The 125,550-nt window shown below is 40.4% G+C and overlaps 3 protein-coding genes across 13 annotated transcripts; 1 reads left to right on the forward strand and 2 right to left on the reverse strand.

The window, feature by feature from the left end:
- The first annotated feature begins 1,406 nt into the window (after positions 1–1,406).
- LOC142368306 (homocysteine-responsive endoplasmic reticulum-resident ubiquitin-like domain member 2 protein) lies at positions 1,407–11,311 on the forward strand. The gene is made up of 9 exons (XM_075450446.1): positions 1,407–1,494; positions 1,935–2,217; positions 3,400–3,477; positions 6,433–6,546; positions 6,709–6,833; positions 8,080–8,190; positions 8,293–8,580; positions 9,304–9,418; positions 9,888–11,311. The coding sequence occupies exons 2-9, from the start codon at positions 2,071–2,073 to the stop codon at positions 10,053–10,055; spliced, it is 1,146 nt and encodes a 381-aa protein (XP_075306561.1). The 5' UTR covers positions 1,407–1,494; positions 1,935–2,070; the 3' UTR covers positions 10,056–11,311.
- Positions 11,312–12,606: 1,295 nt separating this feature from the next.
- Positions 12,607–60,486, reverse strand: LOC142368303 (sodium bicarbonate cotransporter 3-like). Of its 10 annotated transcripts, none has more exons than XM_075450438.1 (26): positions 60,382–60,486; positions 44,304–44,385; positions 43,440–43,589; positions 40,773–40,911; positions 39,935–40,095; positions 39,617–39,766; positions 38,162–38,548; positions 30,946–31,061; positions 30,075–30,232; positions 28,185–28,272; positions 27,836–27,982; positions 27,566–27,672; positions 26,299–26,473; positions 23,131–23,264; positions 22,797–23,042; positions 22,405–22,513; positions 20,634–20,795; positions 20,008–20,121; positions 19,713–19,874; positions 19,378–19,629; positions 19,092–19,160; positions 18,719–18,892; positions 18,490–18,627; positions 17,803–17,909; positions 16,773–16,889; positions 12,607–14,908 (listed from the first exon to the last, which is right to left on the reverse strand). In XM_075450438.1, the coding sequence occupies exons 1-26, from the start codon at positions 60,421–60,423 to the stop codon at positions 14,824–14,826; spliced, it is 3,771 nt and encodes a 1,256-aa protein (XP_075306553.1). In that variant the 5' UTR covers positions 60,424–60,486; the 3' UTR covers positions 12,607–14,823. The 10 variants fall into 10 exon arrangements, with proteins under 10 accessions (XP_075306553.1, XP_075306554.1, XP_075306552.1 ...); XM_075450439.1 differs by having other exon boundaries at positions 30,988–31,061; positions 39,578–39,766; XM_075450437.1 differs by having other exon boundaries at positions 30,982–31,061; positions 39,578–39,766.
- Positions 60,487–70,138: 9,652 nt separating this feature from the next.
- eomesa (eomesodermin homolog a) lies at positions 70,139–74,206 on the reverse strand. 2 transcript variants are annotated; one of them, XM_075450445.1, is made up of 7 exons: positions 73,356–74,206; positions 72,797–72,951; positions 72,021–72,142; positions 71,627–71,785; positions 71,426–71,487; positions 70,540–71,258; positions 70,139–70,413 (listed from the first exon to the last, which is right to left on the reverse strand). In XM_075450445.1, exons 1-7 carry the CDS (start codon positions 74,057–74,059, stop codon positions 70,400–70,402), a joined length of 1,935 nt encoding a protein of 644 aa, XP_075306560.1. In that variant the 5' UTR covers positions 74,060–74,206; the 3' UTR covers positions 70,139–70,399. The 2 variants fall into 2 exon arrangements, with proteins under 2 accessions (XP_075306560.1, XP_075306559.1); XM_075450444.1 differs by having other exon boundaries at positions 70,139–71,258.
- Positions 74,207–125,550: the final 51,344 nt, after the last annotated feature.

Genomic DNA, 125,550 nt, shown 5'->3' on the forward strand with positions numbered 1-125,550 from the left:
CAGCTAAATGCTGCACGTCCTCTAAGAAACAAACTAAGCAAACCGACAAGGAAGACTGAGTGTGAAGCCAGGGGGCTTCGACTCCACTGTGGAAGCAAAGCGCTTCAATGATTCTGTGTCAGGAATGCTGTGGGATGTATTTCATGATGCGTCTTCATTTGTAATTTTATATTTTCATTTTTTTGTTTATTAAGCGAAACACTGTGGCAATTCTTTTTTTCTTTGGGATTATTAAAGCAGCTTTCCATTTCAGTTTGAATTAAGTCTTACTTGATAATTATCTAAGATCTAAGAGCCAAATGACCTCTTCAGTCACATATCAGGTAGAAGTCAACAGTTTTCAGAACAATTTTTCTTTATTTTATTCTATTTTCTTTTCTACTAAATTCCACTTATTATGACATCATATATCTTTATATTACATATTATATTACATATTATCTATGCTCTTATCCTTTCATATATGTACTTAAAAATGTAATCTGTCCCCCAGGGAGATGATGAGAATGGAGATTTTGTTAAAAGCTTTAAAAAAAAAAGTGTAATTAATTGCTCCAACATTTACCCAAAGACTCCAACCTCTTCATCCATTTCAGAGAAAAATACAAAAGAAATCTGTGATAAGGCTGTTCCATAATACCACGATGCCAGTCTCGTGCACGTCCCAAGTCAGATAACCAATCAATTAGGTTTTTTATCGCCGAAGACAAACTTAAACTGATTTCCCATTGGAACAAAAAGGAAAATCTTTCCTTCAGGTGGAAACATTTCCACATTCAGCCTTATTCTGTGGCACGTTAAATCTATCATCAAAATAAAGTTTATTCAAAACATATACAGTGAATACTTATGCCTTTTTAGGTCTATATGAGTTTGTCAATTCTTTTCATAGTAAACAACCTCTTGTCTTTTATATTTATCACCTGCAAGTTTAACTCGAGTTTCAACTTATTTTTTTCTTTTGAAATGAGATTTTAACAGCTAATACTGGTTACCTTGGTAGGTTTGTATCATCTTACCATTGTGTTGTTCTTCATGTTCCGGATTTCAGTTTGTACTTTTATTCCCTGTCGTCATTTCTACTTTCTGGGTTGAAGTTTTTTCTTGAACTGTTTTTGTATTTTATTAAAATACACTTGAATAAAAAACAGTGCTAAAATTAAATGAATAGATAAGAATAATGATTAAAAAAATGCACCAAATTTCTTCTTCATAGTTTTCTCAACAGCTAACACACATTTTATTTTTTGGTTTGTTTTCATTGTATTGCTAAAGTGTTTAATAATTCAGTCCAGTGGTTTTTACTACACTGAGTTTTATGTATCTATGGTGTAATAAACATTTTACCCAGAAGGTGGCAGTAATCAATAACTACGTTTAATGTCAACAACCTCCAACGATTCCAATTCATATCCAACGAAGAAGTATAACACCAGGCAGGGCTGGGAGTTACAAGCGGTATAAGTAACATTTCGGTCACTGGGGATAAACAAGGTAGGCAAACTAGGTCTGGGTCAGTTTTTAGCTAACATCATCGTAAAGCTGGATCGTTTCAATTATCCCAACTTAATTTGCTTGGTGTCAACGTCCTCTGTCCGGTTCTTGTAAGATTATTAGCAGAAAAATATACTGAAGCTAACGCTAGCTTAGCCAGTTGTTAAAGCTCCCCGGCTAGATCTAGCAATATATATTTTTTTTTAAATTATACCAAACGCGTCTTTGGCGTCTGTGTATACAAGCTCTTTTAAATAATAACCGTGTGGTTATTATTTATTGTAGTCATTACAGCTTTGTTTAATGTATCGCACTTAAACAACTTACCGTTCATTCGTGATTTGGTTTATTGCCCAAATTTCCCGTTTTTAGTATAGGAAACAGTTAAATTATTATGGTCACATTAACCTCATGTTCTGTTTCCCCTTCCCAATATCCAGCTGTGGCTGCACAATATAACGGGACTCGCTAAAGCTATCCCGGATGGCTACAGTTAGCCACTAGAAAACTATTTGGACTGGTAGCAGGACTCCAGATCTCATTTCGCATTTCAACAAAGACAGATGGTTTTGAGTGATGGATCAAGCTATTATGGACGGTCCTGTTACCCTTGTCATCAAGGCCCCCAACCAAAAGTACACTGACCAGACAATCAACTGCTACCAGAACTGGACCGTGGAGAAATTGAAAGCCCATCTGTCTGATGTGTACCCCAGTAAACCTGTGAGTATATCACTCCGAACATAAAGCTTTTACACATGTTTAAAGTCATGGGGTAGGTTTTTGTTTTAACAATCTTTCTGACCGTTTTTACACTTGTGGTTTTGTTCATTTCTTTTCTCTTAATTTGCTCTGACAGCATGGTAGCATGTAAAGTCTGTGGAGAGAGATTCTGATGGCTTAAACTAGTAGCACATTTTCTTCCTCACAATGTCAAACATTAGTTACATCGTTGCTTGTCAGCTGAGTCATCAGGATGTCTCACATCTAAAAGCATTTTGTGACATTTGTTGGGTTTAAACTGGAGAGACGAGTGGTGTTGGAGAATTGCTGTTGTTCAATGTCAGATGTGCCGTTCCGCTGAGAGTTGGTGTGGAAGAAATTGATTTATTTTTTCTGGTGTTTTCAACTTTTAATTGTTTTGTAGAACTTGCACAACATCCGGTATTTATCGGGTGCATTTTTATTACTGTGTGAACTCTGCTGAGCTCCCTCCGTCATTCCCATCTCTGTTGTATAATCCTGTATTGTTGCAGTGCATAGAAATAATCTCTGAAGTTCTGAGCCTTGGAGTTTGTAGATTTGACGTCACAACAGGTTTTTGGATTCCGGTGGTATTTTGCTGATAATCTGACTTTGTTCTCTTACCTCTCTGCTGAGAACTGGTTCTGATGCAATCATTGTAAACACACGGGGGGCATGCTGCTCCAACGCTGTAATCTCGCTAAGGACTGTGCTTTTGTTTGTATGCCTTCAATAGAGATTGCCACTGGTATATTGAACAATGAGATAACTTGATTAAAGCGAATCCAGTTGCAGGTTAGCCATAGTTTAAGAGAACCTACATTTTTGAATGGTTGTAGAATGAATGTAGGCTTAATTAGGACACAGCCTGACCTTGTCGTACTAGCTTCTAAATCCACTGTTAAGACTCGCTTATCCCGATTGGGGTTACTACTATATCATCCTCATTGCTTACACAAGTTGCCTGCCCTTTGATGCTGTGATCATTCCCATTTCAGAGGTAGAGCTTGAATTTCAGTTTCAAAAATTGACATTTTTACTTGTTTTAGAAGATCTTTCAATCTTCAGTAGCCTACATTCTTGCCATTGTTCCTAATATACATATTCCTCATTGCACACGTTTTCTACGTTGACCTCATTCTCATTATTTTGTATTTTTAGAGCTCCAAAGACCAGAGGTTGGTATATTCTGGAAAACTGCTTTTGGATCACTTTACCTTAAAAGATGTGCTCAGGAAGGTAAGTTCTTGTTGGCTTAGGTGTCATACCTTACAGGGTGATCCCTGTTTACTTACTCTATAGCTAACGAGAAGCCCTTTATCTGTCAGATTAGCTCATTTAATTGCACACACTATTTGAACACCTCTGTCTAACCTTTTTATAGTTCTGAGCTACAGTGTTTCCCACAGATGTGAAGGCAATGTGTGGTGGTGGGCCACGGGGGGGGGGGGGGTAAAAAATAAAAATTCTTCAAAATAATTCCTTCGTTAATAATTGGTCACACAGAACTTTATTGTATTAACCCATAAGAGCCCAGACCCATTTCTACTTAAATGAAAATTAAAGGGGTTATAACACAGACTAAATAGACCACATAGAACCCATTTCAGAATTTTTTTTCCAGAATACCACCCCCCACTGTCAGAGATCTGTAATGAGACATATATGTCACATTGGGACTTAAGAACCTGGATAATTTCTCCATCAAGGAAAATTATGGGGGACGTAAGGATTTGTGACTTATCTGCAGATTTTCACATCTTCATTGTAAACAAATTAATAACATAGCTAATTACACTGGTCGGACTGTTCAGCTGTTTCAGACTGATACCTCCGGTTCAGGCTGCTCCTCATCATCAACACGCACGTCTCTCTTTCAATCGCGGCAAATATTTTTCAATACTCATCTGGATTGAAGCAGCAAACATTCAGTGTAAGAGTTTAAAAAGACTACTTTATTTGATTCACAGCTGCTAGTGTTTAGACCTCGACAACCCAACTACATTTTTATTTTTTTTTTTACGACAAACTTTCGACTAGTTAACTTTATAAAGAAGGCGTAATCGCGTGTTTGCTATGGGTCGGGACGGGACGGGACAACATTGTATTCAAAATATAAAATATTTTATAGGACTTTTTAATGTGTGATTTTATAAAGGTGCACGTGATACCAACCTTTTGTGAATTTCGCCAGCCGTCTTCTTTCGGTTGAGCCAGAGCTATAGAGCTAATCTAACGCGACGCTGAAGCTAGCAAGCTTCCAGGGAAGCACGGAGGGGAGGGGCTGTGTGTGTGTGTAGGCTATGCGAGAGAGACGCGAGGGACAGAGAGACTGAGGGAGAGCAGCAAGGAAATGCAGCTTAACGAATATGAGTATTTTTTTAAATAGCGTTAAAAAAAATAATAATAACGAAACGCAATATGTGGCGGCCGGTGTTGAATCTGTGGCGCACCGCCACAAATTAGTCTATGTGTGGGAAACACTGGAGCTAGTTACTGTAAGTCTTTATGGTGAAGTGTATGTGACAATAGTATGATTCTAATAGTTAAAAGGAAGTGCTTTGCTTTTTCAGCATAAATACAACTAGAGTGGTCTGCACAGAACTAGAACCTAAACCCTCCTAAAATAATTAGATAAACTGCCCGAGAACGAGAGACACTGTTTTCCTTTCTCTTTTTTCTTTTTTGCCAGTCTATTTTGTCTATTTTTAAAATATTATGGTCTGCATATTACTTTTATCTGTCATATTTTACAATCTTAATCTGTTCTTACCTTACGACGTGCCCAGGGACTACAGGTGGAAATTAGCAAATGTTGCTACAACCTGGCACAAGGCATCTCTTCTCTCAAGATTAATGCTTTTGTGCATTGTCCCTGTTTTAAATAAAATAAAAAAATGACACATCTTTACTTAATAGTAGCTGAGTGGAAGGAAATTCCCCCTCCGTCAAACCACCAAGAGACTTTTCTGGAAAAGTTTTTAAACTTGCCATCATGGGAGAAGATGGTTATCTATAACTGGGGGCTGTAATCTTTAGGCGCTCATAAAGTACTGATTTGAGAAAACATCATTTTCACAAAAGGAAAAAAAAAATCAAACCAGAAGACGAACATTTGTGGGTTTTTTTTTTTTTTTGCCTTTTTTAGGTTTACATGTTCTTGTTGTATTGTCATGTTTTGTAAAATGCTGCATGGTTCATATTTTTGATTAGATTAGATTCAACTTATTCAACTCAACTCATTGCACAGTACAAGTACTGAGAAAACAAAACGCAGTTTAGCATCTAACCAGAGGTGCAAAGAAGCAGAAAGTGCAGAGTATGTACATATGAATAATATGAGTAGTGGTATATAAATAATGAGATACAGTATGTGCAGTAAGAACAGTATGGCAGTAAACTGTGACAAAGACTATAAACAAGAGATATACACAGTATGAAGTAAGCATACACAGCTGGCAGTTGAAAACAGTTCTGCTTCGTAGGACACAGTGGAAAGCTGTAATAGGGCCAGAAGGTTTCAGACACACGTACAGTCTGAACTGTCTCACTATCTCACTGCAGTTAGACAGACAGATACATGCATGAGCCAACTGATGTGTGCACAGTAGTGTCACTGCTTTACAGAAGCCATGAGCGGGGAAAAAAACCCCAATGCTGCTCAGAGTTAAGTCTACTAAAAAGTAATGAATTGATTAGAGAAAATAAAAAGGCCAGCCATAGAATTATAGCCACTAAACAAAGTAGATGGATTAGGGTGGAAAGACATCTGTGAAGTTTACCTGGAGTGTTGAAGCTGTATTGAGAGAGAAAATATAATCCTTATTTTCTTTAACTGACATGTATTTTTTTAAAATGGGTTATGTTCCCCATTTTTCTGTTTGTTTTACCTCGGAGTCGTTCAGTATTTGGAATGAGATTTGAATAGTTCTGAACAAGGAATAGAGTTTCTCGAGTTTCTAACTGGGTGGCGTTTATTGAGGAAATGGATTTTGAACATGGTTATCGGCCAACATTACCCAGATATTATTGATATAATCATATTTTTACGCTCAGCTATGAAAGCAAATGCCCAAAAAGTAGATTTGAGAAGTGATTTGAAGCGTTCTGTTTGAGTAAAGTACACCCATACAATCCCGAAGAACATGCAATACTCAGACTCTGTGAGCTAACGAGCTGTGTTGGCTTCCACAGCAGGATGAGTACCATATGCTCCATCTCGTGTGCGCCTCACGAACCCCTCCCAGCTCCCCAAAGCCACCCTGCAGCCGCAGTAACAAGACTCAGGAGAGCACCGCCGGTCCCACGGTGGGTTAGCCACATACATCTCATACCTTTCAAATCATTTCATCATTTCTTTTCATCATCCACCTCACTGCTCTAATCTACACCTCCCTGAGGATTCAAAATCGTTATGTCTCCTTCTTTCAATGCTATTACTGATATTCACAACCTTTTTTCTGGTAATAGGCCTCTCAAAACTCTAATAGTCCCAGACAAGATGTCCAGTCGTCTACAGGAGAGAGCAGCGATGGACTCACACAGCAAGCTGGACCTTTCCCCTACCAGCAGATGTATCCACAGTTTATGCACAGGTACGCTTTTGGGCTGGTGAAACTTTGATAAGTGCTGCAGTGCAGACGTGAAAGGTACGTCACTGAGCTGACTCAGTCAGAAGATTTATTAATTCTAAAGAATGAAACATAGCCATAACTTCCTACCTTCAAACACAGCGGTGCGTCATTCTTCTTAAAGACACAAACCCCTCGATGTAAATGAGACATCACTGGAAAATGTTTTTTTTTGTTTGTTTTTTTTTCTGACCTGGACCCAGACTTTCAACACAGAGCGTCTGAAGTGACGTAGAGGTTCAGAATTACGTGGAGGTTCAGATAAAACACACAGAGAGAGACCAAGAGACATCTCCTTCTCTGGATGAGGATAAAATCAATGGAATAAATGATTAAACACAGAGGGCTGATTGATTTGGGGTGAGGGAGGATTCTGATGGTGTTTCCCTTCACTCTCGGATACTTTGGCTCTGTGCAGCTACAGAAACCGAAAGCTTTCAGGCAGTCCTCAACAAATTCATTTGCAGCATGTCTGTGTACATTTTTCAGACTGTAAACGTTCTGACGATGTAAGAGAAATCACTGAAATGCAAAACCGTTAATCAGGTTTATTGATTTTTTTTTTTTTTTTTTTTTTTTTTTTTTTTCTCCAATTATACAGTCTGAATAGCATTTAGGGTTAACCTACAGAGACATTTGCTCGATGTTGTTTACCCTACTGTCTTATGCATTAAGACGGTTTTTAATATGTTTGCAAGCTTTCTATCTGGATTTACATTTAACTGATCCAACTTTGTTGCTTTTGCTCAGTTCTTGAATTTGCTTATATTCTCTTTTAAGAAATGTGCAGCTTGTGTGAATGGCCATCAAACAGGCAGATAGTCAGAAAACCTGGGTTGGTTGACTTGGCTGATAACCTCTGTGGTGTGACCACCTTGCAGATTGTTGGGTATAGTGAAGCCAGGGAAAGAGATGCTGTTGGTATTTTCTCCTTCTGTGCAGTGAAGTCCCTGATAATTTTTCTTTAGTTCAGATAAGCCATAAAGGGTGGCTTTTCTTTAAAAATACCTAAGAAACTACATGTGAACACAACTGAAATGAGAATCACGTCATTCTTCTTCTCTGTAGAAACAGCATGGACTATGTGCCGGTATTCTGTATCTACTCAATACAGAGAAAATATAATGACTCACTGTGAGGTGCTGGCTATTGTGCGTCAGTGTTGCGTGATTTGTTAATGATTTTATTTTATTTTTATTATTTTTTTCAGCTGGAATCAGTACTCGCAGCCTTCACTTCCCACAAACATGCCCACTTATTACAACCCCATGACACTAATGTGGTGGCAGCAGCTGTACGCCAGGCAGTACTACATGCATTAGTAAGTCCATTTATGTTTTTGTCTCATTTTCAGTTAATCATTTTTCGAGCATTGTTCAAGAAGAAAGCGGCGTTATCGGGGTCTGTCTCTCCCCTCTTCTAGTCAGTTACTCGCTGCCTCCTCTCAGCACCTAAGGCCCGACCAGCCCTCCAGTCAGTCTAATCAGTCCGAGCCTATGAGCCGGCGACCGCAGGTGGGTCGCCATGGAAACCCGGAAGTCCAGATGAACGCCCAGGGAGGGGAGATCCTGAATGAGGAGGAGCTCAACAGGGACTGGCTGGACTGGGTGTACACATTCTCACGTGCTGCCATCCTACTCAGTATCGTCTACTTCTACTCGTCCTTCAGCCGCTTTGTCATGGTGATGGTGGCCATGCTGGTTCTGTACCTGTAAGTGCTCGTTTATGTGATTCCAGTATGTCGGCTAGGGTTACACACTTGGAAAAAAAAGTGCCGTTAAGGGTTGGGTAGTGAAACACTTTCCACGTTCAGTATGATAAGTTTATTAATGTGTCCCAGAGTTTCTTTATTACTTCAGCGCTTTAAGCCATGGCGTTGGGGTCAGGTGATATCCTGATCCCCTCCCCCTTATCTTTTTCATAATTTGATTTAAAAAGCACCCATTTGAGTTGGAGGTACTGAGAAAAAAATGAATTTTGTTAACTCAAACAGGAAACAAAACAAACTACAAGAGAAGTCAAATTAGACCATCCTCTCAAAACAAAACAAAAAACAATGTGACATTTTTTTTATTCCTAATCAGAAAACCATTAATTATTGACTGAGCAACAGTCATTCATATGGAACAGAAAATAGCATTTGGACTTTATAGTCACAAAAAAAGGATTTCTTTGAAGACGCCCCCCCCCCCAAAAATACTTTAATGATTTGTTAAAACTGCTTGTCTTGCAGTGACATCTTTAAGCCAGTAGAGGGTGCAGTTCCATCAGCGCTAATTCTGGATCACTGCTCAGTGGGGCATTTGCGTTTTCACACTTTAAGATTTGAACCGCTCACAGATTACTCAGTCGCGCTTGGTAACAACAGTAATTGTGGTTGGAAAAGGACGCAAAGAATTTGTAAATGTGAGTTTTTGATGTTTTCTGACTGCAGGCACCAGGCTGGCTGGTTTCCCTTTAACCTGGAGAATGATCTGCAACTTCCTGGAGACGGAGCCAATCAGGACGATTTGGAGGGAGACCTACAAAACCACGACCTACAAGAAATGGTAACAGCCTCCCTCATCCGTCACAGCTCCACCTGAAATATTTGCCTGAAAACAGCTCCTGAAGTAGAGTAACGCTATAAATGAATGGGCTGCTGTTTTAATCGTCAGTTAATTACTTGGACTAAGAAGTCACAACAGGTAGTGGGAAATGTGATGGGCTATTTTTCAGCAAGTTTGGACATTTTATCAAATTATTTAACAATTACTTGCAACTAAAGGTTGAAAACACTTCAGTGGCATTTTTATCTTACAAAGGAAACCGCATTAGGGAAAAAGATGGATTCCTTTTAATGCTTATCTGCATTTCTTAAGCACATATTGGTCCAATGCTGAAAATACCTTTTTTATATGAGAGTTAAAACATTGTAGATATCTCATTGCACAGTCAAATGCAGACAAATATAGGACAGTGTAATATAATGTACTAAATGTTCGTGGGAGTCCTATCTCATTTGGTTTGTCTGTACAGGAAGGAGCGAATGATGACGGCTCCGACGATGATGGGGAAAGCGGAGAGGAAGTGGCAGAGGATCCTAACAGCGGCCCTAACGCAGGCTTCTTTTCCTCCACGTGGTCCTTCATCATAACATTTTTCATGTCGCTCATCCCGGAGGGGCCACCGAACGCCGCCAACTGAGCAACCACGAGCTGCCACTAACCTTCAGAGCGCAATGTGTCTTTAAGAGCAGGACGAATCTCCTTCCTGCTCAGGGAAACTGTCTCTGTCGCAGTGCAGCGTTGCAGTTTCCCAGCAGTCTGCTCTTTGAGCCGAAACACAGATGACCGATTAAAAAAACAAAACAAAAACGGTCATTTTTTTTATAAGGAGTTTATTTGGTCGTCTGCAGAAAGACAAACATTTCAAGCTATCAAACAACACGAACATTATTTTAACTGCTATGTAGAAAGATAGCTGGTAATGCTGTTACTATAGGAACAGCAGGCAGATTATACAGGAAAAAATAAGTACAGCACTACTCTTGTTTGACTGCTTGAATTTTCTTTTTTTTGAGAAGGAGCAATATTTGTTTAAATAGTTTTGCTTGAATTGTAATGAATCCTGGTCGTGGTGGTTAAATTTTAGTAAAAAAAAAAAAAAAGCTGAACGAACAATTGTGAAACCTGTAGCAGTGATTTTGGTCTGAAAGTCTATGAGACATGTCTGAGCACATTGTAAACCAGTGTTATGCTGATCACAGAGTTTTGTTTTTCTTTGTTTCGGGTTTGTTTTTTACTAAATTTAAACAGCGTACCACTTAAACTTTGAGACAGTCGTTTAAAACTGAATGAATAAGAAGACTTGAGGGACACGTTTTCTTAATGCTTCTAATGTTAAATGATGCACTGCCACAAATGCAGAGTTCAAGTAGGGCAAAAATCACATCTCTTTAGTTTGTGAAAATGGCCGCTACTGTCACTGTTAACGTGTCGTGAACCAAGAATTATATTCATGTTTTATTAAACTACATCCAGTGTAGTGTTGTCTTGTAATCTAGATGAGTATTGCTATATTTTCTTCCAAACTATGGCTAAATTGACAACGTACGAATACAAGCGCCGACTGAATTACCTTTAGTAGTGAGCAGAAGTGAGCTCTTTTGATAGTTTAATGGCTTACTTTGAGCATCACTCGACCTTTTACATCCACTGTGCAGGTTGGGGTGTGGATGCATGTAGCTGAAGCCGGTGCTGTGTCTAAATTTTCTAAATTTGAGCACGTGCTGCCCAAAAATATTGATTGACTAAGAGATAGGGGGGGAAATAAGTAAAATGAATGATATCATCTAATGATTAAGAAGAAATGCTGGTATTGTCGTGGACATGAAATATTGGGCATGATTGATTGATTCTTGGAAGACCTTTGGAGTGGAATAAATGTAACCTTTTCCCTGACGTAGTTTCTTGTGTCTGACATTTAATTTGGACAAGTTAAGCTCTAAATGCATTCCCCTTGCACATACTTCTCTCTTGGCACATTGTAAAACCAAGGCCGTTACGTGTCTTTCAATGGGAAGCTCTCAGTATTCAGCCGACAAACTTGGAAGAGGTGCAGTTTAATTCAGCTTCCTCCACCACTTAGAGGCTGCTGATGGATGTGCAACATGCCCTGAGCGGCATCATACGCAATCTGTAAAAAGATTGTGGTTGACTGACATATTTTTATCATCACATATCGAGTCTGTATAAGGCTCATGTTTCCAGAGCTATCAAAAGTAATTTACACCATAAGATTGAACTTGCAGTAGCTGACAACTGGGTCCAATCATCAGCTACCACGAACACCTTCCTAAAGGAGTAAAGGGAATTAGCGGAAATGGTAATCTAACACAGTCTGCGCAGTCCTCAGAGGAGGTTAAAGTCATCAAATGAGGGAACACTCGGATGTTACATCCTTACAGAGAATTAAGAATGGGGATCTGTGTCGGTACCAAAATGACGCAGATGAAGCGGTATGTGCTCTGTAACGTAGATCTCTGCTGCCACCTTTTGTATTTATAGTGGAAAAACTCTTCTTGTCATCATTTGGAGAGGACATCATGTACCTACTCTCATCTAGTACCATTTCACACCTTTTTCCTCCAAAGAATCCAGTCTACATATATTAGAATCTAAATGGAGTAGTTGCTTTAAATAGATCTGCTGTGGTTTCCTGCTCTAAAATAGCAGCTGTAAACAGAAGGAGGCATTAACTTTAACTTTATTATTCTGTATTTTTTAGGGCACCAAATGGCAGATTGTTTGTTTGATGAAAAGAGAAACACTTAAGATTTTGATAAGGAAACTAAAGAACTGCCACCTTTTGATTAACGAGGGTCACTTTGGGCATCGGTTCCTCGTCCCTGTGAAGGCAAATCAAGCAAAGCTTAACAAAACTAATACGAGCTGTGCTTCTTACCTTCTTACCATCCAATCCTTGTGTCCTGCTGGGTCTGTGAAACATGTTTTCAGTAGTAGCTCAAAGAAAAAAGTACAGACAATAGAAATGTATGTGTGAATTTTTACATATAGTGGATCTACAGGTGAAAAAACTAGAGAATTGTACAGAAAAATAAGTCAATTTCAGCACGTTTCATAGGTCAAACACAGCTCTCTCCACCAAAATTTAGTCTCCTCACCGCCATCCACTCAGACTCTGTTGGCGGGTCGTTCTGACCCAAAGGTTAAATAAAGACAGAAGAAGAAAAAAATCACAATGTATTCATTTTATTGCTTTGCAACATTCAGCCATGACAAAGAAGTCATCAAGCTAACAGGCTGCTAAGTGCTTCACTGATGGTCTGTACATCAGTACAAATACATTTCTAATCGATGGTCATGGAGGCTATCGACCTTCTGTTGTTGCAGATACAATTTATCAAAACAGACACTTTTTTTTGGACTACTATTGCGAAAATAGGATCTTTGTTTGTCAACATAAACTATATGATTTGGAACATTTAAGTACACGGTGGACCCTCACTATGGTCAATATTAACCAAAGGAGCAGAGAAATAACCACGGCTATGTTTATTTTTTTACTAAATAAATAAATGTTTTTCTTTACATTATTTTTTTTTTGACATCGACAGCACAATAATTCAACATTCACTAATTATTCAAACAAGAACCTGTACCTCAGTATCAAGTGTTTTTATGTGGTGAGCGAGTACTAGAGATGTGATAGCAGAACACACACAAGATAAACAGCACTTAGATACATTTGTAAATGGAAGATAAATCGAAGTACAACTTTGAAGTTGGTGGCTCAGGTTACAATTTTCACAGAGACGTGGAACAACACGACGACAGACATAAGCCTCTGCAACAGCGCTGCGTACCGGATGGCCCGTCTTTGGCGTTTTGTGTGCCACCTGTAAGTCTGTTCTGAACGGTTCAACAATCAGTTGCACATCACTTGCACATAAAGAGCTTCAACAAGGCACGTAAGCTATTGTTCGTAGAGTCGCTACCCACAGACGGAGCCGATGAAACCGACACAAAATCGTTGCACGAAATTATTAGCCGAGTTCAGGAGTCCAAACATTGGACTGTATGGAATACTTATTGCTAAAAACATGACTGCACTCAGCGCAAAAAAAAAAAAAAAACTAAATTCCTAGAATATTATAGTTTTTACTTACACAGTAGAAATATTTTGCATAAATTTATTTGCAACGCTAGACATACCAAATAATCTTTATACCTCACACACAGATATTCACAATAATACACACAGTATAAAAACAGGTGCCACTAACAGGGGTCACAAATATTCTCTTCTTAATTTTGCAGGTTTTTTTGTTGTTTTTTTTTTTCAATTAAAATAGTTGTGATGTCAGCAATGAAAGGAATACAGTGGACGAGAAATCAAATCAAGTGAGCACAGTCAGAAATCCTTTACGATTCCTGAGTTGTATTTGAACAACATCTCAAAAGAAAATATCGTGGGAAGGGACGTTATCTGTCCATCAACACAATACAATCTATTTTAGGTCATAAAGTTTAATGGCAAAGTGCTTACTGTAAAGCACAGACTTCATTTGGCCTCTGGTGTAGGTTTAATCTATATGACAAATGAAGGGAATACAGTACACATACATACATAAGATACTTCAAGTTCACATACACTATTAAAGGTGAGCTGTACAGTGAAAACAGCCAACAGACCTTTGAGCAGCAATATCAATACCAATTGTTCCCCTCGAGTCAGGAGAGATGACTCATGAGCCAACCCGCCCAAGATGAATGCAGTAGTGCTCTGGTGTAATAGTAGTGCTCTGAATGTACCTCCGTTTTGGTTTGTGTTGCTTGCTGTGCCAGAACAGCTTCAGAATGAATTAATCTGATGCTGGCAGTACTTAAATGGCTTTTATTGAATGAGTTGTTAAGCTGCTGTAGTTTGGTGAAAGGTCATAAATCAACCTCAACAAACAAACAATGCAGAACTGCTCAAGTTGCAGGAGCTCAAAAGAAAAAAAAAAAAAAAAAAATGTTAACAGTAAAACTGAAATTAAAACATAATGGGTTGAAATAAAAATTCAGGTCACACAGTCAAAGATCCCCACCAGTGAGGCCCTTCCTTTGGCATATGTTCTTTAAACGGGTGATAAGAAACAGCTGGATTGAGAGAATTCCTAAACAGTGAGCGTCGGTGGGCAGTAACAGCAGAATTCCTTCGTTCCTATGTAATACAGTGCATCGTGGCAGCCATCTGTACAAGTGCTGAGCATGTATGACTTAAAGACTTGAGTGGAGCTGGGCTCACAGCCGCGCAGAGGCTCGTCTCATTCCCCAAAAGGGAAAGGGAGCTCCACAGAGAGACTGTGCTGCTCCAGCTCAGTCTCCTCTTTACCCAGCTGACAGGCGCTGTGTCTCAGTGGGAAAGTGTTATGAGGGTTCAGGAGAGGGGGACAGCCTTCTGTTTTTCACAGGAAGGTCTCGGCAGTGGAGCCCTCTCTAGGTGTTTCTGGGCTGACGTCGACTCTAACACAGGTCACCTTCTCTTCTGGGCTGTTCAGAGATGCAGAGAAACCAGATGAGCACTTGTGTAGATTTAAAGCAGGGTAAAAGATGGAGTGGAACTACTAATGTGTGATTTTTGTGAAGTAGTGCAGTGATACTGTATGTTCTCCTTCACCAATACGAATAAGTGCAAAGTTTTACCACCTAGGGCAGTGGTTCCCAGCCCGGGGTCCCTGCTCTGCTTCAAGGGGCTCCAGAGATCGGAGGTTGTCAACATTTAAGCATTTAGAGAATCATGGCTCATCTACTGGATTATCAAAAGGTCTGTGTGAGGATGACGTGCATCACTGTTACACAGAAGTACGTTGGTTGTCTCAACTGTATCACATTGCAGGAAATGAAAGAAAAAAATTCTGAAAGAAGCGCATCGAAAACTCTGTTCATACAGCTGACAGTTGGGTTTTTGACTGAAACGGCTTATCTCACAGACGCATTATAACTTCGCTTCAGATCCCAGCATCTATCAAACATCTGGCAGTGTACAGACACTACGTACAGACTTACAAAAGTCAAACGGGGAACCACAACAATTTCTGTGGCAGATAAAAGCCTGCTGGCACTGCGAGTGCTTTACACACAAGTTTACTTTGCACTGATTTACCTGAAGATATAAACATGTTTCACAAGGAAACCAAGTCTCAATTTATCAATGTTTATGCCTATTTATTAAAGGAATTGTAAATGATGGACCTAAACATTTTTAGCCTCAAGGACGTGGAATGAGGCTGTGATGATGAGCTTGCTCCTTCTAGTTAATTCAGTGTAAAAGAAATATCACCAGAACACATACACATTCCTGAATAAAGGTAGGCAAGTTCAAGGTGGCCGTTAGGTGTTCTCAGTCAATGGAAAACCGTGATTGTTCTGGAGAGGGTTTGCAATAAAGATTTGAAGATTATACTATTGTTGTTGCAGCGGAGGGAGGAACCAGCTTTCCTGTACATTGAAAGCCTCTCAGAAAAAAGGTTGGGAACCACTGACTTAGGATCCCCTAAAAGGACACCCTGCTGAGAACAGGACTCGTGTTTGAACTTCTACATTGTCAACAAACAGCACTGTACAGACTTCAGACAATCAGGTTGAATATCTACAGTAGTTTTTTTTTTCTTTTCTTCATTTTGATCCAACGGTTAACTTGAAACAAGTAGAGCAAACATAAATAAACAAAATCAGATCAATATTTGGTGTGGCTAAATTTGGTCTTTGCACCAATCCTGCTTGCTACAAAAAGCACTTTGTAGGTAGGTTGTACCAAAATATGGTGGAGAACTTTTCAAAATTCTTATGTCAATTTAGGCTTTCGCGGCTTCTTCCTTCTGTTCAAGGACTCCTTATTTTTCTTGTTGATAGCTTTTTATGAAAGTCTGGAATGTGGGCCTAACCCGATTCCTCCATGATGGGATGTGAATCTAAACATCTGAAGTACCTCAAACTTTAGAACAGTCCTACGTGTTCATGTTATTTGATTGAATCTCTTCATGAAGTCAACTAATATTATTAAATCTATCCCTATACGTAAATGCACAGCTAAAGAATGTAGAGAAAACAGGAATTAACCCTCATTTTTGTTTGGAAAGATTTTAATTCAGACGCAACAAGACTGAAGTCTCTATGGACCTATGCTTACAGTTAAAACATAAACCATCACTAAACCAATTCAGTTTGGTTTAAAATGTCTAATTTCGCAACCTCACTAACGACTGTATGAAAACGATCTTGCAGAGTCATAGAACATGCTCGGGTTTCAGTGTTCTCCAACAGCAAATAATAATAATAATAATAATAATACTAATAATAATAATATCACAGTTGTGCAGGGGCTCTGGAAAACTCCAGGGGGTGGCATAGCTACCTTGTACTACGCTTCACAGGTTGGACACAAGACTCTGCACTCGAGTTCACCGCTTTCCACACTGCGGTTTTGGCCATTTCATCAGTGATATTTACAACCAAGGGGTCAGTATCAGAACTACATGCCAAAATGCAAAACACACACACACACACACACACAAAAACACAAAGAGAAAGACAGGCATGTCGACATCAATTCAGTGGGTGAGATTCAGTGCTGGACAGATCAACCCAGCAGACACAGACATGCACATAAAAATAGATTAAAAAAAAAAAATGTACGGCACAAAATGACTGACCAGACGGATCACAACACAATGTTTTACGTGAACACGTGTTAGGAAATGTTAGGATTTTAAACTAAATACATTTGTCGAGAGCTGGTTGCTCCTACATTAGTAAATCAGACAGGAGTATACCAATTTCAACAAGACAAACATTTGGTTACAACCATCTGCCTTGAAGAAAACACAAACACACAAAACAGTGTGTTTTAAAGGCAATGTTTCTGCTTTATTTTTTTTTAATTGCTAAAGAGTGACAGTTTAGGCCATGCACCAACTGTCCGAGTACAGGTAAGCAGAGTTAATGTGCAGCCGTGTGGGTCAGATGTTTTCCATCAGACACACAACCCTGCTACCTCTTTTTCCACTGGGAGGCTGTGGGTCACTACTCCTATTCTGTACGATCTGTTCAAGATGGACATAATAACACACAGCTGTCCAAATTACTATTTCAAGTTGTACAAGTTTAAATATGTTTACATTTTTCCCACTAATTTCTGGATAAGTTATGTGGAGCATTCTTTCTCCAGTCCTAATGATTAAGGAGGACGTCGAGTCCAAAATATTTGAAGCCATTGAAAATGTATTTAGACTCCAGATGGAAAAAAATATTGAATGTAATCATAGTAAATGAGAGTTTTGGTGTGATGTAATAGAAATAAAAGTAGGAAAAACTTAAGATGCCTTAAGATGAATTTATCCCCTAATTTTAACATGAAAGGGTGCTTTATGGAGGGCTCCACTCACCTCCCTGAGAGTGTTTTCACTGGCACGTTGAGCTGGTTTGAGCCTGCAAAGCTGACCTTTAGTCTCATCTCCTCTTCTTCTTCTTCTTGCAGTCTGGACGCTTGCTCCTGCATGAAAATAATATTTAAAATCATAGATCACATCATCATTAATCAAAGCGAAGAAGGATATCATTCTATTGGGTCGTACAACTCCACTCAAATCAAGAATCAGCCTAAAACTGTCCATCACAGTCCCCAGCGGCTAGGTTTCTTTACATCTGATGCTCTTGATTCAAAAGGGTTTTCTCTCCTTGTTTGGAGAGTTTGCATGGTCATTATTACAGGATGTGGAGACTACTTTTTCATCAGAGAACATGGCAAGTTTGGTTACTTCCATGTACTTTCAAAGCAATATCAGCAATTAATAAAATCAATAAAAACTAGATCATTTTAGAACTTTGTCATTGTGCTACATAAAAGACCTTTGATGTGTCTCACTAGAACACCTAAAAATGGAAAAATCAAAGCTACGATATCTACATTCTGGGGTCTACAACAAGACCTCAATTTGTAGAATTATTATCTTGATTTTGGACAATTTGGAATTTGAAGGTTGGGTTTGAACTGTTTGCAATGGTCAAATTTTGATGAAAGAATAAAAAATGTTCTTTTGTCATCATAACTGTAAAAAAAACTCAAGTTTTACCAGCTTTTCACGAGCTTTCTTTTTCTTGTCGTCCTCTTTCTTCTTCTTGCTCTCTGGCATGAGGTCATCCAGCCAGCTCAACTCTCTCTTTGTAAAGAAGAAGTCTAGAAGCTTTCGGATAAAGACAAGCGCCAGAACCTGGAGACACAGACAAAACGTTTTATCAACATTCATTAAATTCAACCTGTTTTAAGGTCTCAGTGAGCTGATAAAGAGCGACGTTTATTACCATCATGGGGAATACAACAGCTGCTGCAGAGGCCTTGATTACCCAGAGCAGAACCAAACAGGTGAGCTGCACCAGGGTGAAAATATGGACCTTCCAGAGCGGCACATAGCGCAAGTAAATCAGGTCAGGCTGGTGTTTCGCAGGCATGCCAAACAGTTTGATTCTGTCAAAGAACTACGGAGGAAAAAAAGAAGTACATATGAAAAGCATTGATAAGAAGGGTTATAAATGCTGTGTTATACATGCGGGAAACACAAAAGCTCTTAAGGATTACGATCCAAGGTTTTGAAATGCAAGAGATGAATTTATCTTTACTTTCTGCTTTGATTTAAATTGCATATTATCTTCAAAGACGAGCACAGAAGAGTCTTACTTGAATGCCTTTGAGGGATGAAGCGCCCATGTAGAGAAACACTCCATACAGAACGGGCATAGGAATAAACTGTAAGAGCAGAAATTAAGTAGCAGAGCACATGAAAGTATGAATTATCGAAATTACAGGCAAGGAAACACTAATGTGGGATTTTTCCCAGCACTTTCTATTAACCCAGAAAACTAAAACCATTTATAATAGCATGCTATGGAACAGACATTCCTCATTCACCATAAACATTCTGGAAGGTGTGATTACTTTCCAATCATTATTTAACCCATCGTACCTTTAGCACCGATGTCATGAAAACAGAGCAACCCATGAGGACAAAAATCATGAATCCTGTGACGCGCTGCTCCCGGATGCCCAGAAACTTGGGCTGCTCTCCTGGCGCAGAGCAGCCAGACTCCACCTTCAGGCTGTTAACGTGGGAAATGGACAGGACGGTTGCAGCCACGAACCATGGCAAGCCCATAATGGAGCACACACCCAGCATTACTGCCACTATCAGTAAATCCAGGTGATAGCCACAGCCTTTCTGTAAAGTCAAAGAAAGAAAAGGGATTTGAGACACCTTTCTGTGAGGTGAAAACTGTATTTTGGGTTAGATTTAAATCCGACCTTTAGCTTGTGCTCTTTGCGGTTGATGATGACTGCAGTGATCTGTTGGTCCATAAAGATGAGGATGGTGCAGAGCAAAGCAGGAAGTACAGCCACCAGCAGCGTCCACCAGGGATTGTCTCCCAACGGGTCCATCAGCCATCCTCTGTTCTTTGAAGTCGGCTGCAGGGAGTAAGCGTAGGCTACGTTTAGTATGCAAGGCATAAAAACAGTTGTTTGAGAATATTTGTGAACATTATGTAAATGTATCTGATATCCTGTTGATATATTATCATATGCTGGAATATACACCTACCTCAAAGCGGTCAGGGACATTCAGTTTAGGGGAGGGGATCCCCATCAGATAATCCACGAGCACCATGATCATGATGGTTATGAATACAGCGAAATCACTTATAGTGGAACGTACCTACACCACATGCACACAAACAAACACACAAGTAAGACTTGTAATATATAAATCTATAAAATCACAGAAAAGAGCCATGTCACTACAACCACATCCCTTCTTTGGCCACAGTTGAGAGCCACCAATGTAAGAACTTCACTTGCGTCAACAGTGAAAGTAATAATATACAAACAACTGCAACATCTGCCCTCACCAAGTGATAACAGGCTAGCTGGTACTGGGTGGAAGGATGCAAGCTCTTTTCTTTCTTACACAAGACTGTTCCTGCATACTAATGACTGACGCAATGTAAACATTTACAGAGCACTTGCAGCTTTTAAATACATCCACCCACACTTGCATGTGGAGGTTTCATAAACCCTATTCTTGTGTTATATTTCGGATGCATGGATGTCCTCCATCTAAAACAGAACTATAAAGATTAACTTATCAGGTTTAAAGCCCCATTATATAATTTCAACAATGGTATACCAGACATAAGACACATAATCAGATCTGGTTGGACGTCTCACCTTGGTGGGGAAGTATCTTTCTGTCTTAAACTGCTTGAGGAATGAGGACAAAAAGAAGGTGGTGAAGAAGAGGATAATGGACCAAAAGAGAACATCTGGGATATAGGGCCCATGGTGACCACAGGCTGGACCCACAAATTCACCGTGCAGCATTTTACACATCTGGAGAAAAAGGAGAGAAAAATCACTGTCATCGTGTGAACGTTTCTTTTGCTGTATTGTGAGCTGAGTCGTACTCATAGTTGGGACAGATGTAGATGCAGTTGTTGGATGAGTGTTTGCATTGTATTATAATCTATAAAGACTTGGTCAGGAACAGCCGCTGGTGTTGCACTGAAGAGATAGACACGAGATCAATACCTCAAATTCCTCAGACTTTTCTAAGCTCTCCAGTTTTCTTCTGGATGACATCATTTTTATCTTCTGGTGGTGGAAGGTGTGTGTTCAATGAGTTTCTTAAACATTCCACGGAGCCATGCAAGTTTGGTAAGAATCTTTTTTAATGTTACACTTGCATCTGTTACTTTAAGAGCCTCGTTTCAAACTCCCTGAAACAAACCTCCCAACAGAAAGCCATCGGGATATGTTGTGGAACATGACTTTGCGGAGATCAGATCCCATTTTCTCAACTCGCTATATAGTTGTTGTTTTGATGTAATTTACTGTGGCTATGATGTCTGTCATTACAACGTTCAGCTCCGGGCTCAGCTGTTTTGATGGCAGTGCCTCTCATTGTATCAAACTGTGTTTCCACTGCACACCGGGGGAAAACGCTTGAGGCTCGCCTCATTTCCCAGCCACTACCCGAGCGCCATCTGTGCAAATCCACACGCAGTCTTAAGAGCAGTGTCACTGATTCGTAACAATTTGTCTGCAATGGCTCTGTTTGTTACACGTTCACAGAAAAGGAAATCATCCATAAAACCATATGAAACAATAAAAAAATGTTTTATGTTTTTTTTAAGCAGTTACCAGAGCAAACAGGGTAGTTTTATATCTTTTCATACACTATACTTTAAACCTGATTGAATCAGCAAACATTAAATATCCTATTCTTGATATGGATGCAGCAGGAAAACTTTCAGGTTTCATCTACTAAATAAACAGCGTTCCTCAGCTAAAAAGACAGAGATACAAGTTCACATTGCTCTGCTTTTCCCAGGACATTACATTCAATGGGAAGTGCTACATGTTAGGTTTAATTCTCAGCTCATGCTGTATTGCTTTTGGACTGAAATGCTGCTGGTCTAGATGTAGTGCAATATCCAGTGGTCAGAGGTGGTATATTGAACCTTTATTCTGCTAAGCTTTTAAAGGCATAGATGCTGCTTTATTTAAGGAGCTTTGTGGTGCACAACAGTTGCATATTCAGCTTCACACTCAAGTCTGAAGTAAATCTGAGACAAAAAACAAAAAACTCTTTTCATCACCAGTTGTCATACTGATGACACGGAGTGCGAGATATGCCTCATCATGCCAAAGCCATCGTTTTGGTAGTTTTTGACATTTGGTGAGGATTTATCACCTGCTTGCTGTTTGCCCTTTAACAACCTGTATTACATTTAGTTTCTCTCTGTTGCCCCTTTTTAAAGCTCCACCTCCTCCCTCACTAAGGGGTATTTGCAACATTTGGGAAAATGTATTTACTGAATAATTGTGAATATCAAAGTAGGACACTGGCTGATCATCTGTGTTTGCTCTACGAATGTTCTAAGTCTGACTGAGGTTGCAGTTACTGTCTATACTGCACTAGAGGTCACTCTCGTCTTACCGAAACATTGAGGTTGCTCCATGGGATAGAGTCTGAGGTGTTGTAACCCGTCTGGTTCCACTGCTGCAGGAGCTGATCTGATGCATTAACAGGCGGAGAGCATTGACACCTGGGGGCAAGAGAACCAATATGAAGCAAAGTCTGCGCCTCAATCCCACAGTAGTTAGAAATGGCACAGGGGCAGCATGCTCTTAATAGAGAACAATGTACTGTATGTGCATAGCAATTTACAGAAGGTAACCTGTTAACATGACAGTCTTACCTTAGGTGTAACAAAAGAGGCTACTGGCAATGATGATCTATCACATACGATAAATTATAAAGCTATTTTGCCACCAAATAAACCTATAGATTTATGTACAATTAACTTTAATAATGATAGAACTACTCACGAATAGAGGGTAAGATTGTCCAAACTGTTGTGCATATTGACAGGGTAGTATTCTCCAAGGTGGAATAGCTTCTCCAGAGCCTCGTAGATGAAGATTATGCAGATGAGTGCCGCGAAGGCCTCCTCTGTGAAACGTGTGATGTAGCAGACCAGAGAGCTAGCATCCGTGGCCACCAGAACAAGACACAGGAAGGCCGTCCATAGACCAATACTGGTCCTCAGTGACAGGTAGGACAAACTATAGTCACTGGGAAAGAAACAAAGAAATGATCATAATCCTCATAAAATGCTGCAAGTCATCATGGTTCAAAAAAAGTAACACTGCTTGAACTCACCTGCAGAATTTAAAAAGGATCTTCTCAAATACTAAAACGGGCCCCGTGCTGCCAAGAATAGTTAGAGGCTGGCCTGCGAAGAGGGAGTACGCCACTCCTGTTATTGATGCTCCAAAAAGAGACTCTATTGCACTCTGTAATGACAAAGAAGAGGGACAGAGACAGGGAATAAGAAAGGGAAGACTGGGGAGGTGAAACTACACCAAGGAGGACTGAGAGGGAAAGGCTGAAGGAGAAAAGAAAGGTGAGGAAGAAACTGCCCCCAACCAGAGCAGAGAGCTCAGATTAGACAGATATTCTGTGCTGCGTCTGAGAGCTTCTGCTCAAATGTGTCCACCCGCTGACTTGTCTATCGTCAAATCTTTGTGTAGACCTTGGCTCCTAAGTTTACTTAGACACATTTCACACCCAGCTGACAGACAGTGCCCTATGCCAACAGCCACTGGCTTGGTAAAGGCATCTGGATAAAGGAGAGAGCAGCAGACAGAGAGGGGAACCAATACAAAGTGACACAATAATGAACAGTATGCGGTGTGGAAAAATAGTCTCAAAAGGTTAAAAATGTGACAATATTATTGATAATTTCATGATATGAAAACAATTTTGTATGGCTGTGGGGCCATAAATACCTTTATTCATATAACAAATGTATATATTACATGCATTTGTATTTTATCTCCTTCTTTATCCTTTTAACACTTTTTTTTTTCAGATAATATATGTAATTATGTTCCAGCAGCCAGATGTGGAAGAATGGATGTAGGCGTTTGAGTATTTGCTATTTGAGGCTGACTCATCTGTATCGCCATGTTTGTGTCGATGAGTGTTGCATTTTGCCCCGAGACACTATCACTATAATAAATTTCTTATTTTTAATATACTGGCAATGCTATTAAACAAGAGAGAAAGCAAATACTGGCTCATGGAAACATCAGAATGTTACAATTCTGTGCTTCAACATCAGGCTTCTGGAGAACTTAGGAATATGTTTGTCATATCATGAAAAATTTGTGTGCTAAAAAAAAAAAAAAAAATAGGTTCAAATATTTTTTTAAGGTCAAATGACAAGGGCAATGGGCCTCATGCAAGAACCGTTCGTACGCACAGATTTGTTCTTAAATCGTCCGTACGAGTGATTTACGAGAATTTGCGCATTCACCAATCTTTTCGTATTTTACGTTTTCTTTCAGGTACGAACAGAATTTACGAGTGATCCAGACCTGTCGTAGGAGTTTCGTAAAATAGTCCGCTGTTATTCCAATCAAGTTTGCTTGATGGATTGTATATTTAATTACTTTGAAGAAAACATAAATAAATATACATTATACCCCATAATGATGCTGACATTATTCTGTTTGACTTAAATTGTGCACTAATTGAAGGTTCATTTGAATTTGTATATAACAAGGTTAATGTGAAGCGTAACCAGCGGCTGACTTGCTACTTTTGGATGCCTTAGTGCGTCAGGCTCTTGGAAGAGCCCGTGTAGAGACAGACGAATGGCTGACATCGCGATTTAGATCCCCAAGGACTGTGCTGCTACAACTATGCAGCTTGCTAGAGGCACAACTCCAGAGAGAAACACGCCGATCAAACCCAATTCCACCACATGTCCAGGTCTTCACCACCCTTGGATTTTTGGCCACGGGAACCTTTCAGAGCGAGATTGGAGACAGATCGGGGGTGTCCCAGTCCTCTGTGAGTTGTGCGCTCCCCTTGGTCATCAAAACTCTCATCAGGTTATCACTCATGGTACATCAGATTCCCACACACCGCTGTCCAACAAGTACAAATTAAGAGGGACTTTCATCCTGTGGCTGGACTGCCAATCATAATTGGAGCACGAGACACATATACGCATCAAAGCGCCCGTGCTGTTGTGGAGCGCACTGAGCTGAAGGCCAGGTGGGTGTGTCTCGATACCTCGTTCATGGCGCAATATTGCCATGAACGAGGGTCTCCACCTGAACCAGCCCAGGCAGACCAGAAGGTGTGGTGCCAGAAGACCCCCCTCATGGACCACCCTATCAAAGTGCCATCATGATGAGGCAACAACTGATTGCAGGCTTTAGTTGCAGTCATAGAGCGCCTGCCCAGGGCGAGACGTTTTTTTTTAAGCCATTTTCATATCAAACCATTTATTTTTTTATTTCGGTGACATGGTATTAACAGCACTCCTAATTGCTTCCCATTTCTTCGCTTTAGCAGGTCCCGTAATTCCACTGCTGACTCTGCTAAAAATGACAGATTTTCCTTTTTGGATCTCTGGAAGCAGAACTTCATTCTCAGAGTCCATAAAGTTGTTCTTTTTGCGCCTTGATGCTGTTTTCATGACTCAACACTCAACACTTCCTGGCACAGGAGCGAGGAAGCACAGCTCCTAATATGGTATCATTTTGGGCGTGGAGTATGCAAATCTACTATCGTCATGCACGTGAACTTAGATACGCACGAGTGGGATTCATCATTTACGCAGGTCGTTTACACACTTTTCCCGAAGTTAAGAGCGCTTGTTGAATCTGACGTGGCGTGTTCGTACGAGACCTTCTTACGAAAAAAGTAAGAGAAATTTAGAATAAAAATACGAAAATGTTCTTGCATGAGGCCCATTGTTTAGATGTCCAGACTAAATAAATGTTTTTGGGCATATCTAGACTGATTTTAAAAAGTCTGATTGGCCAATGACTGCATTGAATCAGATTTTACTAAGTGGATTCATACCACATTTGGAGGCATCTGAAATACGACTTCTTACTGCAGACTTTCCGGCCATTCAAAACACGTTTCAAAGCAACACTGACAATGCACCATATTTTCATCACATCACAAGGAAAGCCAAAAGCAGTGCTGAATGGAACCTTTCAGCAACTAGCAAACAGCTAGGGCAGACTCAATGGAGAATAGCATGTGTGGACAGATGCCACAATGAAGTATCTGCTGACACTTTGGAGGAAAGCCTCTGCTCGGTCAATGCTAGAAGGAACCGCCTATCAACAGCAACCCCTGCAGATATTTTGCTGGTTTCTGCGCACACATATCAGATTGGATCAATGGGTCCTCAATAAGAGAATATTTGGCTGTAAAGATCCTAAGCCTGAGGGTTTAAGTCCCACTGGGTTCATGAAAAGCACAACTACTAACTTTTAAGTGGCAAGCTTTATGACTCACTATGTTGCCTTTTGTTGCTTCGCCAAGCAGACCCCCGAATGTGATGACAGGGGACATGCAGGCGCAGTAGAGGAAAAGGACAGATGCTAAACACTGCAGACTGAGTGAGTCCTTTATGTCGCTCCAGTAGAAGGGGGCCTTCCGCTTGACATCCAGGATCACACCTCCGAATATCCTGAAGGAGCAGAGAGGTAAACTGAGTTCGGAATTTCCATGTAACACTGCGCTGTTTCACTTTTAAAATGTATTCATAAATTTATGATGCTCTTTGTGTAACGGATTTTGCTGTACAAATGATGACAGTAAGGTTTGCACACGTCTTCATTCACATACATAGAAATTAACTAAAGCCCACCCTGCTTTTCTGATTCTGCCTTTTTTCACTTTGCCTTTGGGGGATTCTATTTTTGAAATCCATTTTTCACCCGGTATATAGTCTTTTCTTTCCTCTGACTCCTGTCCAATAGCTCTGCTGTGAGGTCTTTTTTTTTTCATTTCTTTTCCCCCACACCTCCGGAATAACCTTTATTGCCTGTGTTCACACCCCCTGCCGTCCCTTTTTTTTGAGCTCATGTATTTGATAGCTCTTTTTACATTAACTTACTGCTCTTCCATTCACTCATCTGTCCCCCTGTAGCTCCCTCATAGCACTAACCTTTTATAGCAATGATGAAAAGAAGAGCGATTCTGTAAATAATACAGTGCCTCCTAATAGATGTGTGTGTATGTGTGTGTCTGCTTAAGATTTCAAATAAACACATTCTCCTTGCTGTGTGGCTCTGGCTGAGGAGACACAGCATCAGTTATCCATAAACGTCAGCATTTGAGGTACATGGAGTACAGCCACATATCTGTTCAATCACTCACTGGTGTTGAGTTTATAAAGTCCAACATTTTATATAGTTCAGATTTAAGAGCAACTTAATGATAGGACAGCAACGTTGCAAAAAAACAACCTAAAAGGTATTAACTCAACACTTGTTTAAAGAGCAGGCAGTACTGATGTCTGCTGTAAAGGAAACATGCTTTGAATGAGTTACGTATCATTTAAAGAGGCTAAAATAAGGGCTCCAGGGTGAGCTTTCTCCTGAAACTCATTTTTCAAAACACCACTTCTTGTGACTACTTTAGTGGTAATTCAATTAGGATACTCTGCAATGATTAAAGTGCATTAACATGCTCCCTGTTCTTACAGACACAAGATTCAATATTAATTGAGTGAGTTACATACGATAAACATTTCTGGATGAAACTGCACCATACTCACCTCCCGGTTCTCTGCAGCTCAGGCCCTACATAGTGGTCATCGTTTTTTTCTAGTTCTCCAGCTGGAGAGGCACTGCCGTTGGGATGAGAAGGTCCCTTTCTCTTCGACTACAGGTCAATACACAATTAAATCAGATATCATCATGTGGTAAAACACTACAAAGGTTAAGTATATAAAACCTCTCGACTACTGTTTGTAAGACTTCAGTGGTAAACCTTGACTTGTAAACCAGGTAAACAGGAACAAAGGTTGATAGTGACATTAACTAACCTGAGATGGGACATTCTTTGGAGGTTCAATCCGGATCGTGGGGTCCCATTCTCCAGGAGGAAGAACAGTTACCTGATCAAGGAACTCATCTATCCCAGAGAGTAGATCAGTTCGGTCTTTGGCCTTGTATGCCACATCATGGAAAATCTAGATGAGAAATATCAAAAGGAATTAGATCTCAGGTAATATAGTGAATTGTTAGAAGGTATCACTGTGGCAAATCAAATAACTTCCAGATATGTGAGCAATTCAACCTAAAAAATGTGTAAGAAATTGTTTCTTTGGGGTCATTTTAAAAATATTGAAGATGAATAAAATAGTAAAACATGAGAATAATCCCTTTGCTAACCTCATCTGTCATCAGAGTCGCCATTGATCTGCCAATTTCATGGTACTGTGGACCTTTACCATGAGGACCCAGAAGGAGGAAAAGAAACCTTTGAAAAAGACGCACATTTATTAGAAACACACATATCATCACTTACAGTGGCAGCTTTTCAGCTTTTCAGTAAACTCGTTGAGTTATTAGTCATCAGCCAGAGCCTAACTAAGAACCAGTTCTTTCTGTTTATACCAACTGGAAACCGAGTACTGGTTCCAGCCACAAAAAACTGGTGCTACAGTAACAACAACTCTGCTGGGCAAGTGCAAAGAACTTATGTCAGGGGTGGGGGCAGAGTTACGGGAATCCACTAAATCAGCTGAAATGTTGCGACCACCATCTTTAAATATCCAGATCCACCGTAGCGTATTCTGTGTCTAACAACATACGCAAACACACACTGTTGAAGCATCCTTTATCAACAAGGCCGTTGATATTAGGACACTGATTAGCAGGGAAAAGGAGACAAATGCTGTCACCTGTATAAACTGTCTCCCTGCGTTGCATCTTCTGCAGAAATTCATAGTGCACCAGTAGGAGGTCCAAACATGTATTTAAAGAGAAATTTAGAGGTGCATAAGTTGGGACCTAACAAGGGATGTAACTATATGTAACTTGGAGGGCTAATTAGTCAACTGGTGAAGCACTTAATGCAGTAAAATAGAGTCTACTGGTACCCAGAAATCTTGAGAAAAAAAAAATGAATGTAATGACATTGACCCATCTCTTTGTTGAAGCAGCTTAGAAGTGGCTAGAGAACCAGCACTGGGACTTGATGGTTTGAAAAGAGGTACCGTAATTTATCACTACAGCCATTGATGTCTTTGTGTTTGGAAGTATGTTAATCTTCAACCTTTTGCTAAACTTATTAGTTAAAATCTTGCATATATATCCTTGTTTGATGGTTAGCTCCCATCTTTCCTGCTGACTGGTGAAAAGTAAACCTAGTCAGAATGAGCATGGTGTTCTTAATGAACATTTTGCCCAAGAACATGCAAAACATAAAGGATGTATTATTGATTATAAAAGAAAATTAAGGCTATTTTTTATTATTATTTTAAAGCTCTATATTGTTTTCCTATGTGTAGTGAACTACACAGCTTCACAAATATTCTTGTGGGGCTACAAACTCATTTTCATGCCAGTTAGGACTACTTGATATTTCATTCTCTTTTAAACCTCACATTAAGCATTTAGTAAAAAAACAAAAAAAAAAAAACAGAGACAAAGTTAAGTTATTTCTTTATTTTTGTAAGGATTAAGTCTCATCTTTCTTTTAATCGATCTCTAAAGTCCGTACTGAATTAGGAAAAAAGCCATTTAAACATGGCGTTACCTCTGCTTAGAATCAGCTGCAGAATTACCTGAAACTTAAGGACTTAGGCATCTTTCATCTAAAAAGGATTTAAGCATCTTTTTAACATATTAAAGACAGATATGCCTGGTTTTAAATGCTAAGACAGAGCATTCTGCCCCATCTGGCCTGTTGTGATATTTTTTAGATCCTTAAAAATACATCTATGTGAATATCTTTTTATTTGTGTGTTATGTCATTCCTCTCTACTTCAGTTGCTATCTTGGCCACACTCTTAAAACCTCTGAAAAAAGAGGTTTTGGATTTCTAGAGTTTCAAATTCCTGGTTAAATAAAGGTTAAACAGGCTTGTGGTCAGACAGCAACAGTAAGAACCACTTTAAATCATCAGGTTATATCAGTCTCATGAGATTTAGACTTACAAATTACTTTATCTGTTTGCTTATAGCTGCTGCCAGTCTATAACAACTTGAGTCGGAGACTTTTATTGGATGTCTAATTTAAAAGTCGAAGTAAAAGTCATGTAATAAGGGATTATTGTACCTTGTGGGCACGGGCACCTCAGTGAGACCTGTGATAAGAACTGCTGGTGACAATCGTACAAATGCAATTATGGGCTTCTCCAGGAAGTCCACTTCTCCCACCAGCACATTTGAGGCCTCAGCACCCGGAGGAATCTTTTTCATGAAATTCATGTCCACCTGAAATCAACAAAATTGTAGAATCATATACACGCAGACACTGATAATAGAGATAAAGAGCTGCATTTTCAACAGAAACACATGTAAGAAAAAAAAAAATGAAGACATAAATGGCAGGGAATGGCAGCAAAGATAAGGCAATCTACTAGCCACATTCAGATCTAGATAGTACTGAGCAAAGATCGTCCAATGTTGTGATCGATTTCTTTTCATGCTCCCCAAATAAATGCCTTTTATGTGTGATGGCAACCATTTCTTGATCTCTGTGGAGAAAAAAAATTTGCCTTTAGCCCTCTGTATCCTATGACTCATATACGCACTGCACCTTATTTTTTTGGCGAGCATAATGGTTAGTTTTATAACAACAACTTATGGCAGCCTGCCATTCTATTTCATGGACGATGCACTACAAAATGGTGGGATGAACGGAAGCCATGCAGTGGAGGCGGATTTTCAAAACTAAGACTTTTCTTTGACGATTATTTTCTTATCAATCATTGGAGAAGTAATGACTAGAGATGCCTCTTACTGGGAATAGAAGATAGAGGTCTGGTGGGAATGTAATGTTGGCTTTTGTGGGGGGCTGTTTTCAGCAAAGACAATGGAATGTCTGTGAAAGCCCCGAAACTGAAGAAACAAAGACTGATGGACTCAGTGATGGTCCCTCCCTTCATGATGGACTGTGTCTGTGCTCAGTACTGTGGTTAGGTTACCTTGCTGAAGTCCACACTGCTGCTTTCTCTACTGACCCCTACTTTAGATGGCCTCCTCTCCATCGCCTTGTTGCCATCCAGATTGATTGGGACAGAGTTATGAGGCATCAGTGGTCCTGAAAGGGACAGGAAAGCAGTAATGGGCACTGTGTGAGTGCTGTACATGGGAGGAAATTACCCAAAAGAATAAAGAAAGAATGCGGTTCACTATAAAATGAAACTGTCGTCATTAAATTTTTTTTGATTATTATTTTTTTTTTTAAACTCACTATTGTAGTATTTTTGTATATAAAACTTGTTTCGTACCATGAGCTCAACAAATGGGAGGCAATTTCACAGGCATTCCCTCTCAGATGGCAAACAAAGTTATAAAAAAAAAACAACAAAAAAAAACCAGCTGAAATCTCTTTGCTGCCAACTGACATCTGTGATTAATAATACAGATTGAATTAGAGTTAGTGAAGTGGCTGTGACTGAGTAATTTTAACAGTAGATTAATTGCATCAATAATATTCAGTCATGTATACTTCTTAGTTCGGAGGCTTCACACATGATTGTTTCCAGTTCATTTATCTAGTTTTCATTTCCACCTTGTTCTACCAAAGACGAATAACTTAATTTTTCACATTCAATTACATTTAAACGGGATAAATCTCTGGAAATGTAGATTGTTAATCATCCTGGAGAGTTAAGTCCTTCTAACATGAAACCCTACAATGAAAGCCAGAAGAACTCATGATTATTACATGCCAGAGTTTGTGTTGAAATTTCTGGATTGAAAAACAAAAAGTATAATAATTCAACAGACAGATAATAAGAGTTTGACAGCTGACTGACAGCTCATTTGACACAGTGAGTTGCAATACTGTGATGGCTCTCCACAGGGAAGATGATATAGTTCATTTAGCACTGATTTTGATTGCTATCCGTCTGTTGAGCTCATTGCTCAGGCACTTAAGTCAGTCCTGCTTGGCTTAAATTCACATAATCTTTGAGCTAAAGGTGGGTGGATGCGTTTCATAATCCTGAAACTCAACCTTGCTGAATTTCTGTGAATAATTGGTTGCACATTTCAATATTCCTTTGATTTGAGCCAAACCAGATACAGGAAACGCTAGCACTTGTCGTGACATGAAAAGGAGAGATGAAATGAGAAAGTAACGCATCAGGATCAAAGGAAAGCACAAGCTCACTATCCTCTGAATTTCTGTAGTAATTTTCCTTCTTTTATTTACATATTTACAGAAACAGATTTAGCCATCAAAAGCGAATAAATACCAAACTCTTGAGAATAAATCCCAGATAAAAACTGAAATGTGCCATTTCATCCATCTTATTGTTTGGCCAGTGCTCTATACCCTTGAACTGTACCCTGGAATAACCCCAGTGGATATTGAGTAGGTGTGATTGTTGAACAGGAGCCTGATTGCTCACATACCCAACAAAGCCCTTAGAAATATGGGAGGGATTAGCATTGGCTTTGTTTGCCAATAGACTTCATTCAGGGGGACTAAGCTCTGGAATGCTCCCACATACGAGCCTCTGAAACTGTGGCGTCACTGCGCTACTTCATTTTTATCCAAAAGAGTAACATAAATATTTGAAATGATACAGATTTTATGACTATTATGAGACTAGTGGCACTAGCTTTCCAATAAAAGAGTGAAAGAGCGAGACGCACATTTAAAATGTATCATGTGCCAGTAATACTTTTCTGTGTAGAGATTACAAACAGTCATATATTGCAGTCATGTCAGCACAGTTACACGCATATTTGAGTTAGGCAAAGTGAACATTTTTTAACTTGGCCATTTAACTGGACCATCGTCCTTTTCCTGGTATCCATGCACAGGATGGGAATAGAGTTATTGGAGTATGTGTGATGCTGTGGACTGTGAGAAAATGTTCAAGACATCTAAAATTCACTGCACAGACTGCGTCTTTAATAGGGATGGGAATCGAAAACCGGTTCTTGTTGAGAACCAGTAGGCGCGAATGACGTCACCACACAACGTTGCGTGGCGAGTCCAGTGCAGCCAGCAGTCAACAGTAAACATGGCGCCCAAGCGGTACAAACGCTCGAAAGTTTGGTTACACATCCCTAAAAAAGACGACAACAGGGCAACTTGCAAAGTGAATATTTCACCAAAAGGAGGAAATACTACCAACATGCAATAACTATGAATGAATGATTAACGTTGGTGAATCTGAACCCAGCAACGTTAGCAATGTTAGCATGTCCTTTGCTAACACTGCAGGTCACTAACTAACTAACAAACACTGCCTATCATGTTAGCGCCATTTGCCTCATTGTAAAACCTGCTATTAGTAACGGTTAAGGTTAAATGAATGCCTTCTCAGGCATTACATTGAGATGAAATCATGAGAGACAGAGCCTGACTGGCTCAGAGCCAGAGGCTGGTGGTACTACCCCCAGTTCACGTCTACCTCCAGCTTCTCCTTTCACCAGAGCAGGGAAGAGTTAAATTACCCAGGCCATGATGGACGAATGTGGACCTCACCGTTGTTGGGTTTGTAAGGTCATGACTCGTGTTACTTCTAAACTAAACAAAGTTGATGCTAATCGACCGGTTTGTTGTCCTTTTTCTCCAAATGACAATCGATAAGGGAACCGATAAAGAACCGAATCGTTAAGCAGAATCGAAAATGGAATTGGAATCGTAAAAATCTTATCAATTCCCATCCCTAGTCTTTAAGTTACTTGAACTGTGTTTTTGTTTGATGACACTTCAGTAATAAAATCCAGATTTAATTAGAGCAGAGAGTCAGACTGGAAATGCTTTAAGCAATTATGAGTAGACATAGAGTAAAAATTTCTGATGTGAGAAATTGACAAGAGAAACATAAAAATATGTGAATGAGAGCAGATTACATCTGTATTAATATGCACTTACACTTTACTATTTTGCAAAAAGATCCAAAAACATGGAACTTTGGTGCATATGTGGAGCACCTAGTCTGGCTGAGCACATACATGCAGGAGCGATTGGAAGCACAACCACATTATCTGGGTGTGTTGGTATGGCTTTGAGAGCTGTGATTTTTGTTCTAATTTCAGTCATACTAACAGGTTTAGTCTGACAGGTTTACAGGTTATTATGACGGAAACACGTTTTTTGTTGGGACTAATAATAAATTACTTATTCATTTTTCTGCTTTTCTTAATCTTTTTTGTAGTTTCAACTACAATGCAAACGTGCTGAGTCGTCAAAAAGTTGAGAAAAAGTGTTGAAACTGCAATCAATTAGCCAGACTGGGCAACACTTTTTTGAAAGTTTTTTCTAATGATTTGTTCACAGTGATCAGCACCTCACCACTATTTTTTGGTGTGATATACCTTTCTACTATATACCTTGGGCCTAGATGCCATCATTTTAATCATTTAAGCCTCTGTGTTATAAAACAGACCACAGGTAGCTCTGTTCAAAATAAAAGTAGCACTCATGTACGACTCAAAGTGAGATGCAACAATTATACCAGATATCCCCTGCATGCCTTTTGTAGATGTACAGTATTTCATACATGACCTAATGCTCTATGATTTCATGGTACATATGTACATCAGCCAGCAAAAACAGCAACTACCCTCAAACTATTGAGTCTGTCCATTTCTTATTGCCAAAGTAACTCCTGAAATGGATGAAAAAGGCAATTGCTTTCAAAGAATACTGTATTTATGAAAAGGTGTCCGTGGTCTATAACAATGTTTAGGCGGGTGTAACCAGGTACCTGCCAAAACAACATCCCCTTGAATTTCCTAAAAAGATAATGCCCTGATCATCACACAGACTCCACCCACTTTTCCTCTTCCACAACTAAATGAAGCACAAACCAGACTGTCAACATGATGAAAAAAGGAATAATGGCACTACATTCTTATATTGCCTCTTGGCTCAGTTCTGACATTTACTGGCCCTAAAGATGCTTTTAGTGGTGGACAGGGGTTCAGAATAGGCACTCTGATGCTCTCTGACTAGACGACTGCCAGGCAGCCCCATATGTAGCAATGCACTTTGCATTCCAACATCTTTCTATCATAGCCAGAATGAACTTGTTCACCAGTTGGTGCTACAGTAGCTACTCAGAGGGACTGGAGGACATGACCCAGCCTCTGATTCCCACCTGCTTTAAGAGCACGGGACAACTATGACCCTGTTGAGAGTTTACCGGCTGTCCTTCTGTGGACCACTCTGGGTGGGTACTAACCACTGCAGGAATACCCTACACAAGACTTGCTGTTATGAAGACACTCAGCAGACAACTTCAACAACTAACTATTCACCTCCTGGCTAATATATTTTGCCCCTTAACAGGTACTATAGTAACAAGATCGATATTCTTCACTTTATCTGTCAGTGGTATGAATGTTATGGCTGATCGTCCCTGCATATCGTGTATGTAATAGCATGTAGTCAACTCAGCATCTTTCCATTGAAAGCTTTTTACTCTAACCATTCAATATTCAGTGCAGTTGCTGGTCTAAGTCAATGTGTACAACATATCTGTTTCTAAACCTAAATGTGGCATCAGGGTACATTATTAACTTTAAAAATACACCCTCCATGGAATAAACCCCCATCTAATGTCAATATGCCCCTTAATGAATCTCTGGTAATGCTTTAAACTGGTTCAAGTCCTATCTCGAGGACAGGAAATATTTTGTTGAAATGGTAACTGTCTCAGACCAAATGGCTATGACCTGTGGGGTTCCCCAGGGGTCAATCCTGGGACCCCTATTGTTCAATCTGTACATGCTGTCATTAGGCCAGCTAATATGCAGCTATAATGTGTCCTACTACAACTATGCAGATGACACTCAGATCTATGTGTCACTGATGGCAGGAGAACACGGGCCTGTAGATACACTAGGTCACTGCATCGAACAGATCAGTGTGTGGATGCAAAACAATTTTCTCCAGCTAACAAAACTGAAATCATTGTCTGTGGCCCAACAAAACAAAGAGAAAGTGTTATCAGTCACTTTGAGACTCTCTCTCTAAAACCTAATAATCAAGTTAGAAATCTCGGGGTAATATTGGACTCAGACCTGAACTTTAACAACCACATTAAATCAGTAACATCAGCAGCTTTTTACCATCTAAAAAACATTGCCAGAATCAAAGGAATAGTGTCTAACCAGACTTAGAAAGACTAAGGCTAATACATGCGTTTGTCTCCAGCAGGTTAGACTACTGTAACGGCCTGCCCACTGGGCTCTCTAAACGGGCTGTAAGACAGCTGCAGTACATGCAGAACGCTGCTGCTTGAGTCTTTGCACTGGCTTCCTGTCGCTCAGAGAATAGACTTTAAAACAGCTCTGCTTGTGTAAAAGCCTCTTCATGGTCTAGCGCCAAAGTACATCTCTGGCATGTTAAAGCCATATGAACCAACTCGGGCTCTGAGAACCTCAGGGAGGGGTCTCCTGCTGGTGCCCAGAGTCAGGACTAAACAAGGTGAGGCTGCGTTTCAGTTTTATGCTCCTAAAACCTGGAACAGTCTTCAAGAAGATGTGAGACAGGCCTCCACTCTGACAATGTTTAAATCCAGGCTGAAAACAGTTCTATTTAGCTGTGCATATGACAACTGAAAATATTTTATCTGCACTCTTCGCTTTTAATTTAAATAATTAATTGATTTTTGGAATGATTTTACTTGCTTTCTTGTGATTTTATGTAGCCGTAAAGCACTTTGAATTGCCTTGTGTACGAATTGTGCTCTACAAATAAACTTGCCTTGCCTAATGTTGTGTATTTTCTCAGAAGAGTACAATTACAGCGGCTTGTCAGCTATAATAAGACCACTGCAACCTTTCAGATTCCCACCAAGTGAATGCTGGTTATTAATGGCCCATACTTTGAAATGGATCCGTTCCCAGAGTGAAACAAACACAGACGTATGTACACGCACGCACACAGTGTCTAATTATAAAGTCCCTCCGCTTGGTTTGGGAAGAACAAAACGTCACTGTAGGTGCCAATGTGGTAGAACATTTAGTACCAACACGCCAGCTTTTGTCTCCGGCCTATAATTGGCCACACTGCTGTCATAGAATGCTCTCACTACACTCTTAATCGGGTAAAAGAATGTTTATTCTTAGGAGCTGATGAAAAAGATGAAAGGGGTGCTAAATGACGCAATAGGAGAAAGTAAAAATTGCATGACACTTAAATTTAGGAACAAAATTAAAGCTGAAGGAATTTAGGATGTACTGTATACAGTGTATATATCATACATCCCAACAAAAACATAAAGACTTCACAAGTAGGGATGACCCAAGGCTTTCTGCTTTTGAGACCACCTCATAGACCACCTTATAAATATTTTGCCTGTCAAAAAAGGCACTGCACTCACTGAACAGAAGAAGCCTATTCTTATCACAGTGCTGTAGGTTAGCAAACAGAAGAGTGGCAGAGTATGTAAATGGATCCAAATTATACCTTCACTTGGAGTTTGTACAAGTAAAGCAGCTCTAAGTTACATAAACTACGCAGCATATGTCATTTGATTCACAGCTTATGATACTAGTACAGAAGTGACACCTTTTATATTTCTGTTTTTTTAGTATGTTTCTTTAAGTTTAGGTTTATGCCGACCAACTGTCACATCTTTAACACAATTAATAGATATCCAAGATGGAATAAGAGTGATCAGAGGCAAAAAAACCTAAAAAAAAACCTAATCAGCACATCCCCTCTTACTGGTTTTAAATGAAAGACCAAGAGTAATATGAGATGAGGTAAGCTGCATGTGAAAGTAAAACACTACATGATAAAACAGTCTGGGAGAAGGAGAGCAAAACATTTTGGGTGGTAGCCATGCAACAGCAGTGAAGCAAGTGTGAAGGAGGAACATGGCCAAGCAAGGCATAGATACTGAGGAATGTGTGAAAATGTGTAGAGCGACATCAGAATGGGACAAAGCATAGAGAGTTTGTAGTGCCATAAAAGGCTGATATAGTATAAGTCAGCCAAACAAACAGAGGCGGTGAGGGAACAGAATAATGAGGCAGAGAAGAGAATAGTGTTAAAAAAAACGTGTTGGATAAATACAGCAATTTAGCAAATGAGCCTTGCTGTAAGTTATTTATGAGATGACCACAAGGTTGGAGGTTAACAGGGCTGCAAAGCTTTCATGCTAGTGCTAGTGTTCTCTGTTCAAGCTGTGACTCACACTAGCAGGCTAAACTGATATTTGCCTTCTAAGGGCAGCATCTCAAGGTTCTGGGATGCTGAGGATGCTCGCCGGCTGAGCTGTGCTGATACTGCGTCCTCTTCTGCAGGGTTTGGTGGGTCATCATCCTCAGGAGGTGATACCACCACCTCCGGGATGCCGAGGCCAGTGGCATGGGTTTGTGAAGGGTTCTGGGAGGAACCGTGAAAAGATAAAGGGGTATTTTGAGAGGTGGCGAGGGAAGAGGGGCCTGGGGACAGGCCAGTGTTGTAGGAAGAAGAGGGCAGGAGGTGGTTGAGCAGGACGGAGACTCTTGACTCTTGTCTTGTCACTTGTCTCTGGGACTGGCTGGAGACAGAGGACGCTGACCCTGGCTTGTAGAGAGAGAGACGAGAGGAGGACAGGCCCTCTCCTAACAGAGGAGACAATGGCAAAAAAAGGAGAGGAGAAGGAAGAGAGAAGGAGGGTAAGGAGAGGGTAAAGGAAAAGGGGATGGAACAGAGAGGGTAAACACATGAAGTAGAGGCAAATTACACAGATGATACTTGAAATAGAGAACGCGTGAAAGGATGGACAGAAAGAGAGTGGCAGAGGTGTAATTAGAAAGTTTTGTGCTTGCATAAGCATAGCTGTGCGCAGTGGACACCAAGAATGAATCGAGAGGCATGTGGGAGGGCCTGTGAGGGCCAAACGTTGCAAATATATTAAAACTCTTGACAAACCAAACACGCACTACTACTGAAGAGAGGCAAAACTACGAGTTGAACGGCTTGCATGCTGGAGGGGATGAGTTAGCATGATGTCAGTGCACTGTAAGCAAACAAGTGCTATACCACAAACAGACCAGCCATACATACTACACATGTTCATTTGGTCATCCATCTTTCATACTGCAACCAATGCCACCTCCGACCTCCATTGAGACATAAATCATTTTGATCTTTGCATTTGCAGCTTAATGACATGCGAGCACGACAAAAACCACAGGCAAAGAAGTGGAGAATGTGACCTCTCATTCATTATTAAAACCTCAGGCTGCACACCCGAGATCCTATAATGCACACCAAACATTAGCACCTTTTTGGCCATGCCCACTCAGAAATGACCAAATAAATAAATGAGTAACTAAATAAAGAAAATAAATGAATAACTGACTGCAGTTGCAGGTAAAGCATTATTTTCCAAATGCCACCATGAGGAGCAAAAACAACTGTCAATTCAAACCCCAAAGCCAGGTCAGCCATACAGGTTAGCACATAAACTAGCACCCAAATTTCTCTTCCACAAAGGGGACTGAGATTATTTTCCAAATTTTACTCACATTTACCATCCACCTCCTACGCTGGCAGTTAGGGATTTGAACAATGGATTTTTAAGAACAGTTCCCCTTTGGTAGAACGGATGGAGGAAAAAGAAATGTGAGTGCGCTGTAGGATCTCACCGTTTCTGTCAAGCAAGAGTGGGTCAGAATGTTTCTTGCCTATATCAGCAATGGAGCGCACAAGAGGGATGCGATTGCTGAGCTTTCTCTCATTCTGATGGTGATGTTTCTTCAACATTGCTTCCCGCACATTGTTGCGCAAATCCTCCTGCAGCTGGCCTGATGCCACCATGCTGTCTATCAACATGTCTGAGTCACACAAACACAAGAGCAAAAAATGTATCAACACAGTGAGCATTTCTGTTGTATACTTCATACAATTTTGTACTATATATTCACGATCATCACTGGGGAAAAAATATGAGCAGGACCTGTATTTTTGAAAAGAGTTATTTCATAGAGCACTGTAAAATTTACCTGCAATGTCCTCAATACTGTTGGCCCTCATATCCAGCATGACTGTGCCATTCAGGATGCAGCTTCGCAGTTCAAATAAGCTGTGTAGTGACAGTGTGGCCACGTAAGGCTTACTCCACCTCTCCCCACCATCTTCCACATCTTCTTCAAATTTCAACCATCTAGGGGATCGACAATAAGTGTTTAACTTTACTTGCATCATCGAAAAAAAAAAAAAAAAAAAGGGCTTCATCCCTGTTCAAGAATACATTTTTTTTTTCCAGAGCACGTGGATTAACAGCAGCTCTGCAAACTGAATGACTCATACTTCCAATCTGTCCCCATATTGAACATGTTTTCTGTGTGAGAAAACATGCCAGACAAGTTAAGTCACAATTACCGTTTCAAACTTCCAGGGACTTGGCGAAACCACACTGTTAAAGTTTTATCACCTGCAGCTGAGTATGAGCCTTTGTCTCTTTATATCTCCAGCTGGGATTTGACGGTCAGAAAAAATTTTCTGAATGCTACATGGATTGAATTCAGGCAGCCACAATAAACAGAGCTTTGAAACCAAACTTCAGTGATTCGGACAAGTTCCTGCCGATGCAGTTCGACCCCTTAAAGTATATAAAAAGATATGCTAAACTGGAAGTTCACAGGTGTGGCACATTTGCAAGAAAACTTTAGAAAAAAGATTTATATTCTCAGTTTATATAAAAAGAGCAAAAAACAATATCAGATGGGCATTGAAACGCAGAAAAAATTACATATAGTCAACAAATCTAACAACTATGGAGTTTGTCTTTTACTTCCTGTGTTTCCGTCATGCTTTTTAGTCTTTCAGTTGCATTCTGACCTGGCTGTCTCTCTCCACTCAGTGGCACGGCCTTCTCTGAAGGACAGCTCATCCAGCTCAGTGAAGAGGTCATGTGGGATGTGCTCGAGGTCATCATCCTCCGTTCCCAAGATGAACTGTACCCTCTGGGACGGTGTGTCTGAACAGAAGAGACAAAGGTAAACGTTACATTCACCGAGACTATGATAATGATAAAAACGGTAATACCAACGGAAATATCATATAAAAGAAGACCCACTGATATGCTCCATTGTTGGTTTCACACCATTCCACAACAATGTCCAGCCAGCTAATAGTATAAAACTGCAAGCTGGGGCAAAATTAAATCAAGTCTCAAAACTTATTACTTTTAGGTGAGTGGAACTGAATGTTGGCAATGTCTGTCTCTTAAAAAGATAATTAGCAAGATGAAGCCTTGACGTCAGACACATCCTACTATTACTGATCTAAGTTTAGAGTGAGCTTCCAATTATAGCAACATACTTGTCCCCAACTCCAATTACACAAAGATGTGGGAAAATGTCAACTGGATGAAAATATTGAATCTAAGCATGTAAAAGACGAATAGTAAAATCAAGAAACAAAATCTTTTGGATTCGTTTGACAACTTGCGTGAATGGCTGGCCAGTAAAACTCCACTAATCCCATTTTAAACAGGGGAGATTATAAATTGGGGTAAAGCACAGTGAGACCTCCACTGTAAACGCTCATCTCTGTGCTGTATAAAGAGACATTCAAATGCTTGATACTAGAGATTTTTTATCTTAGGTTTGACTGAATTTCAGGGCTGAGGTTTGCACATCTAGCACCAGAGAAAAAAAAAAGGCTGACAACTAAATATACATATATGTATAGCTAATTGTGGTGTATTGGTTATCATTAAACACACTTTAATAGAATGCAACGCATTGTTTGGGTGTTTATGTGTCTTGCAGCTGTGGCGATGCAACTTCTCACATAAGATGCATACACGCATCACTTTTAATGTCATTGCCTTCAACCTGTCAGACACTGGTTCAGAGTGGCCTTTAATGCCTTTTAGAGATGAATGTTAATTTTCATACAGAACTAAAATTAACCCCTTGTGGTACAAATAAGGGTCTATCTTATTCTATCGATGGAGAAACACAGTGAGGTTAAGCAAAGGGATGTTTTAACCTGGATATATGTGGATTGTTTAAATGGGTTCAGATGCCAAATCGCACAACAATGCCACACTTGTCCCTGAAAAATTTAACTTTTTTAAACTAGAGCTATTTTTAATCAAATTGCAAGAAGAATCGTAAACTGATCGGCCTACAATCAGGTGAACTTTCCAGCATGTGAAACATCCATGGGCTGTTATGACATTGTAATGCGCACCAACAGATTTCTCTCTTTATCAGAAGCTCCATGTTCAGTAGTACAGTGTTACATCAAAACGGCAGTTTTGAGGAGCAGAAATATGCTAAATCAGATGTAAACATTACATTTATGTAAGATCTAATAGTGCGCTGTCGCCTCACAGCAAGAGGGCTGCTGATTTGAATCCCACCTAGGGTGTTTCTGTGCAGAGTTTGCATGTTCTCCCCTTGCATGTGAGGAATCTCTCCAGGTACTCCGGCTTCCTGCCACCATCCAAAAACATGCATGTTTGGTTGATTTGTGATTCTTCACTGACCCTTGAAGTGAGTGTACACAGTTGTTTGTCTTTGTGTTGGCCTTGTAATGGAATGGCGACATGTCCAGGGTGAAACCTGCTTTTCACAGATGGCGGCTGGGATAGGCTTCAGCCCACCCACGACCCTGAATTGATTAGACATGTAGAAAATGGATGGATGGGTATTGAAAATGGATGGAAGATTTAATGGACAAAGGCCAGTCCAAGGACTGACAGTACAGACCCCAAGTTTTGGAGCTGTGGTCAAAGCTGTTTTGCTCATTGCCACTGCAGATACTAGCACAAAGAACAGGTAAGAGATTTTCTGGGAATGATACATCCTGTGTTTTGACTCTACAGAATGGACTTCTTTCTGGAAATCGGAAGAACGAGAGGGGAAACTCTGCTACTTGCCTGAAGGCACATCAAGAGAGTAGGTGGTCCTTCGCTGTGGCCCAGGACATATTTGTGCTCCTATGGTTATAAAATTGTGGCCACAGGCATCCCAGACCACTTCCGAATGTGGTCTGAAGGATCTAATCCGAGTAGGTCCTCTATGTGTCCTGACAATGTTTAAGCCTGTACTTAGTGCTGTCCATCTGTAGTTTAATCATGTTAGCACCAAATGTAAATAGCCTCTCAATAGACCAGTTGCAATGCAATTTGCCAAGTTTTACAGAAATTACCGCTTTGCAACTCAGCTGTCAACAATAAACATGTCAATTTACAGCTCACTATTGACTGACTGCTATGTGCGGACAAAGGGGAGAACAATGGGATGATTTTTGACACAGCTTAGGTTAAATCTCTTTTGAATTTATTTATTGTCGTAGGTAAGTCCTTTTTTATATCACTAAACTGAGTTGAGCGAGCTCAAAAGTACTTTATAACAACAAGCTATGGAACAGTGGGATAGAATATAAGACTATAGAGTGACTTTGTGATTGTAGGGAGAAGGCAGAGTGTTTGGCTGAACTAGAGGCAGTAATACACTGACTTGGTATAATAAAATAAAAACAGTGTCCAACCATAACTAGGGGAATCCCTGCCATCTTCTTTTCCATCCTCCGAGTCTCTTTCTTTCTTCTTTCGGTGATGTTTGTGTCCTCTGTGGCGATGCCTCCGTTTGTTCTCCCTCCCCAGAGGCACATGGACACCTACGTACACTGCTCTGTGGCCTGAGAAAGAAGGATCAGTTTAATATTCAATCTAAAAGCTCCTTATGAATACATTTTACCCAAAACACATTTTATAACACAACAGTGAATTTGATCATATTGAAATGAAAAAGAAGGCATTTTGTTGACCTTTTGACCATACATTTCATCATCTGCTCTGAATTGTTTAAATCTTTTATGTAAATAAAGAAAATCAATTGACAAATCAAGTACTTTCTTTTCTTCCCAAAAAGGTAGTGATATCAATACAAAATATAAACGCAAATATTGTTTCATAAACCATTCGACTATTTTACAAATCGAAAATCTTACTAAAACGCAAGTTAAAATTGTAAAAAAAAAGCTGCGTCAAAGTTCCAAGAACAGGCATTTTAATCACTGACAGAAAATAAAAGAACCCAGAGGAATGACACCAAAATGCAACACACAGACATGCATGGGGTTTAACAAACACAGAGACGATGATAGAGTGTAAAGTGGAGGGAAAAAAAGAGAAGATGGCACAGGACAGAGGAAAAAACCTGCTTAGCTGGACAGAGTGTACAGGGCGGCAGGGGTGTCACAAAATCTATATACTGTATGATTAGAAGAGGGATTATTACGGGGGGACCACCATAAAGAAAAGAGAGATTTCTCTCTTAAATCTTGTGTTGTCACCAAAAGAAATATACAGCTGTTAGTGAACCATTTTGGCCTGGATAGCCTTAAACTTACTTTCCAAGTCTTCCCTCTCATAGTTGGTGTGAGTGGAGAAGCTGCTCTTTCCGTGGTCCACTAGTGCCTCCTCATCTAGACCCTAGAAAGGAATGATAAGAAAAAGGAAAAGAGATTTCAAATAAAGCATAAAAATGTGTCATATTCACACTTAAATCTTTCTATTGAAACTTTGACCAGGATAACATCAAAGTGAAAGCTGGTCCGCTGTATGAGTTGGCCTGTCTGGGTTATACTATAACTCTTGGGCAGATGATGAAATGAATCGTGGCTATAACCGTTATAGCCACGATTCATTTCATCATCTGCCCAATAAAAATGAAAGATGCATGGAAATAACATACAGGTTTGGTAAACTACTGGTATGTCCTTGTGCTTTAAACTTGTATTTCACTCTGTATAATGTTGTATATTATTCCATAAGTACAAATATTTAATATAATATAGAGCAGGAAAAACAAACTGACATACTGCATTCAAGCAGATAAGCCTCTGACAACCTCAAATATTATACAATGCAACAAGATTTTTTATGAGGATTCATCTATGTGGTACAACAAATGAGTCCGTATTGGAAAATAGATTTATTTTATGATCCTTGCCATAAAGATTGAGCTTCATAGCAACTTACAGAGGCCGAATACACCAATTAAAGAGATTATGACCTTCTTGAAAATAATTAGCCTGATAGCGCTGTTATGGAAACATTTAGAGATGGGAAGATGGATTTAGAGGAGCTATAAAGATGTTAAGATACCTAGCAGCAAAGGCACATATCAGTGATATTTTTGATCAATGAAAAGAGCCCAGAACAGTTATTTTATCAACCAAACACACACATGTTCTTCATTTCAAGGACACAAATCAAACTGTAGCATTATCAATTATAAAACTAAACTTGAAAATATTGAAAATGTAAACTCACACACAGTTACAAAAACCATAACCCTCTTTGGTTTAGTAGTCATCTGAATCCCTGCCCCCAAGTCAGAGAGTACATTTAAGAATCCTACAGGAGTGCAGAATGTAATTATCACTAAATGTGAGGCCAAAACAAAACTTTTGGGCTTGTAGAGGTCCAGGCGTGTCCAACAAAAACACAGTTCACAGCTGTGACACATGATGAAAGCCACTAAAATAAACCAATACCTCTGCAACACACTGCAGACCCACTTTTTTGAGTCCAATAGTTGCAGCTCCAGTAATCTTAAGACTTTCATCTTATTTCTAAGAACACAAAGAGTGTCATTCGACTCATGCAGCATAAAGAGACAGGCTTGACTCCATAAAGAGTTGCCGCCTTAACTAAACATAATGTAGTGAACCCAGTCAAAGCTTATTGTAGACCATATACTTTATATGCATTCCACATAGGGCTGACTGCCAGACTTAGTCTTTATTTCCTTATTTCTCTGTGATATGGTTTCACAAAATGTCAATTTTCAAATATGCAATGCTTTGTCTTTTATCTTTCATTAAGTTATTTGAAATGAGAGAACTTCCTTGTCGCTTGACCAATGAAAAAACAATTGGAGTATCCTTTCATTCCTCCAAAGCATTCATGTAGAGGCGCAGCTGCCAAGCAGGAAAGAATGGAAACAAAAGCTGATTTTGGCCAACTGCTAGAGGGATACATGACACTGTAATGATGTCAGGGCCTCATGTCCCCCAACATGCCAGTCACCTCTACTGAACACACTTTCATTTGAATGGAAAGCACGTACACTGTTTTCATCTTCTTCTTGCCCAGTTTCATTACTGGCTTACTATTATTAATATGTCTTCAATGACATTCAGATTTTCACACATTATTATCATACTCATTGCTTGTTAGGCCCCCTTCTACAATGAGTGATGCCATCTGTGATTGTGTTTGTATGCACTTGTAAGTTTGCATGTTTGTGTGTGGGTCTCTCAGTCGCTGGCAGATTTACATGATAATCAGCATCTCTGAACTGAGAGCGCCTTGATGTGGAGCACTAAGCACTATTTAGCTTAGGAAGCCGGGCAGTAAAAAAAATAATCGGTCTCTACTAAGTGGAGTTTGTCAGCCTCAGCACAGTGCAAAGGGTGATTAAAAGTGCACTGGCTGATGATGATCATTTATGATCAAGACGCAGGGGTAACTGGCTGTATAGGAATGAGGGATTGATATGTATATACATGTGTACATTTCTTTCTGAAATAAGACCTTTGAACTTCCTTTGTTTAGTAGCCATTGGTTTTGTCTTTGTACTACAGTAGTTACAGGAGCCAATGTTTACAAGTGAGGCATGAAAAGCTGGTGATAAACTACTTCTGCTTCATAAGAGTTGCTTTTTTATTAAGCTTCTTAAAATCCTGCTTAACAAAATCTGTTAATGTTACTGCATTAACACCCGCTTACATGCTGAGGTCCTGAATAATGCATTCTATGCACGTTTTCCTCATGCCAATTCAGTTAGGTATAAGCTAATGTTTAAATCTGTAGTGCCCTCGACCCATGGACACATGATGCAACCTGTCGCATAGCTCTGTCAAAAATAAACGCCAGTCTATCTTCCACTGTCCCCAGGCAAGGAGATCACTCCTATGGCTCGACTACAGCTGTGCTTTGTGGGCATAAATGGCCAGGGTCAGTGGGGAGGGTTTGTAGGAGAGAGGAATTGCCAGCTGATTAAGAAAAGCCGGCATGAATACAGGGCTGTTGACAGAAGGCAGATGTGTTCTGGCTGCTTCTACGCATAAAAAAATGTTGGGATATATATAGTGCCTTACCTTGTGTTTACTCCTGTGTGAATCCAGTAAGTAAAAATGTTCCTCACGTCATTGACAATTGTGGTTGTATGAGGTCTCTTAGATACATCCCTGATTCAAAGCAGCAAGTGAAATCGGCACCTTAAGTACACAACAAATACCCCATACAGACCCAGAAAGATATATAAAACACAGAAAGAATAAAAGTTTGAACCTTAAACATGAACCACATTCTCCTCTCCTACTAAAAAAGGTTTAGCAATGTAGGTTATTAGAAACCTCTCAGTGTCAACTGGAAACACCACCACCTCCAACATGAGTTCATAAGAACTGAAAGCTTTGAGTATGATACACGATTAGCCCAGCTCTGCCTTGCTCAGCACACTGACAGAAGTCAAACTGACCTGTGACACTGCACAACAACAATACAAAGGTCAATTGTGCAGTTAGAAAATAAGAATTAGGTCCCTTTAAGGTACTTAGGCTAAGATAGTTGTAGCAGCTTAAAAAAAAAAAAATCCCCAAAACATCAGGTTTTATTTGATGCCTTCTACACAGTCATATCAATTCAACATTTCATACAGATGGTTTGTGTTGGTAAAGCTCTATAATCAATAAAGCTATTAATAGACAGACTGGCGAAGCCTTTCCTTTTTGAGATCCTTATAAAAAGGCAACACATTGTGCACAAACATTTTGAAAAAAAAAAAAAAGAGAGAGAAAATTGCTCTACACACTATAGTTTTCATGACATACGTCTGAGGAGACCTCACAATCGCTTGGCGCTATTTTTGCCTCCCTTCATATCAATGCGTTCAGCCACCTACCGACAGCCGCGCCTGTTACAATGTTTACTGCTCGGAAGCAGGGGAGTGCTCGGTCTGCTCTTCGGTCTACACAGCATTGCAGTGATACGAAGGTAGAGAGAAAATAGGGCCAAGCGATTGTGGGGTCTGACTTTTTCCTGGACAACGATTTTGTGATGCAAATGTATTACTCTTTTAAACACCTATTGTTTTGACAAGCAAAACGTTTTATTTTTTAAACCCCAGCCAACTAGCCGGACTACATTCATCAACGCCAAAACGAGGCTGGAACTCGGCTCACAGTACGCGGCGGGGGGTAAGAAAATGTTCATAAATAATATTGCTAGTATGGGATGTCATACAGCTTCATGTCAAAAGAGGCGAACTGTCCCTTTAACCCAGGGATGGGTAACTTCCATGATAAAGAGGGCCAACATTTTTTCAGCACTATCATTGGAGGGCCACATGACCACGCACTTCGAATAATTGGATATGAAAGACGCTACAAATGATTCTCAATAAGAACACATTTTATATGAATTTATATCTGTATGTTTATTGCACCAACATACAAATATTTTCTGCATATAAAAGCATTTTAACACGTCCTTAATAAGCAACAAAGACAAAACATTTGCTTAAAAAAAAAGTGCAAAAAGGAATTTGAACTCCTTCATAATAAAGAACAAAACTGAAGAGGTACTCTTCTTCCCATTTTGGCTGAAAAATTCAATTTTCTCAGTCAAGTTTTCTCTTTATGCCACTGCTAGTGGCCATGGCTCTTGACTTTCCCATTCGCTGTTGCCGAAAGCGGCCCGGGCCCCGCTATTGTTTGCGTATGGCGCGCCCTCTATCGGTCAACAGTATCATTACAATTTTTTTTTTTTTTTTTTTATTTATTTATTTTTAATTATTAAATTATTATTGATCTATTTGCGGGCCGTACTGAGTGAGGGCGAGGGCCGTGTGCGGCTCCCGGGCCGCCAGTTGCCCATCCCTGCTTTAACCTAAGCAGCCAGCCAGACACTGAAATTAACAACCAGCCACCAAAAAAGCCAGCAGGTTCCCACCAATCTCTGTTGTTTGCCAACCTTTGACTTCCGGGACCTGATCCAATCAATAGAGAGTGATTTTAAAAGTGTGTTACATACTGGGAACCTATCCCTTCAAATCTCATCTCTGTCTGACATTACCAAATACGAAACTATACTTTTCAAATGACAATGCTGACACTTCTTTAGCACCAATTATGGCCAAATTATGAAATTATGTCTTACAACAAAATTACAGAAACACAAAAGAGTGATTAAAAATGGCTGCTGGCCAAGTGATGTAAATAGTGAATACATTGAGCCAAAACATTAAAACCACTACTTGCTAAGAGGACAGTTTATGGGCAGTTTATATCATATGTGGCTAATAATAGACCCTTATCTAGTGATAGGCAGAAATGAAACGTAACTTTTGTGAGATCTCTGCAAACTATTGAGGAAAAAGTCAGGAGACAACACTGAATGTGTGGAATATTGTGTCATTAAACCACCAGCTTATCATGTAAAATTCAGCAAAATTCATGAATTGAATGTTCTTGATATCAAATCAGTTACAGAAGCAAATCTGCTTTCAGTTGTTCGGAAAAATGGTGAAAACCCTCAGTAATAGGAGCAATCGATCCCTACAGCTGTGAAGTCCTTTTTTGATTAAATTACATCACAAACATAGCTTCCTTTGCCCGTCACCATATTTGTGCGTTTCACAGTAACTATCCCACACACACACACACACACACACACACACACACACACACACACACACACACACACACAGACTGGAAAAGATGAGAGACAGGTGAATTGAAAATTTAAAGTCCGGGCCCATAACCTCTCCATTTCTAATGAATAACAACGGATAATACTGAGAGTGACAGCAAAAAAGGATCCAAACTGACTTTTCAAAATTCAAAATGAAGGTCTACATGACAGCATCATCAACCTCTATAAAGTGGACTCAGATTAGATTCCATGCCAATATTCCAAGCCAAATGTTAGAAGCCTAAAAACAATTCATAGATTACATTGTGTTTGAAGGATAATCGGGTACCTCTCTATTCTAAGACAGAACATCTCAGATTTCAACATTCATTTGCATTTTATTACGATACTATATCATCTTGTTCAGGTAATATTTAATCATTGATCATTTTTTTCAAATGTTTGTTCGTTCCATTAAAAATGGATCTCTTTTACTTCTACCGAGCCGGGGCTTCTTATCAGGATTGCTCTCTGCAAAATGCAGCAAGCAACTCTGGTACGCAGCCCTGTGTACCAAGAGACCCGCCGAGTTAAACTTGTTTAAAAAATTAACAGACAAGCAACGTACTTGTGGTATCACCCAGATAAATGGCTGGAAGAGCATCAGACTGTAAAATGAGTTGTAGCAACAAAAGCCAGCTGTTTCGGGGTCAAATTTGCAAAGCAGCCGTCCAAAAAAAGACAGCAAACCCCTGTTATCTCTGGCATTTTTAAGGGGACACACCATAAACATCTCTTCAATATCTCCAAATAAATTGAATCCCCTTCTACTGTACTTCAACGTCTTTGAGTAAGACATGGAAACGTACAAAATCAAATTTTTTGCTAGACCCCCACCCTTCAAGTACTCACTATTAACATTCTTCTACGCAGTAAAACGTCTGACAGTAGGTAGTGTTGTCTAGGTTCAAAGCAGAAATCCCCAGCTGTAGCACGGATGGCTAATTTTGCTCATTATATGTCGGGAAACATCCATCCAATCCACCCCCACCAGTTAATTTAATTCAAGGATGCAAGGGGGCTGGAGCCTATCGCAGCTGTCATTAGGCAGGAGGCGGGGTACACCCTGGATGGGTCACAAGTCCATCACAGAGCCACACAGAAACAAATGAAACAAACAATTATGCACACTCATGCTCACTCCTCGGGACAATTTAGAATCACCAATTAACCGAACATGCATGTTTTTCAAACTTCACACAGAAAGGCCCCAGCTGAAGACGACAGTCCTAACCACCACACCACTGTACAGCCATTCTTGGAACATGTTGAAAAAAAAAAAAAAAGTATTTATTTATTCTTTTAAATCAGAGGGGGCATTACATGTTTTTTCATTATAAAGTAAGCACAGAGTGCTGTATAATATGCTGTTGCTCTTCCACGTGGCATCAAACCAGCCCTGACCTGCTCAGATTTAGACTCTAAAGGTGCCCAGTGGGTCTGGCACCAGGACTTCTGTCACTATTAAAAGAAAGTCACCACTATTGACGGCCAGTTTCAGGGATGCATCAGTCACAGTTTTCTAATAATAACACTTTGACCCTTTGCCAAAATTACAAGGTCTTTCTTCCTGCCCATCTTCCCTTTAATCTAATCCCTTTAAACTAAACTACGTAAAACTGACTGCTCACTTATTGTCTAATGGATCTTTGGACTGGAGTCTGATGACATTTTGTTGTCATTGTGAAAGCCACAGTTGTAAACAAAAAAAAAAAAAAAAAGATTAATTGACTATTGCAGGTCTGTGCTCTTTACTAAAAGTCCAAACTCACTCCCCACCAGTCTGTCACACTTGTCTTTTAATTTTTTTCCGGCTGGACTATATCGAAAGTTTGAAAAAAATCCACAGTATTATTACAGCTCAAAAAGTTCAGCTTTCAAAGGTATACGGCTTATCATTTTAAATAATTCTAATTTAATATTCACATTAATATTTTTTGGCAGAATCAAAACAGCCCTGTGGTAAGTGAAACTGAAGTAAACACAGATCTAGAGACTATGAATAATAAGCCAGCCAAGTAATGCTGACTTTTGCTGAGTAGCCACTGAATTATTCACCACTCTGGAGCTTCATCACCTTTGAGCAGGGCACAGCGCAGTCAGAAACTTGCTCCTGTACCAAATACCTCCAGAGACTTGTGGTTCAATTATCTTATTCAAGACCCTGGAAAATATTTTGATAGCAGTTGTTGGTGTAATTTAAACTCTAAAACATGCAAAATAACACAAAAACAGTCATTGTATCCTCTCCATCTGACAAATGTTTACCTCTTTCTCCGTGTCTGCATCTGATTTAAACAGTCCTTTCATACTCACTGCAACTAGTTTGGCGATTGAATAAAAACATGCATTTCAATCATTTGAATTTTCGTTTATAAACATAATTTCGGTACATGGCACGCTCAATTGAATTTGGATACCTTGGCAGACCCATTTCCCCAGCGCCTTTCTCTGTCATGTTTTTTTCTTTCCTCCCTTCCCTCCCATTCTCCTTGTCCCGCTCCTTCAAGCAGCCATAACTGTCTCTAACGGTTTTCTGCAGCTCATGCTGTTTTGGGCCATTAAAGAATATGAAGCAAATATTTAAATTTCCAAAGCCAATATCCAGCAGGTAACAGCAACTTAGCCCCCCTATCCTCATTCTCACACCTTTGCTTTTTTAATGAACTGACCACCTGCCCCATTCATTAACACTCTACTGTACAAGAACTCAAGCTTTCAAACCAATATACCGGTATACACAAACAGAGAGCATTCATGCACACACAGAGCCGACGGATCCTGCTAAAGTGCAGACGACCACAGGCACAAAACACAGAGACCAGACATACCTTGAGCACATGTTCCCCCTCGCTCTGTTCATCCATTTAGACTAAAACATCCGCATAGCAAAGGCTGGGGGGGACATTCACCAGTTCCTTTTCCCTGACGGTTATCTATGTTGTGATGGGTGTGTGCAAGCCAAGCGTTGATAACGACAGTGTCACACTCGTCTGTTCCCTCTTTCCTCTGCTCATCTCTTTATACAAAGGGAGGGCAGGAGGGAGGGAGCGAGCTGCTTCAGAACACAGAGTGCTCTGCTCTACCCCGTCAGCCCGCTCTTTGCACAGCAGCCAATCCCTCCATGCCACCATGAATATTTTTTTCACCCAGCCAAGAGACTAAAAACACACATGCACGCCACCACATGGAGGACTCACATACACATTTGGAGGACATACAAATTCTTAGCCGCTAAGGTATTCAGGTCACAAATGAAGAGCCACCCCCAACACAGATAAATAGAAACAGGCACACGTGTGGGCTCGGCATTCCTCACAGGGTGCAATGAATTGAAAAGGACAGATTGCCGTATATTTATTAAGATTCCAAAAAGCCTTTGACTTTGACATTCACAATCCTTATCACAGCTTCAAGGTTGTACTTGTCTTTCATCGAGCAGTAATAGGAAGCAAACGAACTATAGTTCTTTGTCCTGTCAACAACAAGTGCTCTCATAAGAGAAGGGCAAGAGAACATCGTTCTGAAACCTAAGCAGTAATTAAAGAGTCTATTTCTTAATTCAAGAAAACCCTTTGGATCCTTGTCCCGGTCACAGATACCCTGTGGACACATTATCTACACACATATATATATATACACACACACACAGTCATTGTGAGCAGCAACTACACTAATCGCAAACCCAAGAATGCGAAGGTGGAAAAAATAAATAAAAAGATAAATTTTCATCAGAACATAAAGTGTGCACATAATTCAGCAGAAAGAGTGACATCTACTGGCAGCACCAACACACGGTTGAGGCATTCTGCAAACTTAATGGAGAAACATGAGATTGAATGAAACAGAGATTAAATGTCTTGTCGTCACGCTGCCATTTTGTGCGTGGCTTAAAGAAAAAAAATATTAAGCACCTCGTTTTGTAAACCTGCAGCCCAAACCAAAAGATATTCAGTGTAACGATCAAAAAAAATCCTCAAAATTTAAAACCATGACTAAATAAAGTGTTTTTTCTTTAAAGCCATTAAAATTAGCAGTTTGAATCATCCTTATTCTAAATTTCTGTCACTAAATTGCTTTAACCCTAAACAACCGTACATAATGTCATGCTGCAATTTCTGCCTCTGATAAAGAAAGATAATACAGTTTTGAGAACAAAGGTTAACTTAGACCCATTAATCATCCCAGTTTATTTGGCCATCCTCCACAAAGCCTCACTCCCATTCCAACCTCATTACAGCGTAATAGAATTGATGTGTTTCATCGTTTCTGGATTAGCTTTTAGATCCTTTCTGCAGACAAAGTACCCATACAGTTGTGCTGTTAATTTGTAATTATCATACAATTTGGTTCAAATGTATTAGTCCATTTCTTTCAGCCTTCGTACCATGACTTGATTTAACAGATTCTCAGTAATTATGTGATTTTTGTGACATGACTTTGACTTGGTGTGACGGACAGGTGTCCATCCATAGCAAGTCAATCAAAAAAGAATGTTATATCCTTTGTGAAATTAATGAATTAACCCTAACCCTAACCTGGGGTAAACGCATGCAGGTTCCTCCAGCTTTACCTTTGTATCTTTGTAAAGCTGAGCAACACCTTACATTATCAAAATGAGGTGGCGGACATTAGCTCAACTATCATAAATGTAAAGCCATCGTAGTCATCATTGTCTCATCAGAGACAAACAAACTAAGGATATGGATTGCTGGAACCATGTCCTGTGATCTGATGACACCAAGATGAACAAATTTGCTTTCGATGGTGTCAAGCATGTGTGGTGGTAAAAAGTGATTTGTACATAGAAAAGTGCCCCATGCTTAAAGTCAAGCATAGTAGTGGGAGTGACATGGTTTGGGGCTGTATGGATGCCATCAACAGTAGGAAGCTGAATTTCACCAAAAGAAACATGCTTGTCAACATGTACTGTGACTACTGAAGCAGATCATGATACTCTCCATAGGATTTCAGTCAAATCTCACACACGTCTCTTTAGCCTGGTGCAGACTCAAAATGTAAAATTTCAATGTAAGGCAAGGATGAAACGCACAACGATGACCTCCCTTTTAATGCCTTTTCATTTCATGACATTTCGGGCCAACACGGCCCATTCTCAGGGAGTTTAACATAGGGGTGTACTCACTTTTGCACCAGCATAATTTCACAAAAATGGACAAATATGTCATTTAAGTTATATTATTGACCTTTCTTTTCTGTTGTAAGCTGAACAGATGTTGTATTAAACTTACTCTATGCACGTTTTGGGAATAACTTGTGTGTGTATTAAAATATTGTTCAAAATGTTACTTTTCAACAGGGGTGTACTCATTTTCACTGTGCACTGTGTATAGGAACATTAAAGGCGATACAGAGACTTATCTGCATGACTGCTGGAACTGCTTAATGAAAACCGGACAGACGAGTCGAGGGTCAAGTCTGTCCCAGATCACTTGTGTACTGCAAACTCACAAAAATTCAAAACTCCCGAGCAAAAGAGAAACATGCTGTGTAATCTGCATATTACAACGATCTAACAACACATTAAATCTTGCAGTGTAAACTCTACAACAACACTATCTGGGTTTCCATTTCCAATTTTAATATCCATTTTTGCCCATTTCAAAGAAGACTTGATGCGCATTGGGGAATCGGAAACAACTCTGACCTGGCAAAGATTGAAATTAGGTAACTCATCAGCTGTTTGGCTATATCTATCTTGTGGAAGGCTGCAGCTCTTCAGAGAAGCTTCCGGCAATAAATTAACTTAAATGTGGAAATGTGGGAGGCACAGGAAAAAAAAGAAAATAAACACAGGGCTACACGGTGGTGTGGTGGTTAACTCCGTCGCCTTACAGCAAGGAAGTTCCTAGATTAAATCCCAGCTGGGGTCTTTCTGTGTGGAGGTTGCATGTTTTCTCCATGCATGCGTGGGTTCTCTACAGGTACTCCGGCCTCCTCCCACCATCCAAAAACATGCATGTTGGGTTAACAGGTGATTCGAATTGACTGTAGGAGTGAGTGGGCATGTGCTTGGTTGTTTGTCTCGCTTGGCTCTGTGTTGGCCCTGCGATGGACCGGCGACCTGTCTCGGGTGTACCCACCCCCACAACCCTAAGTTGGATCGAGCAGGTTTAGAAAATGGATGGATGTAAAAACATGAAACATCTATATTAAAAACAATGTACACACATACACCCAATTCTACTTCCAATTCCTCTTAAATAAGTGCTTATAATTTAGCAGCTTATGGTACAGTCTTATCACACCCTTCTTCCTGAAAATATAAATCCTGAAAGAAAGATTTGGTGCAACATACACAAAGAGGCCCTATGTTATACCAGTTAGCGTATGGGAATTCATTCTTCATAGAACATCATTGTGAGAGTTCAACAGAGGACTAAGCCCATTACACAGGCTTATTCAATGCAATTACAGCCAGTCTAAGTAAGTGCTGAGCCAATACAAGTCCCGGGCATGAAACTGGCTGGATGAAAACGAAGGTACCTTTGGTAAAATTCAAAGAAAGCTGACAATTTAAAGCCAGGTTAATATTGTTGATTAATAGACTGAATAATTAATACTAATTAGTAGGCCAAACCATTAAAATTCCCCATAAGATACAAATTGTTATATTACACCCTTTTAATTATGTCGCGATTCCACAAAACACTTTGTGTGTTCCTCGTTCACCCACCCACAAATACGGTGCTTCTGATTTATATAAGAATCTGAATACACGATGCAAAGCTTATTCTCCACAATTACGCACAGATGACCATATCGGGAGAAATGCGGGGTTGAGTGTACACGCACTGAGGATCAAACTGACGACCGCTCTACCAGCCGAGCCACGGCTGCGCCAACAATAACACAAACAACTCGTACACCATGAACAAAAGATTGACATAAACACGATCAAGGATGTTCAATACATTGCATTTGTGAACTTCTCTTCCCCTTTCAAATGCCTGGAATCAATTTGAATAATAAACCCTGACACATTCTAGTTTAAGTTTGATTTTAGCAGAAATAATGTCTCACAGGGATCGGTATGATGACGACATGTTTCATGATGTCAGTGAAAGTTGTGAACTGGATGCTTTGCTCTTGGATTACAGAGCACAGTCAGGGCAGACTTGTGGTATGCTTGCTTTACCTGATGGAGATTCTACACAGACTCTTAATTGCACACCATTAACAAGTAGGGTCACCGTGACACACACATTTCACCTGAGTGTGTCGAGAGTGAGGCATTCTGTTGTCGTTCCATGGTAAACAGTCATTTTGGATACATAGGCATAAGCTAAACTCACTCAGTTTGATAAGTGCACTGGTGGACTTTCGAAAAAGATATTTCTATAATAAAGAAAAATCTTGAAATATAGGCATTTTTACACAAAATTGCTCTCAATTTACAACTTCTTGTCTTGACAACTTAATTAGAAATGATACATGTACAGAGAGAACAAGATGTCTGCACCAAAACCCACACTCACCCTCTGATGAGAAAAACTGTGTCACCTCTACACTAAGGAAGATACAATTCAATACAATACAATTTTATTTCAGATTTGTATTCATATCAACACTACTCATCATGACTTTTAAGACATTTAAACAACAGGTAGGCCAATGGCACTTAAAGGATTACTGCGGTATTTTCAACATTAAGCCTCTTTTCTGAGTCGTCTGCAATGTTTTAGAATCAATAGAACTCAATGGGATTTACAAAATGTCAAATAAAACACGACAGAAGCAACTTTTCGCAACGAAATTTGATATGGATTACCAGTGCACACCAGTAACCACTCCGGTGAGTAACCACTCAGGTTGAGTTGAATCAAAATTAGGCAAATACCGGAGACAGCAGTAAACATCAAAAAAGCGGTGAGGGGGGTTCTAAAACATTGCAGACGACTCAGAAAAGAGGCTTAATGTTGAAAATACCGCAGTTATCCTTTAATACAAAGAAAAGCATCCAACAGAAACATTACAGCGATTTCCATTAGCTGTTTCCTTACCCAGTAAATATTAAAGAAGAAGGAAAAAGTTAATGAATAAATATATGTTTTTTCAAATAACACACAGTAATAACACAGGCCAAATAGCAGAGGCAGTGATTCAGTCGCTTATAGGACCAGCTTTAGCAGAAACAACTTGAAGCAATCGTTCTCTATATGAAGTCATCAGTATCTGACATCATTGTAGAGGAATTCTGGCCCACTCCTCTTCACAGCATTGCTTCATATTATGGAGCTTTACAGGCATTCCTTTATGCACAGCTCATTATAAGTCCTGCTACAGCATTTCAATCAGGTTGCGGTCCAGACTAGTTGTTGAAACATCTTGATTATTTCCTTCTTCAGCCAGTCTGTTGTAGATTTGCCGGTGTGCTTAGGCTCACTGGCCAAATGCCCAAGTCATCACCTGTTCACCAGGGTGCTTGACAGTTAAAGCTTTTGTTCCGATATGCTGTGTCTGGTTTTTGCCAAACATGCCGCTGTGCATTATGGTCAAACATGCCCACTTTTGTCTATTCTAACCAAAGGACATTATTCCAGAAATCTTGTGGTTTGTTCAGATGCAACTTTGCAAAACCAAGCCAGGCTGTCGAGTCCTTTTTAGAGAGAAGAGGCTTTCTCCTGCAACAATTCACTCTACTTCAGTCTCCTTTTTCTTATTGTACTTTTATGAACTTTAACATTTTACATTCTAATCGAGGCCTGTGAAGTCTGAAGCAGTGTTTACACTGTGGTCGCAAAAAGAAGTCCTTCTTAAGCTGCCGCTGTACCTCTTTGGTCATTCACACAGATGTGGTTTCATTACTCCACTTCAGCTCTGTGACTACCCCTGCTGCCGGCTCAGATCAACCAGCAGCAGATCAACTTCGACCGACTCTTGGGCCATTGTGCTTACGCCTGGGACATCGATGTGCAATCCAGGCGCCTTGAAATGGACTTTGAGAAAGTGGCTTGAGATGTGTCTCAGGGGTGTTTGCTGTTTCTTTCAACCTCAGGGTGAACTTGATGAAACGTCAAAAGTGTTTTCAATTTGAGAATAATTCGATATTCCACGCATTGGAATAATCAAAATGGTCTGGAAATGGCCAAACTGCCCTTACCAGATTGATGGGCTGCAACAATTGCTTCTCTGTGCCCATTGCTTACGTCTTTCCACTCTTGGGATTAACGCACTCCTGAATGCCCCAGCCAAGCAAACTGATAAAACATGTGCTTTTAAAGAGGTGGTTACGAATGCTGATAATGAATTAATCAGGTGCTTTCAATTAGCACCACCTGGCTGCTACTTATACTCCTAATTCCTATGGCGGCAGAAGGGGGGAGACTTAGTATTACGCAACTACTTCTATTTAGTTGGCCTTGTTAGATGAAAAGAGACACAGAATAGAATATACTTTATTCATCCAACTTAATATGTCATGTTTTGTTGTTAATTTGGAGTTCAAAACTTTATTATGGAATAGAAAAGGGTGTACTTTATTTGGCGTCACGCAGAATGAATGCCTGAAGTCATCATGCGTCACACGGAGAACACACTGTGTCCGTCTCATGAAAGCAGCTATCCAGCCACCCCTTTTATTAGGGCAGTGTGGGATCGAGTTTCCTAGCATCCTTGCACATGTATATTCATGCGTGCACGTACAGTAAGCACACACAGAAAAGGAAGTGGACAACTCTACACCACCCCTGACGTCACACAGGCAGCATACATTTTAAACTTAGCACTGCAACCGGTTTCTTTTTCGGGGCTCGTTAACGCTGCTGCGTATGATGCTTCTCATCCTGTGACTGCGAGTTACACCCAACAGACAGGATGTGGGTGACTATCCCAAAAAGAAACCGTATTCAAAACTTCACTGTACTGTAACCCACCAAACAAAAACATCTGCCACTTTACTACTACATTGACGGAATATTTGTATTGTTTTTTTTTTTGCCACGTGAGAAACATACATTTCCTTCCTGTTTATTTTACCACAACACTTGCACGATCTTTCACAGCAGCAGCAGTGCCTCACACAGAATAAACATAATCAGACACTGCTATCCGAAGCAAAGCTGGTATGCAAATTAGTTTTTTAATTTCTGTAATTTTACCTGTACAGCTTTTTAACTCACTAGCTGGAGCGCATCACAAAGTAACGGACGACTGGGTCTTTTGTGTGTGAGAAGAGACGCTGAAGCTGGTGGAAGTACCGTTAAAGCATCATGTACAGCCACACTTACAGAGGCAGCCCACGTTTACCACGTGTGTATGATAACAACGTTTTAGTACATCTCAAAAGTACCCGGACCGACATTCATGTTCAGACTTGCCAACTAACGAGTCGCCTGAAATTCAAATAAACGTTAACATATCTAGCTTGACTAATGTCAGGCTAATTTATTAGCAACTGCTATCTAAAAACAAACAAATAAAAATAAATTATCTTAACAACTAATTGCCGGGCACAGAAACGTATGGATAAGATATTTATTTTGGAATAACTCTTACGCTGACTTTAACGTGTGACTAGAAAATGACCTGTGTCCACGCCACATGTCAGGAGTAGAAAGCCGGCTAACAATAGCAGTCGTTGGAGTGCCTCCCCTGTATCTGTCTCTCAAGCATCCCATTTACTTGCGCTGCTGCTTGACAAGCACGGGAAACCACCGACAAAAGCCAGTGTAATTACAACGGTGATGTTCTGCGGGTACTCACTGTTCTCAAGAGGGGCCTCATTTGTTCTGAAGGTCCGTCCATTTCACCTGTAGACAGTCATAAACCCCCCCCCACCCCCTTATGTGTTCCGGTCCCGGCAGATCGACAGTGAAAGCCGGCTGGGTGACAGCTCTGTGAGAGTTGACTGCTTCTCTTGACTATAGGGCAACGACACGCCTCTGATATGATTGACAGTACAGTACAGCCAATCGTCTTTCAATAGCAGACGTTTTCGGCCAATCAAACCTAATGACGTAACTGTTAAGGTGGGACTTCTTTTTTCACGCCCAAAGAGTCCCAAACGTTTTTTGTGTGCGCGTGTCAGTTCGTGTACGTGTCATGCACGTGTATAAAAGTTGATATGAAGCAGTGTTGAATACGAACAAATGACATTAAGGACTGTATTATCATTCCTGTCAGAGCACCTAGTTCTAAATGATAAACTGGAAAAATATAGCTAAACTAAGGGATTGTGTCTTTTTTGTTGTTGTTCGTTTGTCTGTTAGAATATATAAAAGCATGAATGAATTCTTGCAGATACAGAATAAGCTATAAATGTGGGGTTATACCACTTAACTTTTTCTTTTTTTTTCAAAGGAAAGGATGAAAATGTTAATTAGACTGCCATAATTTAGTTCTACTGCAACTATTCCAAAATAACTGATGAGGCCCAAGGCTACTCCTATGGTAGGTGTTGTTGAGATATGTTACGAGCATATCCCACTGGACTGCATTCCAACATAGAGTTACTATGAGTCACCAATTTGTGATGCTTTGAATCAACAAACCGCATTTCTAGAAAGGTTTTTCTTGAAATGTAATCATTTAAGGTAATCTATTTTTTTTTTCTAGCGAAAAGTGCAAAAGCCAGTGTCTGTGATAGTACGAGGCTGCATTATTCCCCAGACTGAGTGACCTGCGTACAAAGATACCGATGAGAAGTGTAGTTCAAAGGGATCTAGATATTCCATACCATGTAGGCTTACTCAAGTGTGCATGACCGTTACTGTTTGACCTTAGCTGCTGTTTAAAGGTTAGGTCATGTTTAATCCTGTTTTCTCAAAGTCACATGATCTATTAAACCTCTTAAACACCTTTAAACCGCATCTGTGATTCAGTCTGAAGCAGGTACTATGTCCTGACAACTTTATCTAAACTCCAACAGATGTCCCTGTTTCTTGTTTTTGAAATGCACTAAAAGTTGAGCCCAAAATTAGAAGAAATAAATAAAGTCCAAATATTACTATTCATTTACATTCTATGTGAGAATTATTATGAAAGCACAACAATGCTGATTTAGTGTCCCAACACATTTCATACTTTCTGCAAGAAGAATGTGTTGTTGTACACATCTGCAGTTTAAATGTCTGCAAACTCATGTTTAAAACCAAAAACCAACCATGGGACAAGGAGCAAGCTAAAACCTTGCTCTCAGGTAGAATCAATCATTTCCTTCTTTGAGTTGATCATGTCGGTTTAGAAGCTTTGCAATAATACACAGATGCAGCCAGTGAATTAATTAATGCGCTAAAACTGTTTTTAAGGAGGATGTTTTTTAAAGATAATTTATGATAAAAAAATATTTGTTTAACTGGACATATTGATTTTTCTAACAAAAAAAAAACAAAAAAAATCACATATTTGTTATTGAAGGTTGAAGAGTAAAAAACAAACATCTCTAAAGGCTGTCCATTCCTCGATCTGTATTTTCTCGAACTGACTTTGTGTTTCCACAGGGTTTGGATGCTGCTCTACAAATACTTGACTTTTTTTTACTATGATTTAAGTCTGGACCTTTGGCAGGCCACGGAAGAAGCTTAATATTGTTTGTTGGAAGATATTAATGACAGATCTGAGCCCTGTGTCAGTGGGCCTTGCTTTGTATCAACATAACACGTCATATGATGTACTGGATCAAGGCTTGGACAACTGACTCCAGTTTGTTCCGGCTACATCTGTGTGTACCCAGATTTCTTTATGTAGATCAGCAGTAATAACACCCTACACAATGATGTGTTCAGTTATTGCAAATGGGAACTGGGGGTGGTTCAAGGTTCGGAGTTTGCATGTTCTCCCTGTGTATGCGTGCGTTCTCTACGGTTACTCCGACTTCCTTCCATCATCCAAAAACATGCGTGTTAGCTTAATTGGTGACTCTAAATTGTCCCTAGGAGTGAGTATGATGTGTTGTGTGTCTCATCAGACTTCCAAATCAGTGAACAATAAAAATACTGATATTAAAAACAAGTGACACAGCATATCAGATTGTCTTAAATTCTGTTAATGTATTTGTGAAAACTTGAAATTAAATCCTTGAAACATTTCAGATCATTTTCTGTCTTATAAAACCACCGTGCTTATCAGGTTAAAAATTGATACAGCGAATCTGTAATGATTCATTTTCACCAGTAGGTGGCAATGCTGCATCAAGCAAGTGTCTGTGGTCATGCAAGACAGAAGTTGAATGCTAGAAATTATGCACACTTCAAAGGGAGCGCCTTTGGTTGTCTCCCATGTTTGTTTTTTAAGAAAAAATTAAATCACAGCCAACAAGCTATTTTAACAATCAAAAATGCCACAGGCAAATTTCAGAAGAAAATCCTTTTAGCTTTGGTTTATGGTATGGTGTGGAACGTTTGAATAACTTTTGGGCTTTAGAACTGTCATGATGGAAGCAAGAAATTTGACAAATGCTTATGTGAATCAGTGCATCCTGAAATAATAAAGCTAATAATTACAGTAAACACCCTCAGTCATGTGCATAATTACATAACCACTGGAAGATCATGTCATAAACTTAACTGCATACCCATATTACTGTGATAGAACGCAGACAAGTGCAAACAGCCAAAGTAATCTGTTCTTTCAGAAGTGCTCATGGGTGTCTTCCTTTAAATAGAGCCCATTCCTCACCCGCCCATCAACCTCCGACATAATCACGCGGCTGTTCAGAAATAGAACCACGAGGTGGGAGATCAAACTATCACCTCTTAATTGTACCCTGAGTCTTAAAGATGCTGAGAGCCCATTAGCACACAAAGAAGTGTGCTGTGTACTGCTCCCGAAACATGCATCAGTATAATGCAGCTGGGAGATGAGTCAGAAGTTAGACAAGTGGAAGAAGCACCACACTGGCATCCACCTGTGCTGGGATTCACGTAAATAGATGCAGACTGTAAGGTGTAGGCAACGAGAAAGGAAGAAAGTTTTTCTCCCTTTGGAAAGGCGAAGAGATAACAGTGAGGTTTAACTAAACTTGTGGTGGAAAAATTAGAAAATTCTTCTTGATTTCAAATATGTTTGGCCTATAAGAAAAGGCTTGTTTGAATTTGTTTAGACGTATTCAGAGATTAAGAGGCTATTTCCAATTTAGTTGACAGTTTAAATTGGTGACAGAGTTTGTTATGTCAGATGGAAGCCACAAAATGTATATTGACAGTGTCCTGTCTGGTGAAAGAAGCTGCAGAAATGAAGTTTGAGTCCTTCCCCACAAGGGTTAGTGTTTTTTGTTTTTTATATATATCTTATCCAGTGGTGAGGCTCTCTGAGGGAGCCAAGAGAAAAAGGAGAAAATGTGAAATTCCCAAATCTGTTGGTGCGCTCCATCAAAGTGCCAATGCATTGATTTTGACCACAGATCTTTTCCGCCCAGCTGCTTCTGCATGCCCTACCCCAAACACTGCTCTCAAGACCAGGGTCTTGCGGGAGCCCTTCTGCTCCTGAATCATCTTCATCTCCTCTGGGACTCTCAAAGGAAGGAGGAGTGGAGGCCATTGACCAGCATGGTGTACCTAAATCGAGACAGGGATGGGTAGGTAGTGGGAGGGGTAAGTTGTGGAGATGGTAAATGGTGGTGGTGATCAGAAGGAGAAGGTGGGAAGAGGGAAAGAAGGGGAGGGGGTCTGGCCTGTTGAGGTGCGTTCCACTGCCCTCAAGAGGGAAAGCAGGGGTTTGAAATCAATGTGCTGTTAAGTGCAGCTTAGCCGCGGGATACTCTCCAACATTAACCATGCACCAGTGAATCAAGGCCCTGTCTGCTTGCTACAGACGCCATCTGAGGGCACCAACATGAAGCCCTTCTGCACCTCCAGTTCCTATCACTTCCATGCTCTCTGCCAACACTCAACGCCCTTCTCCAAACAGTTGTGGCCCTGCTAACTTGAGGCTCATCTCACACCAGGGTCTCACTCCAGCAGACCTGTGAGCAGTACACTGGTACTGTAGTCCGGTCACACAACCTATCCACTGCTGAGGAAACTCATTCCAAAGGAAGTACTGAACTAAATATAGCATTCGTGTTGTGTACATAAACACCTGGGGTGAGCTAAAAGAAGAACATTTGTCAGCATTCTTAGACAATTTGTGACCTCAAATGAATAATACAAACTCCATATGCTCATTATACATCAAACAGAAACCACATGACGTCCAGTGGTGCCTGAAAGTTCCAATAAATTATGTTGTGTTGGGCTATGAGATAATGTCAAACAGTGGGTGTGATTTCCTGGCTTTCCTGTGGGCCTTAGTCCTCATGCAGTCATCAGAAAGACGACTGTGTGCATAATTTCAGATACAATTATAACAAGTGGATCTGACTCATGTAGACTAATGACATTAACCTCCAGATATCTAAATACCAAATCTTAGTAAAATAAAAGTGATTAACAAGATCATGAGTGAATGCATCACAAACAATGGAGTGGCCACATGAGACTCATAGTGTCCCTGAGGAGCAATTCTGCATAATTCTAACTGGCTTGATAATTATTTAACAGAGGTGACATTTATCAACACATCAAAAGAGAAAATATAGTGTGAAGAGGAGGCATAATTCCTACAGTCTCAGTCGTGCCTGATGTTACTTTTTAAAAGGGGCATATAAATTTTTTTTTGACCCAGACACACGTCTGCCTGTGGCTGCATTTAGTCAGTGAGAGCAGTAATAGTGTGTGACTGAAGGTGAGGAAACAGCCTCAGGCCTACATCTGTGTTTAGATGTCAGCCCTCCTTGGGTACAATATCTCCACAGCCTCCCTGGCCCTCCTTACATGAACTCTCGACATGGTAACCAAAGGACAGCCAGAGGGAAGGGCACACACATGCAACTATTCATACACACATCAAAGAAGAAAGAGAAAACTCAACTTTTACAAATATACTAAAGTCTATGTTCTACAAACCGCTGCTTTGTCCTCCTAGGCCTTGTATTGCTGACACTACAACAAACTAAAGTCAATCGTTAAGACTGTAGCAAGCAATGTTAACAGCAACAGAGCTCAATAGTCAATTCTTCAGGTCTCATCCCAATGCGCATATCTCCTTTAAGTTAACATGGGCTGAATTTCTGGAAGCATGCTGTCGAGGTGTCTATTGATTGCAGTACGTCTTGCATGAATGGTTGAGAAAGACACAGTCTATTGACTTGCTGTTAGATTTTTTGAATTGTGGGGTGCACCCAAGATCACCTGCTATTAAGCTTTCAGATAAATCAGATCATCAGATAAATACAACCCCAATTCCAAAGAGGTCGGGATGATGTGTAAAAAGTAAATATAAACAAAATGCAATAATTCGCAAATCTCGTAAAGCAATCATTTCTTCGCAATAGAACATAGAGAACAAATTAAAGCTGATTCAGAGAAAAATATTCGATGGCAGCAACACGTCTCAAAAAAGGTAAAGACAGGGGCAACAAAAGACAATGAACATTTTCTAATTACATTTAATTAACTGACAGCAGGTCCATAAGATTATTGGGAATGTTTAAAAAAAAAAGCACCTTAGAGAGGCAGAGTCTCTCAGAAAAAAAGTTGAGCCGAGGTCCAACAATCTTCAAAAAAATAAAATAAAATTGTTCCCAAATTGCGGAGTAATTTCAGAATAATAAGACTGAATATTCCAGCATCTACAGTTCATAATATGATTAAAAGCTGCTGAGAATCTAGACATATCTTTGTGTACAAGGGGCAAAGGTGAAAATCCTTATTGGATGCCTGTGATTCTAGGGCTTCAAGCAACACTTCTTTAAAAGCCGGCATAATTCTGTCATGGATTTCACTGCACAGGCTCAGGGACACTTTCAAAGAAGAAGACATTTGTGAACATGGTCCAGAAACACTGCCATCTGCTTTGGGACAGAGCTCATTTAAAACGGATCCAGGCAAAGTGGAAAGCTGTTCTGCAGTCAGATTAAACAAAATTTGAAATTTTCTTTGGAAATCGTGGACGGCGTGTCCTCCGCATTAAAGAGAGAGAGAGATAATCCGGCCTGTTATCAGCACAAAACATGAATCTCTGATGATGTGGGGCTTGCACTAGTGCCTATAGAACTAGCAACTTGCAAAATTTGGAAAGGCACCATCAATGCTGAAAGGTATGTAAAGGTTTTAAAAGCAACACATGCTGAAATCCTGACTATGTCTTTTTCAGAATAAATCTTGCACATTTCAGCAAGACAGTGCTAACCCCAGCAAACTGAATCTATTACAGCAGCATGGCTTCATAGTGGAAGAGTCCAGTTACTGGACTGACCTGCCTGTTGTTCAGGCCTTTCACCGACGGAAAACTTTTGGAGCTGCATGGAACAAAATATGACAAAGAAGACCCAGGACTGTTGAGCACCTAGAATCATATATCACACATGCAGTGGTGTCAAAAGTACACACATTTGTTACTTAAGTAGAAGTATAGATACTGCAGTTTAAAAACACTCTGGTAAAAGTTGAAGTATCAACTTGACCTCTTTACTCAAGTAAAAGTGAAAAAGTATGTGCTCCAAAACCTACTTAAAGTATAAAAGTATAAAGTAACCTTTAAATAAACATAAAAAACCCCACACACAAAAAGGTAGATGCCACTATATGAATTGCAAGCTTAATTTGAAAACTCATTAGTTCTACATGTGGCCCATGACAGCAATCATAAAACCATTACAGTCAAAGACACTCAAGGAGCATGTTCTTTCTCAAACTTTATTGGAATTCAATTACACGTGAGGTAGTATTCAAGAGGTAGGTTGTGAGGTATTCATGTTCGTCCCATCAAAAAACCAAAAAAAAAAGTCTTACTGCCTGAAAAATTCAAAGAAAAAAGATATACACACGCACGTTCCCCCCTTTGTCATAGCTGACAGTCAAGACAAAAACGTTATACGATTCATCCAATTACACTCGTTCTCACTAGGTGTGGATGTCGCCACTGATTTGTATTGGATGGCGCACGTAACGTGAAATACATAAACATTAAACTGAAGCCAAGAGTAACGAGGCTGTTTGTTTTGAAAATGTAAGGACTAGAAAGTACAGATACTTGTGTGAAAATGTAATGAGTAGAAGTAAGAAGTAGGCAGAAAAATAAGTAATGGAGTAAAGTACAGATACCTAAAAACTGTACTTAAGTACCTCTGCACACATGAATGGGACAACATTCCTCTCACAAAGGCCAAACGACCGGCCTCCTCAGTTTCCCTTGACATTTATGGACAGTATGAAAGAAGAGGGGGTGATACACAGTTGCGAGCATGACCCTGTCCGAACATGTTGCTGCCATCATATTCAAGCTCTCACATTTTTTACTCAACCTGGAAATGTCTCACTTTAAACATTTGATATATTTCTTTTATTGTTTTTATTTATGACACAGCGTTCCAATGTTTTATAGAACTCGGTTTGCATATATACAGAGGATACAGAGGATCATATATTCTGTTCTAAAAAGAAGATAGAATGTCCCTTTTATATGTGTAATGTAAACCCAGCTGCCTTTCTATGTGCTACTTCATGGATGGGAGGTTTTATTGCAGAGGAGTGATGACAGAGATAATGCTTGCAGTACCCAAAATCAACATATCTTTACACAATACAGTTAAACAAGACGATGTAGTATTAGCAACAGAAGTTGCACCCTATGGAGGATGTACACTACTGTCCAAATGTCCAAAGCACATCAGGTATTTGTGTCTCTGTGCGTTACAACAAACCATCAGGAACATGTTTGATCATTCCCAAATTCGCTGAAATTCATTCAGGCAGCCAAAACCATAAAGAATTATCTGCAACAACAATGGAAATATCGCATAAGACTGCTTTGACTTGACAGGGTCCCATAAGTTATTTTGGAGATACGAATTAACAGACACATAACTGCTATTTCCAGAGGCGTACCTCTCCTCGATTGTCGCAATCACTCACACATCTCTGTAGCTATTTTTTTCCAGTGAGTGTAGCTGCCATGGTTGTCCACTTCTAATCTTGACGGCTGTTCTCCACATCAGAACAAATGATCAACAGAGGTCAAGCCATGAAAAGGGGAGGAAAAACATCATTAGATGCGCTGAAATACAATTTGCTGACAGGCACGAGTGAAAACATTTTTATTCTCCAGGCCCAAACCTCCCCCCCTCACCCAAGAGCCTTTTTCTTACAGCTTTCCTGAGAGGCCGGGGCAATCAAGCACTCTACCTTGTTAGGAGGTGTTAATTGGAGTTAGTCAGACTCCTCACTTTGTCAGGGAGTCTGACAACAGAATTAATTAGAATTTTAGCATGTAAATCAATTCAAATTGGGGTCCTCATAGGGGAGGATACGAAGTGTTTTCGCTGAAGAAAAGCAGGTGCCTGGAGTATGAGCCAAGTAGTTTCTGTGTGAATTTCATGACTTCCCTTTTCATAGATTTTATCTTCACCAGGGTACTTTTGGAGAGGCCATAGATGTACTGTATAAATAGAGGCGTTGAGCTGAATATTGCCCTTAGATGGATGGTTGCTGGACCACTTTTCTTTTAGGCTGTTTTCATATTTCCAAATATACATGCCTCACATGCATTACTTAGGTATATTATAAAATGTGTGAAAACGCCATGGCAACAACAGAAGGAATAGTAGCACTGCTGTATGTGCTTTTGTGTGCTTTTTCACATAATCAAGTCTATGTTGTGAATCCTGACATGTAAGACTTGTTAATCTTTGCTCATTTGAATTGTGAACAAAGCGTTGTCGCGACAGTTATTTGTTCCACGAAAAGTATTGCTCAGTGCTTTCATGCATTTATGTCAGGGTGTTAGTTTTCTTTTCACTGGAACAAGAAAAAAGATAATGCTTTCTTGGACAATTTTGATTTAATAATGCATTCCTTCCGTGTTTTCTGTTGTCCTTTCTTATTTGTATTTGTGTCATTTGATTGGCGTTTGCATATGAAATAAATGTTTTTCTCAAACAAAGTTTATTTGTGGAAAGGCAAGTTAAAATCAGATAAACATGAAAATAATTGTAACATGGAGAGTTATCTTGCTCAAGAAGACTTCCCAATATAATTTGCAGTTGCCCTCATATTCTTCGGAGAGAATTGATATCCCCCATCAATTTTATAAGACGCCATTGTCTTATTTCCCGATTCCCTTCTTTAGACACATCTTTCATATGCAGGGTTTATTTTGTATATTCTAGTATTTACGCAATGCCAACACGTAGGTAGGAGCAACTCTGTCATTCAGTGGCCTCTATATAAAGCCTTAAATGAGGCTTTAATGAGCTTAAATAATAAAAAAAAAATACACAGAATCTAACCATTTCAATCACAGCTGCTGCAGGATTAAAATGGTTTTATCATTTTTTATTTGTATCAGGCCAATATCTAAGAGCAGCCAGTGGCCTGTCTTAACACTGTGTTATATTGCAAATGAATGAAAAAATAATGAGGAACACATTTGGACAATGCTTCATGAAAAGCCATTTTATTTTCCATTTAATAACACCTCCATGAAGACAATTTGTACAAGATACATCACATTCTAAAGTGCACGGATACTGTACAACAAAAATGACTTAAATACGCGGGCGGGATGGGGGGAAAAATCACAATCGTTAAAAAAAAAAAAAAAAAAAAAAGGAAAAAGAAAAGTAAAGATAATTGAGTTAAATTGAACATGCTTTTTCAAAAAGAACAATCACTATGCATGTTTCTGCTCATGTGACAGGGGTTGGTCTGGGAAAATAACCTTGTGCAGCTTGCTTGGGGGAACACTAAGCTTTGGCACCTTTAGAGAAAAGAGAAAAAATACATTAACAAGGAATGGAGAGCACTCAATGATAAACCAAAGAATTATATTTAGCTGAATAAATACAGTCTTAGGGGCTTGTGTAGAATGCATAATAACCCATGCCTTTTGGGTTGTCCTTGTTGTAATCTTCTGTAGTCAAGTCCTCACACTTAATGGTAGGGGAGTTCTCTGTGCTTGAGCCCCCAGGGGACATCCTGCGCCTCTTGCACACCATGGAGTACACACCAGAATCGGTAGAGTCCACTGATTTCAGCGAGTGGGACGTCTCGATCCAGGTTGAGGTGGGTGGCGCGTTCTCCTCAGGCAGCTTTTCTTTAGCGGCCCCCAGCTGGTCCTCTGGGAAGGCTGGGGGGCTTGGACGAGGGGACCAGGGCAGTCCAGTGGTCATTTTGCGCTGGTAAGAGCTTCTAGTGCCCCAACCTGCAGCCATGGAGGCAAAGGCCGAGTCTGGGTAGTAGCTGAGGGCATGGGATGTCTGCAGGGACAGAGGCTTTATGCCATATGACAGCAGGCTACTGGTGGAATAGTCATTCTCATATGAGAGATCAAGCTTGTTGGAGCCTGGCTGTTGGACTGGGGGGACAAACCAGCGCTGGGCAGAGGAAGCTGCACTGGCGTCCTCACTCTGCGGGGAGAGAAGGCTGTTGGTTTGGGGAACGGCTCGTTCGCCAGTGTAGAACCGGTTCTGAGGCAGGTTGTTGACAAACTGGTCCTGAAAGAAAGGCTGCATGGCATAGCGGGCACCGGGCACAATTTGGGTTGAGCGAGGGGAGTCTGTTGGCGATGGAGTCAGCCTATCACTCTCTGGAGCTGTATACATCCTGCAAGACCATTTAAGAAAGAAAAAGAAAGAATAAAATAATGAACTGCTGTGAGAAATTCAGGATCCGATGTACCACTTGAAAAGAATAAATAAATAAAAGAGAGAGAGAGAAAGAAAGAAAAAAAAAAAAGAGCAACCGCAACGCATGAAGTGCAAGACACTTACGAGTCATAGTTATCCCGGAAGCCTTTTGCAAAAGGGTTGTGATCTATCTTCAGCTGCGTAATCTGAAACAAATAAACATAAAGCCTGCATGAATATTCTGCATGATAAGACAGGCAACTGCTCTGTGGGACCAAGCAGAAATGACAAAAGCTTATACATTTGATAAATGCAGTTAAACAAGAGAATTGTGCACAAGCTTACATCTGTGTTCTGGTATGCTGTGACGGCTATAAACTGGTTCTCCGGGAAGGTGAAGGTTTGAGTTCTGGCCTCATTGCTCATGTCCTCGACGCCGTCTTCTGTCACCTCCACAATGTGCAAACGGGGTTGGTATTTGTGAAGCGACTGCAAGACTATCATCTGAAACAGGAAAATGGGTGATAAGAACAACGCTGAGCATTTTTGATTCAACTGAAAATGGAAAATTGTTGATACACATCGTTCTGAAAAGACATCACATGAACGGCGGTCAGAGAGTAAAGGAAATTATTCAGCCAATACAATATTGGAAATTCTGGTCCTTTTGGACAATGCTTAATTTAAGCATGTAAAAATAAAAAGACATAAAATGATAAAAAAATAAAAAATTAATAACCTGTGTGTTGTTGTTGTTGGCTCCTTTATTGTTGGTGAGCTTCAGCTTGCCGAAAGAGATTTCTTGCCTCATCCAGTGAGCACCGGTGTTTGGAGATTCAGGATGAACATACATTTTGTTACCTAAAATCAAAATAAGCCAAATTAATGTAGAAACGGCAGGTGCACAATTTGTTCATTATTGTTAGAAATTAGGTAAGATAATATAAATTAAAATGAAAAGAAAAAAAATATATGAAAAGCTGTTGCAATCATTTTCATTTAACTGAGAAAACAGAAATTGACATCTTCAAGGGGATCTTATTCCAATCCGTGAAAATAAAATTTGTCACTAAAATCAATTATTTTAATTAAAATGTCAAACATCAAAAGATTATTTTCAGTGTCTAATTTTAGTTGTTTTAAAGGGTTCGAAACTCAGGCTTCTACTCAGGCCTGTTTGACCAGCTTTTTCACACCTGAGTTTCAGGGAGCTAAAAATATGACATCAAAAACAAAAATAAAGATTAGTTTGCCAAACACCGACAAAATAAGTCTTTACTTAAAAAAAATAAAAAAAAGAATTTAAGAAAAAAAAAAACTGCAATTTTTAAAGCTTGGTATTTTTTTTAGCCGAAGCCCAGAAGCTGCGGCTGTATTCATTTGACTTGACGCCATCAGTTCCATTATTTCTGCACAACCTTTGACTAATTTCTCTTCCTCCGATTTATTTTCAGGCATCTACAAACGCAAAACGTTTACCGTAGCATCAAATGTTTTGTTATCTGTGCAACTCACCTTGCATATTATTGTCTGCTTTCCCACAAGTGACCCACTTTCCTCCCTGAAAGCGCCAGTGATTCGGGTCAGCCAAAATAACTTCTACAAACACGTTGTAATGAGCCGTGAGGTTGAGTCCAGTGATGTTAAAACTGAGGAATGGGAACATCCGTCTGGAAAAAAAGAAAAAAAAAGAAAAAAGGTGAACATAAATTTATATTCAGCAGGGCTCATAAAACCCGGGGAAAACAATTGTATGTAAGAAAACTTTCACAATTGCAGTCTTCAGGTTTTCAGTTTGACAAAAAGCTTTGGAATGTCAATATCAGATTAAATATAAAATAGTATTTTATTTATTTATTTTTAAATCAGCGCCATAACTGTCTGTTTGGATATTCAAAACAAAAAAACTAAACAGCATCCGATCACAAAGGATAACTGTCTCGGTTTGCGTAAAATTTTGCTCGTGCGTAAAAAGTTGGCTCAACTTGAAGACAGATGCGAGATGGGAACATAAAGTAAAAGTACAGACATTGATTTCTCTTTTAACTGAGCCCTCTGCAGCGCATCTGCTTACCTGCCCTGTTTGGTGATGATCATCTCGGTCTGGTGTCGGTGGAATTTCAGCCACAGGGGTCGGTTGCACAGATAGACCTGCGCTCTGGCTCCGGCGGCAGACCCCGGCAGAGACATGGAGCCAATACCCGTCCCCGTCCCGGGATATGAGGGGTACAAACAGCCCGGACCCTGACTGAACTGGTACCCTCCGCTGCTGAACTGGCTCCGACCGCTGCACACGGACGGCGAGGAGAAGCCTGTGGGCGGCAGGACGGATCCGTAATGTAGAGACGCTGGATATCTGGAGCTGCTTGACCCGGTGTACACTGACCCAGTCTGTCCTGCATAGGGGAAGAGGGAACAGGGGCTTGCCATGTCGGAGCTAGTTTGGGATGACGAGATGAAGTATCTGTCAGAGCCAAGTTCGTCTATGTTGTACCGCCGACCGCTTGTCAGCTCGTCCTCTCCCAGCACCGGGGAGCCTTTCCTACCATCGGCCTTATTAAAAGTGTCCCCCTCTGCCTCGCCCAGCATCCCGTTTCCCACCCCGCTCAGATATTTCTTTGAAGCGCTGCTGGACTCTGATTCCGTCCGTTCGACTTCTTGGTATTCAAGCTGCGACGACGGCCTCGGGCTGTTGTTGGTGCTGTCCGACGAGGACAGATTGTAAAAGGTCTTGGGTAAATTGATGCTAGCGCTGGGAAGAATATTCTCTAGCTGCATTGTTTTTAGATCTTGATATAAATTAGAGTTTCAGGAGTCCAGAGTAAATCTCAGCCAAGGAGGAGCCACCGGCGCCGGGATTCTCTTGTTTCTGCAGCCCTCCTCCCTTACGAACGATGGGAGGTTAAAGCCTCTCCTCACCTACAGATTTTCAGATCAGATAATGGGTTGGACATAAGATGCTCAGCGGCTCTTATAAGATACAGCTCCCAACACACACATAACAGATTGTAAACGTCAGGGGAGGAGCTTTTGGAGAACCACACAAGGGCACCAACCCTCTCCATAGCCAATAGCTGCGCAACTCTAATTCAATTACAATGTGTGTGGTGGATATTGTACCAAAAGAAAGTTTATTTTCTACTTTTTATACCCCATGTGGACGCAAATTTGACTCAAGTGGGGATAGGGTGTCCATCCATTTTCGCAATTTATTACCGGGGCAAAAAAAACCCAAAAACGCCACTCTAGAGGGAATTTTACGAAGCGTTGGACCAAAGCCACAAGTAGAATTTCTTTAGATTTCACCTCACAGAGCAAATTAAGATTTGCCGAAAAAAATTATTATTTTTTTGTTTAAATGCTCGCATTTCACGAGTCTCGCATTAGCCGTCGCGCACGCTCACGTGGCACACACAGTCACCTTAAATCTGCCAGCTTCGGCTTCAAGCCATCACCACCCAACACCACTACAACAACAAAATACACATGCTGATATGGTTTTTCAGACCGTTGCCAACAGCTCACCCCCAGAAGAGTTATCCTCGCTGAACACACAGGCGCCGACACTCCGCTTCCTCGTGCAAACACGCCAGCCCGTAAAAAAAAAAAACAACCCAAAAAACAATCACATGTGCACCTTATTTGGTATAATTGGACTTCGTCGCTTCTTCGGTTCTAGCGTTGATTTAAAAAAAAAAAATGTCCACGGTCAAAAACTTTTGGACACCCAGCTTTGAAATCAAAAGACGAGTATTTTAAATTACACGCGTCTCTTGCATAAAAGTCATTTAACCCCCCTCCCCCCTTTCTTTATTTTCCCTGAATACGTGACTAAATAAGATATTGCTGCAAGAAACAGGAGAGAAAAAAACAATCAACATTCCTTCAAATTTATTTTGATCTGGTGGATAGTTGTTGATTAAAGCAACACCTTTCTTTGAATGTGATGTATGTTAGATTACATTGAAATAGGCTTTTAGATATAAGGAGGCACCAGTCATATGTTTAATTTCAGATTACATGCTTTAATTGACCAAAAAATAACATAAAATACGACTGTTCAAGTTGAGCTTGAGCTCTGTATAATATATGTGATTTAAATGTAATTTCTCATCAATCGCCTGCATTGCCAATCCGTTTGACTGCGCCTTTTCAAACAAAAAAAAAATGTAATTCTTTTACTTTGTTATAAAGTTAAAGGTAAAAAAAAAAAAAAATAGGGGAAGGGGGGTTTAAATCTATTATTCCTGGCAGATGACGGCCGCATAAAAAGGACGCACGAACGCAACAGCATTCTTCATGCGCATCATAATAACACGGAGAAGAGATTTAAGGGGAAAAAAAGTGAAATAATTGAACTACATGTGTGGTAACAATTCAGTAAAAAGAAAAAGAAAATACTGAATGCAGAGTGGATCAGAAAAATACAAGTGTGGTTCACACAGTAACACAGGCAGAGAGCGATAACAGAGATCAAACGCTCCCACAACCGGATGAAATCAAGGAGACACGGCGTGCAGCAAACGCTGCACTGTATTGAGGCCTAATGATGGAGGGCTGTCAGCTGAGGAAGGGACAGCGCTCTCTAGTGACTGATCGGGACACTTTGTAACGTCCCCATAGCTGTTTATATTAGACTAACTCAGCATTGGAAGAGAGGGTCGTTAACTGTCACTTGTTTCTCACTTAGCATCATCTTTAACTCACTGTTTGCATCCTTTTGTGTGCTTCTGCTCTGCTCGTGTGTGGGCAGTTTGTGCATGTGTGAGTCTTGAAGAAAGCTTCAGGGAGAGTAGGGGGTGAGATGAATTTGGGGAAAATGGGGATACAAATCTGTGAAAAGCTGAGGGAGAATCTCGGCTGGAGGCAGATTGGCTCGTGTCATAAATGGGACAGAGAAGCCGGCTATTGGGCCATGGGGGGACCAGAGCCACGTGCATACAGCACAGGGCCTGTCAATCAGGACTGAGACCCCTCTGCATAAAGAAACAAACACCAAATATCTGACAACTGAGATCAAGCATTTTTCAAATGATTTGAAAGCTGTTCTATGATTAACTTTGACCTGTTTCACAGCAGAGATTGCAATAAATGCTGCTTTCCACCAACCACGCGCTATTTTTCCCTTTTTTGTGTGCAACAAATACAATTCATCTAGGAAACTTGACATAAGTGAGGCTTTTGCTAAATCTGGAGGTACTACACTGCAAATTTCAAAAACAAAAATATGCATTAAGGTAGAAGGATCATAATGGGCCTTTGAATTTGATCCAGAATTGCACATGATATGCTCATCAATCCATATATTTATGGCTTCCCTACTCCTCTTGACTCACTGCAATCTCATTCCATAGTTAGAGGATAAACCCAGTTCAAAGGAAGCAGCATTTGTATTCCAACCACAGCCGAGTGTTTCACACCTTAGCTGTCAACACCTTATTAGTACAATCCTGTCTTATAGCCTTTCTTTTGCATGATCAGCAAAATTACTGCTTAGTTATGTTAAAGGGAAATTTTACTCTCGTGGCACCTGCACAGCTCCAGACTCTTGATACTTGACAATGTGCCAGTAAGAAATGTGAAGTTTCCTTTGTAGAAATAATTTCTCAGCTGGTTATTGTAGGTTACAGCTTTATTTTATAGATGATTACAAGCCCATTGAGAGAAATTCTGGGTAAAACAGCCACAGTGTTATTATTTTAATGACTGTGATCTAAAGCATAGGTTTTCCCGAATGACCCTCAAGACTTGCTTGCCATTTGAAAACTAGAAAACAAAATAAACCTGATTTATTGGCCACCTATAAATAAACTAATTCCAAATGAGGTGGATGTGTAGGTCCTACTCATAAAGGAGCTCCCTCTTGTGACCTGTCAGCATGTTTCTTGACCACCTATAAAAGCCTAACTGTGTCTGAGATGACCCTCTTTGGCCCCAGGCCAGGGCCCGCGCGACAGGGGAAGGGAAGTCTTACCATATTGTTGTCAGAGTAGATCATCAACACAGCAGATGAAAGGAATACATTCCAGATTTTATGGGCCAAGGTGGCTGCAGAAGCCTTTACTCAGGAGTGAATTCATGTACCCCATTGCAAGGATTAATAACGCAAGTCTCATTAGAGATCCTCGCCACTGAGACCCCTGGAGGGAGGGGTGCTGGGAAAAGAAGCGAGTGCAATGTGCACCGTGCCAGTAATGCGCTCCTCCGCAAATCATCATCCTCAAGAACATTTTTATTGGAAAGAATTTATTTCACAAGTTTATCAAAGATGTCCCCCAGTATATTTTCCAGTGTGCGGGGATTGCTAACATTTAATCAAAGCAATAGTCTTTGCACGAGGAAAGCTTATGTTACAGACATGCTGCTGTCTTCAAAGATACAAAGGTGACAGCTTCATGAATTTCCATTTGGGTACATATTGCTTACATCAATTACTTTGTCTTTTCCCTACCTTCTTGTCTCCACCATTTTAATGACTTAAACAACACAAGGCTTTCCCTTCAGATCAGGAAACATTTATTTGTACACAAAAAGAACTGTGCATTTTTGTTTTTTGTTTGCAAAACAGTTTTTTCCCCCATTATTCAAAGAACATTATATGGAATATGTAAAGTGTATTCATGTTTGATGCCATGTAGGCTATTTCATTTGTCGTTCCAGCAGAGAAAATGATCAAGAAATGGGAATTTTCTCCCTCTGTAACCAGTCAGAGAGTATGGCCCCGTGGGATTCCTCTCTATATACAGGCAGCACATTTGAATTCCTCAAAATCTATTAAAATAAGATTGCATAAAACCACCAGAAGCTACTTTGTTTCATATCAACAGATCACTCTCAAGGTAAGATGCTGCTGTATGCATGTATGTATGTTTGTTTTGTTTGTCCGACCTGCAGAAGGAGCGGTGGATTATTGTAGAAATGCATCTGGGGATATGTAAGCCAATACTTCTGTGATGCGCAGGTTTTTCCGGGGGCAATGATAATCCACTGTGTTAAGACTAATCTTGGAAAAATAAGGTGCACTGGTCGCATTGAGGGAAATAGGATTGAAGCTGCTTTGCTATATTTGAACCCCCAAGGCATGATAACATGATTTTTGGATTACTGCATTAAGGAAAGTGTCACCCAAGGCCTGTGGGAAAAGCAGCAGGTACAATTACGGAAGCCGGGTGCATTTCAGGTATCTGTGCTCGACATATCTAACTTTTAAGGTGCTCCAAGTGATGTCATCTTTGTAGCATTGCTGAAGCAGCTAACAAATGACACATCTTCAAGTTTTGCACGTTGCTGAAAAAAGAAATCAGTGTACGCATGCTTGGCAAATCTTCCGTTTTTTGAAGTCTTTCATTTTCTAATACTGTTGAAGTATTTACATGCGGCAGCGAGTTGACTACAAATCAGTGAACTGAATTTGACACATCCATCCTTTTACTCAATGTGTCGTCACAGGCAGAAACATACAGCCAGCAACTCCAAAAGTGGACGGCAGTCCATTGGCCCGAGCCTCACCCTCATCCCCATTTTAGCATCAACCTTTGTTGACCCACTTCTCCAAGCCCATCCTCTTGAAACACCAGAGGAATTGACATAGCCTGAGGGACCAAAGCAAAATAGCAGGTGCTAAAAGTTTGACAGCGTAGACTGGATATATGTGTTCCCTGGAACGTGAGGTGTAAGGGAGGGTGGTAGAGTTGTATTGACTCGGCATTAAGCCTCCAAGATAACGCATCCTCTTTAACAGGCATCCTCTCGTTGCTGAGGACAGTTGGGGAACATTTGAGCTCGTGGAGAAACCAGCAGCAACCAGCAACAGCCATCGAGACACAACAACTCTACCCAGCTCGTCCCTGCTTCTCTGCCCTTTCCTGTGGCACTATTATTGCCAAACAAGCTGGGCTTTTATCGCATTGTTGCTTCTGACTTGGAAATTGCATTTTTGGAGAACCCTGTATTTTTTTTTTTTTCTTGTCTTGCCTTTTTTTCTTTTTTTTTATCTTTTTGACAGGGAACACAAACAGATTTACACCACAGGAGTATTCTGCTGCTGCTCCTGCCTCAATGTGTTTAAATCAGTGAGTCAGAAGTGAGAATGTAGAATTTTAACACTTCTCTCTCCCAGTATGAAAGCTTCTAGATCGACACAGAGGAAAGCCCTAACTGACTTACTGTCTACCAACCAGAGGCATATGCTTGTGGGAGGGAGGTTATGTAGACACGGATAATGGTTTAAGGTTGACCCCCCCAGTGAAACAAGGATGTTGCCTTGGCATCTTCAGCTATCTCTGGGGAGTGGGGACTACATTCACAGTGCTAGAAGGCCCTTAGATGCCCTATTCTGCCAGACAAAAAATATAATTCTATCCCCCTTTAAGGCCTATTCATATGTACGTTGTAAATGTTTAAGTAAGTATGTCAGCGCCTTTGTTTTATCATATTTCAAACAAACTGATTAAAGGCCAAGTTATTCACCGAAATAGCTCCTATTGCTGTTGTAGAGAAATGCATCCAGCAGCCATTAGATATAATTAGAGACCACAGAATGGTTTGTATTAAAACATTTGCAGCAATTTGGCAGATGTATAATTCAGATGTGCTGGATCATGCCATGCACATACACGAAAACACACAAACATGAACGCGCATGGTCACACACACAATCATATACACTTGTTGGCGTGTATGCACACACGCTCATATATGCACACACAGAGGGACCTCAGTGCAGCGGACACCTTCAATATTGAACCCAGACCCAGGCCTGGTCTCTGTATTTACATGTAAATGGTCTACAACAATCTGCGGCCCTTTTCGTCTGCTCTGTCCCTCCAGCCGTCTGGGCCTGGGGAAGAGAGCTGCTCGTCAGATGGGTGGGGGGGCCACATCAGATGGGCTCCCATGGTTATGGAGCCAAACTCTCAGAAGAGAGAGGGAAGAGGCTGCCTGACTGGCAGCAACTGAAACAGCAGGGACTCCCACATAGCATGGAAGTGGTCCATGGACTGGTCCCCTTCTATGACTGGAGAGCAGCAGAGAGATGGAAAGAATGGAGCAAAAGGTCTTCCTGTCCAATAACTAATGATCAAGGCAGAGGCCCTTTTGCATTTGATAAAAGCCCACTTATATGAAGATTACAAAAAAAAAAACTATTAGGGAAAATTTGATCAGGTTTTCCATGAGAGAACCTGGAACCTGGTCTTTTCCTTGTGGGTAGAGGTGTCATATTTGACAAGTGTATATGTGGATGTGGAGGGGTGGGTGTCAGTGATAAGAAATTATGAACAGCAGTGAGGATGCATATCCAAGTCACATGGTGGTGGGAAGGAGCCTGTCTGTATTTGTTCCTTATGATCGTCTGTCGAGTGTTTGTGTGTCCTTCTGTGCTGGCGGGTCAGATATGGTGGAGGTCTAGACACATGGACCAAACATTCTGTCTGATGGAGAGAGCTTGTTTCGAGGTTCATCTGATAGTTGTAGACCTTGATACAACAGACCAGCCGAGGCAGGCTGGACCCATACTTAGTGTTAATGGTCCAGATTTCATTTGTAAAAAAATCTGGTGCCCTTTGAAGTTCAGACTTTTATCGGTTCTTTCTCTTCTGTGAAAAGTCTGCAATGAACAGTAGTAACTGACAGGAGGGGCTGAAAAACTTTCTTCTCAGAGAAAGTCAAGTGTGTTTTTCATGTGGTTTGCACATATTTGACGTTTCAGTTCAAGGAACAGTCATGCCCGGATTTTTAAGCAACAAAAAGCAGAAAACGATCCACAGATATCAGCTCTGTTTTCTGTTAAGGTGAGTTTCTTACCATGTCATCACAGAGATGAGTGTGCACAACTCAATCCTACGACAAAACGTGAAATAGTCAAGTAAATGTAATCTATTGAGACATCCGCAAACACCACTTTTGCTTTTTTGTGTACTGCTGAACATGAAAACAACTCCAGCAGCACAGTGCCAGAGCATTTTGTGAAATAATTTATTTGTACATTATTTGTAAAAGCCTGTACTAAGAGGTCGAAGGGGATGGCTGATCGCACGACACAACCACTCAAATCCTGTCTTGACCACTTGTGACTTCAAACAACTTTGAACAATCATTTCTGAATTCAATAGTCGTTGCTTTCAGGTAACTTTATTTCTAAATGTTGTGTTTGCAATCAGTTGCTGTTTCCTTGTGCTTTTATTTGCTGTTGTGTCACTGTTTTATACATCACGAATTACTTGGTTCAGGGTTAAGTATTCAAACGATGTTGGTTATGACAAGGAAAACATCATGGCTGGCATTGAAATTCAAATTAAAATGACCCTCTAAAGACATATATTATCAAATATCCTCACTTGGATAACTGGCTGCTGAGTCTGAGTCTGACTGAGTCTCAACCCCTTGGATAAAAACACGCTGAACACAAGAACAAGACATCCTACTGAAATACGTAACTTTGAAATTCATGCTAGAAAGCATGAAATACAGATTTAGTTTTATTAGCATAGATACACAGTTTTCTGTTTCAATAGTATTTCAAGTTTTTCTGAGACTGGGCCAAGAAAAGAAAAAAAAACTAGGAGAAGAAAGCAGCGCTGATTGCAATTTGTTTGGCAGAGCAGACATGACAAGGCAGCAGCGTAAACTAAACCGATCACAAAAAAGATGGATGGAAATTGTTTACTATTCGGAGGGAGTCAAACCCCTCTTCTATGAGCAGAGAAAGATTGTGGATTGAGGCCAGTAAAAAGGGCAGACTGGGGTCCTGCGAGCCCCAGATGCTGCAGAGAAGAAGTGTTTCAAAATGTGAAAACGCTGATTCCATCTCATAAGACTTTATCTCTTCAAAAGGATGTACATCCAATGATTTGTATGCAGAATTTCTTTTATTAAAACTCTGAGCTTCTCAGTGACACATGTATATTAGGGCAGGCAATTACTCACTTGGAATTATCAAAGCATTTGTAATGTAGAATAGTGTCGGGACCTAGTAATCTCAAACTATTTTTGATGACAATTCTTAAATTCATTCGCACAGTTAGTTCTAGCTGCTGTCCCAGATAAAGCTGCTGCAACTTATCTTGTAAAGTATGTTTGCAGGAGCAATAACTTCACTTAAACATGGCAGTTTATAGTATAGCTTTTTCAAAAAATAATATTGAGACCAGTGAAGCTGATGTTACCACCATGCTGCTGATGTTATCAAATAAGAATAGCACAAACACAACCAACACCAAAAGCCAAGTAAAACCATTCAGAAATATTGTCAGCTGAATTTTTTCCCCAAGTCTATATTCAAACTGTTATGGCAAGTTGTGTGGCTGGCTATCATATATATATGTTTATATGTTCAACCTCTTACCGCGCACTTTCTGTCATCTGGACCAATCACTCAACAGTTAGATCACAGAGCTCCTCTGCTGTTGAGAGATGACCTACTCTGAGGTAGGATCTTAAAAAGCCACGATGAACGTTCTATGAACAACTGTCTGGAGAGAGAGGTTACTTTTTCCAATAGTTACAAACTAAAACTTTGAAAAGAACTATGGCGCAGGAACTGTAAGCTTTATAAAGAGTAATGAAGAGTTTTAACATTAAAAGTAGAGATTATGTGTGCCTCCCAAAAATTCTAACAAACTAAACTGTCTTTCGATCAGCTTTGGAAGTGTCAGTAATTCGGGTCTGCATCGATGAGTAAGAAACTGTTCTTGTGAAATTCAGTTCAACAGCTCACTACTTAATTTCTGGCATCAAGAATATACATGTAGTTCAAAAATGTGATCTATGACTATGATCTGGTTTATCATTAATCTTGATATTTTAAGCTTTGATTAGCGCATGTTAAGTGTGAACAACACTGTCTTATTTCTAAAAATTCTGGTCTACTTCCAAATTTGTTAATACAGGAAGTGAATTTAGAAGTCTGTTCCAAACATTTGGCTCAGTTTGATTGTCTTACTTCTTTTGAATTTTGCCAAAATGACATGAAACCCTGAGACAGAGCAGGCAATCTCATGTTTGCTTAGTGAAACTCAAACAATAACTAGTCTTCACAGTGTTGATGGGTGCATACAGGGGATCCCCATTGATGGCTCAACTTGTATAAAAAATATGATTTGGCAGAAGAGGACACATCAGGCTAATACCTCCCACCCCTGTTTAAAGAATGTCCCCCACCTCCTCACAAGCACATTGAGCAATCACACCTTTACTGCAGAGGCAGACAAAAGGGGAGCCCCAGGCTGATGTGGTCCTCGTATATATGTGCGAGTGACTATGTGTCTGAGGTTCTGTGTGTTTCTTCGTGTGTCTGTTGTACGTGAATAGCTGTGTGGGGGACAATGCAACACGTTAAACCAATGTGGGAGGTGTGAAGACGGGGTATCTGCTGCAGTCAAAATGAACAAAGAGGAGAAGTGCTTCTTGTTTGTTTTTGTCTCGTGAAATGGCAATTAACTATGTTTTTTGTTAGGCGTTTTGCTTTTGCTTTTTTGTTATGGAGCTGTTAATTGTAAAACATGAGAAATAATAGTCCAAGGAAAGAACAATCACAGTGACATGAATATCCACGAACGCTTGTTGAAAAAGGCGAGGGGGAAAATATCCGAACCTAAGCCCTCCAAAACCTTTGCCATCTTTCAATTTTCTTTTGAAGCGAAACATGTAGGTGTTTGGGATGAAACTATGGTTTCACCTGTGTGGTTAGCAGTGGTTGGCAGTGACTCACCCAGAGCAGCAGAGGATGTGAGTGGGTGGTCTCCCACTGTGGTGAATCTATTTTCTCTTTCACTTTTTCAAATGGAGTTTACTAATTCAAAATCGTCAAAAGAGGACTAAATTGTATATTATATTTATATAATATTTATATTTTCATAGTAGACAATTCCAATAGCACCTGTGTTTGACCTGTCAGGCTCCTATTGGAGGACCAGGGGTCAAATTACAACTGTTTATGTAAGTTGTTCACTTTGAATTTACTCATAACATGCATTAAGAGTACATTTGCTGTATTTGTAAACCTGCATTCACAGACAAGTTAGATCTTTGATCTTTACGTTACCACCTGGAGAGTCTTTGTTTTTCTTATTTTGCAGATGATGCCCAAATCTGCTTGTACCTCGTTCTTGATAATAAAGGTTCACCAGAACCTTTTTTTTAACTATCTCAATCAGTGGGGTTACATGGCACTGAAAGGATCAGATAATTGGCTAAATTACAATAAAAATGAGTTGAGCAAGGGTAATTATCCTTGGATATATGGCGGTGAATGAATCGGATCAGAGGCACAAAGCATGTCATACTCCAATACGATAGGTGGCGCTGTACCCATTTCAACTATTGCTAATAGAGCCACTTCCGGTTGACCCCTTCAACACCAAACTCAGGCATTCGAGAAAATGGCGAATGAAGAGCAAGATGAAGGTACGTCCCTTTATATTTCGTTTGTGATGAGCTGCTCATTGCACAAACGCGATGCACAACGGCGCATTCTCAAACGCGGTGTTTTTCTTTCCGACGGCGACTACAACAGTAATATCGTCTCTACCGACTTCCGGTTCCAGACCCCGGGAAAAAATCTCGAGCATGCGCAGAACGCAAAGTCTAATTCACCATGTGCTTCACCCGTCTACAAGCACGTTTATTTTGACTTTCAACCGAGTTATCTCGGGGTCTTAATCCGATCGCGAGTAACCCGATTCAATCCAATTTCTTGTCAGATTAAGCTGTCTATATGCACTTAATAACTCAGTCTTGTTGTAATTTAGCCAATTATCTGATCCTTTCAGTGCCATGTAACCCCACTGAATGACAATAAATCTTGGATGTGCCTGTCAAACATCTTCCACTTGAATAGAAATAAGACTGAGGTCACAGTGTTTAGACATTTCAAATCAATCGATGTGGACACTCTTGGCCCCCTGGCCTCTTATATTCACCCCTCTGATGAAAAGTGTGGGGGTGGGGGTTGTTTTGATCATGTTTTTAAATTTGACATGCAGATTTCTCCAGTTGTTAGCCTTTCAGTTGAGTCGCATAGCCACGATAAAGGCCTTCCTTCCTTCAAGATGTAGCAAGGATGATCCAGGCTTTTGTAACATGTCAGTTATAATTTTTTGTGCGGTATGTCTGCATAGTCCTGCCAACATACGCCTACTGTAGGGTATATGTGTGTATACCTACTTATTATATTTCAGTTTGATATTATTTGCAAGTCAATTTTCCATGGAAGGCAAAGACATGACCTGCTGGTCTCCAGCTCTCACAGGATGGTACTGGTTGCTTTAATTGGATGGGTTGGATAAGTTCATGCATGAAATTTAGGGCAATTTATGTGAGGAGATGCAAGATGTGTGACAATGTATAAATACTTCTGGCCCATTTTTTAGGTCAACTGCATATGACCTAAATGACTGTATGTCACTGTTTGTAACACAGGGTGTTTATCCTTGGCTGGATGGAGTGCTAAAAAAAATTGGCCAGAGGTCAACAGTATACCGACCTCTCATGGCACCAATACACCATACGCCAGTCATCCATGTGTTGCCAGCTGCTAGTCCAAAATGCAGCTGCCCATTTCCTGACAGGAAAGGAAAAAGAAAGACCATATTACTCCTCTGCTGCCCTCACCTTCCAACCCTCTAAATCACTTTTAAAGACCCATTTCTTCTCTTTGGTCTTCCATTCATGCTGAGAATGTCACCATCATTGCAGTTTAATATATTTCAATACATTTTACTGTTCCTTACTATTAAATCAATTGTTTTTATGGTTTTAAGTTATTGCAATTGTCATGGATTGCAGTTATCTTTGTAACCTTCCACTCTGTGCAGTACTTTAGTCAACTTATGTTGGTTTTAAATGTGCTAAATGAAAAAACATTGACCTCTGACATAATTTGTGATTCGAAATGAGTGAGAAAAGGCAGTGGTGCTCTACATCATATAATGATTTAAGATTTAATAATTACTCAGTAGTAGCACCGTCGCCTCACAGCAAGAGGTTTCCAGGTTCAATTCCCGGCTGGGGCCTTTCTGTGTGGAGTTTGCATGTTCTCCCCGTGTATGCGTGGGTTCTCTCTGGGTACTCTGGCTTCCTCCTACCATCCAAACACATGAATGTTAGGTTAATTCGTGTCTCTAAAAATTGTCCTTAGGAGTGAGTGTGAGCATGGTTGTTTGTCTCGTTTGTCTCTGTGTGGCCCTGTGATGGACTGGCGACCTGTCCAGGGTGTACCCTGCCTCTCGCCCATTGACCGCTGGGATAGGCTCCAGCCCCCCCGCGACCCGACTGACGGATTCAGCGGGTATAGAAAATGGATGGATAGATGGATGGATAATTCTCAGTAGGCTCAATAGACATTATAAACTGGCATTTTCACTAGTGGAAGCACAGTAGTTAAAGGCGTGGTTGGTAATCCCGGAGGGCTAGCAACAGAGCTAGCAAGATTTGAAAGTGGCACCTCCGCTAAGCTCCACCCCCCCCTCCCCATCCTGTCAGTGCTCCATTGAAAGCCACGCCCCCACAAACTTGAACACGCATTGGGACTCAGCCGACATGTCTCATTCACCTGTAAGTAAACTATATAATTATTGTAATGATTATTCAAAAAAAAAAAAAAAAAAAGTACAGTACCATTGCACTCACATTAAGTCATTTTCGGCACCAGTGAAATCGCGTGCGCGCGGAGGAGGGAGCCGACAGAGGGGGGCGTAGGCAGAACGGGCAGAACTAGACATAAAGGCATCTGATTGGTTTTTTGTCCTCAGCCCGAGGAGTTTGGATTGATCAGCTTTTTGTCAGCCCTGCAGCTGCCACAGAGGTCTGATTATTTTCGGCCCTTTTTCTAAATACATCATGTACAGATTACTCTCAGGATAGACGGACCATTACACCCAGTATTACAAAATGTGTTTCTGAACTGGATTACCAACCATGCCTTTAATTGAAAATATCAATAATAGCTCAGTTATGTTCACGTGAACCTTGGATAGGATGTGCTGATACAGTATTTTGAAAAAGTACATAGAGTAATTTGATAAGCACCAAAATTTGTGTGTCAGGTTCCTTTACCCATACTCTACCTGTATACTAATTCATATAAGATTTTGCTTGGTATGTTTTTGTTGATATTGCACCAGAAAAAAACAGAACCCAAAAATTATTTTTCCAATAAAAAACTTTTCAAAAGCATTATTTCTCACAAGAAATGATTGTGAATACCTTGCTTTGAAATACATTTTTTTTGCAATTTTAGGCTATTATGATCAGGTGGAGAGAAATCAATATATTATGGGATAGAAAGAAAAAAACAAAGCTCCATGGCCACTCAAAAAGGTCAAACAATTAGTCTCCTATTTTATCTTTCTTGAATTTATGGAGAGGATGAGATACGTATGTGATCCAACTAAACCAGGAATCGTTTTGAAATCCTGAGCTGAAGCCCAAACCAGTTTGCATCACTTGTGACACTCTGCCAGTATTGGCAGGTCTGGCATGAGTCAGGGTTCAACACAAGGCTAGATAAGCATCAACCAACTCGTCACAGTTAACAACATTCCACTGGACTCCTCTCACTGCTCTTTGATACCTTAACCATCAACAGGGTCAGTGGTGGCTACCTCCCACCTCTTACCCTGCCTGCTTGTGAACCAACTTAGCAATGACTCCTACTGAAGGATGAAATGTTTGTATGTCTGTACTGTATGTGCAATGCTGCAGTCTGCTGGCCTTCTTCCCTGCTGGGGCCAGAAGGCATGCTCCCTAAGTCCTGCCAGTTTCTCTACAGTCTGGGGCCACTGATGTCAGAATGGCAGGAGCTTGTAGGCGGCTGCTAATAGTGAGTCCTCTTCACGCCGGATTCTGGAGTTCCATCAGCTGGTTGTGTAACTTTTTCCTGGTGGGACAGGGAGGGGGATGCATGTATGCGTCGCTCAGCTTGCTCAGGAAGAGGGGAGGTGTGAGGAGTTGGGGGCTAACTTTTGGGTCAAAACAGGACAGTGTGAGTGGACATCAATCCACAGAAGTACATCTAAGCTAACAAGGATGAGCAATTAGTGATTTTTGCATTTGACGTTTACTGAAATAAGACCCAGTGCTGATTTTGATGAGAACACCTCTGAACAGCTGTCCTCCCTGTGTCTGTGTTTATGGTTCGGTCCCGTCTCCTGTATAGGGCAGCAGCAGGGGCGAACCATCACATTTGGTGCCCAGCGTGGGGGCGGTTGGTGAGCTGTCGAGCTCCAACTATCCCATGGAGCTTTTCTTCTGTCTTTTCAGTGCAATTTTGACTAACCTCATTTGCATCTGCTAATTAGATCCTGTTAGCATAATTCATACACATGACACCCTTTTGAAGCTAATGAATAGATACATCTCCAGACAACTCACAAAGAGCATTTAATGAGACTCAACTTACTCAAGAATGCCTGTTACTGTGAGGAAGGAAGTTGAAGAAGAAATTCAAAGGCAATACATTTTGTATTTAAAACATCAAGTGGGAGTTGGATATTAAAACTTGCTAATGCAATAGCGTTTACAATTTAATCATTCAATGACCAGCTGTAAAAGGCTTTTTATACATATGAACTGCCTGTTCACTTAATTATAATGTGTGTTTTTCTTTTCACACTGAATAAAATTTCAAAGAGGAATTTTTTTTTAGATTTATACCTACAGGAGAGGGGACTACAGATGGAAGGCTATCGATCAAAACTGTCATTTTGATTTTCTATTTATAACATAAATAAAAAAACATGAAATTATGAATATTCATCATTCAAATGTAAAAAGTATGATTCATCTCATACAGCTGGGTATTATTCACAGAGGAAATGTGTAGAAAAGAGCAGAGCTTTCCTGGCCAGTTGTCAGAAAAGGAAAAAAAATCAGAGCGCCTATATATTTGAGGTACTGATCCCTCCTTTTTCAAGATGTACTTCCTAATAAGAGTTTTCACAAAAAATCCCCCTCACATCATCATAAAACATTACACACTTCAAACACAACTCTCTACACTTTGCTGTTTGGTTTCAACTTAAGACGTACAGAGCCCTCGTATTTGTCTGAAATGTTTGATCTTTGTTTTCTTTTGATGTTTTAGAGAATATGAAGAGAGAAAGAGATTGATCAGAGATGCTCTGCAACTGTGCTAATCGGCCTCACCTTGCACTGTTCCCTAAACCTCTCTTATACACTTCTCTATCTGTAGCTGAGAAACAACCCCATCTTGCCATCTGAAATAGTTAATAGGTTGCGTAAGAAAAACTTTTTCCAACATTGCCTGATATGACACATCATATGTGTCTGATCATACCAAATGACAACAATCTATCTTCTAATCATGACTTAGAAAATAAATTCTGCTCATCCATTTTCATTTGCACAAATTTGTTTCCACATTCAGCAGCTAGCGATGAGTGTTGGACTTCAGCTGTCATTCTGCTGTGGAGCTCCACCTGGCTGATTGAGTGAGGACCCAGCGGGGAGCCTTGAATCATCTCAGCTGAGGCCTCATGGCTTGGCCTGGCTGGAGCCCTCATGATGTGATACAATGGTGAGCCAGGCTTGAGTGTGTTAGTGTCAGAGTGTGGGTGCATTTGTCTGTTTCTGTGAAGCGCTGTGTGCGTGGATTTGGTCTGCAAAAGCCTGTGCATGTGTGTACGTGTAGGGATGCATGCTCACATGCACACGTGTGTCTTTTCAGCTGAACAAGTGTATGAGCACTCGAGTGTGTGTGTGATTGCTCCCGTCTGCTCTCCCCAACCGTTTGATCTTTCACATTTTGCACGGGCAGGAGGGACAGGAGGCTGCCAGGCTGCGCCCGGAGCCTGGGTACAGTACAGTTAGCAATGCCCGGCATTCATTAGCACCTCCCAAGCTGTCTGCACTTTTACCAAACGCTCAAGCTAGCTAACATGCACTGGCTCCCTGCACCCTGCTCTTGTCACCCCAGCAAAGGCCTTCATGCGTTGGCTCCACGCAGCCACAGCTGAGGCCTACAGTCTTGGCTTTGGCCATTTCAACTTTGTCACAGTTCATAGAACTTTTAGAGACGAGGATATCAGCTCCTCCTTTACGCCGTTACTCATAGAGAATACAGGGACACTTACTTATGCGGAATAAACTGGCAAGTAAAATAAACATAGCCTACCAGATACAGTTGGTTGAAGTTTTACCTCCGAATGATGATTGTAGGGATAATTGACCATAGTTTAGGCCATTTAAAACAGCCTTTATAAACAAGGATACATAAATTGATAGAAACTAGATAGATAAATATAATTTTTATATTGTCGGTGCAGAGTTTGTGGACATGTAAATTAACTCTGAGAGTGTGATAAAACGACATTTTTAATTGTAGTTTGCACATTAACAGTGCTAACAGATGTTGCAGAGTTGAAGCTGTGTGTTACAAAGTATTGGATCTGCTCTGTTCCTGTCGCTGGTGCATAAGCCAGCTAGAAGTGATGATAAGCTGTGAGGAAGAAATATATCTCCTAAATGGAAAGAAAATTGTTCCCCGGCAGGAGTAGACATCAACTTAAAACTAGGGATGCACCAGTTCCAAAATTCTGGGCTGATACCCATATTAGAAATAGTAATTTTGCCAGCAGCGGATACAAATTGTTTTGTGTCAATTACTTTCCCTTTAATGCCAGGGAAACAATTAGATATGCATTTTAAGAAACAATAGAATAGTTTTAGAGTATCAAAGAATAATTAGGGGCTGGAGCTAAATGGATATGCAGCTTTACATGGTGCAAACAGATTAACATTTTGGCACTTCTGTGTCTTCATCAATTCGACAAGAGTCTGTTTGCAACATTAAAAATTGCACCTTTTAGCCGGTTACAAACTCAGAATCAATGCAACACAACCCCAGGACATGTCAGATAAATATCAGTCACTGTCATTGGTTAATATTGACAGATACCATAGGCCAAAGTGTCTGTGCATCTAACAAGACAAATGCCACAGAGAAATCAAATTACCAGCAATCATTTGCTGATTCATGCACCGTCACCGTCAGTGGGTTTTTTGTGGTCAGGTTTGGAATTTGTCATTTAATGTCTTTGTTTCTGATGTGCTGTTTAGGCTTATGTTGGTCTCATTATGATTACTGCCCTTGTTGTTCTTTTCTTATTTGTCCAGTTGTTTTTTTTTTTCTGATTTCCATGTTCTATATTCTAGTTTACTTTACTTCCTGTTTACTTGTGCTCTTGTCATTATCAGACTTATATTGGCTGATTGCCGCTCACCTGTTGTTAATTTGTCATTGGTCACCGCAGTACATTTTCTGTCTTTGCTCAATGAATCATTGTGTCAGTGTCATGTTCTCCGGTCTCTGTGGCTTAACCACCTTGTTTTGGATCTCATGCTCCAGCTGTGCCTGTGGTTTTTGCTTCCGCTAAAGTTTTTTTTAACTTTTTACTCACCTGATGCCTTCTGCTTTATTGGTTCAGCATTTGGGTCCTGCATGCACAGCCTGGAATGCAACATAATGGTCAATGACTTTAAATGTCAATTTAAAACTAGTGCATTGCTTGGCTTACAAACAATCCTGTTGTGTTTGTATCATCCATATATTCCATGAGCATAGATTCCGTTCTCACCGGTAGATCTGAGTGGGGCATTCGGTGTACATGTTTGCTGATTCACTGTTTAAATGGTGTGCAGACTCCACCTGCTGCTGGTGTGAACCAGCGTGTAAATGGGACAGGCCCACTGTAAATGTTTAGAAATATAGTCTGCTGATGTGAAGTTTGAAAGAAATCTCAATGGGCACCTGGATATATTCTTTTGGACAGTATTTATTTGGTGCCACCAACTACAATTATTCCCCTCAAGGCCTGCGTCATCTGAAATTGCATTATGGTTTGGGTCAAAGTCATTTTGCATTGGAAATTTTTCATGGTGTTAAAAGAAAAATGAGTTGTATGCAGTTAAGGCCTGTACATTTTACACAGCAAGCAAAAAAAGCAAGTTGAAATATTCTACTAAATTATATCTCAGAAACAATTTAAAGCATTTATTATGTGCTGACACAGATTAGAAGGGTAGCTGCAGAATGAAAAGATCCCAATACCTTGTCCCTACTTTAACCTTCTTTAAACTGTGTCTAACTACTATATACATAGTTAAGACTCTAAACTACAATAATTGGTATGTTTATGCGAGATTAACATAAAGTTAAGCATATTGATTTCTGTGTCTTGAAGCCCCTTACTGTCGTTTACATAGATGAGGGATATGAACTGTTATATAAATGTGTTCTAAACAGGATATTCAGGTGGAAAAAAAATAACTCTGAGCTGTGTATGTCAAAGATTAGGATCATGTCCCTTTTACTTTCAGTTTTTGTTCAATAAAAATGAACAAGCAGGGAGGAAATAGCACAACCAAACAATGTGGTAATTTCAAGGATAAACATGCTCACAAAAAATAAAAATGTATATTATTGTATACATGTTTTATAAAGGAAGATGTCGATTACACACAGTCATATAGTCAGTATAGTTGGCATGCGGCTGAGTGGGTCATTTTCTTTCTTTCTTTCTTTTTTTTAACACTCTAAACAATCATATGACTTAATGACAGTTCTCAGGGAAGGAGCGAAAGTGCTGTGCAGGAGCTAGAGAATCAGACCTAAGGGCTGAAGCTGCGGCAGGCAACATACAAGGTGTGCCTCACCTCATCAAACTCATGTCTTGTTTTTACAGATCTAGACCTCCTCTTACCCACTCTCCCTCCTTTATCATATGTTCTGTCTCTTCTCCTTCTCCTCTCCTTTGGTCCTCTTTCCCTCACAAGTTCAACAGGCTGGGAATACCTCTGAGAGCTGCGACCGGGGTGCAAAGAACACAGCAGGAGTGGTATTCGCCAGTCCTGGCACTTTCCCAGCCAACTCCGTGAAAGCCTGAATTTGCTCATTCTGACGTGCCTGTGAGAAACTTCTGAAATTTTTGCATGGTTCCTAGAAAATGGAGACACATGTAATACTCTAAATATTAATACAAAGTACCAACTGACCAGGGTGACCATGTACACTCCACTAATTTAATGATGATGATAATGAGGTTAAGTTAAATATTAAAGCACCACAAAGATAACAAATACTGTAGGTGGTCAACAAAAATTAAAAGGTGGTTATATTAAAAAAAAAACGCGACCCTATCTATCAATCCATTGTCTCTGGCTTTCCAGTTCACGCACATAGTCGATGGCTGGCTGCAGGAATAAGTGCAACACCTAAATGAGCTCTAAAATCATACATTCACAAACAGAAGTGCTTAATATGAGGCTCCAAAACTGTCTGGATAAAGAGGTTCAATTATACAATTAGTCATGCTAATCAAAAATTGCGTTCCGCCACAGACTGAAGAATAGACAAATGTCCGTGGCTGGTTCTGTAGTAGTAGACTGCAGGCCTGCTGTGTTTGTGGTATTTTTGTGTATAGAATGAATGTAGTATTTCCTGTGCTTAATTTCACTTGTAATTTCTTGCATTTGAAGATTTTTAGAACTTGTACAATAGCATCCAAATCACTGACTCAGTTTGATGAGGCTTGTATTTCTAGTTTTGAGCCGTCAGAATCATCTGATGTTTAGGTAATTGATTTAATTTTTTATAGCTGCAAAAAAAGGTGATTTTCTGCAATGGTTTTACGAAGCCCTTTGGTGCTGAGGACATTGAGGTGTAGTCATAATGTATGAAGTAACTCTTATATGTATTTGATTTAAATGAGTAGACCATTTTACTTTTATTCAAATGACTTCTTTTCAGTGGTAACAAGCGTCTAACAACCCACCAGCATAAAAAAGCCATCAAATGAGACATTTAAATTGACTTTGCGTTCGATCGATGTGGGCTCAACCATAAACCTTGTAATTCACTACCACTGCTAGTTGTCAGTCTCATTTTCTCTCGCTGCAGATGCGGCACCATAATGTGTGTCTGCAGGCTATCAAAAATGCAAGATTCTTTTAAAGAGTATTATAATATGGACTGAAGGTTCATGCCACGGGTTCAGGGTGCATGTTTAAGGCGCACCATGATCAGTCTGTTCCTCCATGAACAAATCCATCTGTTACTCAGATTCGCTGCAGCATGCTAGTCACCCTGACAAACACGTTTGAAATGTAGTTTGAGGCTAATCATCTTCAATGGAAGACAACCCGAGAAAAGCTGTTCCACCACATCCTGCAGTGGGAGGGGGCTAATGACATACGAAAGGGAATGTATTTAACTAGTGAGCCCCGTCATTCTCAATATACTCATGAGGAACATGGATGGGGAGGGAGCACAGAATCTGAAAACTAATTAACACTTAAGTGCATGACAAGGCTGTCATGTCTGTAATGCTGTGGACTTTAACAGTTCACTTCTGACTCAATTTTCTAATTTGCATTTTTTTTGACGAATACCGTCAACATGGTGATTGTGGTTAAATATGAGTATAAATTCATTTCTCAGGCCTTTGTAAAGACATAATATCATTTTTTGGGCCTATGTAATGGCATTTGACAAATCTTTAAATAGCAAAAGTTATCATTTAATGTTCTTTCTATAAAAAAATAAAAATAATAATCAGTTTTTTTTTCTGATCCACAGTGGTAAAGCTGCAAAAAGGCCACCGCTGACTTGAACTAATTTTAGGTTGATGCCATGCACACAGGACAACCTGCTGGGCCTAAAATGGGCCTTCGCCATCTCATGACAAACAAGAAGTGGGCGAAAAGAAAAAGGGAAAATTGATAAATGCAGCAGCCCACGCCAGTTTTCTTTTCCAAGTGAACAATACCAACATTGTTCAGCAGGAGCTCTGGCACAACTAACATGGTGGCAGTTGATTGTTTTGTAAACTCAACAACTTAGAAAATAGATTTCTAAGATTTCTGGCTCTTGGTTCCAATGTGGGTAGGCCACATCTTTTAAAAAAAAAAAAAAAATGTCACCTTACCACGCAAGCTGAACGCAGGAGGCCAATTATACAGGAAAAATAAATATCTTTCATTTCACATCTACATTTCTTTAAATTCAGTTTTCCTTTATTCTTACAGGCCTTCGGCTATCTGTGTCTATACATCTCCAAGCTTCACCAAAAAAATTCTCTTTCTCTTCCAGCTCACCATGAGTGGTTTAGGCAGATGCTAAATTCAAACAGCATACCCTTTCTCCGCTCCTTAGATACTCCCCTTACCTCACATTCAACACATTGGCCTTTGTCTGCTTTAACTGAGCCTCTCGCTCCATTTAACGGCCTGTTTAATACTTATTGAAACAGAGCTACTGCTGGAGGTTAAATACATCTTAATGCACTGCGTTAATCCTTTCATTAAAAGAAATGTAAGGCTGGTTGAAAGCAGCAAGATTGCCTCCATTAATTAGGGGGTCTGTATGCCCCGTAGCGCTGCCCGCCAAGCCGTGTGTCACCGCTTTAAATGGTGGGAGAGGGCTGTAGAATAAGGGGCCGCCAGTCGTGCAAACTGATAATACAACTGGCAAAAATGGATTAAAGAGGAGCCAGAGTTTTACTTTGCGAGTCATCAAAAGAAACCGTGCTCACAGTTGTTAGTAGGAGATGAAGACTAGGTGTTTTAGGATATAAACAAATAGGAAAGGATTAAGCCTCTATGTCACACTGCTTTTGTTCTTGTTTTATATAAATACGTCAGTTTTTTTAGTTTTTTTTTTTTTTGGGTTTGTCACGAGTTACAGCTTTCATCATAAAATTCACACCGTGTTGAGACTCCTTAATTCAAATGAATCTTGCATGAATGTACCAGCTAGGATAATTTATCTGTTTTTTTACAGAGTGGAGAGTTGGCACTGCGGCCTTTTGATCCCCACGCTGTTGTTCCTGACTCCTGCACAGAGTGGTCCTCTCTTCATAGTGGGGTGGGCAGGCCTAGCATAGTCTTGTCTGGGCTGCAAGCCATGCTCTAGGGGTGAGGGCGTGTGGTCAAAACACTCCTATACCCCCGCATTTCCACCCGCTTCCACTCACTCCACTGCCTTCAGTCATACCCAACCCCATCTCTTTTAACCTCCCATCCTCTTTCCTTCCGTTGTATTTTGGACTGAGTGCCTGCTTTCCCCCCTGTTTTTTTTCTACCTTTTAAAGCTTGCAGGGCCACTTAATGAGAGAAAAATGGAGATCAGAAAAAAACTATAAACCTGAAATTATGTCAGAAGTCTGAGGCTGCGGAGGACAACTCCTCTCTGGAGTCAGATAAGCAGATTGCAGTCATCTTGAGCACTGCTCTACCACCACCCACCGACAACTCCCCACCCCCCCAACCACCACCACCACCCTCATCCCCCGCCCTGCTGCTGCACTCCGCTTTAATTTCCCGACACTTTGAAAGCTTTTCTCACTGTATATTTTATCACTTTTTCTTAAGACTTGCGCTCAGCTACGCCTCAGCTCCTTTTAAAATACAGAGCCAAAAAACAAGACAATTCGCCTCTTGGATTCTCTCTCTCTTCTCTTCTCCTCTCCCTCATCTCATTGTGAACAGGCTTACTGGAAGGAGCACACTTAACAGAAGAATTTCACACTGTATTAGAAAAATGCATCTTTTCACACCTGTAAATATCTTGTCTAATCTGCTTGGTAACCAGCTCCTCTGAAGGAGGGCCACATGCTGTACAGCAGAGGGGAGATGGTGGAATTCGCTTTCACTGCCAGGATGAGAACCAGAACAGACAATAATGTTGTATGTTGTAATAATGGTTGGAATATAGGACTGATATTCAGGTGAACATATATGAAAACAACTAAACGACTAAGTGTGTGTGTTGGTGTGTATGTGTATGTGTGAGGATGCTCATTCATCATTTTCTAAAAAAGTCAAGTCAAACAAATAGCAGCAAACACTGTAAATTAATTCCCAACATGCGGTTGGGTAATGTTATGTGATTGAAGTGTGACAAAAAGTTGTGAGGTTTATTTATTTTTTTGTTGCTGTTGCGATAGAGCTGGTAGATCTGTGGGCGTGTAATCGCACCGAGGTAGAAACACTTGAAGAGAGACACACATTGCATCTCGTCGTGCCAACAAGTTCAGGAGTGAAATCCTGTGGATGTGAGCACATGTAAAGTCATCATAACATTGGAACAAGGTTATCTGAGAAATGGCAGTTTATGTGGCAGTTTATGTTTTACCTTCATGAATAGAAAATATGCTGAGTGATTTGGATTTTGCACGTGTACACACACACACACTCGCGCGCACACACACCTGTGGGCAAGTGAGCAGAATGCATTCTCTTATGAGCAGATGCCTACAAAATCACATATGCAAAACCCACATCAGATCCTTCTTAAATTAATTAAAAGGTCACACTTGATTACAAATTTTAGTAACACCAGATTCAATTTTCCAGGATTGTTGGTGATAATAAATAAACCCCACAACTTCTTGTTGTGTCTCTGTACAAGTCTTGACATGTGGCTATTGATCACTGCTCTGATCAATGCAACAATTGGCCTGCTGTTGATGAACAGGTGAAATTTCAAGTGGACAAGTGTCAGCATGTCCCATACAGAGGGCTCACGCTCCACTGCTGCCTCTTTGTTAACCCCCTCCTATAGCTCTTCGATATCTCTAATTGTCAACAGACACCCCCCCCCCCCCCCCCCCCCCCCCCCACACACACACACACACACACACACACACACACAACCTTCCACCTTGCTCCTGGCCAGAGCTGGGCCAGAATGGCGGTCGGTGGACCTTGGGAGAGAGTGGTCTCGGCTGGGGCCCCCTCACTAACACTCAGCCCAATGTGTTAATAGATCCAATGCCATCTTATTTTCGCACTTCTGTGAGACGGCAAGGGGCGGCCAGGCGGGATCAGCAATCTGCCTCAGTGAAAGAGCTTGAACAAGGGGAGGGGGAGGAGGGGAGGGAGGGTGGGGACAGTGGCGGGTTCACAGCACTCTACAGAGGAGGTCAACAAGAAGGCAGGGAGCACAAGTTCAACTGTGCAACACAGAATGATGGCATCAGGAGGGGAGGGGATGTATGAATGAATGCAATATGTGTGGATGGGTTAGATACACAGACAGAGAAGGGAGGACCGTCCCGCATCTGGAAGGTATTTTGGCGTACATTGGACGTCGGAGCATTTGAATATGCAGTCCAAACCTGAATGAGCTCTTTGTTTGCATACTGAAAAATAATCATTTTTCCTGGAGAATCAACATATGTACAACAAACGTCCCATTAAAGGTGCAGAAATTGTGACTTTTGTCTAATGGGAGTAAAGAAGGAAGTCGGAGGAGATTGTTCTGGTGCCACAGAACGGGGAGGTTGGGGTCCATGGCTGGGTCAACAAAACATCAGGGTTTAAAGAGAAGAACGTAGTTTGTTTGCTGTTTCACATTGACGATGCGTGTTGGCGTTTTTAACCACGACGGAGGAACATAATTGGGGAGGTGAAACAATAGTGAATCATTTACAGAGCAGTAATAGGGGTGTGTGTAACCTGCAAGTGAAAAAAAACTGATTAAATGAAACATGTTGCTTCATTAGCCTAATTTTGTACAGACTGGGTAAATAAGCAGACATTTTCAACAACACACCAGATTCATTTACAACAATATTATTTCTTTTTGCGTAAAATGATTCTTTGCTTTAAATTGTTAATTTGTGATATTTTCTTTTGGCTTCCTAATTTCTGCTTTTTATGATTCAAACAGCATCATATGATCAATAATTCCTTCAACCAAGGCAGTATTCGGGTGATAAAGAGCCCAGTGTATGAAATGTAATATAATCTGCAACAACAAACTTCATGGAGGCTGGGAAAACTTAAAATGGAGGTAAAATAAGTTGAACAATCTGGGATAATCTGATTGTTTACTTCTTCATGAGGAATGAAGAATTTCTTCACTGAAAACAAAACCTGAATTTGGATTTGGGTTCTGGATCCTGCTTTTAGCTTTCAAGGAGCTCTTTCCATTTCGGTGAACAGTTTACTATATTTTTTAGGTATTACACGTAATAAATGTTAAATGTTAAATGCAAAACCAAATTTCTACAAATTAATTTTCAAGCTGTACAAAAACTGCCAAAAGAGGGATCCTCAACTTTTCCACAACGTCACTCTAAATTGACCAAAATAGTTTGATAGTAGTGGAAACTCATTGTTATTCTCATTCTTACTCTGCTGTGAGTATTAGTGTTGGCCTTTACCCATAAAACCACAACTGAAATGAACCAGTCTGAGCTGCCTCACTGTGAGTTTTAAAAGACTGTTCTGGGAAATGAAAGGTTACTTATGTGTGAGTGAAGATAATCCATAGACACGAAAAAGATAATAATAAGAATTAAATAGCTTCCTGTTATCCGGTATTGTTCTCACAATGCACTGAACAGCATCGGATGATTACAAATGCAGCAACAATGCTAATGTCTCAATAGACTTTATGTGAGGGTTTGTGGATTTCTGTGGACTTTGGTTTGGTTTTGTCTTGGTTTTTCTGAGTTTTGTTCTTTCCTGTTTGTTATTCAGTCATGGGTTTTTATTCCATTTTATACATGTCAAGTCTGTATTTATGATTGTGTTTATTATGTCATTAGTCCTGTTTTCCTTTCAGTCATATGGCTTTCTGGTTCACATTCTGACTCATGTTTCCTCAGTCTTCATGTTCTAGTTATTTGCTCCACTCACTCACCTGTGTTATTGTCTCAGCTTCACTGTATCCCCTTCGCTGTATTTAAGATTTCTGGTTTCTCATAGTCATTGTCAGATCTTCGCTGCTGTTTGTTCTTGTTCTTGTTCCTGTTCCTATTAAGCGTCACAATCAGGTTTTGTTATTTCTTATGTTTTTGTTTTACACAAGTTTAGTTCCGGCTTTTTGTTTACATTTTTCCTAATAAGCGAAGTTTAGTTTTCCTTTACCTTCTACCTGTTCTGAGTCTGCATTCGGGTCCTTCTGCTCTCTCCACCATTCACCCTGACACTTACTCTGTGATCACCTGCAAGGCAACAGTCACAAATTTTCTTTTACAATTAATTTTGGTCATACATGTCATATGTCAGAAAGAAAAATAAATCCCAAAAGTGTTCTTTTAACACACTAACAGATAATGTGATTAGTTCATTGTTAACAGAGGAAAATCCCCTCAACCAAAAAGACCACCAAAACTTTTTCATTGATGCACCTACGGGGTTCTGATTCTTTGTTTGAAACGTGGAAGCCCTTGTTCGCTTTTTCACACCCACACAGTATCAAAACATTAGTCACCGTCATGCATTTTAGCGCTGAGAGGTTTCTCCAGACTCACAAGTGTTTTCTTTATCCACTTTCATGTGATTTCTGATAAGTCACGTGCTGCCAATCATGTATTTTTGTGTGCTGAGGCCGAGGATTATGTTGTTGATTTCACACCAGAACCACATGGAGATCGAGTGCAGTTTCACGTTTCTGCAGTTTCAGTGTGTTTGTTTAAATAAAAGCCTGTCAAGTGGATATTTTCAAATCATGTTTTGCTCTGGTGGCATTTGTCTTCTAAAAAAAAATCATTTTTCAAAATAGAGTAAGCCTTTCTCTTGCTTGTCACGGTGTCAAAAAGGCTGATAGGCTGCCATGAGACAAACTAATCAGTCTTTCAAATTCTCTCAGGTTTTAATCCTAAGATGTAAAGGTTAGAAGGATCATAAAGTATAAAAGTTCACATAGATACTCGGAGGTGTCAGGGAGAGGGGGGAGAAAAAAAAGAAAAGGGAGGGGGGTGTGCAGCTGCAAGTGAAGGAGGAGCAGAGTTTGGCTCTGAGCCAAGTGTGTCTCAAGCATTTTGGGTCCTCACCTTCTGCTGGCCCTGTCAGGACGCTCATGGTCTCCCTCTCTAGGCGTCAGAGATGCAAAGTGACAGCCAGGGTGGCTTCCATGTCAGTGAGGTGAGACCAGGCTCTCCGGCAAGATGCCCTGACCAGGACCACCCCTTTGGGTCTGCCTCGTGTGAAAACAGAAAAAAAAAAAAAAAAAAATTCTCATGCTGCAGTGTCTCACCATGATTATATTGTCAGTGCCCCCCTCCTAACCTGTAAGATATACCCACCCCTCCTCCTCCTCCTCCTTCCTCTCTTCCCTCTTTTGGCTTCTCAATAATCCAACAGTGGCAGATTAGGATGCTGTCATCAAAGTGGCAGAGTGCTAAAACATCCATTAAGCTTTTAATTGAAGAGACGGAGGATGGAGGGGAACCGAAGCACGTGATGTTGTGTGCACTGGTATGACAGAGCTTGTTTTGCAGAGGTGAGAAGTGACAGAGACTTGTCAAAGGTCAGAGTCGGCCAGAGGCCAGCCCCACCACACTGTCAATCTGGGCTGCTCTTTTGTGGAAGCGTTCATTGATGCAAAACGCATCAACACACAGATATAATGCACTCATGCTTTTATTACACACCACTGTTTTCACCACACCTTTTATTTATACCAAATCATGCATGCATATAGGCTAGTACACTTTATATGTAGTTTGGGCACATTGGTGGTTAAAATGATGTATGCATGTATATAAGTGTGGATTTCTTGTCTCTGCCTCTTTATTTAAAAGTCTCTGGCTGTAATGTGCCCTTTAATAGTACAAGCTCAGGGAACTGCACATAGCTGAAAAGAGAACAGATGCACTAAGCCATGCAGTCTCACACCAAAATGTGAAATAGCTACTTTTGTCTACAACACAAAAGTTGCAATTTCACAATAGAGGCTCAAACGATTGTGAAATTTCTACATTCTCTGGGGTGCAAAAATGTTTTATGCCTACGTCTGCCTTTCAAATCTTAACATGCCAACATTTTGCATCACTGGAAATTGTCGCGCATGCGCTGAAATGGTAAAACTACTACATTGTTAAGGCTCTAAATACCTTCTTTGCTTACATGTGCCTCTGCACACTAATGCTGACATTTTGCATTGCATGAAACTGTCAGAAATGGCTAAAACCTTCCTTTTACAACACAACAGGTAATGTAAATAATTTACCGTCTACACAGTTTGTGGGCATTTATTATGTCACAACTATATTTTACACATGTGGACTAATGTAACTATTATACATTTTCTTGTGAGACTGGGCAGACTTAAAGCATGTGCATCTTGTCTGTGGGATTTTTTTGGGAATTGTATCAGCCTTTGTTGTCATTTTCCCCAAAAATTATCTTTGAAGACATCAAGTTCTTTTTTTTTAAGAACTGAAATTGTCGCGCATGCTCTGAAATGGTAAAACTACTACATTGTTAAGGCTCTAAATACCTTCTTTGCTTACATGTGCCTCTGCACACTAATGCTGACATTTTGCATTGCATGAAAGCTGAGTTTACAGCTGCATGCAGTTGTAAACGCAGCTTTTGTTTTCTTTTAGCCAGGCTAAAAATGGCTAAAAATGAGAGACTGCATCAAAAATATAAATAATCTTAAACAAAATCTCACGAGTTTTCCTCGACAAGCGCTGACATTTACATTTGCAGTTTATAGAAGAGCTGTCTGCTGCCATCATCAAATATAATTTAAAGTTTTTCTGTTAATTATAACTTAAAACAACAGTATTTTTTCTACAAAATTGATAAAAGATCTTTAAAGAAGGCTTCCATGTAAATGTCAAACTTAGTTGTGTATTCATTGAGAAAAGTGGTCCAAAATGACATTTGTGAGTGGCAAACCTGGGACTCTCTAGCATTAACAGTTGATTTGTAGGTGAAATATGAGTCAGTAAACAGTAAATAGTAGTCAGTATTTACTGTTTACAACAGTATTTTCATTCAATGGAAATACTGTTTCATTTCAGGAATGGGGGATCCATTTAAGTCTTATCTTCCATGGAAATATCTCATGGCACAAGCAAAGGAGATTTCTGAGGAGTTCAGTCAAGGCTGGTGTTGCTCATCAGGCAGGGAAATCATCTCTAAAATGTTTCAGCTCCACCAGTCCGCAGTCAGGTAGATTATGCGCAAACTGAAGAGAATCAAGATTACTGTTGTGATATCAAGCAACAAAGAAAACCAATAGATAAATGGTGTGCAACAGTTTGCAGTGTAAGAAATAAACATGTGGGTGAAAGTTCAGGTCTCTACCACATCAGCTAATGTCAATGTGTTTGAGTTCACCTGCAGGAGAACAATTGAATAAAAACTGTACATTGCAGAACTGCAAAGAGAGAGCCAATATTCTCAGAAGAGAGCGCTGCTGCCTGTCCTCAATTTGCTTAGGATCAAGTGGACAAAGAAGGTAAGTAGGAGATTTTTTTTTATAAATGGATGACACTGAAATAGAAGTTTTTACTTCAATGAGCAGCGTCATGTTTAAGGAACATAACACGTAGAGGTGGTAGTATTATGGTATGGGCCTGGAACATCTGTCTGTGCACTAAATCATCAAATAGCAAGAAATAGCATTTTTATAGAAGTATGGAAAAGAAGAATAAAGGGAGCGTTTTGGAATGACCAGGTCAATGTCCTGAACTTAATGTAAGAGAAATGTGTGGGGAAGACCTGAAATTAGTGGTTCAGGTGAGGAAATCCACCAGCAATGCAGATTAAAGCTGTTCTGTTCAGAGTGCATTAGTTAAAAATCTTCCAAGCTGATCTGCAGGACTGATGAATAGTTACTGGAAAAGTTTGGTTTAGTTTTTCACACTGGATGCTGAAAGAAAAAGTTAACAAAGCTCTCGCAACGGCTTCCGTAACGACTCGGTCACTCCGGTCGTCAAAGGATTGTCGTCGAGCAGTGCGGCTACACCACGCTTAAGACAATCCAGACTCTTGTCATGTGTTGTTCCACGCTGGTGGAATGACCTACCGAGTGCTATAAGAACAGGGGCGTCCCTGTCTATCTTCAAGAACCTCTTGAAGACCCAGCTCTTCAGAGAGCATCTCGTACCCTAGCACTTACCCTGTACTTCCCTCTATGCACTCTATCTCTACACTGTCACCCCAGTCACCTCTGACAGAGTCTGACAAGTGGTTTCCTTCTATGTAGCTTTTTTGTAAGCTTTGATGTTAGCTGTAATGTTATATTCTCATTTGTAAGTCGCTTTGGAAAAAAGTGTCTGCCAAATGCATAAACATAAACAAATTGTCAAACTTTTTACTTTTACGTGCACGATCACCTCATGTTAAAGTGACCATGGCAAATGCATTTTTAGTAGAAATGCCTTTTTAGACACTAATTAAGCCTCTTGCTTGTTACTTAAAACTAACATTTGTGTTCTACATTACATGACACACATATATGCTTTGGCTATATTCTTTTTAAATCTCCATTTTGAAAAGTCCAATTCAGTTTCCAACACTAATATACAATGTATTTTCATTCTGTAGCAACTAAAACTGCAGAATCCAAAAACAATAAAAAAAATAAGTGGAAAACATGGGGACGAGTAATAAGTGTTGCTATAATGAAAGTCTAACATTTATATACTCAAATTGAGAAGCGTTGCAGGGTCTGGCAGCAGTATTGACATCCTGATGCATTCTTCAATTCTTCAATTTCTGATGCATGTACACATCCATGACTCACACACACACATACACGCACACACACACACACACACACACACACTGCCCTTCCTAGTTTTGTCCCCCTGCTGAGAGGCAGTAATGTCACTGTTTGTGTTGGTCAGCAGGGTCTCTGTCCACACAGTCAGTGGGGTCAGTGGCCTCACAGCAGGACCTGGACACTGGGAAGAACCTAGGGAGGGGGTTTGGGTTCTGAGGGGTCCACTCATCTTCAAATCCAAGCCAAGATCTCTGATGCCAAGCCAGTCTGTCGGGCCCTCTCTCACTGTAGCTGTGGCCTCAACACCCTGCAGTTATGGAGGCATGAACTGGCATGGGCCAGCATAAGCTTCCTCGCAGCACTGCATATGATTAACTGGACCATTGGGCAACTTGGCCTCGGAGAGATCCAGGTCCTGGGCATGGGTCCACAGGGCATGGACAAGGACAAGTGAGGTTTTGCCAGGATGGACACAGATCTCTCCTCTTGTTTACATTTCATGTAAATTTTGTGCTGACTTTGAGCAGAAGACATTTTATTCTCAATTGCATCAGATGGAGCCTTTTGCCAGTGTCAGTGTCTCACACTTTCCAAGGCTTATGTATGTATGTGTAAAATTCTTCAGATGCTAGCTAGTCAGGTTTTTACAAGTAGAGAAGGTGCCAGTGAGTCAGAAAAATGTGTCTTGAGTGATGGTTAAGGTGTTTTAGCATATACACATTATTAGCATTTTTAAGATAATATAAGAAGTGGGCAATATATTCTAAAGCTTTTCAGTCTTTGCAGTTAATATTGATGAGTTTCAATAACTCCACGCACAGTGTAAATGAAAATGTAAACAGTTTTAATAGACACGTTCACAGACTGGTGATTCATATTTATATATATGTTTGAATCTTGTTGGTTGAATTTTGTTGGTAAAATGAAGAATGCGCACCTCAGAGAGGAAAGAATTCGGCAGCATGTTGTCTTGTTTTAAAACAGCAGTCCAAAAAGCTGCCTTTAAACATGATCAAGACCTCACACCTTCAGCTTCACAAGTGTGACTTCCGTCTGTTGCATCTCTCCCTCACCATCTTTTTTTCCTCCATCCCTCCTCCTCCTTCTCTTTTTCTCATTCCACCAATGTTTTGACACCCTCTATGCAGGAAAAATTACATCTTCTTCACCATCTTAGATCTCCTGAAGAATATGACCATGATAACGCAGGCAAATTTGATAAGCAGTTCACCTTTTTTTTTTATCTGGCCCTCTGTAATTTTACACTCCCTGAAAGTGAGAAACCTCATAAGCAGACACAATGAATTTAAAAGTGTGAACGGGATCAGAATGGAAATTTGTTACTGCTTAGTTAAGATTGTCATCTGTCAGACATGGTTGAGCAGCTTTTAAAATGCTGTGTGTCATCTCTGAGTTTGTTTGCAGTCAACCATTTTCAGTGTGAGAAGAAATGATCAGCCATGACGCTCATGACCACTGACCTATATCTTTATGTTAATAGTTTTCTATTGTAGGTATTATCTTGGCTCCTGTTTACTGCCTATGGTCTGTTATCAAATGAATATTTAATGCTTGAGTGGATGTCAGACAACAAAAATTATATAAATGTTTCCGGAAAATATTTGTTTGCCACCATGCTATGGCACACATAGGAATTGGAACTCGGCGTTAAACCCATCTGAAGTTGTGACTATACTATGTAAAAAGTAAACACACACTCAGAGCAGTTTCTTGCTAATAAGAGTTTTTTTAAGGCAACAGTAAAAAACCTGCAGGGACCGAGAGAAGTTCTTGATTGAAGCAATGATGTGTTTGCTCAATTTTAGTACATTCTACACAATATTGTAATACAGGATCTTTGATGTGAAGTTAGTCACCTTCTTTGGCAAGTTAGCCATAAACTTTCATAAAATGACATCAACATAGAGGGATCTTAACTCCCTCCTGTGACCCTGCTCGCTTCCCCCTCTCCCCCCAGCCTGCAGACCCCTTCAGTCCATCACCCTTTTCGCCCTTCCTCCTCCACCTCCATCTCTTCCTTTCCCTGAGGGCGATGTGGCATTTCTTCCCTCAGCCAGCCGCCTCCCTGGTCCTGTGCTGTCACTCTGGATGGCTCCTAGCATGCTGTGCCCTGCTGTGATTGAGCATTACGAGGTGTTTCACGCCTCCGTGCATTAGGCGAGACAGCAGGGAGGGCAGTGGGTAAATGATACGTATGGATTGCAAGGGCAGCAGAGTTCATGACTGGGTCAGGTCAGAGAGAAAAACGTGTTAACCCAGAGAGGCAAATGCATGTGCACACCTGCATGTATGCACCCACGCAAGATTTGAATTAATTGAAGTCATTTGATTTCATCTTTACGTACAGGTGCACACATCAACATTTGCGCACAGGTGTGCACAACAAGTCGACATCATGGATGGATTATTTAAAAAAAACCTCACTGACATTTTCTTGCACTCACAACACTGATATTTACTGTTATTCACAGGAAAAAAAGGCAAACACAACTGAACTCTGCACACTCTCCAGCTCAGTGTTTGAGAGCCAACACAAGGTGGAAGGAACTTGAAGCGCTTTTTAAAACAATGACTACTCACTTCTGTTTTTTTTCCCATTGCAACCTCTTGCCCTGCACAAGCTTTTATGCAGCAACACAAGGACGATAGTAAATTTTGTTTTCTTGATAACTCAAAGAATTTCTGTTCTTAGTCTGTGTCATGCATGAACAAGCAAGGCTTATTTAAACCGGCGAGAGTGTGTAATTAATGTGCTGTGATGAGGGGCTTCTTCCCTGTGACAGTGAAAGACCACCTACTGGCTTTTAATACTGCCTGTCAATGTGGTCACAGAACGCTCAATACATGCCCATGGCTGAAAGCTTAACAGAGACAGACAGGCAGAAAAAAAGGAAAACAAGTTGAAGTGAATATAAAATGGAATTATTTCTTTGGAAAAATTCAATTAAATTTGACATGAAGAACCACTTTTCTTCGATTTTACAGAAATGACTTGTAATCCACCATGTGGCAGTACTTTTCACAGCAGCTTATGTTTAAGGTGAGCGTAAAAATGAAAAACCAAGCCAAATGGTTTCCAAGCATTATGGTATATAAGTTCTATGTTCTGCACCAAGATGCAGAATGTTGTGCATCTTGGTAGCTTTACAGTCTGTTTTATTCTTACAATTGTTTTTCTTGGGCACCTCAGTTAGTTTCTCTCCTGACTTCAGTTTACACCTGTAAAAGTGGCCTAATTACTCTGCACTCTGTTGTAATTAGTTGATTACCCCTGTCTGTATTTAAACTCCTCAGTTCCCGAAGTGTCTATACTAGGTTGTCATCATTGTTTGATGTGTGAGTTGTCCCATTAAGGCTTGTGCAAATGTTTTTTTGTCTCTTTGTTAGGGTTTATTGGCCCATGCTTGCGACAGCAGTGGCATCCCTTTGGCTATAAGTAAGTAAGAATTAAGGTTTTGTTTGCTCCACATCCCCCTCCCTTCTCTTCCAGTGAATCTGCACTGGGGTCCTCACCTTCCTGAATCACACATATACCTGAACTATACAATAATTAACCTTACTTTAAAGTAAGGATGTACCATCTTTGACCTCCACCCAAATACTGAATTCATGTGAGTGTGTATTTGACTGCAAATTCTTGCCAGAAAACATGTAACTGGTATGTTTGTTCCATGTTCAAAGCATAGTGGTTTCAAAATCCACAGGAGTAAATTTCAAGGCTGTTTTCAAGGCATACATAGGCTGTTATTTTCTGTCAGGTAGCGTTTATGTAAGCATGTAGATTAAAAAAATACAGTATATATAACAATTACTTTTAACACGCTGACGATTCTAAATTTAAACAGAATCTGTTTAGAGAATCGAGTAGGCTATACTTAGTAATCGTGTGATTTTTGAGCATTCATTGTGAAACCGTTGTGTTTCGAGCTGTGACCCATCAAAGCTATTTTACATTCTGTCACGAAAATGGGTTGTTCTTGACAAGGCTCTAGTCTCACCTGTGAAATACCCCGAGATCAGATTGTACTGCACGCATGCAACATTACATATAAATGCCACACATTCAAGATGCTAACAGCCATTTCCCCTGACTCATATGAGTGGGATGCAGCTTCATTCATGAATGTCTAAAATGATGGAAACTCAAAGAAAGTACAAAGATATAAATCAAAACATTCGTCAAAGACTAAAACTGTGGATGTCTCAGCTGCCTCACAAATCTAAGAATGGCAACTGATCAATCTTGCAGCATCACTCATGCAACATGAAATCACGTTGATGCCCAGTGCAGCGTTTGTGGTTTTTCCTTTGTCATTAAGTGTCTGTTGTGCTCTGTCACTGACATGCTCTTCACTGGCTTTGCCTTTTGTTGATAGGTCTCAACATACTTGAAACATGAACGTTTCAGCCTGAGTAAGCAAACAAACACACACAGAGCTCCAGGTCACATTCTGTACCACTGCACCTGTGTTTCAAAGGACCTAGAGTACCAACTTGAATTAAGTGTGCTCTCTTGTACACAGCCGCCTCATAGAGCTGATTCCCTGCTTCTTGTTTCCCTGTCTTCTCCTCTGCTCTGGGAATGAGCATGTTCTCTTCAGATCAATACAATCATCCAGGAGCTCATGCCTGTCAGCCTGTTTGTCGCTGTCTCTGGACTATCTGGAAGATTTTAAATCTCTTCTTATCAGTCCTCTCTTTTTTCTCTTAATTTGCTTTTCTTGTCACTTGCATGCTCATTCTTTACACGCACTCTCTTTGCCATATTCTTTTTCTGTCTGCTCCTTCTGTTCTTTTTTCATTCAGTCCCTTCCTCTGTCACTCTCTCCCACTCTCCCTGGCTGCCTGCAACCCCGGGGCTCGACAAGCTGGCCAGTCCACCGCATCTGCCAGCACATCTTTAGCAGCTTGGCAGTGAGGAACGTCCGTCACAGGTTGTAATCAAACCTGCCTGGAAACTGAGCAGGAGGAGAGAGGAGAGGAGGAGGGGGAGGAGGTGGAGGAAGTGCAAGTGAGGGGGAGGGCCCCTCCTTCTGCCTGATTAATCATAATGTAATTTTAATTAAAAAGCACAGTGTCAAAGGGTTTAGCTGCCTGAGAAGTGAGCCCAGATTGCCACGCAGCAGCAGCCCCCTCAGTCTGCGGGCAGGAAATGCGTCCTGACAAATCCAGGCGCACGGGCCAAGAAAAACAAAGGCCACCATTACCAGGATATTGTCACTGAGGGGAGAGCAGGGGTGTGGGTGAGAGATAGAGGGGGTGACATGGATGATGAGGGGACAAGGAAAGGAAGCAGAGCAGAGATGGGAGGGGATGGGTTGTGGGGACAAGCAGACAAAAAGGTTGGGGGTCACACTGTCATGCCAATTGGTGCTCGGCGCAAACACCCATGTCACGCACAGAGAGAGTAGAGGCAAAAGAGAGGTGCGAGAGATTCTGGCATCGTCTTTTGTCAAGGGTGGATATTGTAAGCTATTGTGAGCGATGCTGTGGGCTGGGGCTTTTTTGATGCTTAAGTTTGTTTACATCTCAGGTACACAAAGTGTCCTCTCAGTGTCAGGCCGGACTATATTTATTCCACCTGAATCAGGGTTGCTGTGTGCTGGGGTGTCGGCTCCGGGCCAAAGTGTGCCTGAGACGATGTAGCTGCTTGAGACAGGGCAGAAGGAGCCGCTGTGCCACTGAGAGGAGGCCAGAGGGCTGCAGCCAGGGTCAGGCAGAGTTTCTGAGGAGACATGGGGTGTCAACATGGCTGAGTTGAAAGCAAAGCCAAACACTTGTGGTGACATGGCATTACCCCGGGTCATGAAGACACATTAGGAAGATTACAGATATGAGTGACTTGAATCTATGCAGGGGTGCCCATAAGGTGTACTGTTTTGGATGCAGACGGGTGTCTCTGCGAGCAGTGATGGATAAAATTCCTGGATCTTTTGTTTACATAGTAATGCACTCCACTATAAGTAGAAGTACAGTACTGCACTGGAAGTGGGAAGGGTTGTTGCTTTAATCTTAGTTTTTCTGTCAAGTTTTTCTAACCCTAAACAAAGAGCAACTATGCTGGACACATTCTCTATAAATGGTAAATGGAGATATACATTGCTCAAGCGAGGCAGCAATGGAGATGGATCCACCCCTAGAGAGGCAAAGGGGCTAAAAGCCCAGTGGTTGCGCCCTTCATTCTGTTTCTCGCCATGGTTTTGTGGGGGTGGAGTGAGGCTAACACTGGATGACCTTTTTAAGAGGCAAGAGGGGAGAAAGTGGTGGGTCACCAGCGTCCGGGTGGGGTTGGGGGGTCTTGAGTTGAGGTTTTGGAGGTGAGAGACCATGAAGGACCCTCGACCCAGCCCTAACAAGCATTTGATTTCTCCCTCCAGGTTTCATGTGCTTTACACTCCTCAGATGAGTGGTCTCCAAGCAGCATGAAATACTCTGAGGCCATTTCTGTGTGTTTTGCCTGAGCACAGACAAGCAGTCTGCTCATACTGTCATTTTGATTTGGATTTCTTGGATAAAGCAAGAAAATAATGTAAAAAAAAAAAGCATTGCGAACAGCTATTTGTGCAATTTCCAAATAAAAGTTAGAAGATGCTTTAGGAAAATCAGAATAAAGCATTTAAACAGTAAATTTTAGTTCAAATTAATGCATTATCAACTTGTTCCCTCACAGGGAATAATGAATAGGATTTCTCTTTGATAGTGGCATGTGTTAAACTGGGTGTTGCCTTGCTCACAAACCTTCATATGTTCAGTTAATTGACACAAAACATTTTTTTTATAAAATCTAAAACTAATTTAAATATATTTCTAATTAATATGTATAGTTCATCAAGTGTACAGTCTGTTTTGGCACAATTTTGTAAAGGTAAAAACCTGACTTTGCATGGTATTTAAAGAGGATGGCAATGTTATTATAAGTCATTGAATTATGACTAGAAAAACACATCTTTTGATACTTTCCTTTTCAGTAATTATGTACAAAAATCCATGCAAACAAAACCTCTGATGTTCTTTCAAATGAGTAATTAGAGGCTAATTTACCAGTTTCCTTTCTAATTGATGGCTGAATTACTTCCCTGTGCTGGAGTTAATGTACCACTTTTTGGCTTTATGTGCTAAACCATCTCCATTGAGCACTATTGACCAGCAAAAGCTAACAAGTGTTGGAGAGACCCAGAAGTGCACAGTGAATAATGAGGTCTCTGTATGATCTGATGTGGTCCATATTGTCCTGTGATCAAGAGAGGCATGCTCCAACAGGGCACGCACACACTCTCTGAGATGCTAACGAGGGTTCGAGGAACCTCCTTCAACTCCAGGGGCTGCAGACACAAAGCATGCCACCAACGCCTATGAATAGGGAGGCAAAATGAGACAGATGACATCTTAAACAAGCTTTAACACGCAGGTAGCTAACAAAGCCAGCTTGATTTTTATTTACATGTCAAAAGCCTGTACATGCCTCAGGGGAAGGATTTGTACCAAAATGTACAAATGCAAAGGATAAATGAATTACATAAGCAGGAGCGCACATATGTGTGGGTGTGACACAAGAAACACACAGACCCAGACAATTACACACAGTCCTACAGGCTGAGGCCAATTATTCGTGCCTATTGGATCAACGACTAGAGACAGAGTTGCTTCCTGTCAGTCTCTTTTTCACCCAGAGCTCCTGGCACTCCGGCTCCTGGTTCCCTCTGCACAAACCACCCACTGGCTGCCTTAACCGCCCTCTAATAAACCCATCTGTTGGGTCATTATTGCGTCCGCAGCCATCTGAACAGGGGAGCAACCCTGCAAAGCAAAGGCTGAGCACATGCAGAGCAGTAGAGGAGGAGAGAGATTTTTCTCTCACTTTTCTTTCAAGATAAACAGAATAAGAGATTGATTTGCAGCTACATATATGGGCCAAATTTGTTAAGCTATTGATTTAATTGGCAGTGGACTAATTTGCAGAGAAGAGCATCAAAGAGATATGCTGCCCTTGCTTTTCACTGATTCCAAACCAAACAAATACAATTAGAAAAGAATAAATTGTCACCACAAAATAAGAAAATACACTTTTCCAGGTCATGTGATCAAGATCTTCATACAAAGATGAGATTTGGTCAGATGCTCAAAAATTTAAATCCTTTCAGTCATTAAACATCATTTTATTTGAGTGCTATGATTTGATTGGCTTTGCAACTTATTCTGATTTAAATTTGGTCTCTGAGTAACTGATTGTGAAAAAAAAATTATTAATAATAATGTATTTCAATTGGATGGTTTTATTAGATTTCTCAAACTGCTGCTGAATCCCAAATTCAGAAAAGCGCATGACCTAAAAAAAATGACAGCTTTTTTTTCTCTTGGTAATGTCCCAAGCCCTTTGAGTTATTTTGTGGCCAATAGGTGAACTGATACTGTGTGTGTACTTCTGAGTGTGTGCAGGTTTGTATGCCCATATGTACCTTGCATGTGTGTTATTCCATTGGCATGGGCAGCCAAGGAGTGCTGGTGAGGCTTTAACTTTGCTAAGCTTTTCTCTGCCAGGTCCCCGGGAGATCCCACTGTTCGTTTATATTGAACTTTGTAGGCTGGTGGTTTTGCCAGGCTCCCCTGCCTACTGCTGTAATATAGGAGCTGCTGGGGACCTGCACAGCAAGTGAGACATAGGGAGAGAGACACAGATCACACCGGCCCTGTGGTTATTACATTCACCATTGTGTGTGTATGTGTGAGTGTGTTTAATGAGTGTTTTTTTTCTCCATAGTTTTTAGATGTCCGGCCTTTTAGAAGTGTTTGCTTGTGTGAATTTTCTGTTTGCACAATATGAATGATTGCAATGAAACTCACAGCAGTTTTTGTGCGCCTTGCTTTGGTGTGTGTTTGTATGTGCGCTTGCAGCTGGCAATGCTCCACCGTGTCCTCTCCAGCTTGCACAGCTACTGTCATAAACAGCCACAGCCTCTGGCAGGTGTTGCGCTGTAGTGCACAGATATGTGTTTCCCAACGTGACACACACAGCACCACATATGTGCAGACACACACGCTAATGAACACACGTCCGAATACACACCATTGGGAATCCCCACAGGTGAGCCTCAGAGGGCAGAGTCAACACCTTATTATTAAAATGCACAGACACCGACATGTGCACACACACACACACATGCACAGTGACAGCTGTTTGGGGTGTCTCACACACTCCCATGCTTCCATAGGTTACTAGTTTTAGCCATGGTAACTCTCTTCTTTTTTTTTTTAAATTTCCATAGCCATGACTTAAAACATCAAAAAAATCCTTTCAAACTTTGAACTCAGATACAGAAATTCGTGGTAAACAGATGCTAAAATGGTTATTATCATAATCAGGATACGTTCAATTACTGAGCAAGATGGTCCAATATTTCATGTCTGTGTGTAGGAAACCTTTGTGCATAAATAATACAACTAAACATTTGTGATGACTGTTGAACAGTACCGCACATCGAAATGGCAGAATTTTAATCCATTCTTCTTGAGTTTCAGCTAAAAGGTAGATGTCTTGACATCCATCTGAAAATAACCGTTAGAATTGAATATTCACTGTCCCATCATTGAGGGAAAGCTTTCTTGGCCAGGATTAAGCAAAACAGGCCCAAACCATGATACTGCCTCTACCATGTTTCACAGACTAGATAAGGGGCTTTCCCATGAAAAAGTGTATGCTGTGCTCAACATGGGCGCTAAGGTGCAGAGCAGAGGTGAAGAGTGTCCAAGTGCAAATTGCCTTCAAGTTCAGTGCCTGTTGTGAGGCGACCAAATAGATATTAGAAAGAGGCTACTTTTTCCAGCTGCAGACCTGTATGCAGGATGTATCTGTCAAGCCATCAGCAGAAAGCCTTGGCATCAGTTTTAATGAGGAGGTGGAGACATGCAGCAGCTAAGAGAGTATGCGTTCATAATATCCTCAAGGCAAGACAGAAGTTTGGAGAGCTTCGGCTGATCCAGGAACTGCACCTGGACAATGACCACTTCCAGGACTGAGTAAAGGGGTAACTCCAGAGCGTGTTGGGGAGATTTGCTCAGAGACTGCAGCCATCACTGTAAAGACTTTATAGCCTTTTGTCTGAGGTGGGTGATTTGTTAACATCTGCCCAATTTACAAACATGGTTTTAGTTGGTCATTCAGTTAAGACCTGTGACCTCAAATCATTATAGTTCTCTTAAATCAACGGTTGACTTTATCATGCCTGTTCATACTGGATCACAAAGGTACATATACAAATAAACCTGACCTGTAGAAGCATTTAGGAGCACAGGATTACATATCAAAACGGACTTGGACTCCTCAAACTGAGAATAAAAATCTCAGCTCTGCCACCACAGATTGGAGAGATAATCCCTACAAAGCAGTGTGTTTATCCCTTGTCCAGAAATAGCAATTCATCAGTGACCCTATAGTGCTATTCTCTGTCCAAGCCCAGCAAGACAGCACTAAATGTTCAAGTGGAGGTAAGTGCCGGCAAGTCCTTTGACAATACAAGCACGGTTTCAAGCTCCCGCTCAATACAGCTCCCCTCCTCAGAGGGAGCAAGGAGGAGAAGGTGGGGGAAATGGGGAGTACAAGGAGTTTGGGGTGGAGGGGGTCAGAGAGTATGTGGCTAGGGACTCTGTGTGTGTGAGAGTGTGTCTCCACAGTGTCTCTTCTTAGAGGTCCTGAAGAGAGACATTGGGCTCTCTGTGGAAAGGGAAGATGTCGTCTCCTTGCTTCAGTGAATCCTGCAACCCTGCAGACCAAAGGACTAACAGGGAGGATGGTCTTCTCAAACCGTAAGATGAACCAAATCCCCTGACATCTGCTGAGACAATAAGTGCCAGGTCTCAGATGAGGGATGGCCGGAATAAAACAGGCAACAAAAAGATCTGTGTCAATGATAATTTAAGCTGAGGCTAGAATTGCTGTTTTTCTCTCCTTACTTTGAAAGAGTGTGACATGGTAGTCTCTCTGGCAATTCAGCATCATTATTCTTGATGCTGTCTTTAAGTGTGCTGTTTGGTTTCGGCTGGATTCTCACAGGAACTTCAGTCTTTGTCTGAATACCAGCTTAACTGCTTCTCTTTCATGAACGGTTAAGAAATAGTGACGCAAACTAAAGATAAGTTATTGGTGGACCGCAGAAGTGTCTGTGAGCAAAAAAACAATCAAAAGCAAAGTCTCTAAGCCAACCACAGGAGAAAATAAACTGAGCTGACTGTATACGGCACACTGGCAAAATGCAGAAGCGAAAAGAGGGCCTTGGCATCATTTTGGTGTGAGGCTGTGGCCACGCTCATCTCTTAGGTGAGTTGATCTCATTGCAGAAACTATTATACAACAGCTTCAGAGGCCCCAAAGGCTGATTCAGGCTGTGTGAGTGCGTGTGACTTTGTCAGTGAGAGGTGGTAAGGGTGCACATATTAGTGTCATGGAATTCAAATAATCATGAAAAAGACATTTGTGTTCTGTGAACCCGACAAAATGGAAGTGTGCTGCGCATGCATGTGTCGGTGAGCGTCTGTGTGTGATCAGTAGCAATCCACTTAGATAATAGCAAAGTGCTTTGCTTCGGAATGGAGTTTTTCAGTAGTGTCTCCCTTTTCTAATGATACCAGTAATGCTGAATGGGGACGAGTTGTTGGCATATGACTTCAAGTTATATTTAGGGATCCATTGGTTTACACTAGTGATGATTATGATATGTGATAGAGCGGGGGACTGTAAATGATTAGTGAGGTCGACATGTTAAAAATATGTGTAACATCAAGTAACATATTGATGAGTCGAATGCAACCAAACCTTGAGCAGAAGATGAACATTTTTTCTTGACATCATAACCACTTTCAGCACCCTTTTCTAACTCTACCCTACGTCCCAGTTTTCTGACCCCAACAGATACTGATCCTGAAAAACAGCAAAGAAAGTCCAACTTGTATTTTAGTCATACTAGTATTTTAGAATGTTTCTTAACATTGGAAATAATTCAGCTCCAGGTCCATTTGTGTGTATTTCTTTGTGAATAAGGTCCAGAATGTCGTAGTAGAAGTCTGGCCAGCGCTCTATCCCCCTCACACAATCAATAGTGAAGTCCTTTAAGGCATATTCACATTACTCCAAGACTGAGAACCTCATCTATAAATCTATTAAATAAAAATAGAAAGTGTGGCTGGCTTTGTGAGTGCACCCAGTTTACACACAAAGCCAGACATGTGCAAACACATTCTATGTCCAAGTTTTATAAAGCAGTGCATATGGATGAGTCTTATGTCATAAATCTCATCTTAAAACAATACAAATTTCCATAAACTTGAGTTCCACCTCCATTTTTAGCCCTGAATGGAAGTGGACGCTCACAATTAGTAATTTTCATACAAAAACAGTTTGCACCACAACTAAATAGACATGTCAATAAAAGGAACAGGAAAGAAGAAGCATGATTATGTCAAATGTGAAAGTGAGGCAGACACTGAAAAGAGAGAGCAAAACCAAAAAGTAATGCCAAATAGCACATCAGACTCAACGCTAGGAGAGGGGGAGTCACTTCTGCCTAATCTTCAGTGGATGAACATGTCACATGTGGAGATGATCAGAAGGGAGTCAAAGATGTATATTTAGAATATGGTATGTTGGCAAGTTTGTAAAACAGCCTAAATCAGCATGTGAGCCAATCTTGTACCAGAAAATGGGAACTAATCCGTACACACAACAGCATACAGCTACAGTTATTCACTGCAGCAGTTATGTATGACACCCATAATAACATCTGAAAATATTATAAAAACTTATGTTAAGAGAAAAAATCTGAAAGAAATCACTATTCTGTACAACTGTAGTGGTGTTTACTATTTTGTATCAAGTTGAATTTTTACAGTAAATTATTATTATTGTTTTCTAACAGAACTATTTTTCTACTCAAATTGTTCCCATTGTGACTGAGATGCATTTTAACTGCGCAGTTTGAAGTTACACTCACAGGTTTACAAAGTCTGAGGTACATTATCATGAGATGGTTAAAGGTTATCCCACCATCAAATCATCAGGTGCATAACTTCTGAAGAGTTTACATGCACAATGATAAAAGCGAACAACACATACATGTGGCTTCCTGTGAGTCTGCACATCTGTGGACTTTCCTGTGGAACTTGCCCATAATTCAAAGCAAAATGGCAGTGAGGAGGTGATTTGCCATACAATTTAAAAAAGGCTGCAGATGAACTGAAACTTAAACTTTGCTTTGTAATTCCTAAGGAGTGACTCACACATTGCCAAACCTAATAATGGGTCTGTTGCTTTGCTTCACAAGTATCGCTTGTAGAAGAAACTCGAGGGTAGTTCAAGTTTTCAGACAGTAGCTAATATAGTCACCAGCCAATCATACTGCATGACTGATCTTGTGACTGATTGTTACTAATATTCATTGGACACACCCATTGTCAAGTATTTGGAGCAGCAATATGGATCAACTATCATTCAAGTATATGACAGTGCCCATGGTAATAAAGAGCGGCTCAATAAATAAGTTAAGTCTTCTGCTTTCTAATTTTGAACAACAGAATTTTTAAAAAGGTGTGATTTCCATTTTGTTTGGAAGCACATTTGAACTGATGTGATGTAATGTGCAGTGCCTTAACAACACGGTGCATACACAGTGGTTACAACATCCTAACTGTGACTGCAGACATACAGATTGAACAAAGATAAGTGGTTGAGCTGCCTTTTCTCTTTCAGAAACAGATTCTCCCACACCTCCCCCTGTTCTGCCTGGAGGCTTCTCACAGGTACGATTTCTTGCCCTGAACTGAAAATGACAATCTCCAAATTAGAAGTCAGGAAGTCGTGTCGGAGCCTGACCTTGGATTCTCACCTCCTCTCCAGCCGGACCTGTGAATACTGGATGTGAGCAACTGTATGGCTTGCCATGCCTCTGCATTCTCCTTTCAACTTTTGTGGACTTTTTACATTTGTACTTTTATTTATTTTATGATAAGCTCTCTTTTACAACCTTTTTTTGTCTCATCTTTGTGTTCCAAGTTGCTTGTTTTTTGTAAAGTATTGCATATACATGCATGCATGCAAGTGTGTGAATGTGTGTTCATCAGTGTATGTGTGTGAAAGGGGGAGGGGTATATAGAAATATGGACATGTTATCTTAATCTAGGATATCATTTATGTCACTGTAAGCTGTTAAACTGTTTGCGGCTTGAAAATACATTGATTTTTCTTTTATGGCAGATGGCATTGAGGCATATGTGAGCACACTCTGCAGGGTTCCACTGTGACAGGTCTGGGACCTAGCAGCCCATTACCACACATGTCCTGTCAGGAGGGCTCCAGCAGCAGTCAGTAAGGTTTCAGCCTGAAACCCTCAATCCTGAGCAGAGAGTTGCTGCTTGGGGACCCTGCGAAACATGGCCTGTTTTCTTGAGCTCCATCCACAGGGGCCTGAGGGTGAGTGGGACTCTGGTTTTGCCTGACCATGAAGGGGAGGGGAAACGAGGAGTGGATGTGGTGAGGCCTGATAAAGCATTAGTCGGCCCTGCTGGTGTGCTGGCCCCCGTGAACCAAGCAGCGATTGAGTTGAAGTGCCTGGGGCTAAACGTGGCACCTTTGACAGTGTCAGGGTGGCACTATAGTGGCGAGACAGCTAGAGGCTTCTGCTACATTACACACCAAACGATTGTTGGTGTCTATACTCATGCTGACTTGGATTATACTGAAAGACATTCACAGAATATGGATGAGATGCAAACAGAGGAAAAAGAATGAATTAGTTTTCACTTTATCATTTGATTCCGATGGAGAACTGATAGAATAGATATTTACGGAAAAAAGCAAGTTTTTAATTCCACAGTCGCAATTCTCCCAGCACCTTATTTAGTGTGTCCACAGCTCTCATCTCAGTCAATCAAAAGCTGAATTAGTATAATGAAGTAAAACAAAAAAGCCTATGTAGCTTTATGAAAAAGTCGTGGATGATAATTTGCTAACTTTATGATAAAAAAAAAAAATGTGTATAGTTCATATTTGTCTTCGTATATAACAAACTTTTGTGGGTTTCTGTTCAATCTCAACACTACAGGTGGTTTAAAATGGCGGGAGCTGGCCTGCAAAAATGGCTCCACAATGAAAATGTCTATGAAGTTTATTTTAGGAACAAGCTGGTGTGTATATATATAGTTATATACAAAATTAAGACATCAGTTTTATTTATTTTTTAATAAACATATCTAAAATATTTCTTATGTAATAAATGGAAAAACAAATACATAAATTGTGTGGCTAAAATGCCTAAAAAAGAAAGAAATTTTTGTATGTTTTCTGAATATTTAAAACCTAAATCTACAAATTAGGTATTATTTAATAAAAACAGTATTGATTTGCATCACATGATAAAATGTAGTAAAAGATTCGCTAAATGTGTATTTGAGTGTCTTATTTCAACTAATTTGACAGAACATTTGATAGTTTATTTAGGAAAAAAAAAATTGTAAAAAAAAGTACTTTAACTTGATTAATAATTTTCCCATTACCCTAATATTTGGAAGAGTTTTGTGGAAGAATCATTGAAACAGCACTGCATAGCTATTTTTGTCAGGCTGTTGAATATAAGATTTGCAGACATCAGAGGTTTCGTTGTCATTCGATTAGCACTGTTGTGCAGCAGCATGCTCATTAAGAGCAAGATTTCTGCAGGAACGCTCTTTTCACGTATTCATTCTCTTATTTTGTCGTAGGAATCTATAAATACGAACATTTTGTTCCTCGCACAACATGCAAAACATGGGTCAGTGTTGTCTTAACTACACAGTGAACTCGTTTGATGTCTATCAGTGCGTCATTAGTTGTTGGTGGGCTGAATTCTCAGATTCATTGCATCCAATGAACATGTGCCTGCTTTAAAACCTACATCAAGCTGTCACACAAAGCAAACTGGCACCCTCTCTCACAAACACACACGATAGCCATTGACAGGCTTCTCTCATCAAGTTTGTAAAAGACGCTGCTAATGGGGGAATGAGGGACATGAAATCACTTTCACTGGGACATAAAAGAGGCATTGTGCAGCGGCCTGGTGGTAATTACACCACACAGGCCCACACTAAAGGAAGCTATTTAGCAATACGGCCCTGGCCTGGGCCTCTGCTGCTGATCTCATTTGGCTGCATTAATTAGCTTGCTCTGAGCTGAGGAGCTAGGGTGTTAAAGCTGCAGCCCACTGCTTGGCTGGTTGAGTGGCTGGTTAGTTGGGATGACTAACACAACAGTCTGTTCAGTTTTTTTTGTAAATCTACAGGCCTCCTGAACTTCCCTGCACCTTGCCCCCCCCCCCCCCCCCCCCCCTTCTCAAGCCTATCAGTTAAAGACAGCTGGGGCTACACAGAGGGCATGACTGCTCCCTATTCACCGCATTCAGCCACTGCAGCACAAAAGGCCGTGCAGCCTGCTCCATTTGTAGAAGCAAGAGTTCCCCCTCATTTTGTTTGTCTTTTAAATGAGTTTGATGACAAGGATCAAATCTCTACATCGCTGCAAATGGAGTCTTGGAAATTTCAATTTTTGATATGTCTGAGTATCAACTCTGTCAAGTTATTTTTCAGTCCAAAGGATATGTCAATGGCTGTCAATGGGAGTAAGAGGGAAAGAAAAACAAGGGAAATATTAAGAATTATTCTCACTCATTAGACACATGAACAGAGCAGATAGAGAAATGCAATCATTTCTTAGCATTAACTGTTTTTGATGTTGGACAAAAAATAAAAGATCAGAACAGAGCAGCACCTTCCTATTTGTTCAAGGTGGGAAAAACCACTTCTAAATGATACTGAAGTCCTCCTTTCAGCTTTTTTGATACCTTTATTTTATGAGACAAAAAACAGTATAGTAAATCCCAAAACCACATCTGTCACCTTCTAATTTAGATATTGCTGTGTGGACAGAGGCTGAATGTTATGGTTTATAACATTCTTCAGTAATGTTCAAACAGCAACATTTCAGACAGACAGCAGCTGTATTTCCATCCTCAGAAACCTAGCTGTAACTGTTTTAAAGTTCAGAACTTTTTAAGTCACGTTAACTGCAGAGTTTTTTTTCACACTCGAGCCTTCTTGGAGAAGGTGTTGGCTTTTCAAATACAGGAAGTCTTATTTTTAACTCGGCATTCTCTCCTGCTTGTGAAGTTGGTGCTTAACTCCTGTAAATTTCAGAGGGTTTACACTGAAATCGCACAGCAGTCACGTGCAAACCGCTGCTCGGCATGCTTCTGTGATGGTGAGGATTCAGCTGCACATTTAGTAATAAACATCAATTAGAGATGCAGAAGAAACCCCCCTCCACTCTGACAACCACCTAAACCAAGTAGACATGTTGCACTACATCTGTGGGTGTCATAATGCCACTTACAGTAAGCATTTGAAATCTCAGACAGTCATACAAATATCTCCTGTCTTACCATGAATAGTTTTTCTGATATTTACACGATTAATTTCTCACTTATTACTTCACCGTAATCCTTCCTTTTGTCACAAAAATAGGAAACTATCAAACTGTGTGTTGCAAGTGAAATAGGGGAATAGAAGACTTAAACTTGCACCAACCATTCATAAAGAGAAGACAGAGAGGCCAAGGTGGCATATGCTGAAGGTGAGCCATGCATGTCCGCTAGGTCAGGCAGCAGTAGGTCATTTCCATAAGGTGCCGATGGAGCAGGTGATAGGAAGGTGCTGGCATGAGCAGGGCAGAGGTAGTGGGGCAGATGGACCTGTCTTGCACTGACCATGTATTCCTGCACCCTGCTGGGGCACCAGGAGGGGCCTGAGCAGGCTCCCAGAAAGAAGGGTGTCCCACTGACACTCTGGCATTGAGCCCTGCCCAGCCTTGGCCTGCACCCATCTCCATAGCCTCCCCCCCGCCTCACCAACCCACCCTGCAAAACACCCTAAACGCTGACCAAGCCCTCAGGGCTCAGGCCAGCCTCCTGGGCTAACAATGGCCCAGACAACAAGCTGGTCCTTGGGAAGGCAATGCCAAATGAGCATGCCAGGGATGGGTTTGTGCAGGGGGTGTAACAGTGCCTCACTGATGTAGTTTAATGTCAGTATTTAGCTGTAGTGCCACTCCATTGTCACCTCAAGGAAAGGTTACTGTGCTGTAATTTTTAACTTTGCAAAATCCTTTGATGACCTGAGAATGTATTTGTTTTTTATTTAAAAGAGTAATCCGTTTATGCAGATGTAACTTCTCATCTTTTTATCTGCTTCTTTGGAGGTCCAGTCATTTTCCGTTATGTGGCAAACACACACAGCTTGAGCTGTGAATTTTCTTTGCAAGGTGACATTTCCTGGCTATGTGCAAATAAAGCACACACAAAAGCACTGTCACAGACAAAAACTGAGGTGGATCTTCTGTGTGAGAAATGACATAATTTTCTATTAAGTGCAGTTCTAATAAGGAATTAAGTAGTGCAGTTTTAACAAGTGGATGAACATATTATTAAGGCATAATTAAAAGTACTTCTGTGTTACTCTGGAGCTAGATTGTGTAGTATGAGGGAGGGGATGTGTGTGTGTGTGTGTGTGTGGGAGGGGGGTGACATCTTAAGTAAGCTCTTCAAACTATTATTCTCCAACAGAAACTCAATTTGCACCACACTGGATTACACGTTGTCTTTATCGACCCGTAGCTGCCTCGCTGCAGCTGCATGAGGCCTGCTTAAATCATGAGGGAGGAGGTTGGTAGGGGGTTGCAGAGCAGTAGATTGGCGATAATTGGTTGAAGGACAGTATACAGTGATAAAGGGTCTAAATAGCCACGTTTGTACCTGTCATGTTTCACCACTTCTATTTCCATACCAATTAAACCTTGTTGAAACTGCCATGATGAGAAAATGAAGGTGCGGAGGATGCAGAATAACTGAGCACATCAAAGCAATGCTCAGTTTTTGTTTATCCAATTTCCTTATCAGGATATTTATTGGAAGTGACAAGTATCTTTGTGGATACTTATCTAACATGTCTGGAGTGTTTTAACCTCTGCATTCTGAATGTGTTATACTGTAACACTATTATTTTCTTTTATATTTAACAGAATTAATGCTTCTTTCAATAAATTCACAAAGGCTTAGGGATTTCATTTGAAATCATATTTCTGATTAAAATATGGATTATCTTCTTTCATGTGGAGTTCATCCAAATACAGGGTGTGAGGGATGGATAGAGGGCCAGAGAGACTGAGAGGAGTGCTGGGAGAAAAATTAAGATCCAAAATATAGGATGGATACGGATCTCTGGAGATATCTACCAGCGCTTTCGTCCCATGATGAGCCACCTATAATCCATGAGGATGACTAGGTCTCATTTCAAAGTAAGATTGAGGGTTGTATTGATTCCACTTGACTGAGAAGAGATCGAATTTAAGTTTTGAATGTCTGAGTGCGAGCCAGTGCACCCCAATTTCAAAACAAATGAAATTGGCTTTGGTGCGTTAGATATTCTTCTGCTGCCCAGTGGACCGTGCTGGGTGTCGTGTTTTGTCACACTGTGACAGCTAAGGAGTACAGGCATTGTGTCACATGTACCTCCACAGCTGAAAGACATGCCCATGCATGATGCTGCATCAAACCATGGCCCGGTTTAAAAGTAGTTCCCCATAACATTATAACTCCATTTGCAGCACATCACCTTGGCCCTATGCTCAGAATAACTGTATCTAAGCAAAACTTCATCTCTATGCTGCGAGCATCCATGTCATCACGTTGACTGGAGTTGTAAGGTTATCAGTAGCACAACAGGAGCTATATCCCAATAGAAAGCTGAGGAAGGACACTGGAGCTATTGCATATATTTTTCATATATTTATTTTCAGCTCACAACATTGTCAGCCATAAAGGGTAGCATACGATTGGCATAGCTTAAAACATATATTTTATGCATATATAGTAAAATCTGCAGTAACAAGAAAAAAATTATGTCTTTGGGTGCTTCAGCAGACTATGAGAAATACGGGTTATAGGCCAAAGTGACGGCGGTGGAACAATAATGTGTTGCACTGTTTCTTAAATAACATACAGTAAATGAATTGCTAAATGAATCCACACAATGCTCGGACTTGTTATCTCTCACAATGTATCTCTACAGGCCAAAAGACCTACACTTTTTGTGCTAAACAAATCTAAATGACAGGACTACCAACCACCTGCCCATTGACTTAAATGCAAAATTAGTGCAGGGACCTTTATGAAAACCAAAAGTGTCTCTTTTGTAGAGTCCTTATTGTGTCCAAATACAGTATTGTATGCCAGCAACACAAATGTCACACCTATGTTTGCAGGGGAGCCTTGCAGTGCCCACAGTGGCACTGTGTTAACTGTGTGGCACACTGCACTGTTAACAGAAGTTACAGTTTCAAGATAGATGATTTGAAACCAAATTTGAATGAATTTTGAGGCTGAATCAGAGAGAAAGTAGCACTTAGCTTCATCATGGCAACCTCATCTGCCTTTTAGAACTCACTGCTGCGGTCTGGATTTTGTTGTTGCCATTGTTGTTTTGGGGGCGGTTTCTACTGTTTTGTGTTTGTTCTTCCAAAATAGATAGTTTTTGATTCAGGCTCTTTCAAGCTTTTGTTTTCATTGTTATTTCACTGCAATGTTTTGCTGATCTTAAAGTAATTGCAGAACAGCAGTCTCAGTCAATTTGTTTGTCTGCCTCTTGAGAAGATGATGTGTGATCACAAGGGATTTAGTGAGGTGCTGTT

The sequence above is a fragment of the Odontesthes bonariensis genome, chromosome 18, assembly GCF_027942865.1.
Source record: "Odontesthes bonariensis isolate fOdoBon6 chromosome 18, fOdoBon6.hap1, whole genome shotgun sequence".
In the NCBI taxonomy this organism is placed as follows: Eukaryota; Metazoa; Chordata; class Actinopteri; order Atheriniformes; family Atherinopsidae; genus Odontesthes; species Odontesthes bonariensis.

Excerpts from the sequence above, each read along its gene's own strand:
- LOC142368306 (XM_075450446.1), top strand. The coding sequence starts at position 2,071 with ATGGATCAAGCTATTATGGACGGTCCTGTTACCCTTGTCATCAAGGCC. Across the intron at positions 2,218-3,399 it reads ATGTGTACCCCAGTAAACCT|AGCTCCAAAGACCAGAGGTT; the intron begins GTGAGTATATCA and ends TTGTATTTTTAG. Across the intron at positions 9,419-9,887 it reads ACCACGACCTACAAGAAATG|GAAGGAGCGAATGATGACGG; the intron begins GTAACAGCCTCC and ends TTGTCTGTACAG.
- LOC142368303 (XM_075450434.1), bottom strand. The coding sequence starts at position 60,423 with ATGGACGGACCTTCAGAACAAATGAGGCCCCTCTTGAGAACA. Across the intron at positions 31,062-38,161 it reads TGAGATGCTGCCCTTAGAAG|GACCACTGATGCCTCATAAC; the intron begins GCAAATATCAGT and ends TGTCCCTTTCAG. Across the intron at positions 23,043-23,130 it reads ATCCTTTTTAAATTCTGCAG|TGACTATAGTTTGTCCTACC; the intron begins GTGAGTTCAAGC and ends TTTCTTTCCCAG.
- eomesa (XM_075450444.1), bottom strand. The coding sequence starts at position 74,059 with ATGCAGCTAGAGAATATTCTTCCCAGCGCTAGCATCAATTTACCCAAG. Across the intron at positions 72,952-73,355 it reads ATCATCACCAAACAGGGCAG|ACGGATGTTCCCATTCCTCA; the intron begins GTAAGCAGATGC and ends CTTTTTTTCCAG. Across the intron at positions 72,143-72,796 it reads AGCAGACAATAATATGCAAG|GTAACAAAATGTATGTTCAT; the intron begins GTGAGTTGCACA and ends TTTTGATTTTAG.